At 42.7% G+C, this 130942-nt stretch overlaps 3 protein-coding genes across 4 annotated transcripts; 1 reads left to right on the forward strand and 2 right to left on the reverse strand.

The window, feature by feature from the left end:
- Nucleotides 1-6224: 6224 nt before the first annotated feature.
- Nucleotides 6225-18697, reverse strand: Igfbpl1 (insulin like growth factor binding protein like 1). The gene is made up of 5 exons (XM_070005757.1): nucleotides 18238-18697; nucleotides 10856-10965; nucleotides 10032-10148; nucleotides 8107-8258; nucleotides 6225-6599 (listed from the first exon to the last, which is right to left on the reverse strand). The coding sequence occupies exons 1-4, from the start codon at nucleotides 18695-18697 to the stop codon at nucleotides 8115-8117; spliced, it is 831 nt and encodes a 276-aa protein (XP_069861858.1). The 3' UTR covers nucleotides 6225-6599; nucleotides 8107-8114.
- Nucleotides 18698-24599: 5902 nt separating this feature from the next.
- Nucleotides 24600-64712, forward strand: LOC138819034 (stimulated by retinoic acid gene 6 protein-like). Of its 2 annotated transcripts, XM_070010170.1 has the most exons (19): nucleotides 24600-24614; nucleotides 28606-28791; nucleotides 38529-38604; nucleotides 39382-39482; nucleotides 43261-43391; nucleotides 44930-45050; nucleotides 45925-45970; nucleotides 46261-46389; nucleotides 46597-46667; nucleotides 48341-48452; nucleotides 50664-50817; nucleotides 55251-55326; nucleotides 56045-56126; nucleotides 56290-56338; nucleotides 56802-56919; nucleotides 58204-58323; nucleotides 59930-60093; nucleotides 61833-61979; nucleotides 62562-64712. In XM_070010170.1, exons 2-19 carry the CDS (start codon nucleotides 28772-28774, stop codon nucleotides 62708-62710), a joined length of 1866 nt encoding a protein of 621 aa, XP_069866271.1. In that variant the 5' UTR covers nucleotides 24600-24614; nucleotides 28606-28771; the 3' UTR covers nucleotides 62711-64712. The 2 variants fall into 2 exon arrangements, with proteins under 2 accessions (XP_069866271.1, XP_069866278.1); XM_070010177.1 differs by lacking the exons at nucleotides 24600-24614; nucleotides 28606-28791 and adding an exon at nucleotides 34555-34625.
- An 8293-nt stretch (nucleotides 64713-73005) lies between these two features.
- On the reverse strand, nucleotides 73006-94877 carry LOC138817121 (vomeronasal type-2 receptor 116-like). The gene is made up of 8 exons (XM_070007511.1): nucleotides 94768-94877; nucleotides 90194-90340; nucleotides 84500-84830; nucleotides 83330-84139; nucleotides 81890-82117; nucleotides 80772-80895; nucleotides 78685-79594; nucleotides 73006-73039 (listed from the first exon to the last, which is right to left on the reverse strand). The coding sequence occupies exons 1-8, from the start codon at nucleotides 94875-94877 to the stop codon at nucleotides 73006-73008; spliced, it is 2694 nt and encodes an 897-aa protein (XP_069863612.1).
- Between the last annotated feature and the right edge of the window lie 36065 nt (nucleotides 94878-130942).

Below are 130942 nucleotides of genomic sequence, written 5' to 3' on the forward strand. Positions count from 1 at the left end.
GCCCAGGCCCAGAGTTCAGGCCCCATGACCGGACCAAAAACAAACAAACAAAAAACATCTGGAGGAGCCTGTGGCAGCCAAAGCAGGCAGGCTTCGCAGAGGGAGAGACCTGCCTTTAGAATCTCATGCTCCCAAAGACTGAATAAAAGGAGCACTGGATATCCTATATGCTTAAACCTATACAGCTTGAAACTCCTGCCTAGGGCTAGACTTATAATCCTAGCTACTTATGAAGCTGAGATCTGAGGATTGGGGTTCAATTTCACCCAAGCAGGAAAGTCTGTGAGACTCTTTTCTCGAATTAACCACCAGAAAACTGGAAGTGGAGCTGTGGCTCAAAGTGATAGAGATCTATCTAGCCTTGAGTGAAAAAGCTCAGGGAACAAACAAGGCCATGCTAAAGCTACCAGCACAACTATGTTTATCGCAGCATTATTCACCACAGTTAAGATATGGAACCAACGCAGATGCCCTCAGTAGATGAATGGATCAAGATAATGTGATACAATGGAATTCTATGTCTCCATTAGAAAGAATGACACCGCCCCATTTGTTAGGAAAGACTTGGAAAAAATTATATTAAGTGAAGTAAGCCAGACCCAAAGAAACATAGGTCTCATGGTTTCCCTTATCTGCCATAGCTAGTTTACATCTAGGATAATCTTACCAGACAAGCAGAAAAGGTCAAAAGCTATGTAAATATGACCATATAAGATGATGCTAAGCAAAATGAACCCCAAGATAGGGACACAAGAGGTTTTTTCTTTGTGGCTGTTGTTTTTAATGTACTATGTGATTCTTTTTTCTTTCTTTTGTAGTGTAAGGTCTGCTCCTGGATGGCGAGCAGAACCCACCCTCCTCGCAGCAAAGTCTCCACCCAGTACCTGCGTTACCTAGGCTACTGGCATACCTGGAAGAGGTCACATCTGCATCTGCTGATGTCACATCTGAATTTGATGTGGCCACACTTTTCTCTGCCCATACCCTAGATAAGGCCTAGCCCAGGCCCAGACACTCTCTTTCCCAGGCCTTTCCCAGACGCGTGGAGTGCCAACTGGGCCTGGTGCCAGCTGGAACGATGAATAAACCTACCCCTTACCTGAATACCACGTGTGTGGTGTGGTTCTTACTCGGCTACCTCTTTTTAAAAACCTAACATGTATGTTCTTCCCCCATGGTATAACCCCTGTTTTCACTGTATTTGATTCTGGTGCCCTGCATCTTGTATATACATTTTTCTAATTTGGGGAGGGGAAGGGAAATAACAAAATGCTGAAACAAGGATATGGGTTGACAATGAGATGTACAAGACACTATGTTGAAAAGGAACTTTACAACTTGGGGTCTGGGGAGGGAGGAATTGGGGAGGTAGGGAGGGAAGGGATGGTAGGGGAAAAACAAAGGAGGGGGTAACAATGCTCCATAGGAAATGTACTCATTACCTTACTCATGTAACTGTAACCCCTCTGTACAGTATCTTTACAAAAAAAAAATATATATATATATATATATACACATACACACACACACACACACACACACACACACACACACACACACACAAATATATGCTCAGGGACAGTGCCCAAGCCCTGAGTTCAAGCCCCATGACTCACAAAACAAAGCAAAACCTTCCTGCCCAGGGCCTCAGACATTCCAGATCAGCTAGAATTTGGGGCAGAAAGTATAGAGATGAAGTATGGCAAATAAAGTATGGCCTGGCTTCTGAATGGAACCCCCTACCCTCTTCACATTTCATTGCAAAAACATGAACCAACAGTGTTTGCACAAAGGGAAGCTGGATACAGACATTGTCTGTACAATGCTACATGATGGGGGGACATGTTTCAGAGGACAGTACACTGCTGGCTCTCCCACACATGGTCTCTCTAGATAGATATGGTTGATGTTGAATGCATTGACCATTCAATCATGTCTCCGGCTTGTAGGCCGTTCACTCCCTGAATCTAGCTTTGCTCATTCTGTTCCTTTCTCCTTAATCTCCAAATTTAGTCCTTTTGTCTCCAACTAAGGCCTACTTCCTACAAGGCCTTTTGCTGCACTTCTCACTTGGGCCACATCTGGCCTCTTAAGCTCATGACACCTTGGTCTTGTCCCATGGCAGTGCTTGATAGTTTGTACATCATGAAATGGGTCTATTTTTTTTTTTGTCTTGCTAGATGTCCTCTCATTCTCCAAGTATATCTGCTTTCTCTCCCACCTTCTGCCACCCCTCTGCAGAGCCACAGGCCCTCAGCATCCCCTGGTGATACTTGATGTCCACAGGTCAGGACAGTGATGCTGACCTCCCTAGGCTCACGAGGAAGCAGAGGCTCAGAATTACAGATGGTCCTAATGCCCAACCTTAGCTCCAGTTCCTCCAGCTCCAACCAATGCCTACCCTACCTGTGTGATGACTACCTATGCCTTTAGCCGCAGACAAACATGCACATCTGGTACTACAGGAAGCCCACTGTGCCTGTGAGGCCAGGAACAATGCCAAGCATGCCAAGGGCATGGTAGGTGTCCTGAAGAGGCATTTGATATGTCAGTTCATGCATGGAGAAGGGAGAGGCTCTGTCCCTACCACTCCTATCATTAAGAGTATTTCCTTCCGCTCAACCATTCATTCACTCCTGAATACTTTGGGACAGATCCAGGCACGAGGAAGAGACAGCCTCAGTGACAGGCACTTCCCAGTCTTGGAGGCCATCAATCAAGGCTGAGCTTTCATTCCCAGGGAGAACAGTCAGCCCCAGGGCTCCAGTGCAGGCAAGCACTGGCTTCCAGCTCTTCCCTAGGTGTAAGCTCCACATCCGGAATTCATTAAGCTGCAGACTCCAGAGCGCTGTGGTTTCCCTTAATTAATTAAAATATCACATAATAACCGTTCTCTCATTTAATGTTCACAAGGCCCCAGAAAAGGATGGGAAAGAGGAAATTCATTAGGGGAGACTGTTCACTGTCCATTCATTTGCTCATTCTTATTCATTTTTCTCTACATCATCCATCCCTGGAGTCAGAGGAGGGGAAGGTGATTTTGCTTAAATATAATAATTAATTTCACCACAAAACCTGAGGAGGGAGGGAATCTACTTTGGTCCAAACCAAGTCTTTATTTTTTTTTTTCCTTCCAGTTCTGGGGCTTGAACTCAGGGCCTGCGCACTGTTCCTGAGCTTCTCTTTTGCTCAAGGCTAGCACTCTACCACTAAGCCACATCCCAGCCCCTGAGAGTTGCTAAGACTCCCAAAGACAGCACCACCCCCTATACATACTATGCCTCCCCTAGATGTTCATGCCTAAGAGAAAGGTGAATTTGTAAATTAGGCATAAGGATGAGCAATAACAAATAATAAAACAGGTCAACTGTAACAGACCATGATGAACATTACATGAATGTTTTTTCTCTCTCTCAAAATATCTTCGCAAGTAGCAGGCAGCCCAGTTCTGGGACGGCTTCCCAAATATGACAGCCCAAAGGCACCAGGCACACAGCCTCCATACCTTGCGTCCTTCTGGCACCAGGAGAATGCTACTCTATGTGTGGGATGTGACAGTGCACACCAGTGAGTGACTGCAATACTCGTATGCTTAAGTAGTAGGACTGGAAAGTTCTGGAAGCTTAGCAGGATCAGGCTGGCAAAATGTAAGATAATTAGGGTTGGTTAAAAATCTCAAGTGAGCTGGGTGCTGGTGGCTCACACCTGTCATCCTATCTATTTAGAAGGCTGAAATCTGAGGATCATGGTTCAAAGCCAGCTGGGGCAGGAAGGTCCATGAGACAATTATTTCCAATAAACCACCAGAAAACCAGAAGTGGCGCTGTGGCTCAAGTGGTAGAGTGCTAGCCTTGAGCTGAAGAACTGAGGGACAGCACCCAGGCCCAGAGTTCAAGCCCCAAGACGACTACACCACCTACAACAACAACAAAAATCTGAAGTGAGGGGTCTGGATGGGGGGTAACCACCGACCCCAGGTGCAAGTAGAAGGGTGGCCTGAAGTAGCTGTGGCAAGCAAAAAAAAAATACGATGCATGCAGGATGACAAAGTCATACCAATGGGACTTGGACCCTCCCCTCCTCCTGCAGCATTCCTGCAACAGAGACCTCAGTGACCATTCTTAAAAACATTGGCTTCAGGTGCAGGATTGTGCTACCATGACACCTGTGAAAATAGGGTAGGTAAAAACAGAGGGGGTGGCGGGGGGGAGGGAACTATACTTCCAAGTGGTGTCAGCCTGGAAGTGGTCTCGGGGCTCCCACATGTGAAAGCCATTAAGCAAAACAATCATGTTACTCTACCTTTTAGGCCTCAGTGACCATGTGTGATAATGTATGCTGCATGTAAATATGATGCTAAAACGAGCTCCACTAGGGGGCTCCAGCCACCCTCTACTCTGGACCTAAACTCAGCCCTCTGACGCGAACAAGGCAAATTGGAGATGATTTCTTTTTTATTCTAGTCTTGGGATTTGATCTCAGGCCTTGTGCTTGTCTGAGTTGCTTGCTAAGCTGGTGTTGTACTACTTGAATCATCTTCTAGCCTGGCTTTTTTGCTGATTATTTTGAAGATGGAGGCTGGCTTCATACCAAGATCCTCCACATCTCAGCCTCCGCCTCCTAAGTAGCTGGGATTATAGGTGTGGGCCATAGGCTGGCCTACACCTCAGTGGATTTTGCAGAAGGCCCTTATTAGCAGATGCACACTGGGGTTCTTCTACCTTCTCCAGAGTCACTGGACCCCTATCTCTTCTGAGATTACATCACTAGGCATCTGAGCAAGTCATCTCCCAACTGTTCTATTCACAGGGGAATTCATAGCAAAGTCTCAGAAATGGAAACACCCACAGCAGGGAGAGAGGATCGGGATAGGAGGTGCCCAGCGGGGTGGTTATGTGAGCAGCTCCCCAGCAGCCCCAAACTGACAGCCAAGAACAGCTTCCAATCTGATCCATTTCCGTTCTGAGTTTATTAAAAGAAGGGACCCCAGTGTTTCAAAGTTTGAAAAACACTCATCTAATTTCATTTCCTCTTTATTCAAATGAAGACCTGGAGGTCCAGAAAGCAAAGGGGGCTTTCCCAAGGTCATACAGCAAGCCTGGGATGAACATGCAAATGGACCCCGTGTTCCTAGATTCCCAGCCAGGTCTTCTACCAGGGTGACAGCATCCCATTATTTTAGATGTGGAAGGGTCAGGCTTAGAGAGGCAGAATATTCAGAGTTCCAAAAACATAATGACTAGTTGGGAGAGGACTGAGTGTGGCTTAAAACTTGAATGAACCTTGGCAAGAACCCCTAAACCTATGAACTGGCAGCAGCATCCTTCCCTTGGTTTCTGGATCATGCTGAGAAGCAGGTAGCTTCTCAGAAGTAGGCAGAAGAGGCCACCTGAGGTCAGCCTGAGGTGATGATGGCCCCCAGGCCAGGAGCTGCTTCCCAGGCCTGGCTGGCCTGCCTTCCATTCAGGGACGGGCTCAAGGATGGGAAATTTTGCTTCATAAAGTTTAAGAACTGTCCACAGTGAGAGATCCCCATTCTGAGGTTAAGAAATTGCAATCGCTTAGGGATCAATTTTATTTTTAACCAGAGAGTAAATAATTTCCTTTTCTGTTTATCAAAAATGGGAGTTGGTGGTGGTAGGGAAACCTATTCTGGGGTGTAGCCTAATGTATTCTAATGTACTGTAATTTCACAGCCCAGAGATAGCACCTGACTCCTTTCTACAATGTAACATACAGAAACCTGGTCTCTGGCCACTTGCTTAGAGAATGTAGGACTAACAGGGATGGCTTGGTCCCTAAACGCCTAGCAAAGGACTCTAGAATCTGGCAAAGATTCCCATCTAGGACTAAATCTCTCTAAAATGGGGAAAAAGGAGGAATACAATAGCCACCAACTCTCCTGACCCTGGTATGAAGCATTGATTTGTTTTTATGTTTGGTCTTAGCCCAAAGGCCAAGTCATGATAGCAATGGTTTCTTAGGTAAGAAAAAATGCTAGGCCCACACTATGTTTTTTTGTGTGTTTTTTTTTTTGTTTTGTGTTTTGTTTTATGCACAGGGCCATCTTATGCTAGGACCGAAGAACTAGAAAGGAGACTGGTAACACCCAGTCCAAATGCCACAGTCAGAGGGAGGAAGACCAAGGCCCCCAGAAGGGAGGGGCTGCCCAGGTCATCCAGGCAAGGCAAGCTGGGACCTCCTCCCTCCTTGGACCTAAACACGTGAAGTCATAGAGCACCAGAAATCAGCCACAGACAAATGAGGTAGCGTCAGAGTCCTCACCTCGTTTACAGCCCTTTGTAGTTAACAGACGTTAAGAGATCTTCCCTGGGAGGAAATAGTTAAAAAAATTCTCATGGTAGAATTCATTCCTACAGTACAAAACAAACAACGAAAAAACAGCTACATGCACTGCCAGCTTTCCTAATACCAGTCCTGCTAAAAACTACATCTGCATATGAATCTAGTTTGCATTCAGTTTTTAAAAACATACAAAAGGGGGTCATGTACAAACACAGCTTTTCCAAGTCTTCACAAAGCACAGTGATCCGTTTCTTGACTTCTCTGTCATTTCATGTTCCATTTCTCTTAAGAACCTGGGAAGAAGAGAAGGAAAAATCAGAGGGGGGGAGGGACAAAAAAAACCCCAAACAACTTTCTTGCCATTGTCTCTATGTATTACATGGGAGGTGGAGGAAATGATGCAAAAGTTCAAATCTCCTCAGCAGGCAATGGAGTTTATGGGGGAGGGGCAGGGAAAGGGGCCTGGGGATGCCCAAGAAATACATTTAGAACCAATGGAAGGGTGTTCCAGGGCAGAATTTTCCAACCACTGGAAATCCCAGTGGTGGTAGTGAGCTTTGTATTCCCGGAGGCATGCAAGCAAAGGCTGTCTAATGCTGCATACTGTAGAGGGGATCTGAAACCTGGATATCTAACAATATGTAAACCATAGATTATTACATATTATACTTTTTTCATAGGGCCATCTTATTCTAGGATGGCAGGACTACAAGGACACTGGTAAAATCCAGTTTCAATGCTACCATCACAGGTTAAGAGAGCATGGCCTTGAGAGGGGAAGGGATCTGTCTAGACCACCTGGGAGAGGAGAGCGGGGGCTTCTCCTCTGTCTAGGTCACAAGGATCCATCATCAGTCACCAGCAGGTAAGGTAAAGTCACAGTTGGCACATGTTCTATTAACACCTTGCTGGACGGCCTTGGTGAGGTGACCTGGGAGAGGATCATGCCTCTCCGCCCTTTCTCTCCGGTGAGCTGAGTATGTATAGCACACTCCATCCAACCTGGGCATGGCTCACCTTGGCCAATGGACTGTAGGCAGCTAGGAGGAGGGAAGTCACATCTGAACAGAAACTTGAAATGAGAAATGTGTGCTTGCTAGGGCTTCTTGCTCATGGCTGAGACTGCTCCTCCAGCTGGCCATGGAAGAGCAGTGACATGAAATTTGAGCAAGGGGTGATGTTCAGGCCTCAAAACCAGCACAGTTTGGGGACTGATTTGCATAAAAAACTGACTTATTATAAAGTGACTCATTTCCCAAGTTCATGGTCACCTGTGGGTGAGGGACAGAAGCCACCCTAGCTGTCAGTTATGTGACTAGGAACACTAAAGGCCACTTGGGCAGAAGAAATGCCCTGATCCTGCCTCCTCCTGCCCATGAGATGTGTTGCTAAGCACCATACAATGCCAAAGCCAGCAAGACAAGGAGGTATCCCCGAAGAGACAGACAAAATATGACAGTCTCGTAGGAATGCTTCCATATAGGTATGGCTGCAAAGCACTGTCTGCCATCTCTCAGGGCCAGGAGAAAATAATCTCTCCAGACTCAGAAACAGAAAAACACACAGCTAGCTTTTTATGCTCATGCCTTCTTAGGTTCATAGCTCTTGACCTTGCAGGCTGAGGACCTCAGAGAGAAACGTATGTGGACACAGAGGCCCAGCTGCTCACCTCCGCATGGCCCTGCTTGTCTCTGCGTTTCCTCTGGCTCCTTTCACTGACATAGTTTTCTTTTTTCTTTCTTTCTTCCCTGCCCACCTTGTGACATGGGGAAAAGTACCAAAATGACTTGGAACTCATACCTTACTCATCACAGGTGGTCAGCCGGAGCTAGGGGGCTTTTGTATCTGCTCAGATCAAGGACTGTCACAGTGCCATAGGACTGGGACTCCCCAATCACGTTGGTCGCGTGGCATTGGTACATTCCTTCATCTTCCTTTCTCAGGGGGTTGATCTAGAAATACAACAGGCACATTCAGATGGTTATATATGGCACAGAACACTGACTTCCTTCTTCTGTTTCTTCCTCTTCCGCCCCCCCCCCCCCACCAGGGTTTTCAAATCAGGGCCTCATACCTCTAGGCTAGCACTCTACCACTGAGCCACACCTCTAGCCCTCCTTATTTGGTTCTGATGTCCCATCTGCACATGTGTTCCTTTTCTGAATACAACAGAGCTCCCTGTTTTTCTTGTTAGCTGCAAGTAGCCCAGCGTAAGTTCCTTCTTGAGCCCTCTTGAAAGTGCCACACTCCCACTTATTACACTGGGAGCTGTCTTGTCCTTTTACCAAAGGCAACAGGAATGGATTAGGAGGAAAATACTGTAAATTAAAAGATCAAAAATTGACTGGCCAAAGAAAGAGCCACACAAAGCGTTCCCTAGGGAGGCAGCCTTTCCAAAATGCCAGCCGAGATAGCCTGCCCCTTATCTTTTCTTGTAAGAAAATGAGGGAATGTGCTTGATTTGAAAATGCCACAGAGCCCGCTGCATTACAGGTCTCTCTGCTGGGTGGAAAAGCATCATCAGATCTCCCAGAGTGTGGAGGAAATGTGGGTGATATCCTCAGAGAACATCTCAAAGGCACTCTGGGCCACATCCAAACCAGCTCACTCCTCTTTCACTGTTCTGTTGGCTGCACAGGACATGGGGAGGGTTAAACAGACCATCTCATTTTGAACTCATGAATGAAGGTAAAGGGCAGGTGTTAGCAGCTTGATCTCTACAGGAGACTCACAGTCACAGGCTGTGAGGTTCATAAGAAACTGAGGCTCCGAGAAGAAAAGTGACCAAACTAACATGAAGCCCCCTGCTGCCCCCTTCCAGGCTCCTTGTCCCTCAGTCTTTCAAGCACCAAGAATACTCATAGCTATGAGTAGCATGACAGCCACTGTGGAGAAGGACTTGCTAGCCACGTGGACTTGAGACAGGTGTATTAGTTCCTTCTGGCTGCTACAACAAATAGTCCCAAGCCTAGTGGCAAGCCTAACTATAAGTAATCATCTATGGTTCGGGAGCTCAGCAGTCCAAGTGAGTCTCAGCAGGCTAAAAACCAAAGTGCCAGCAAGCACTAAGTCTACCACTTGAGCCATTATTCCATTTCCAGCTTTTTCTGTTTAATGTGGTACTGAGGAATTGAAGCCGGGGCTTCATGCATGCTAGGAAAGCACTCTTACCACAAAGTCATATTCCCAGCCCAAGATTAATCTTTAAATTGGGACCACCTGGATAATCCAGGCTACTCTTTTTGTTTTTTGTTTTTTAAATTTCTGTAGACCTTGGGGCTTGAATTCTGGGCACTGTCCCTGAGCCTTTGTTCTTAAGGCTCTACCCCTTCAACCACAGCTCCTCGTTGAGCTTTTTTGGTTCACTGAAGAGTCTCAAAGCCTTTCCTGCCTGGGGCTGGTTCCCAATCTTGATCCTTATTTCTCAGCCTCCTGAGTAACTAAGATTACAGATGTGAGCCACCAGCGTCTGAAGGGGCTACTGTTATCTTGACGTTAGCTGTTTAGCCACGTTAATCCCTTGCCATGCAGCCCAGCATACCCAGTGGTGCTGGACAGTAGAATGGAGACAGCTTGTGGAAGCCATTATTTTACCTGCTTCAGCAGATCATGCTGCTCCCAGGAGACAATGCCTCTGCCTATCTCACTGCTGCTCTGGAACAACTTTGGAGAGTTAACATGTTATAGAAAGATAAAAGTGATAACTAATCACCACAAACACTCACCAAGATCCAGGCTGTGGCCTCATGGTCTGCAGGGCCCCCACGAACGTGGACAGCTATATTGGCATGGTCCCCAGGCAACTCCTCCAACACTTCAGTGCCCTCAGGAGAGTGCATGACCTACAGAGGACAGAGAAACCACAAGTGGTTTAGAAAAAGTATTTCTGGGTAGAGAGCATCCCGCAAGCCTCCTTGCCATCTGCACCCTCCCACTGACTGAAAAGCTGAAACTCTAGCATCTTATTCATATTCAAAGCAGGTCAATCAGTTTTTAAATTTGAATGTGTGTGGACAGCACCCCCTGCTGGACAACAAGAGTACAACTTGTTGGGAATTTCAGATCTCTTGTCCTGGGTCCTAGATCCAGGTTGTTAAGGAAAGGCACAATTCTTGCCAATTCTATCTCAAAACTTGGTTTTTAGGGCTTGGAACAGGACTGAGTCTCCTGTCACCAACTTGAGTCTGTCCATAGCTCATCCACAGAGAAATGGGGGCTCTACTGACTCCGTGGCCGACATTAGATTGGCTAGGTGACAGTAGAACTTCCTTTCTTTTTTTCTTGTCAGTTGTGGGACTTGAACTCTGAGCCTGGGCACTGTCTCTCAGCTCTTCAGCTCAAGGTGAGTGCTCTACCCCTTGAGCCACAGCACCACTTCCAGACAGTAGAACTTTCTGGGCACCTAAGTGGCCAAGGAAGGACAGGAATAACTGCAACCTTCCTTCTCCAGGAGAGCCCCGGGGTAAGAGGGCTCTTTTTCCAATATTGTGATCGACACACACACACACACACACACACACACACACACAGAATTTTGAGTCAGAAATACCTTCCTCCATGTGATGACAGGGGCCGGTACAGCCCTCACCTCACAGGACAGGTACACCTGTGCCCCGGTGACATTGTGGATACTCTGGGGTGGCAGGAGGACCACGGGAGCTGAGAGAAGACAGAGGAACACGCCTTTCAGGAGGGCTCCTCTCTCACACTGCCCCGCAGGCCTGCCATGGAAGAGCGGTGAATCCTATGGAAGATCTCGCCACCCCTCTCAACCCCCTCCCCCACAACAACCTGGCCAGTTTCTAGTTTCCCTGCGGATTTCCTGACCCACTGCCATGTTTTACCACCAGGAAACCAGGTCCAGAGAGAGTGACAGAGCCAGAGTCTCAGTGCATCCGCTCCATCCCCAGGGGTCCCCTCTAGGATTCCCACAGCCAGCTACTTACAGTTCAGCTTCAGGGTGCATGGCCGACTCCTAGGAGACCAACATATCCATGGCAGAGGCTACAGAGGGCATTTAGGGTGGGTTTTTTTCTTTTTTGCCTTCACATACGGGAACTTCAAGAGGAAGGCCATGCAGAACAACTACCACCTGTACTCTGGAGCTAAGACCCCAGCAGTCCACTCCAATACGACCTGCATGTACACAACCCCGATGCCAATGGTCTCTGCCAACTTCCACACTCCTCCTCATTTCCAGTGCTCAAGTGTGGGCCTGGAAACCCAATTTTCAGAGACTGAGGGAACCGAGCCGGGGTGACTCAGGGGATGGGGTGAATGTGGTTCAAGTCTGTAGATCATAGTAGGGAGGAGAGGAAGGGCGGAGAGATCTCTAGAGCCATTTGTATTAGGCAGCATTCATAGCTCTCCTGCTATACTGTTTCCTCCCATACTAGGCATCTGATCTGTGCACATGGGCTATGAAACTCAAGTTCAGCCTCCTGAATGCCACCAGCCCCTCCATGCCCTGCTTTCCCTGTGCATAGGGAAATGTTTACCACCCCAGCCCCACAGGTGGACAGCTCACCCACCCTGCAGGAACCAGCTGGGCAGGCGCAGCTGAGACCAGGTTTTCTGAATGCTTTAGCTTGCTGTGCTACAGCTGACTTTTCAGTCCAGGGTTCTCTACCTGGTCCTGCCTGCTTGGGGCACAAACTCAGCCACCCTGGGGTCAAGCTGTGGTGTTCCTGACAAGGTAAAGGTGGATGTCTGGCCAGAGAAGAGCTCTCAGCTCAAGCATCCTCCATTTATAAGAGGGAGAAGCTGGGCACCGGTGACTCATGCTTGTAATCCTAGCTACTCAGGAGGCTGAGATCTGAGGATTGCGGTTCAAAGCCAGCCTGGACAGGAAAGTCCGTGAGACTTTCATCTCCAATAAACCACTAGAAAACTGGAAGTGGTGTTGTGACTCAAGTGGTAGAGTGCTCGCCTTGAGCTTAAGAGCTGAGGGATAGCGCACAAGGCCAGAGTTCAAGCCCCATGACCTACCAAAAGAGGGAGATCCACCATGGGGTGAGAAAGCATGGCTTCTGGAGCACAATATGCAAATGGGGGAGGGAGGCTCAGGAACCAGTCTAGCAAACTAGATGAAGAAATATAGGCAAATGAAAGAGCAAACAGGGCCACTCCAGGGCTCTTCTAGACAGTGAAGCAAACCTTACCAAGCCAGTGAGTTCCTAACCAGAGAGACATGTAGCACCCAAATGCTCCAAGATCCTGTGCCCTGTGCTTGACCAACTGGGATACGCTTATCCAGCCTCCACCTGCCTACCTCCACTGATCACTACCTGCAGAGCCAGGTGCCTCCTGGACTCTCCACAGCACTCTTGGAGTGCTGTGCTGGTAAGAAGGCTCAGCTTTGGCCTGGGCGTGTCTCAAGAAGTAGATCAGCTGCCTAGTAAGCACGAGGCCTTGAGTTCAATGCCTTGTATAAGAGAGAGACAGAGAGAGACAGACAGACAGAGAAAGAGACAGAGACAGAGAGGGCAGGCATAGGTGGCTCATGTCTGTAATCCTCAGGTGGTTGAGATCTGAGAATTGTGTTTCAAAACCAGCCTGGGTAGGAAAATCCATAAGACTCTTATCTCCAATTAAAAAGCCAGAAGTAGAGCTGTATAGAGCTCAATTAGTAGTAGTAGACTTGAGCACAAAAGCTCAGGGACAGCACCCAGACCCTGAGTTCAAGCCCTAGGATTAGCACACAAAAAAAAGAAAAAGGAAAGGAAAAAAAGAGAGTGGGAGAGAAGAAAGAAAGAAGGAAAGAAAGGAAAAGGAAGGGAGGGAGAGAAGATAGGAAGGGAGGGAAGAAGGGAGGGAAGAAAGGGAGGGAGGGAGGAAGAGAGGGAAGAAGAAAGGAAGGAGGGGAAGGAGGGAGCGGTGGAAGGAGCAAGCTCAAATCAACCTGCAGTTAACAATTCCTGCCTTTGTGTAATTGCCCCTTGCTGATCCCTGGTCTGTCCTCAGAGCTCACAGCATCCTGAGTCACTCCAGGGAGCCCTCCCCATCCTCAGCTGTCCTCCACCCTCACTCCTGATCAGCTTACTCCTCCAGCAGTACCCACGTGACTCCCCTCCAAAGCACTGTGCCAACCCACATCTCAGAGTATAGCCAACACCCCCAGTGAACTCCTAGACTTCTAACACTGCCTGCAGCCATCAACACCACACACCGTGCTCCCTGGCAGAAGCCCCATCTGTGATGACAAAGAGGAGGCTAATTTATTCACAGCCTCCTGGCAGCACCTCCTCAAACACAGGCGCTGGGATGCTGCCTCCAACCACAAGGCAGCCCTCAAATGGCTCACGGTGGGACAATCGGGGCTGCCTCTTATTCCAGAGCCCTCAATGGATTCCGAGGGGACACGCCATCAATGTGTTTCACTTTCATTCACGTCAAGTCATAAATTTTAAATGAGATTTCATCACTCCCTCGCAGGCCTAAATGAATAAGCTAGTAAATCACATTTCTTCTCTCTCTCTCCTCATGCCTTCCTCTCCTTCTCTTACAATAACTACAATTAAGAAAAGGCTGTCTTGGAAACATTGATCTTGCCACCAATTTTGTGGAAATACCACTTGGATCACAAAAGAGCTCCTTGCTTTCAGTGTTAAAGGCACATGTCACTATTTATGTCTTTAATTATACATGTGCATACAGTATAACACATTCGGTCTGCATTTCTAAGTTGGAACAAATGCCTACAGTCATGAGCTACCAACATTTCCAAGATACAGAAGAGTCCCATGATCTCAGATTGTACACTGAGATCGGCTTTTAATTTTAACACGTCCGATTTTAAACTTAAAACATGTTTACTCATAAGCATAATAGATCTTCATAGTTAATATTCCTAGTAATAGTAATAACGATAATGATAGTACCATCGAAAGCAGTGTTTCGCTGCAAGCAAAGCACTATTCTGCTTCCAGAATTCTGCTTTCTTTCCAGCAATCATACTCATGGCCAGCTGGGGGGGCGCTGCTCAGAGTCACCTGGCCTCGAATGGTGGGGAAGTGGGGAGAGGATATGAACTAGTCTTCAGCTCTAGAGTCGAAGTTCTTCTTAACTGCTGTCTTAACTTGCCTCTTCCCCCAAAGGACCCTTTTCACAGCGGCTCTGAGTGGCAGGTGCTTTTATCTCCATTTTACAGATGAGGAAACCAACGATCAGGAAACGTGAGGGACCTAGAGAAACTGGATGGGAATAAAGTGGCTTTCAGGAAAAGGGCCAACTCCAAGTCAGCCTTGTCTTCAAATGTGCCAGTTCCATCTCTCAGGCTCTTCCTTACTAACCACTTTCTTCTGATCATGCTGACAGCAGCCCTGGCAATGTGGAATAGCGCCAATGGGTTAAACAGTAGGTAATATGGGATAATCACACAAATCACAGGAGACAGGACCATGCAGTGGGGACAAGAGTACCAGAGAAGACTCAACCACTCAAGCTTGGGCAGTTGGGAATCATGTCCTTCTTGTCTGCAAATGAACAAACTCTGCCTCATACCTCCCTGGATGCCAGCAGGTAATAGATGAGCCTGTATTAACTGTGGATCTGCATAGATGAAAAGGATTGATATTATTATTATAGTGTGTGATGATCATCAATCTCTCTACTCTGTCAATTAAATGGATCCTTGGTGGCGGGAATGAAAGATCATCTCAAATACCTCAGAGATTGTTCCAAGTTAATGGTGCCAGGGAGAGGAAGAATAGCAAAAAGTCACCCCTAGGACCCCATCTGCTGTATTAAGAAGCGTACAACCGAAGAGTTTAATAAGCAACGCACTGAACAGCCCTGATAATTTATGCTAATAGTCACAATACAATGAGGAGCGAACACAGCTTAATCCCGCTGCTGCCTGCCGCCTGTGCCTCAAATCCCCTCCCTCAACATGAAAGGCTTTTGAGTGAAAGGCCCCTTTCTTTGTCCCTCTCACAAAGTGCCATTTGCTGCCTATTCTGGTTTCCTGGTAACACGCGCCTAGGGCTTGTAAGTGGAGCTAGAATCCCAACCAAGGTGAATTTTCTAAGACTCAGGATCTCTAGAGAGCCCACGGAAGCTGACCGAGGGCTCGATTCCCTGCAGGCTGGAGATGGATGTCAGCAATACGCAGACTCTGCACACCTGGACTGGACTAGACTCCATTTCAGCGGGGACTGCCCAGGTAGCTCTCAGGAATTCCCTTGGTGTGCCTCAGTATCTTCTTCTAGAAAGTGAGTTTGGGACCTCCCTACCAGTTGCAAAACTCAAGTAAGAAGATGGATTCAAAAGCAATGTCTGACTATAAAGAATTCTCCACACACAGGTCTAAAATCAATGGAGAGATCGAAGGATCACTCTCATGATTTGGCGGAAAGAGTGGCATTTCTATCCAAAACCAGCTTCCTGCTGCTTCTCAGGGACCTGTGTAGGAAACATGTCACCCTGGGAAATACCTCATTCTTCCTTCCCTAAAAGTCCAGGTGCTCCTGCACTGAAGGAGCCGGAGAAGAGGAGCTGGGGAGGGGTAATTTCATCACCAATATTGTTGCAGAACAGCCCAGCTCCGGCTGTGTTTTCCTTCCCGGGGTCCCCAGGGGCATTATTAAAAAGTACTCCTGCGGCGTCTTCTGAATTAAAGATGGCTTTAGGGCAGCACAGAATGAAGAGCCGCAGGGCCTGTGGCCTGGGCTAGGAAATGTGTCCTTGTCCTCATCCTTAAGCCTTCCCAGGGCACACGGGCACGGGTGACATAAACACATGAGGACAGAAGGTGACAGGGAGACAGTGCCAGGGCTGGGGGCAGGGTGGGGGTAGGTGACACAAATGCTGATGAGAGGGACAACTGAGTTCAGGAACCCTAATGCCCTGGCATTAATGAAAAGCAGCTTCGGAACTGTTCCCATTTGCTTAGAGTTCCTCTTTACTCCCCAGGCCCGAGCCTAGGGTGGGTCTCAGAGCCTATAGATCAGAGTAGAGGCGCTGTCACATTTACTTGTCATTTGGTAATTTTCAGTGAATGAGGGGTATGGGGTTTCCATCTGCCATCTGGTAACCATGGCAACCGCCATCTGCCTGACTTAATACCACCAAATAACTGTCCTAAAAGAGCACTGGACAGGGTGTCAGGACTCGAGAGTTGAGCAGCTTTTACTGGATATTCTGGACGAGTAAATCACCTTGCCCTTACTAGGTCTTGGTCTCTGGTACATCACAGCAGACTTGGTCCTCATCTCTTCAAAGGGGGGGGGTTTCTCTTAGGAGCATCCTATCACTCCAGGGAGGAATTATCTGAGCCCATTAGCACCGTGCAGATAGTGGGGGCCTGGTCAGCGTTTCTTACGTCTCCTGCATGTGCAGTTCATGCTACCTGTCTGCAGACAAAGGGAACTGCCTGCAAATTAAATGCTGAGGAAGGCACATTGTGAAATCGAGTGATAGAAACTACAGAAAGGAAAGAGACAGGGCTGTTTCAGGGCCAAGCAGCACAAACAAGCTTTCAGAGCAGAAGGATATCAGCAATGGCTCCAAAAGAAGCAAAAGAGAGCCAATTTAAGGTCCTTTGGGGGAGCCAGGGCTGGGAACATGCCTGGCTAGCTCTGTCCCCCACTGTAAGCCCCAAGTAAGAGTAGTCATGGTAACCCTGTGCTTGAGCTGTTTACTGGGCGGCTCAGTGTCTTTGTTTCCTGGGACAGAAAGACTTCCTGCCCCATCCTCTGGACTCCAGTATATCCAATGTTGAGTATTTTGAGGGGAAAGGGAGTAACACAATACTAGAGACTCTAAAGCCCCCCCACCCTGCTGCTCTGGAAGCTACAGTCATTGCACTGATTTGGGTGGGTATTTAGTCTTGGTCTTTAGGGCTTGGTCTCTCTGCCCAGGCCAGAATTCATCCCCAGAAACCTGGAACCCAGGAGGCAAGCCGGGATCCTGGGGACTCACTGGTCACCACCTCACTCACCTGTCCTCCCCCCACCTCTCCTAGGGAGAGACAGAGCTCTGTGCAAAACCACCCCCACACTTAAGAAAAGGCTAGCAAAGCCTGGATATCCCTTCATACTGAGAAATCACACTGAGAAGATGAGAAAGTGACACCCAAGGATAGTTGTAATGAAGCTTAAATTTCTAAGTCCCAAGCAATTCCTGCTCTGAGGTTTGAACTCAGGACTTACAGTTTGCTATTACACTGGAGCCAAGTCTCCAGTCCTGCTTTTGTTGCTGTTGTTGGTTATTTTGGAGATGGGAGTCTTGCAGACTTTTCTGCCTAGACTGGCTTTGAATCTTGATCCTCCAGATCTCCCAGCCTCTTGATTAGCGGGGATTACAGGCTTGAGCCACGGGTGCTGCAATTCATGCTTTACCATTCCCTTTCTGACAGCAGGACTCTCCAAACTGTGCTCTAGTGACACCCACAAAACCTAGGTAGGCTCCTGTTGGTCACATAAACTTTTCATCATTTTAGTCTCCAAAGGTCTTACCTGTCCTGGATGGGTGCTCCCCTTGGATCCCTGATAGGGTCTTGCCCCCTACACCTGGGGTCCTGGTGCTCTGGCTTGATGAGGCCCAAGACTTTGAGAGGGGCGTCTGCTTGGGCATCCTCACCTGCTCTTCCTCTCCATTCAATGAGCCCACCTAGTGTGGCATGCTCTGGGGACTCCCCCTCTCCACCGCCCCCGCCCCCCGCAGCTTCCCTTAGGCAAATAGGCCAGGCCTGACTATAACAGCATTGATGGGTACTTAAGCACCAAATGGGGCAGCAGGTTCACCATAACTCCGTTTTGTTCAGGGCTGGTGTACCATGAACTTGGTAAGGGAGGGGGATGGGAAATAACTGATGATCCCACCGGGGAAACTGAGGCTCAGACAGTGCCTGTCCCATTGTGAAGGAAGATCCTTGGTCCCCCCGGCTCAGCCCTCCGGAGCCCCTCTGCTGGGCACGGGCACCGCACTCACCGAACTCGCAGGGGCCATCCCGCGCCTTGTGCAGGTGGCCCAGGCGTCCGCGGGGCGCGAGCCAGGCGCGCCAGCGCAGCGCGCAGACGCTGGGGTAGGAGCGGCCGTCGGAGCCGCAGACGGGGCCGCGCCGCGCGCACACGCACAGCCCGGTGCCCTCGGGCGCCGCCCCCGCGGCCCGGCTGGCGCACACCAGGCCGGGCCCGCAGCGCGCCCCCGCGCGCCCCCCGCAGCCGGCGCCCTCCGCGCCCACGCAGCGCGCGCAGCATCCGCACTCGTCGCGCGCCGCGATCCCGGGCGCGGGGCAGCGGACCGGCGCCGGCGGACAGAGCTCGGGCCGGCACGGAGCGCACTCCGGGTGCCGGCTGGTGGCGCCGCGGAGCCCGAGGCCGAGGACCGGCGTTGGCGGCGGCAGCAGCAGCAGCGGCAGCAGCGGCAGCAGCGGAGGCACGCGCGGCATGGTCGACTCCGAGCCGGCGGAGAAGCCACTGGGCTCCGCTCCGCTCCGCGCGTGCGGCGCCGCCACCCCGCCCGCTCTGCCGCCCGCCCCGCCGCCGCTGATTGGCCGGGTCTGCACCGCGGGGCGCCCGCCGGCTGCGGCCCCAGCCGGGCCCGGGACCCCAAAAGCGCTCGTGCGACGCGCGGAGCGGGGCGGGGTGGGGGCATCTGGTTCCACCCGGGGCTCAAGCCGCAGAGAAGTCACAGGGACAGCTCCCCGACATCCCAGAGTGTTTGGGGGAAACTGAGATCCGAGGTGGGGAACTTGCCCCGGGTCGCTCGGGTGGAGACAGGGCTTTGGATGTGCGGGTTGCAAATTCAAATAGCAGACTCCATAACCCTTCCAGAAGGATGCGCTGTTTTCGTTTGCATTGTGTTCCATTTTATCTTTCCAAAGGGCCTAACACGTTAGAGTTTATCATCGGGCGAGGGGAAGATGTCGCTCCCTAACCTTATATTCCAGTCTCCCAGACTGCTGCTGCTAGTTCTTGGGTATCCTTCCCGGAATTGTGCCTACCTGTAAAAGCAGGAGAGGTTGTTTTTGTCTCTCCGTCCCCACTTTACCCTCAAGCGCACACCACTGCATGCACTTAATTACCACCGCACTGTTTTCCCGTCGACGACAGCCCGCAGCTTCTTAACGAAACCCATCTTTTCTTGTACACACAATGGGAGCCTAGTCTCAAATGCTGGCTTTTGCTCGTTGGTTGGTTTTGTGGTACTGTAGATTGAATTCAAGATGTGCGGATTGAATTCAAAGTGTTTTGCTGGCCAAGCCCTGTTCTAGTGTTGGTTTTGGTTTTGTACTGGAGTTTGAACTCAGGGCCCACTGCTTGCACTGGGGCATAGACAGGCACTATACCACTGGAGTCATGCCCACAGCTCTTTTTGCTTTAGTTATTTTTCAGGTAGGATCTTGAGGTTTTTGTGACTGGCTGGCTTGGACTGCTATCTATGCTTACCCCGTAGCTGGGATCACAGGCATACAGCATCACTCTTGGCTTGTTGGTTGAGATGTGGTCTAGTTGTGTGTGTGTGTGTGTGTGTGTGTGTGTGTGTGTGTGTGTGTGTGTGTGTGTTCACCCCGGGTGGCCTAGATCTTCCTGATCTCTGCCTCCCAAATAGCTGAAATTACTGTTATTATGGTCCACTTATGGCCCACAGTGACTTAGTGGTCATGAGACACAGTAATACATGTTGGGGCTCTTGCAGAGCAGCCTTGGATGTTCTAACTGCCCCGTTTAGTCACACAGAATTGGAGTTATTTAACCAGTTAGTGTGTTCCATCCTTTGGTTACTACAGATGCTCTGATTGATGGCAGCCTGGAGCACAGATGTCAGCGCACCTGTGTGATTGTGGGAAACTGGAAAGATGAAGTGTGTACAGGCGTCAGTGATTCATGTGGTCCCCCACGCAGGTTCTAGGTTGGACTCTGCGCATTCCTACCCTGAGGGATTCAGGGTGCTGGACTTGGCTGTGTGGCTCAAGTGAAGACCATGGATGGAGACAGAGACTTGCTGACCAAGTTCAGTGGGAAACACTTCCTGCCTTCTCCTCCTCCCCCTCATTTGCCTTGTGCTGTTTTAATTGTTATTTTCTGAACTCTTAGCTCCTGGAAGGACTGCTCCAGCTCTCTTAGGAGATGGTCATTTTGCTTTTCAAGCCCAGTTCTTCCCCAGTTTGCAGTCCTGAGGAGGCTGTCCTTATCCTAAGAAAAGAAGCTGCTTTAGGTCCTGGCCAAAGCAGAGCCACCTGGTCTGTGTGTCTGTAGCCATTCCTTTATAGTGGGCCCCATGGAACAGAGGATGGTCAGGAGCCATGTGAGGAGGGGAAAGTACTGAGGGATAAGCAGAACTATGTTGGCATCTCCCAGTGCTCATTAATGATTGCTCTCTGCCAGGAGACTGCTGGCTGCACCTGGAGTAGCCTTTTAACCCTCTGTGATCCTCTGTGAATCACAAGGAAATAATCACTCGGTGTGAAGACATCATCCCCGAGCGGATGACTACAACAAAACTTGGAAACCACCTAAATGTTCACAGACAGGCAATGTCTAATGAGTTATAGTCCATCTAACCATGGGGCGGGGGCGGGGGCGGGGGGGCTGGGGTGTTATCTAAGGCATTGGAAAACTAAGAAGGGAAATGTAGGCTAATTGGAATGGAAGGTACTTACACTGTTAGTGAAATGGTGAATATAAAATGCACAGGGACCGCGATGGCTTGCTTGCAAATATGTGTATGTGCATACCTGCAGTAAGGTAAAGGAAGCCCTTCTAGAGTTAAAGGAAACAAGGTAGATTTGAAAACAAAAGATGATCTGAGTCCCTGTTCAGACATTCTCATGGTTCGTGGTTGTCCACAGACAGAATCGCTGCTCCAGAGGTAGTGAGCCCCTTGTCGGTGGAGGAGTTCAAGGATAGTCCTGGCTGAGGGGCACACAGTGGGTCACAGCTTTTGGATTTGGGTGAGATGATCTCTTTGTTCTTAAGCTGAACAAACCATTCATATCCACAGTCCAAAGCCCAACCTTGAGACTTGGGCTAGAAAAGAAACGTAGCACACGTATGCAGGACTGATTTACTCATTTTTCATGCAAACATGGAAGGAACAGTAGCTGAAAGATGTCCTTATTGTGAAATTAGTGTGTGCAGGTTGGGATGTATAATCACACGGAGGCACATTTACATACCATCTACATTCCTTTTAAATGAGGGGTGGGAGAGAGAGAGAGAGAAAGCTCACCATATGTATGCATAATGACTGAGAATTAAAGTCAGAAACTCATTTTCCAACACTGAGCCTGGGGCATCAAAGTCTGCTATCTGGGTGGGGGAGAACATTGCAAAGCTTTGAAGAAGATCAGTGGTGTCTGTTTCTTCTTTAAATTGCATCTCTGCTAAGCCCATAGCACAGCAGATGTATTGCTGCTTTTCCCCTCTTGTTCCCAGGGGACCATCTTGACAACATAGTATATGCCTGGGGGCCCCAAAGGATGATGGGAAACAGAAAGGGGCTGTGGGGCCCCTGTTGTCTGGTAGGTGGTGAGATCTCATGCACCTGAGTAGTGAATAGAAGGATGGGTGACTTCCTACCCTCTGCTCATAGCTTAAACACAAACATATGACAGGGAAGAGGCCCCTTGGATTTGAACTTGGGATCTTAGCATTGTCTAGTTGTCATAATTTCCTTAGAAATGACTTAGACAGGCCTCCTGCTGAAATGTCAGATGTCCCAAATAGCAAGAAGAACTTCATGCAACCTGCTGTTCCAGTCTCTTTTTCTTTGGGGGTGGGGGTAACAGATCCTGGGACTTGCACTCAGGGCCTGGGTGCTGTCTCTGAGCTCAAGGCTAGCACTCTACCGCTTGAGCCACAGCTGCACTTCTGGCTTTTGTGTGGTTAATTGGAGATAAGTGTCTCAGAGACTTTCTTGCCCGGGTTAGCTCTGAATCTCAGTCCTCAGATCTCAGCCTCCTGAGTGGCTAGGATTACAGGTGAGCTACTAGCAAGCACCCAGCTTGAAGTCAATTTTAATCAGTAGTATGAAGGACCGGAGTTTCACACCCAGTCTCTTGTTTGAGAGACAGGCTGGATCCCTTTACAGGAAGACTCTGTACAGCTGCATTCTATCAAGCTTCCTGTAAGCCCTTGTAGGGATCTCTGACTAGTTGCTAATGATGAGCCAGGGCCAGAGTAGGGACTAATGGCGCTCAAGGTCCAATTTCAAATCAAAGGGACATCAACCTGTGGCAACATCTTCAGTTCCTGAACAAGACACACTTAAGCCAGCAGAATCTCCATGTGACTGTGACAAATAGAGTGAGGGCCATTGCAAGAGACAGGGCCAGGAGGAAGGCCTGGGAGCCTCCCTTTTAGTGGAGGCAAACAGCTGCTCCTGGTTTTCTCACCAATAATAGAGAGAGAAATTGTCTTGCTAACAGGAGGATTCATTTTCTTAGAAAGCCGCTGTCTCCTGTGAAGAAAGCATTTGCCACCCTTGAGCAGTCTTGGCCCTACTCCTTTCAATCACATTTGTGCTGTTGTGCTAAGGAACACAGACACCTTCTGAGCCAGAGCCCTAGAAAACACCAGAAAGTGTTTTCCTTATTCTCAAAACTCTCCATTTCTTTGAAGGTGGCCTTCAGTTTATTTGCTACATCATATCCCATAAATTGTAGATTTATTGATATTTTTCATCAATACATTTTTCATTCAGCAAGCTTCTAGAGGGCCTCTCTTTGCACACCAAGCCCATGCTGGGCCCCAGACTTGTAGATGAATAAGCCATTTGCCCTGGGCTTATACCGTGGCCTAGGAGAGGAGGACATGGTTGTGATTTCAGTGTAATAAATGTGACAGTGCAATAAATGTTGGCAACAAAGTTGGAGAGCGAAGGAAGGTTTCTGGAAAAGATGATTCAGAAACTGACTCCCAAAGAGCCAGTGTTGGTTTGGGAAGAGGGTGGACAGTGTGGGAAGGCTGTAGGGCCAGAGCTTTGACCACACAGCTGTAGTGCCCATGAGTGTGGTGAGCAAGGGCCTGGGGGTGAATGACAGCGAATCACCTGGGCCCAGAAGTCCCCCCCCCCTTTCCCCAAGCCTGGAAATGTGCAGCCCCAGCTTGGCAGTGACGGCTCCGCCTATATTGCTCTCTGACATGGAGCTACTTTGCGAACAGGGGAAGAAGCCAGCACAAGCCTTTCCAGGGTAGCAGAATCAGCTTTGAGAAAAGTTTTTCTGGCTCTCCTCTCTCCACTCCTCCCCTCTTCCCAGGACTTCCTGCTGTGGCCACCTGTAGAAGATCGCCACCTTGTGGACAGCGGCAGAATGACCACTTCCTACATCAGTACATGTAAGGCTGCTGTGAGCCACAGTGCTGGGATCAGACTAGAAGAGAAATCACCAGATGCTCAGAGGTACAAGTCCATCTGCAGCCTTAGGATATGTGAGGGGACTAGGGAAGACTTCAGAGATGACATCCGAGCTGGCTTAGGTAAGGACAAGGCTCTTCAGAGGCCACTGCTAACAAACTTTTTTGACAGAAGATAGCAGCAGGAGAGGAAAGGGACATGCTCAAGTCACTTAGTTTTCTGTTGCTATGACAGCATGCTTGAAACCAGGGTTTCTAGTAAACAAAGAAAAAGGGGTTGTGCTGGCTCACTACCTGGAGTCTGGGAAGTCCAAGAGCATGGCATGGCACCAGTATCTTCTCTGCTTCCAATGAGGGCTTTGTGCTTGTGGCAGGGTGGAAGGGCATGTCTGAAGGAGGCTAAACATGAGGGGGACTTGCTTTATAACAGCTGGCTCCCACAGAAACGAGTCCTGTCCTGGGATAGCAAGAGCTTAGTGATCTAGTCCCACCATCAAAGCCCTACCTCCCAACCCGATCACAGAGGCAATCAGAGTTCAGCCTGAGTGGACAAACCAGCAACAGCTCTTAGGACAGAGCTGAGCGAGGACCTAAGATTCTGGGTGTCCTAGCCAAGGATTCTCTTTTTTTCCTCTTTTTTTTTTTTTTTTTTTTTTTTTTGTCGGTCGTGGGGCTTGAACTCTGGGCCTGGGCGCTGTCCCTCAGCTCTTCAGCTCAAGGCGAGCGCTCTACCACTTGAGCTACAGCGCCACTCTCTTTTTTTCCTCTTATACTTGGCTGGCATTCTGTTTGAGTGGATTCCATTCCCTGTGCTTTAGAAGTAGCCTGATCCTCTGCCCCTTCCCCTCTCTGTATGGCCATTTCATAGTAATTTGTCTGGCCTGCTTTCTGATACATTCATCTATTCTTCATTCTGTACAGAATGGGTGAAATTGCAGCACTGACCCAGACCCAGGGAGGGTACTGTGCACACACCAAGCTCCTGGCCTGCCTGGGAAGGAGAACAAGGTATGTCCTGAGGAACTATCAAAGTTCTTGGTATATGGGTATTTTGAAAGTAGTTGTGATATGACTAGTGAGAAGAGGATAAGGTAAGGGGTTAGTCTCACTTCTTCTCTGGACTTTTCTAGAGTCCAGTCTTATCTAGCTGAGTCTGGAAAGATATATTGGGGCCAGATTATGAAAATCACTGGCTGCCCAGGTGAGGGATTTAGCTTTATTCCACCAGCAGGGGGAGAGCCAGGACTATCTGTGAACAAAGAATAAACAGGATCAGAATATAAATTCATTTCTTCTTTTGAGAGAGAGAGAAATAGTTTTCTTAGTTAACAATCATTTCCAGTCCAGAAAGCTCCTCATATTTCTTGTTTTTTGGAGCTTTTTCAGAGTCTGATACTTATTGCCAACTGTCTTCACAGGAAGCTTGTACTGTATTTGTTTGTTTGTTTATCATCGTTATTATAAAGCTTTCTTTCTTTTTGGACAATGTCACCTCTTCCCTCACTGTCTCCCAGTTTTCCTCTCCTGTCTCCACCCACAAAGTATATAGTTCATTTTCAATGTAATGCCTTGTGAGTAGTATGGTTGCATTTGCTCACCCCCTTCATATTTCTGCATGACAAAAATGGTTAGGTCTTCCAGCCATACGGGGTTTTCTTTTCCCCTGAATTTAGTAACTCCACCATATCTCTAAAGGGTAAATAGAGGCTGCCCTGTGACAAGCTCGCAGCACCCAGGAGATAGACACAGCCCTCAGGATCTGCCATTCAGTTTCCGTGTGTGGCATCACCCATGCTGAGCCCCGCTAAAGCTGGAAGGGATCAAAGACTTCATCAGCTGGGTTCTGGTGGAGCCCAGTATCTCTTTGCTTATTCTCTGTCAATATGTGGCACCCTGCTAGAGCTCCCCAAAGAAGTTTTGAGTGAAGTATTTGAGGGCTCTGCTCTGTTCAGTGTTTGTCAGTGAGTAGGATGTGCTAGGGGAGAACATTCAAAGGCTCCAAAGGTGGAAAAGGAAGGAATGAATATATATGGTGTGGAAGAAGCCATATTCAAAGGAGTGTGTATAGGTTAGCAGCCTGAAGAGAATCCAAATGTTGAAATGTCCTAGAACCTGCCAAGCTCTGTGTCTGGATCCAACATAAAATGCTTTAGAGAAGCATAGGAGGCCTGAGAAAGAGAGCAAAGAATGTTAGCGTGGCACTGGTACCAGGTTCAGAAATGGGCCTCATGGAAAATGTGGTTGCTTCTCAGAAATGGGGCCTCATGTGGGGACAGAGTTTCCTTAAACTTACATACCTGAGAAGAAATGCCTCAGCTTTTATTTCTATGAATTGGCTGCTTTCCCAATGCCCCTAGGCCAGTGACAGTCCAATAATGACTCTTTCTTAAGACTACAAGGACAAGGCATTAGGAATACAATAAAATATGCACAATTCTTTTGTGGAAAAAAAAGACTACAAGGACAAGACTTAGAACGTTGTGAAGGGAAATGCCACAGTCATCCAACAGTGGAAACTATCCATCTGAAGTCTGGCCAGGAAGCCAGGAGGCACCTGGTGGTTGGGACCTGCCGTAAGAGATGGCATCTCTGTGTGACTCAAGAACTTCTTGGTTCTTTCCTTCAACCTGAGGGCTGCAGGTAGGGGGCAGAGTACAGAAGTCACTTACATCTTTGTAGGCACCCAGGAGACAGCTGTGTGCTCTTCATTCTTTCTATATCTCCTTTTCATTTGGAGAATAAGCATTTATGGAGCCTCCACTGTGCCCCAGACATGGTGATGATTCAGACGTGACTGTGACTTCGGGCCACTGTGACCTATCAGGGGAACCGGGACGTGGGGATGTGACTGTAAATATAGTCGGTGCCTGCCCATACTAGACACCTTAATAGCTCATGTTTGCCAGGTGCTAACTGTGTGTCAGGCCCTCCTGAGCATTGATGTGCTTTAGCTCATTTCAACCTCATGGACACAAAGTCGCTCATCTCTGTTTTAATACAGGGCCTCCAGGAAGAGGATTGGAGCTTGCCCATAGTTACATAGCCAGTAGGTGGTGGTGGGCAGAGGTAGGCAGCTCCATAGAGTATATTCTGAGCTTCTGGACCAGATATATCTATACAGATGTGTATTAAATGGACAAATACAGAAGATCGGCATACAAACCAGGGGTGGGGATAGATGGAGCCAAGAAAATTACATCACGATGGTCAGGTAGGTCCCATGTCTGAGGTAGAACCTAATGAACCAAAATGCTACTCTGGGGCAGGAGTGGGAAGATACTAAGAGGTTAGGGTGGGTGATAGCACTGGTCAGATTCAGCCAGTTATGATGCCCCTCTGGTTATGTCTGTGAGGATATTATCAGAGACGATTAAATCATTAAGGGCTCTAGCCTAGTCAATCAATTAATCCATGGATAGATTCATAATATTATGGCACTGTTGGGATGTGGACAAAGGTAGGAGGTGGGGTCTTGTTGGAGGAAAGAAGTCACTGGGTGTGTCCTTGGGGACTCTCTCTTGCCTTGGCTCCTTCATGGATCCTCTGTTGGCTGCCTCAGTGTGAACAGTCATGATGGACTGGGCCCTCTAAAACCTTGAGCCGAAAATGTACCCAACACAGGGAGTGAAGCTCCAACTGCCGGGCACTTTAGGATAGGATTGCAATGATTATACTTGGGAGATAGGAGCTTTAAAAAGAGGCAATGCACTCTGGGTATCTGTGGCTCTCAGGAGGTTGAGATCTGAGGATCATAGTTTGAAGCCAGCCAGAGCAGGAAAGTCTATGAGATTCTTATCTCCAATTAACCATGAGAACAAAAGCAAAAATGGGGCTGTGCCTCTAGTGGTAGAGTGCTAGCCTTGAAAAAGCTCAGGACAGTGTCCAGGCCCTGAGTATAAGCTCTGGCACTCTCTCTCTCTCTCTCTCTCTCTCTCTCTCTCTCTCTCTCTCTCTCTCTCTCTCTCTCTCTCTCTCTCTCTCTCTCTCTCTCACACACACACACACACACACACACACAAAGTAGCAATCAGTCAAACTGAGATGTTATCATTACAATAAAGACCTGACTCTATTAGAGATGGCAGCATGATCTGCTCTAACAAATAAGCCCCACACATCACACGGTGGGGGGAGGGGGAGGGGGAGGGACTCATTACAAGAGAACTTTATTTCTTGCTTGTAAGTATGTAAGGGATATTTTTCTCTGCATGGTATATCAAGGGCCCAGGCTCCTTAAATCTTGTGATACCTCTTCCCCCACTTCCTGTAGAGCTTTAAAGTCCAACCATAGTCGAAGAAGATTTCCCACCTTCCTAACTCAGTGTGTACAAGTGTTCACGTCTCATCCGTGGGCATTTCATAGGTGAAGCCTTGTCTACTTGCTCCTAGATACCACAAAGATGGTGTAGATGCCAGGCACTCCAGAGTGGAAGAGAGTATGACCCTGGCCAGGAACGACCTTACTTTCTGCAGAGAACAGGACTGTATGTGTGGACATCTAGCCAATGCTATCATGTGGCTGGGTTAGGTGCTTTTGTTGTTGTTGTTGTTGTTGTTGTTGTGTGTTGTGTTTTATGGTGATACTGTGGTTTGAACTCAGGGCCTCTCACACTCTACTACTTGAACTACACTCCAAGTTCAGAACTTGCAGACAGTTTTGAACTTGTCCCTAGCCCCTTCTCCCAGTAAGTGGGCTGCTTTGTTTTCAAATAAACCTCTAAACCAGCGGTCCTAATTTATTGCCCTGAGGCAGAGTCCTGGTTTATTGCCTGTAATAATTTTTACAGCAAGCCAAAGGGGCACAGTTGCTGGGCAAAGCTCTGACAACTGGGGGGGACAGTTCCCACAATGGGGGCTGTAAAAGGACAGCAACAGGAGTCCAGGGATAGACAATGCAGGAGAAGAACCTGCTTCTGCAGCATGAGAGGGGAGGAAGAGCAGTAGAGCCAGCAGTGTTGTGAAATGAGGAAGAACACCGCCTCCCTGCTTTCATCCCCAGGTCAATATTTGCCAGGCTACTTGTGTGTTCGCTGAGCTTTTGGGTGCTGTAGAACTGGACAGAACAGTAAGGAGCTCATCAGAATCAAGACCTCTGAGGAGCCCAAGACCAATTCAGAAAAGCTTCACCTGTGAATGCACTGCCCACCACAGCCCTGCCCAGGAAGATGCTTGCCACAGACGCAAGGTAAATGCAGAGCAAGACCTTCCTGCCTTCTTTGGTATTGGCAATGAATAGAAACTGGGAGAAGGGCATGGGTTAGCTACTCTGGAGGTAGGCTGGGCAGGCTGGATTCCTGGGAGGTGAATATCTAATCTATCTAGATCTAGATCTATTATCTATATCTTTAATGAGTGATCGCTGCCCAGACGAAGAGCTAAAAGAATCCTGAGTTAGAATCCTGGTTCTTCAGTTTCTTTCATTTATTAATCAGGTATAATAACTCCTGTCCTACCTAATCTGCAGCTTTATTTTATTTTATTATTTTATTGTTATTATTTTTGTTGGTCATGGGGCTTGAACTCTTAGCTTGGGTACTGTCCCTCAGCTCTTAAGCTCAAGGCTAGCACTCCACCACTTGAGCCACAGTGCTACTTTTGGCTTTTTTTGTTTATGTGGTAATGAGAATCGAACCCAGGGCCTCATCCATGTGAGACAAACACTCTACTACTGAGCCACCTTCCCAGCCCTATGCTTGTTTGATTTTTGTGCTGGTATTGGCGCTTGAATTCAGAGTTTGGGTTCTATCCCTTAGCTTTTTTGCTTACTAGTCACCTGCAGTTCTGGCTTTTTGGTAGTTTATTGGAGGTAAAAATGTCTTGGATTTTCCTGCCTGGGCTAGTTCAACCTGGGGTCCTCAGATCTCTGCCTCTTGAATAGCTAGGATTACAGGCATGAGCTACCAGCACCCAACTCAGCTTTATTTTTTAATTGTATATACTTGTGGGTTACCATTTGAGATGTCTTCACATACATTTCCCCCCACCCCACATCATATTGATCAAACATAGTAGTTTGAAGTTTGTTGCCTCAAATATTTTTCATTTCATTATGTTGGGAATATCCAAAAGCTTCTTTTTTAGTTATTCTGAAATAGATGATACTTCTTATTAACTATAGTCATGCTTCTATGCAACAGAACATCAGAACTTACTCCTCCTGTCTCACTGGAACTGTGATCAGCCTCTCCCCAGCCTGCTCTCTACCCCGCCCCTTGTCTCTGATAGGCATCGTTCTATCCTGCCCCTAGATGAGATCATTCTACACATGAATAAGATCATTGCCTTTGTATGCCAGGCTCATTTCACATAATGTCCTCCAGGTTTATTTATGTGTCCAATGATAGGATCTCCTTCTATTTGAAGGCCAACTAGTACTACATTGTGTAGATTTTCTTTATCTATTTATCTGCTCTTGGACATTTAGTTTGATTCCACATCTTGGCTTTGGTGAATGTTGTGTTTTGATACACATAGCATTCAGGTATCTCTTTGTCATAGATATGTTTCATTTCCTTTGATATACCCAGTAGTATGATGTCTGGTTTATGTATTTATTCTTTTTTTTTTTTTTGGTGCAAGTCAGTCTGAGACATGAACTTAGGACCTACGTGCTGTCCTGAGCTTTTGTGCCCAAGGCTAGCACTCTGCCACTTGAGCCAGAGCTCTACTTTCAGCTTATTTGGTAGTTAATTGGAGATAAGAGTATGGCAGGAAAACTCTGCGTAGGCTGGCTTCAATCTGAGATCCTCAGATCTCAGCCTCCTCAGTAGCTAGTATTATAGGTGAGAGCCACTAGTGCCCGGTGATTAATTTTTGTAAATATAATTTTAGTGTTATTATTAAGAGGAGTTACCATTTTATAGTCAGGTAATGAGTATATTTCTTTATGGACAATGTCAGTCTTTCCTGGCTTTCCCCCAGTTCCCCCTCCCATCCTTGCCTACAAGTTGCATAGTTAATTTTCCATTAAATACTATGTTTGCATTTGTTCATCCTTCCTCTCTCCATTTCACATTTCAGTGCCTCCCCTTCCCTTGCTAAAACACACACATACACATGCATTCCCCACCCCCACCCCCCCAACCAGATATGGGTGCTCACACCTGTAATCTTAGCTACTCAGGAGGCTGAGATCTGAGGATCACAGTTCAAGGCCAGCCCGGCAGGAAACTATGATACTCATATCTCCAATTAACCACAGAAAAAAACTGGAAGTAGTTCTTGAGCAAAAGGAGCCCAGGGAAAATGCCCAGGCCCAGAATTCAAGGACCAAAGGAAAAAAAATCAAGAATAAACACCACTACCACCACCACCAACAGCAACAACAAAACTCAAGTTTCTGTTTTCTGGAATTCATTTCAATAAAAAGTATTTTAAATGTTCAGAGGAATCACACCTTAGGGCTCCTCCCTCAAGGATATCATCCTTTGGTCTGTGTATGAATGTATGTTTAATTTTTTGAGGAGCTCCCAGTGGTCTTTGTGGACAGGAGAGAAGGGGAGAGGCTAAGGGAACAGATTTGATGCAGTCAGGATTTTGTGTATTTTGAAGAAAGTGCTTTTGGTTTAGGGAGAGGCTGGGATGGAGTGGGAGGTGGAGCAAGGGCCTACTGTGATGATGATGTTGGCCTGGACTAAGGTGATGGCCATGGTGTAGACAGATGTGAGTGGATATACCAGGGATTGGAGAGGATGGAGCGGAGGGTGACCAGGGCCCTAACACAGATGTCAGTCAGTCCATGGTACCTTGTGCTTTCCTTCCTGAGAGGAGGAAAGGATTGGTTTGGTTATTCTGGTACTAGGGCCCATGGGGTTCCTAGAAGAGAAACTCGGGAGGCAGGCAATTGGCTTGGCCTTTAGCTCAAAGCTGGTACTCTAGCATGCTCTAGCTGTACTTCCAGCTTACGGGTACAAGTCTCACAGATTTTCCTGTCTGGCTGGCTTCAAACCACAATCCTCATATATCTGTCTCCTGAGTAGCTAGGATGACAGACAAGGGCACCAGCCCCTGGCTACTACTATCATTGTCTTGATTATCATTTTTGAAAAAAAAGTTAGCTTCCCTTAGGGAATGTGTGTGTGTGTGTGTGTGTGTGTGTATGTGTGTGTGTGTGTGTGTGTGTGTGTGTGTGTGTGTGTGTTGGGAATTGAACTCAAGACCTTGAGTAGATGAGGCAAATGCCCTACCACTGAGGAATAGCCCCAATCTCCTTGGAATTCTTATGACAGTGCCCAGATGACCAAGGTTACTCTCAGACCCTCACCAACCCTGCTATTTTCTCATCTTTGTCTGAGAAAGCTCAGGAACATCCTTGCCAGAGGTACTAGAGTCAGAAAAGCTGGAAAGTACTACTGTCAGAGCCCCAAACCGGGCTCCCTCATTCAGGGAACCCTTCACTCAGACCCTTGAGGATAGTTCCCAACAGGGGCTTGGATTCGTGACAAGACCTAAAGAGTCCCAGCACTCAGCAGCAGAGCTTAGAGGATTCACTCAAACAGGTGCTCAGGAGGGCAGCTGGGCCTTTTGGGGCAAGTGTGTGGCTCAGAGTCACCTTTCTAATGGCATGGTAGTGTAGGACTGGTCACAGGGCCAGGCATGGGCAGCCACTCTGGCTACTGGTTAACTCGATAAGACTTTGTAATCTACTGTGTAGTCAGGGCCCCAAGGCCAGGGGAGCCCCTGACACCATAGTCTGCTGACCATGACACACACTGGGTAGAGACAGGGAGGGACAGGAAGGCAGATCCTGGAAGATTGGCAGTCACTGTGGCTCAGGACTTGCCAGCACTGCAGCAGAGGCTCCCTTCAGCTCTGAAAAAGGAGAGACTTTTTCTTTCTCTTTTTTGGTGGGTCCTGGGGCTTGAACTCAGGGCCTGGGTACTGTCCCTGTGCTAGTACTCTACCACTTTGAGCCAGAGCTCCACTTCCAGTGCTTTTGAGTGGTTATTTGGACATGAGAGTCTCAAGGGGACTTTTCTACCTAAGCTAGCTTCAAAGTGTGATCCTCAGATCTCAGCTTCCTGAGTAGCTAGGATTGCAGGCATGAGCCAGGCACCCAGCAAAAGAAAAACTTTTTATTGGCCAGAATTGTCCACAAGCTGAAATGGGGTGGATAGAGAAGAGAACCGCATGAAGGCCGGCAGGTACTTGACTCTCACAGGACCCAGCAAGGGAGGCAATAGACCCCTATTTCAGAAGGAGACGAGTAAGGCTTGCCTATGGAACTGGCCCTCAAGACTCCCTTGGGCCGAACCCTTGGCTGCTAACCCTTTGCCAATGGGTTCCAAGGTCCAAGTGGAAGAAACAACTGCCTTAGGAGGTAGCAAGGGCCCAAGTGGGTCTTCATGGCTGCCCCATGGGGACTGGGCAGAGGAAGGACGGAGGCATTCTGACCTCATCCAGAGTTGGATTCCAGAGCCTGGAGTGTCTGTGGTTTCATGAGCAGGAGTGGATAAGGGCGTATGATGTCCTCCATGGGCAAGGGCAGCTCAGTCAGACTTAGCCCATGCACATAGTATAGCAGCTTCCTCCCTCTCTCCCTGGCCTCCCTTCCTGCCTTCCTGCCTGCCTACCTGCCTGACTTCCTTCCTTCCTTCCTTCCTTCCTTCCTTCCTTCCTCCCTCCCTCCCTCCCTCCCTGCCTCCCTCCCTCCCTCCCTCCCTCCTCCCTCCCTAACTTCCTAACTTCCTAACTTCCTTCCTTCCCTCATTCATGCAGTGAGCACTTGCTTGGTGCTTTGAAATCAGAATCCCAGGATAGGGGTGGGTAAGGGAAGGTTAGATGTCAAGTGTGAACAAAACATACTCCTAGCATTTTTTTTTTCCTTGCTAGCTGTGGGGCTTCAACTCAGGGCCTGGTTGATATCTCTGAGCTTTTGTGCTCAAGGCTAGTGATCTACTGCTTGAGCCACAGCTTCACTGTAGGCTTATCTGGGTGGTTACTTGGAGATAAAGAGTCTCATAGACTTTCCTGCCCAGCCTGGTTTTGAACCAAGATCCTCAGATCTCAACCTCCTGAGTGCTAAGATTACAGGCGTGAGCCTCCAGTACCCAGCTTCTAGTTTTTGAAAAACTAGAAAGTGAGAGATGAGGCAGCAGGAAAAGATTACCTGGGTGATGGTGTTGGGGGAGATGGGAGAGGGAAGGAAGGTTAGGGACCCTTTGGGTGAGGGAGGAGGAGAAACTGAGTCAAGGGCCTGTGACTGCTGATAAAGTCTGAGCTGAACTTTCCAAACAACCTCACTTGTCAGTTACATATCCAAGCAGGTCCTATGTGGGGAATCTCAGAGCAGATTTGTATTGTACTTGGCCTGTGTGTCACTGTGTCAGAGACCTTTGTGGATGGATGGCTCCTAGCCATCACCTGACAGGCAAGCTCACTGGGGTTTTGGCTTTTGGGTTTTTGTTATCGTTGTTGTTTTTTCTAACAGTTAGTGGCCACCACTAGTAGGATACCACTAGTAGAGACCACAGAGCAAGTAAGGTCATGGTTATGGGAAATTTTATTTTACCCTCCTGCTCCACATCTGGACCAGATCACAGCTGTCACTGTGTATTCATGTAACACACACTTAAGTGACTTGTAGGGAACATTTTTAGAAACACTAGCCTGGCCTGATCTATCCATTTTGTGGAGTCAGGAAAGAACTGGACAACACAGGCCCCGGGGGGGAGAGGGGAAGAAGAGGCATTGCTCCTATTTTGTCACTCCAAGCTTGACATTCTCTGTGTGCATGGTTAGTGTTTACCTCAGTCCTGGTGTGGGAAGCAGGACTCGCTGAACAGTCTGTGAAATCATCCTGCACTGTGTGACTGTCTCTGAGGACTACTTCCTGAGAGAGGTTCTCATGGACTTTGATAACCATCCCTGTGTTTCCTCAGTTTCAGGTGCTGGGGAACTCTGGGAGCTCAGAGCAGCTGCACAGGCTGGGGCTGGAGCTAGAAGGAGAGGGAAAGCAAGGGAGCCTGGCTGCAACCTCCTCTCCTTCAGGACAAATCAGTAGACCTCTTCTGGCTTCAGGTCCTCATTGTACTACATTTGATCTTAGCCAAAGGCCAAGAAGCAGTAGTTACTCATTGTCAAGGGAGTGGGGTGGGGGGGGGGGAAGATAATGCACCTATCCTGTAAGGGCTAAATTTATAAATAGAAGAGTGCTTAGGACTTGGTCAGATATGTCAATGGAAGCTACTACCCTATATTTAGCTTATTACTATAGCAGTCTTATCAGGGCCATTGGAAGCAAAGAATTGTGGGAAACCCCATCACCCTACACTGGAGTGCTAGAAGGAGGTGGCTGTACAAATAAACTGTTTGAGATATATGTTGCTCCTGAGACCAACTTCTAACTTTCATATTCAATTTCTTTAACTTAATGAAGGCTTTGCAAATGCTTTCCCAGTTCAGAACCAACCTTGAGTGCTTTCCCTTAATACTGATTTCACAACTGGCTGCCCTTCAGCATGGCATTTCAGGGCTTTGGGGCCACATTCAGTCTTTTCCCTGACTGCAAAAGCAACCCATTTATTTGTTGTGCAGTATGTATCACCATCTACTTTGTGCCAGATGCTGCTCTATGTACTGGGGTGAGATAGCTGTAAAACTATACTCCTCTGTGCTGCTGCATGGGGGAAACCCAGAAAAACATAAAGAAAGTAAAAGCAGAATGGCATCCAATTCCTCCACCCAGAGATGACCGTAGGAGATTTTCTATGCCAGTCTTGAGGCTTGAACTCAGGGCCTGGACATTGTCCCTGAGCTCTTTTTGTTCAAGGCTAGCACTCTATCACTTGAACCATAGTGCCACTTTGGTTTTTTTGGTGGTTTATTGAAGATAAGAGTCTCACAGACTTTCCTGCCTGGGCTGACTTCAAACTGTGATCCTCAGATCTCAGCCTCCTGAGTAGCTAGGATTACAGGTGTGAGCTACCAGTACCCAGGCTGACTATAGAATATTTTATTGCTTAGCTGTTTGTTTGTTTTGCCAGTCCTGGGGCTTGAACTCAGGGCCTGGGCATTGTCTCTGAGCTTCTTTTGCTCAAGGCTAGCTAGCACTCTACCCTAGCGCCACTTCCAGTGCTTTTTGTTTATGTAGTATTAAGGAATTGAACCTAAGGCTTCACACACGCTAGGAAAGCACTCTACCACTTAGCCACATTCCCAGCCCTTACTGCTTATCATAAATACAGTTCCAAGCCACCTTCAGGGTTAAGCAGCCATTCTATAAATGCTGTTTGGCCAGTATTCATGGCAACAGATTCTTTGAGCAGCCCTGGATAGAAGCAGAAGAGTGTATAAAATGATGTAGGTTATAAACACATATGATTATGGTAGAAAAAGTTTTCCACATAACATCTTATATTCTTGTAGATATTTTGAATGTTTTGCAGTTAGCATACAGTACTTAAATTTTTATGTACATATGAGGAAGGGAGGGAGAAGAGATGGGAGGAGAGAAGTTGTAGCATTCTAGCACATATCCTCAGGCACTTCTCTGATTAGTTCCTTAGATTATAGTTCTTAGAAATAGAATTCCTAGAAATTGAATTGTTGCATCTTAAAGTTGTTGTTGTTGTTTTTGCTATGTATTGCAAGATGATTCCTCAGAGTGGTTATGCCCATTTTCACTATGACCTCAATTAAATGAATACTAGTTTGTCTTCATCTTCAATACTTGGGTTGCTACTTTCAAAAGTTCCCAACTTAACTGATAAGATAACAATTTATCTTAATTTCTTCTACCCTTATTAGCTGACTTCTAAGTATTTGTAACTTTTATTTGTGATTTTCAATTGGTGCATAATAATTGGAAATACTGGGTTGCGATGTAATATTTATTTCCTTACATGTACACAATACATAATGATCAAATCAGGATAATTAGTGTATCAAGAATCTCAAACATTTAGGATTCCTTTGTGGTAGGAGTAGCCAACACTTTCCTTTCTAACTATTTTGAAATAGATAATAAACCATTGTCACTCTTTCTTGCTGCATAACCCAAGGACTCATTCCTTCTATCCCACTATACACTTTTACCCAGTGACCTATGCCAGCCTTCTCCCTTATCCTTCCCACACTTTGGACTTCTATGAAATCAAACTGTTTCATTTCCACATATGAATGACTACATGCAGAATATTTCTTCTTGTGCTTGGCTTATTTCACTTAAAAAAGTATTCAACAGGCTCAGCCATGTTCCTGCAAATGATGGAATTTTATTCTTTTTTTAATGGACAAATACTATTCCAACACACACACACACACACACACACACACACACACACACACACACACACACACACACACACACACACACACTGTACCCATTGATATACTCTGTATCCATTTGTCCATCAGTGGACACCAACCTGAGTCCACATCTTGACCATTGTCAACAGTGTTCTAGGGAAATGAGAGCACACTTGTCTCTCTAAAATACACTGCCTTCCTTTCCTTTGGATATGTTGTCCAGACATGGGGCTTCTGGATCATATGGCAGTTTTGTATTTTGAGGAACCCCCATAGTATCTGCACTGATTTCCATTCCAACCAACAAAGTAGGAGAGCCCCTTCCTCTACATCCTGACCAGCACTTCCTCGTGATCTTTTTTCTAACAGCTTTTCCTTGCAGGTGGGATGTCATCTTACCATAGCTTCCACTTGTCGTTCCCCACTGCTGAACAAATACACTGTCACGTACACACTGCCCCTTGGCATGTCTTGTTTTGAGAAATGACAATTCAGATAGTTTGTATTAAAAAAACAGTAGTTGAGGTTATCTTTGTTGGTGACTTATTAGTCTTTGAATCTTTTTGTTTTTATGCAGTGTCTCTTTTCCTCTGTACTTTTTCTCTTTCTGGTCATTCATTTCTCTTCCTGGTTATTTGTTGGAGTGACTGCATCTTTTTCTTTCATATAAACATTTGAAACTGATTTACATTCTGTTCATATTCTTCCATTACATAGTATTTTACAAATTTGATATAAAATTTTTTTGTTGTCTTTAAGTAGTTGTACAACAGGGTTCCAATTCAGTATGTTGGTTCCTGAGTGCAACACAACTTGATCAGTGCAATCTTTCCTTCATTCTCTCCATCTCTCTCAATCCCACCCACATTCTCAAGTTACCTGGTTCTGTTTTCACATAATCATAGATTTTTTTTCCCTTGGCCTGGACTTCTTTTAAATTAAACTTGAAAAAAAAAACAAATGGAGTGTTAGATTGTGTATAAGGCACTGTGGATGATGTCATTATGACAAAATATATAATACAGTAAAATATAAAATTGATGACTTTATGGTTAGATCTTCACTGTTTCTGAAGTAAGGGTTCATGTGATCTCAATTATCCTCAACAGCTCCTACCCCTCACATTGGAGGAGACAGACCTTAAAAAGTGGGGGGTCCCATAGTACTTCACCCTGGCCACTGATGGCAGATCCTGAGTAGAATTTAACTCCCACAGCTTCCCACTAGCATTCATTCTCTCTTTTCCTCTTGTCTCTGTCTAACTTACAAGAGAGCAATTGATCTGTTGTCACCCACTCTTTATTGATGAACACTAGCAGACAAAGGATTTCCTGGCTGCTGGACCATTCTTTTAACACTAGGCTTGAAAGATGTTGCCTTCCAGGTAAACCTGACCCACATTGCAAGAAATAGCCATAGATTTTTAAATACTTATTCAGATGTACACCGTTAGCAAATCCTTGAGAGAACATGCGTCCATGTCCTCTTCCACCTAAACATGAGAACTCAGCTAGCCAGTGCTTTATCTCTTTTGTATGCAGCTCGAGAAGGCAGTATTTAAAATGACATATGGTCTTGATGGACTACAAGCTACTCTTAAGAGTGAGGCTCAAGGCTAAGCATCAGTGGTGTAACAGTGAACGTGATGTCAATGTGATTTTGGCTGTCTTTCAGGACCGGGCAGCTCAATGTCACATGTACCAGCTCAGTGGACATGGAGCTCTTCCTCCATTACTCCCTCATCCCATCAGTAAGTAAAGTCAGGAGGGGAAGGAAGGGGACTTTGGTTGCCGACCCACCATACCCTCCCCACGAGACCTGACGAGGTCAGGGGAGAGACCCCACTGAGTTTTCTTCTTAAATTTCCTTCTTAAATTCACTCACATTCTTACATTATATACCAAAAACACAGACAGAAGAAAAAAAATTAAGGGCCCGATAGCCATGGATACTGGATTTTAGAGGAGTCATAAAAGGCAATTCTGAGGCAGTAATAACACAGGTGAAGCTGAGGAAATCAATGTTCAGAAAAGTCTGTGTGGAAGAGGTGAGATTTAAACTTATGACTGTCCAGGGCCACAGAGGAAAGCTCAGTGCAGAGCGTTCTGGTAGCTCAAAGGTGTGCAACCCTCTGACTGGAGTTTAAGGTGTCACAGATTTAGTCAGGTGCTGGTGGCTCACGCCTGGAATCTTAGCTACTCTGGAGGCTGAGATCTGAGGATCATGGTTTACAGCCAGCCCAGGCATGAAAGTCAGTAAGACTCTTATCTCCAATGAACCACCAAACAACAACAACAAACAAAAACCCTGAAGTACAGCTATGTCTCAAGTGGTAGAAAGCTAGCCTTGAACAAAAAAGCTCAGGGTCAGGGCCCAGGCCCTGACTTAAAGCCTCACAACTGTCACAAGAAAAAACAACAAGGTGTCACAGGCTTTTGGAGGGCTCTGCTTGCGGCCACTTCTCCCAGTGAGGGCACCAAGGCAGGCTGACAGAGCCCACTGTCATCCTCCTCTCTTCTCCTTACAGCTCTTCATCATTTTGGTTTTGTCCTTTCTCCAAAGACAAGAGCGTCATAGGCAAAGAGAGGACACCTCTTTCCTCCTGGGGACCCACTTTGAAATCATCATGTGAGTTGAGTCAGGGTCAGTCCCTGTCACTTGGGGTATCCTGGGGTTGGGGCTGATACCAACTACAAGGTCAAGGAGTGCCCAGGAATTCCTTCCTGCTACCACTCCCTCACAAGGCAGAGCCTCTCCCCTACTCCAACCCAAATAAAGTTCAGAGAGATCAGACTCTGCGCCATTGCAACCCTAAGCACCCAGGGCTTCCTGACACCACTCAAGGAGACTCGGACCCCTGTGCAAAAGGCCTTCTGCTTTGGACTTCAGCTCATCAAGAAACAGGAGGGAGAGAGTGCCCTGTGATGGGAGGCCATGAGCTTCTTGCTGGGATGGCGTCACTAGTCATGTCTCAGGCCCTGCTGGACCAGGGGGCTGCCAGGCCCTTGCTAGCTCTGCCTTCCTAAGTCTCTGAATCCCTTATCACATTTTTCCTTGAGTTTTAATTTTATCCTGCCATGTTTGGTCCCCACTATTAGCATCATTATCCTCATCGTCATCATTGATGAACATTCATTACACACTGTCTAGGGCCTGGGTCCTGAGCCACTTGCCTTGCACATGCATGCATTCGTTCCATAATCCCTCTTGTCAATGGATCGTTCTGGAGATTGTTAACCTCATGCCATGGATGAGAACATAGAGGCTCTGAGACATTAAATGACTTGACCATGGCCATAGAGCTAACACATGACAAGAACTTTAACCCAGACTGGTTTAATGTGATTATTTTCTCTTCCTAATCCACTGCAACCCAATCCCCCTGCCCTACTAGTGTCAGAACACAAATAGGTCCATTGAAACTCTAGACATTCTAAGATCTCAGTCTTGGAGAAGGGAGATGAAGCTGGGATGTCAGGACTAAGCTACGGTTGAGCCAAGAGGCAGGATGGAAGAAGTCCAGTCCCACTTATTCTCTCCCTGTCCAAGGGCACTGATACCAGCTCTGAGTAGTTGCCGGACTTCATTCTGGTCACTTGGCTCCTGTCCTAGTGCCACATGGAAGCCACACGTATAGACAAAGTAAAAAGCTGAAGTGGTGGATAAAGGATCCTTATACTCCATTGAGGGCCTTTGTCATGAAGGGATGGGACAGAATAGGCAAGGAGAAATATCATAATAACAACGTCAAACTTCCCTGAATAGAGTTGATTGTGGCATGTTTGACTTGCTTTTTGGCCATTTTCCCTCCAAGTATCAGCTTGTCTTAATAAGTTGACCTATCATCCTCACTATACTAGTAATAACACCTATTTCCAGGCACCAGTGGCTCATGCCTGTAATCCTAGCTACTCAGGAGGCTGAGACCCGAGTCTCACATTTTTCTTTGAGTTTTAATTTTATCCTGCCTTGTCTTATTCCTACTATTAGCATCATTATCTTCATCACCATCCTGAATAACATTCATTACACAGTGTATATGGCCTAGGCCCTGAGCCACTTGCCTTATAAATGCAGGCATTAGTTTTATAAACTAATGTAGTTCGAAGATAGCAGGGGCAAGAAAGTCCTTTAGACTCTTCAATTAATCACAGAAAATGGAAGTGGAGCTGTGGCTCAAGTGATAGAACACTAATCTTGACAGTACCCAAGCCCTGAGTTCAAGACCCAGGACTGGCACACACACACAGGGGCACACACACACACACAAACACACACACACACACACTCACACACACACTCACACACACACACACACACTCTAATGCCTTTTATGCACATGGCACTCCACAGCTTATAAAGCAGTTTTTCATTTGCTGTTCCCATGGTTCTGTGATGAGTAAAAATAGGGGTTCCATCTTGGTTTTAAAAATGGGGAAACAGCCTCTTACTTGACTCTTGAATACTATAGGTGGGGAGTTGATTGGAATTCAATTCAGTTAAACAGAACGCAAGCCTACAAATCTGCCTTGAGCATCAACCAACTCTTTCCAAGGCCCTGGACTAGGTTCCACCCTAGGAGACTTTATGGTTTCCTATGTGGCCACACAGAGGGTGCTGTGTGGAACAGGGATTTGGTGGCAAGGCACCTGACCCAGGGATAGATGATCAAGATGGCTTTCTAGAGGACATGCCCCTTAAGCTGATCCTCATGGAGCAAGAGAGGGGAGACCAGCAGGACTCAACGCCTATGATTTGACCTTCTGGGCCTTTTGGCTGGAGAGGCTATTCACAAATTCCTTTGATCAAGATGAAAGGCTACTGGTTAGGGGAAAAGCTTATTTACCAGGAAGGAAAAGAAAGAATTTTTTCAGAGAAAAATTGTAAGCATTCACAGAACCCAAGATGGACCTCACCACAGCTGATCTCAAGAGATGAGACTCTAAAGGACTTTGACTCTTTCTGTCCCACTGTGTCACCAGGAGGCATCATTTTGCTGTGTCTCTCTGCCATATGACTTAGGATCTCTGTGATCCTGATGTTGTATGACTTTCCAGATAAGGGTGGTAACAGCTAACTGGCTCATGGCCTCAGGGTCACAAAATCAAAATAAAACAACAGGCACCTGACTGGCCCATCCAAAGTTCAGTAGTCAACCGTAGTCCAGCAAACAGTGGGCAAGAGGGTGTAAAATTTTGCCTCTTTCCTCTTAGGATTTTTCAGCTGGACCTGAGAGTTTGATTGACCATAATAAGACAAAAACCACAGGACAAAGCATACAAAGTTATTTATTACAAATTTTACTTGACATGGGAGCCTTTGTATAAGGAAATGATGATTCATAGATGCAGTTAGAGCTGAACATACACATCCTGAATTGGGCAAAAAGTATTGAATTATGAAAAAGTAAATTATGTGGAGAGAGTAGAAAAGTCTTTTTTTTTTTTTTAAAATAAGGTTTGTATAGAATTCTCTTGGTCTCCACTTCCTATATTTTGATGATAAGGAATGTTATTTTTCACCTTGGTAATAGGCATCATTTAGGTAGGAATTTTATCTTCTGGTTTCAAAAAGGAATATGCAGCCAGGCATTAGAGGCTCATATCTATAATCCTAGCTACAACTCAGGAGGCTGAGATCTGAGGACTTAAATTTGAAGCCAACCCAGGCACAAAAGTCCATCTCAATTAACTAGCAAAAAGTTAAAAACAAAGGTGTAGCTCAAGTTGTAGAGTGTAACCCTTGAGCAGAAAAGCCAAAAAGCTGAAGCTCAGTACTAGTACACACACACACACACACACACACACACACACACACACACACACACACACACACACACACACACACACACACACACACACACACACACACACAAAGCATCAGAGTGGTCTAAGTAATTTTCTTGTCCCCATGCTTTTAAGTGTTTTTAATTCAAAATAGATGGCAGTGTTAACTCCTTCATTCATGTGGTACCAGAAAAGTCAGTGACACCCAGACCTTCCTCAGGGATGTTGGAAGGAAGAGTTCTCTTATGATGTGTAGGGTGCAGGCCAGTCTTCTCTAAACCTAGGTAAAACGTGTGTCTTGTTTTGGATTGTCAAGTCATACCATTTGTGTCTTGAGACGTACCAGTGCCCTTTTGCTTTGTCTCGTGGCTACTAGGGTCTTTGCTCTGTCCCCCACTAGACTTGGAGCCTCTGTAGGGAAAAACTTTTGCCTTCTGCATTCCTATACTCTGAATCCATGCCTCGCTCCAGGCCCAACACAAGGGACCTCAGAACATTTCAGGTGCAACGAATAATTCACTAGCTCACAATCCCTCCTTGGGCAGGCCAGGTGGGCTATGTGGGGAATGATCTGTGGGAATATCATCTCTGGACTCAAGAGCTGTTTCTGTTATCCACAGGCCACTGGACTTCGTGGGGACTTTCAGTAACCGATGGTCTTATGGAGTTGCTTTTGGGGCCACAGCCAATAAGGTCATGTTCTTGTTCTCAGAAGGCTACCAGCCCCTGCAGGTCCCGCAATGGGCCCAAGGTACTAGGGCTGACCTGCTGAGAGTTGTTACCTGGAAGTAATTGCTCTATGAGACCACTAGGGTCCTTTGTGATCCCGGGATAGATTTTTGTGAACTGTTAACGTGTAAGGTCAATGCCTATAGGGTTCAGAAAGCCTGAAAACATGTTTGTGAGCCAAGAGCTGGTGGCTCATGCCTGTCATCCTAGCTACTCAGGAGGCTGAGATCTGAGGTTTGCAATTCAAATCAAGCCCAGGAAGGAAAGTCCACGAGACTGTTATCTACAATTAACTACCAAAAAGTCAAAAGTGGAGCTATAGTTCAAGTGATAGAGTATCAGCTTTGAGCATAAATGCTCAAGGCCAGTACCCAGGCCCTGAGTTCAAGCACCAGTATTGCCCCCCCCCCCACATACAAGCTTGATTGTAGTTTTCCTTCAGTTAGATTCAGAGGTCATTTAGCCATGATTTGAAAATATGTTCAGGCAATCAGTTCTTCCTCACCTGCCTGCCCCTGCCCCATGCTATCCTGAAACACAGCCATGAATGCTTCCTTGATGTTAGCAAGTTCTAGCACTCTTCCTCCAAGACCCAGGCTTACTTCTCTGACACTGGCCTGAGGCTCATGGTTCTCCCGCCTCATGTTCTGCTTAAAGGAGCAACTTTAATCTACAGGTTCCATGACTTCTTGTACAACAATTCAAAACCTCTCTGTCCACCCATGCCCTCAGGGTTAGGGTTAGCTTCTGTCTGCACTACAATTATTCATGTTGATACCAGTCTTCCCTGCCAGTCCCCAGCCACCCCCCCTTCACCCAAATACTGACCTGCCCAGACCAGACAGCTCTTGGCTTTGCTGCCTTTCTTAGATCTTTCTCTCTGTCTTATATCTAGTATTGCACCACCTTGCTAAATGCCACCACCTCTAGGAACTTTTCCCAATCTTCTCTTCCCCCCTCTCTGTGGCTAGTTGAATGTGTTCTATTGTAGTATATTTCCCAAATCCTGATTTTCTCCGTCAGCATCTCAAAGCAAGAACCCTGTCCGTTCCTTCTGTGCTTAGTGCCTGCCTGCTTGGCCCAGACAGCAGCTCAAAGTAGATACTTAGTGATGACTATATTGCATGATTAGGTTTTTCTAGGTCCTGTCAGGCTATCTCAGAGCTAGTTAGTGGCCCAGCCAATGCGCTGATGGCCTTATGTTAGAAAAAGTGTACAGAGCACTTTCCTTTCAAGGACTTTTGTTTGTCCATTTGTGTGGTCTATCTCCACCAGTCATGCAGTGAGCTAATCATGTATGAGGATTCAGTCTTCATCTCTATAGTAAACTTGGTACCTGTCATGAATAAGAACCGTGAAGGGTCTGTGGCAGGAACTAAGGAAAGACCCTGTGGCTTCCCCTTTGACCTAACATGGGGTTTTCTCACTCCTCTTGTTGGTCCTGGGGTCCCTGACTTGAGGTCAGCATGAAACAGTACCACTTCTTCAGAGGGCCTCCTCTAGGTCTGGTGAGAAGAGACACTCACCACCTTTCTGGCCTTCCCTTCTCCTCCTCCACAGCCTTTCTGCTTCTGATTGGAGGCTTTGAAGTCGGCCTGTCATACTTCCCCTTCTTTGCCTGCCTCTCCTCCAAGTCCCAGCTGGCCAGCTCAGTCCTGGGCTTCAGCTACTCTCTGATTTGGTAAGATGGACGGCTGCCTGTTCCCCTCCCCCACTCAGCCCTAGTTGGCCCTTGGGCAGAGGACTGGGTGTGGTATGAGAGCTCCCTCTGGAGGACACAAGGAGAAGACGCAGAGTAGACAAAAGTGCAGCATTCTCTGCTTCACACAAGGCTGCTGGTGATTGCAATATTCATCGGTGTCAGGGAATGCAGGAAAAAATAGTCCTGGAAATCATCAAGGGTCTCATTGTGGGAAGCAGGAGCCCCCATTTGATGATGTTCTCAGTGTTGTCATGGCTTCTCACAAGATCCTCAGAGAAAGCTGCTGTGTTTCACTTGGCATGAAGGGCCGTGACCACCTGGCCTCTTCCTCTCCAGGCCCCTGTAGTGTCTTCCCACAGAGACTCCTATATTCCTTCATCATTCATTGCTCAGGAACTGCCAAGGAATACACTAGAAATAAGATAGATCCCCATTGTCCCTTGGTTCTGGCCATCGGGTCTATATGCACCTATTCTCTGTGTGAGTTGTCATCTTTCCTCTACCTGGTTTTGTGTGTGTGTGTGTGTGTGTGTGTGTGTGTGTGTGTGTGTGTGTGTGTGTGTGTGGTATGTTCTTGATCTGACGATAATGGCTAAGTCTTCCTTCTCTGCCCAATTGCACTCCAAGACTCTGTCCTACATCAGGGCCCATTAAGTGAACATAGTACACACTCACTTTGGTATGATTGGAGAGAGGCATACATGGAGGTGAGAACCAGCTCCCCCCACCTCCAGGGAGACCAGAAGGGAGGCAAGCTGGATGAATGAATGAAGTTCACAGGTTCACAGGGGCTATTTGTGGAGATCTTCTAGGAGGGAATCTAGTTCCCCACACCCTGCTTCTCTTCTAACAGGTTTACAGTCACTATTCTTCAAATCTCACAGTGTCCCCACGGACAGGTAAGTCCCTGTTGACAGGTCATGTCATCATGGACCTAAGCTGCTCAGGACACTCATTTGGGAAGCACCTATGATCATCGAGGTGCCCATTCACAGACTAGTGTTGTCCCATTTGATCCTCCAGGAGGAGGAGTTCATCAAGCCTGTTTTATAGGTGGGGAAACTGAGATGCAAGCATATTAAGTGATAGGGCTGGAATGGCTGGACAGGCATGGCCCTGTCTACTGAGCTACCTGGTGGGCCTGCCCTGCCCCACTGGAGCCTGCACCCCTTGCTTGCTTCTGTTGCAGTTTCTGGGGAGGTATGAGACCCTTGTGTTCTACTGGCCCTCACTGCTGTGCCTGGCTTTCCTGCTGGGCCGCTTCCTGCACATGTTCGTCAAGGCTCTGAGGGTCCACCTGGGCTTGGAGCCCTGGATGGTGAGTATTGAGCTTAGTCACTGAGTGTGTCCCTTGTCACATTCTGGATTCAAAAACTAAGACCCTGAGAGTGGAGCCTTGCTCCTCACTTATAGGATGATGCCTGGGAATGGCCAAGTCTTGTACCCAGTAACCCTTCCTAGAGACCAAATCCTTATGAGGATTTATGAGGCCAGGTACTCTTATCTCTCTTTTTCTTTCTGTCAGGAAGAAAGGCCAATGCTGGAAGTCCACCAGGCAGAACACGTCAAACAGCTGCTGCGGAAGACCCGCCCACAGTAAGCCGTACTTCTGTCCACTTCACATTAACTGGCCCCACAGACAGGTCCTGGGACACGTGGAAAGCACTCCAAGAATAGGGACTGCTGTTTACTAATAAAGTGGACCAAAGCAAAGACAGGCATTTACAGGCTTGCATCACTAGGGAACCTAGAAGGACTCACTTTTCTGCCAGCTAGATCTAAGAGCATAACTGACATCCTCAGAACTGGGTCTCTGTTCCCTTACACTCTTCATTCCATGTTTTATTTATTTATTTTTTCTGTGCTGGTTCTGGGTCTTGAACTCAGCACCTGCTGTTCTCCTGTAGATTTTCTTTTTCCCACTCAAGGCTGTCAGTCTACCACTTGAGCCACAGCTCCCCTTCCAGTTTATGGCTGGTTAATTGAAGATGAGTTTCCTGGACTTTCCTCCCCAAGCTGGATTCTAATTTGACCCTCTGATCTCAGCCTCCTGAGTAACTAGGATTATAGGTGTAAGGTGCACCAGCACTTAGTCTCAACTGCACTTTAACTGGGCCTCACAGTGAAGTACGCCTCCTCCTATTGGTGGTCTCTAGACTCTCCAGGTTTACACTTTGCTGTTTTAAGCTTAGAAGGAAGAGAAATTTTTCTTTCCACTTATTCAAAGTCTTAACACATTTCATTGTATCAAATTTGATCCCATACCACCCTTACCCAATTAGTTTGACTAGGTGGTTGATAGACACTGATTGGCTAAGCCTGGGTCACATGTTTCTGGTCTCACTTCTGCTCTGAAACCAGGAAGTAGTTTCAACACCAGTTAGCCAATAGGACTCAGGGGAGGAGATGGATAGTTTCCCGAATAATAACTGATGTGCAGGTGCCAGTAGAGGAGAAGATATTGCTGTCTCACAGACAACTGTGTCAGAACTTAAGAGGTCATTCAGGACAGCCTGACTCTGCCCTTGCCACCGGGCATGATCGGTACATTCCAGAGAAGAAACATCTCTTGTCCAGCTCACACAGTGGCAAAGCTAGTATTTTGGCTGGAATTAGGCTCGATTATATGATATGTGTAGGAAAACTCAGAATAATAGTTGCATAAAGAAGTGAGAGATCTATTAGTTTTCCAATAAAAGAACTCTAGGAATGAACATTGCATATTGACCCTAATCTATATTAAATACCATGGCAGTTCATAAGTCACACATATGTTTCATTTTGTTTTTGTTTTTGTTTTTTTTTCATTTACTATCTTGGTATATGTTTTCCTTCCTCAGTGCTGTCTCATGGTTTAATATGGCTATAGCAGCTCCAGCCTGAACCATGTCACCATTTCAGTGGGCAGATAGAAGGAAAGAAATTAGGGCAAAGGGGACCCATTAGCCTTGTCAGTTAGTTCTGTCTAGGCAGCCTCCCCAAAGACCCATATCACACCTCTGGTCACATCATAGTGATGGAACCTAATTTGATTTTTCTTAATTATGAGAGGGGAATTTTAGTCTTTTAGTCTCATGAATTGCTACCCCCACCCCATACCTAGTCTCTACTGTAAGGATAAGGGGCGATGAAGATGGTGGCACTACCAGTACTCTTTCTCCAACACTAATCTTTGACATGAAGAAAAGATGATGGTGTTATTTCCAGAAGAATCAGACATTTATTTACTCACTGCAGCCTTTTCCTCTTTTGTGTTCATTCATTCACAGAGAAAATAAAGGATCCTGGTTCCAAACCTGGGTGTATGAATGGGACCCCTGCTTCCAGTTCCCAAGCAGAATGATAGGAACCATTGTGCTGGCTTTCATATGCCTGTACCTTGTAAGTAGCTCTGGAAATCTATTTTATAAATGGAGCAGTGTGGAACTGGGTTTATATGGACTTTGAGGCAAGCAGTATGTACCTAAAAATATGGGTTAAAGCTGAATCTTTGTCAGTCAAAAGAAGTACAATGGGCCAGGTACCAGTGGCTAATGAGGCTAAGCTGTAGAGGATCTCAGTTCAAAGCCACCCAAGGCAGAGAAGTGGAAGAGTAGAAGACTATCCCTAAAGGAACTGGCAAAAACCAAGCTGAAGATGTGGCTCAAGTAGTAGAGCACCAGTTGAGCAAATGTTCAAACCTTGGTACCAAGGGAGTAGGAAAGTGGGGGAGAAAAAGGTACAATATTTCAACTCTACCATTTTGATTCCAGGGACACTTTTACCTACATAGTGAATACAACTAGGAAACTTAATTCACACAGAATAACTGATAATGGTTAAAACTCTATGTGGTAAAATTTGTCATTGATTAAAAATTGATGGAAGGAAAAATATAAATTTGAAATTATTGATAAGCAAAGGGAAGTTGGTAGAAATAATCATCTCTAAAGGAAATTTGCAGTTATAGAATCTACAGACAGTAATCTATTCTGTAAAAAATCTAATCCTTTAAAAATGAGACCATTGATCTGACAGAAGTAATTTCAGTGAATTATAAATAAAAGTGGGGCTAGGTACCCATAGCTCATGCTTGAGATTGAGATCTGAGGACTGAGGTTCAAAACAAGCCTGGGAAGGAAAGTCTACAAGACTCATCTTCAATTAGCCACCAAAAAATGCCGAGAGTGGAGCTGTGGACCAAGTGGAAGAGCACCAGCCTCATGTAAAAAAGCTAAGGGACAACATCCAGGTCCTGAGCTCAAGCCCCAGAATCAGCACAAAAAAATAAATAAAAAGTGGACAAATTAGAAATGTTTTATGGTACTGCATCTTAAAATATGGATCAAAATTAAAATATTTTAGTTTGCTTTCTCCACAGTTTTTCTATTTGAATAAAATTATGATTTATGCCCGGTGCTGGTGGCTCACGCCTATAATCCTAGCTACTAGGGAGGCTGAGATCTGAGGATCAGGGTTCAAAGCCAGCCCAGGCAGGAAAGTCTGTGAGACTTTTATCTCCAATAAACCACCAGAAAACCAGAAGTGGTACTGTGGCTTAAGTGGTAGAACGCTAGCTACCCTTGAGCTGAAAAGCTGAGGGGCAGTACCCAGGCCCAGAGTTCAAGCCCCATGACCAGAAAAAAAAGATTTATGTAATGGCTTTTTTGTTGTTGATGTATGTGGTAACAAGGAATTGAACCATGCATGCTAGACAGCATTCTTCCACTAAGCCACAATCGCAGCCCTCAATAGAAGTTTTAAATGAGGACATAATTGAGACATCAATATAGATTTTGTGTGCTTAAAGTTAACTGAAGTGAAATGAGTAGGTCAAATAGCAGGAATAAAGGTTATAAAGCCTAATTTGTTTTTGTTCATTTGCAGTATACTAGGATGATACGTATTAAGTCCTGTAATTAAATTCTTGTATGTGTATTAGTTAGATTATTCTTATAATAGCTCCCAAACTTTAGGCAGGGGGAGGGGGCAGTTCTCCTCCACGTGGTATTCTAGGAACCCCGTATTCTCCCCCATTCCTGAGAAACACATTGGCATCTGCATACAGTTAACAGAGAGGAAGGAGCGTGGAACCAAATATTTGTGCGAGGTTTCATGGACTCTGTGATATCACATGTTCCATTTGCTGCCTTTCCACTGGCAAGAATCTGGTCATGTGATCATGCCAATATAAAGGAGGCTGGAAAACAGTCTACGCTTTACCCCAAGAAAGAAGAATGTGTGTGTGTGTGTGTGTGTGTGTGTGTGTGTGTGTGTTGGTTATTGGGGTTGAACTCAGGGCCTCTGGTGCTCAGCTCTTTTGCTCACAGATGACAGTCTACCACTTGATCCACACCTCCACTTCTGGCTTTTTGCTGGCTAATTGGAGATAAAAGTCTCAGATTTATCTGCCCAGGCTAGCTTCAAACCTTGATTCTCAGATCTCAACCTTTGGAGTCGCTAGGTTTACAGGTATGAGTCATCAGTGCCCAACTTCAGAAGAGTTTTGACTGCATGGAAGAGACTGGTTTTATAACAAAGGTCAGATACATATGTGATTCCTGTGCTGAACTGGTCTCAGGTGAACCTGAAATCTTTTCTCTGTGTCCGCAGTTCATTGTCATTGAGTTCTGCATGTTTGTGTATGTGAGAGACGAGTTGGATGTGTTCGAAGGGAAGCTGGAGAGCTACCTCACCTATATGAACGAGACAGGGACACTGACCCCAGTTATTCTACAAGTCCAAGAGCTGATCAGTGTCACCAAAGGTAAAACCATCTGCCACCAGTGTTCCTGGGTGGCAGTTGCATGCATATAACTGTACTGCTGTAGTGCAGAAATCACCTAAGATGCTTCATTTTGTTTGGAAATAAGCTAGAGTTTATGTCACTCTAGGTTGACATAGGGAACACAAAAGATGCAATGCAGTGTGCCTCTGAGCATATAAAATAGTATTTTAGAAATGAACTTTAGAAATGGAAACAAAAGAGTTTTTCTTCGTTGCTGTTACTGTTTTCTTTTTGTCTTGTTTGTTCATTTATCTGTCTTTGTGAGGGTGGTGGGGGAACACTCAAATGGAGAGACAAAGGGTGAACAAATACAGCAGTAGTACTCATTAGACACTATGTCAAAAATGAACTCTACAACTTGTGGGTGGAGATAGGAGGGAAAACTGGGAGAGAGTGAGGGAAAGGGTGACATTGTCCAAAAGGAAATCTACTCATTACCTGACTTATATAATTGTAACCCCTCTGTATATCATCTTTATAATAATTTTAAAAAAATAGCGCAGGGGTCAGGATGAGGGTCATTTTGTTAAACTCTACTGGGGACTCAGCTGAGCATACTCTCAGAATTTTCTCATCTTAAATAATCTTTCTCCCCAATGTCCCCAATGGCTATTTCCAGTTGAAATAGCCATCAAGCCTTAAGTTGTCCTTAAGATAGTATGAGAGGTTTGTATCTTTCAAGTTTTACCTGGAAGTTATTTTTAAAGATAAATCTTTTGTCCTCAGCTGAAATCTTTCATCTTTTGACCCACATCTTCCTAAGTCTTCCCCCTGGTAACCACCATTATAACTTCTGCTTCTGTGGGTTCAGCGATTTTAGGTCCCACAGGCAAGTCAAGCAGTGACAAATACCTGAGAAAATGAATGTAGGGGAGGAAGGCTTTGTTTTGATTCACAGTTTCAGAGGTTTCCTTCCATAATCAGTTGGTCCTATTGATTTGGGCCTGAAGTGAGGCTGTGATGGTGGAGAAGGTGTGGTGGAACAGAGCTGCTTAACTTCATGATACCAAAATGCAGAGAGGCAGAGGAAGCCCAGGGACAGGCTATATCCATCAAAGACATGGCCTCAATGACCTTCTTTCTCGAACCAGCTGTCATCTCCTAGTAGTTCATTCAGATAGGTATGAAGTAGATGAGTGCATTGGTCAAGTTAGTGCCCTCATGATCCAAAAAGCCCCACCTCTGAATTGGGGATCAGGCTTTCCCTGCATGAATCTTTAGGGAACATTTTATATCTGCATTTCATATCCACACCTTACATGTGGTATCTGTCTCTCTGTACCATGTTTATTTTTTTATTTTAAACATTTTTTTAATTAAAATTTTTTAGAGCTTCAATATGTACCCCAGCTGGCCTAGAACTCTGTGTAGCCAGTCTGGCCTCAAACTCACGATCCTCTTATCTCAGGTTCCTGAGTACTACTAGGATTACTTAGTATGTACCACCATACCTGGTTTATCTTACTTGGTATGATGTGCCCCAGGTTCATCCATGTTGTGGCAAATGACAGAATTTTTTTTCTTTTTGCAAATAAGTAGTATTTCATTATGTATGTGTAGATATATGTATTTATATGCATATACATATATATGTATATAATATTAGAATATAATGTACACATATATGTATAATGTAAATACATACTCACACATTACATTTTCCCTATTCATTCATTTATCAGTTGATGGACATTAGGTTGTTTATTTGTATTTCTTGGCTACTATGAATAATGCTTCTGTGAACATGAGTGCATAGATCTGTCTATACTCATTTTATTTCCTTTGCAGATATGCCCAGTTATGAAATTGCTAGATTGTTTGGTGGTTCTGCTTTTAGTTTGTGTGTGTGTGTGTGTTTGTGAGAGAGTCCTGGGGCTTGAACTCAGGGTCTGAGTGCTGTCCTTGACATTTTCTGTTCAAGGCTAGCACTCTACCACTTAAGCCACAGCTCCACTTCCAGTGTTTTGGTGGTAAATTGGAGATATAGATATTCCTGCCCAGGCTTGGAACCATGTTCCTCACATCTCAGCTTCCTGAGTAGCTAGGATTATAGATATGAGCCACTGGCACCTAGTTCTGCTTTTAATTTTTTTTTTTGGTCAGTCGTGGGGCATGAACTCTGAGCCTGGGTGCTGTCCTTCAGCTCTTCAGCTTAAGGCTAGCACTCTACCACTTGAGCCACAGTGCCACTTCTGGCTTTTTCTGCTTATGTGGTGCTGAGGAATCGAACCCAGGGCCTCATGCATGCAAGGCAAGCACTCTACCACTGAGCTACCTTCCCAGCCCTCTGCTTTTTATTTTTAAGAGGAGCCTCCATACTGTTTTCCATAAAGGCTGTTCCAATTTACATTCCCACCAACAGTACACAGAAGGTGTCTTTTCTCTACCAGCATTTGTTGTCTTTTTGATAATATCTACTCTAAGTAATTTGATAAAACCAATCATTGTGATTTTGATTTGCATTTCCCTGATGGTTAGTGAGGAACATGTTTTCATATATCTGTTGGCCATTTATATATCCACTTTTGAAAAATATCTGCTTAAGTCTTTCGCTCCTCCTGAGTTTTTTTTAATGGTCCACAGGAAAATTACTTTACCTTATAATAGAACTTTCTTTGTATGAAATCCTAATGGATATATCCACTGTCTGTGTAGGAAAATAAGTTGGCCACTATCCCCAAATGAGTAAGTATCTGGACAGGATGTCAGGACAGTTTATGAGTCAGAGGCCAAGTTGGAACTCCTCTCTCAGCCTCAGTTTTTCATCTGTAAAGTGGAGCCTGAATAGCGGGGAGGGGGGTAGTCTCCAAAAGCTACTATAGCTCTCATATTTGATGGCTCTCAACCACCAACCACCAACCACCAGTGTTTCTTAAGCCATAAAATAAATGTTGCCAAGATTTTCCCCCCTTAAGATTCATTTTCCCCCCTTAAGAATCTGTCAATACAGGGGATCAGCTTTGATATGAATTATTCTATTTCACATGTGTGTGTCCCTGAAAATTATCATTGATATAGACATAAGGCAGGTACTTCTCATTTCATATGGCCATGCTTTACTGTTGCCCTTTGTTATTATGTTCACCTGCAGTTCAGATTTATATTTCAAGTGATATATATCAGAGCTTAACCCTCAGAGAGTGTAGTCTACCGTTCTAAGTCTTGTGAAAAATCTCCATCTCAATATCTCTGTTCTGGTCTTGGTTTCTTCTGGGCATTGTTTCTTCCTTCTTTCCTTCCTTTCTTTCTTCTCCTTCTCCTTCTCTTCCTTCTTCTTTCTTTTCCTTCTTTCTTCTTCTTTCTTCCTAGTACTGGTGCTTGAACTCAGGGAGGGCACTTTTGCTCATAGTGCTCTACTACTTGAAACATGCCACCAATCCAACTTTTTTCCAGTCCTGGGCACTAGCCCTGAGTTTCTTTTGCTCAAGGCTAGCATTCTACCAGATGAGCCACAGTGCCACTTCCAGCTTCTTCTGTTTATGTGGAACTGAGGAATTGAATCCAGGGCTTCATGCATGCTAGGCAAGCGTTCTACCACTAAGCCATATTCCCAGCCCACCAACTTTTTTGCTGGTTAATTCGAGACAGATTCTCAGAATTTCTGTGTGGGCTGGCTTTGGACCACTATCTTAGCCTTCTAAATAGCTAGGATTATAGACATGAGCCGTCAGTGCCCCACTCGGCTCATTTTTAAAGCTAACCTTAGTTTCTTGTTCTGGATACATGTTAATGTGTATGTCACCATAGACACTCATATGTCACTCATAGACACTTGTGGATTGAAATATTTCTCACATGGTTAAAATTTTGAAATTAACATGAAGTTGTTCCTGTGCAGGGGTCTCTTCCAACTTTAAAATAGAGACTCTTAGCTACTACACTTCACCTTTGTCTGGGAAGAAGGCATTAATGGAGTGAGGTTACATTCATGGTGCTATTTGGAGCAAGTTCATAACCTATTCTTCCTATGGACAGACTCCTCCTCTCATCCTTTCCTTCCAGGTATAGCTGCTCATATACCCTTTGCATTGGGTCTTATGATTTTTCTTATTATTTGAGTTCTTTGAGATTTGAGGTATAGAAATTGGGTACAATATGTCTATTCCATCTATCTATCTATCTATCTATCTATCTATCTATCTATCTATCTATCTATCTATCTATCTATCTACTCTATAATTTCCCTTTTATTCACTTGGAGTGAAAATATTAACACTGATGGAGAGAACTAAATATAAAATACATCAAGGGTGTGTGAATAAAAACGAGCAAAAGTTTACACACATGAGAAATACACCAAAGGAAGTATTATAATTGATTTTTGCCGCTACTCTTTTGATCCAGTGTCTGCATTTTGAAAATACCATGCACTGCTTGTTTTTTGAGGCCTCTCAGCACTTTGTGTCTTTCAGGAGTCTGGGTGGTGACCATTCTTCCTGCCTCCCTCACGTGTGTGAGCTATCTGTTCCACATCCTGGCCTGTTACAGGTAAGACCACTCAAAGTCAAGTATGTGACTTTATCTAGAAATGCTTGCTATAGATTTTTCCAGAGTTCCTGAGCAGTGCCTGCAATGTTCAATATAGGCTTAAGAAGTGAATTCAAGATCCAGGGACAGTGGCATCTTTTGGTAGGAAGGAAGGGGGAAAAAAACCCAACTATTGATTTGAATTTCTGAATTCAAGTCACACTGCCTTCATCACTGTAGCTTTGTAGTAAGTTGTGGGTCCAGAGATTTGATTCTTTTCTAGGATCTTTCCACCTGGGATGCCTTGAACCAGACTTCTCATGTCTCAGCCTCCTGAATAGTTAGAATTATTTGCCTGAGCCACTGGCGGCTTGCTTATTGTCCCCCTCACTTTTTTTTTTTCAAATTTCCCTTTATGTTGCTATAAGGTCAGGCTATCACAGATTGATTTCCTGTTTTAACTGTTTTTAAATCTTATGATCTAAATGCGATGTCTTCACCATAGCAGAACAAGAAAGTATTAAAAGCAAAATGAAGAAAATGAAAACCACACATAGTCTCATCTATCAAATAACTTGGACAATGTATTTATCATTTTGAGAACAAAACTTATAAGATTTTTGAAGACAAACTAGAATTGTGCCAGGAACTATGCTCAGCATTGTGGAATCTCAGCTGCCTGACACTAACCTCCCTGTATCTATTGGTCTCTGACTTCATTTCTAATTTTTTTCTCCAGAAAGCACATAAAGAGGCTGTGGGCAGGAGACAAACAGTTTCTCCCTCTGAGGTTCCACAATCCTTCCTCAGCAGCAAGTGTGGTAAGTCCCCAGGGGCTCTTAAGTGCTGAGACTAAGCCATGAGCCTCATCTGTCTCATTGGTTTGTAAATGACCTCAAGTGAAACAGGTGCAAGGCTCAGGGGGTCGAAGGAAACGAGCTTTTCCTCTTGCTCTGAGGCCCCTGTTTTCCTTTTAAACATCAGGTGGCCATTGCAAGATACTCTGGCTGGCAGATAGCCTATATTCTGTGGGGTAAGTGCCTTCCTATGACCCATTCAACCCAATACACCTTCCCTGGGCACTGACAGGGCCCCTGGCTGTGCAGAAGGGACAGAGGTAAGTAGGCTCAGCTCTAATTTCTGTCCTCAAGGGAACAAAGGATGGGGGAGAAACGCACACACACAGTAGGTCTGCCAACCCCTACCTGTCCTGAATCACAGGCTGTGTATGTTGCAGTCAGTGGTGACCAGAGGAGGAAATGGCTGTCCACCACAAGCACAGGGCTCATGGGCTTTTTAGGGCAGTTAGCATTTAAAGGATACCTGGTGGGAATTGTAGGAGGGGAGTGAGAAGACAGAGAAGGCTGTGCTAGGCCTAAGAAACAGCACCAACAAAAGTGCCAGGGTCTCTGATGGAGGAGGGCATAAGGCAAGCTGCAGGGGGCAGGGCATGAGGGTGGGTCATGAGCCCCAGTGACCTCAATCTCATCCCCCAGGATACCTCATCATCCATGTGGTGCAGAGCCTGTGTGGCATGATGATCATGTATGGCCTGGTGCTGCCTGTCATCCACAACCAGGGCCTGGAGCTGCTCCAAGGGCTGGGTCTTGGGATGTAAGTGCTGAATGGGCCTTCTGTCTTTGCCTTTATGTGGGAATTAAGCCTTGGGCCCAAGGTCTTGATTCTGACCTAGGGATGGGTCATAATAGCAACTCAAACAGGGCAACTCAGAGTTTATAAAAAGGCTTCCTCTCTTACTGTTCTCTGGGACCTTCATGGAGTGTGTGTGTGTGTGTGTGTGTGTGTGTGTGTGTGTGTGTGTGTGTGTGTGTGTGTGTGTGTGTGTGTGTATGTGTGTGTGTTACATATATGTCCATTGTGTGTGTGTGTGTTACATATATGTCCATTTTCTAGCAGGGTAAAATAAAATTCTAGGGAGATCAAGTATGAGGCAGGACAGCATGATGGAAGGGGGAAGGGAATTATGGCTAACCAAACATTTGGATCTTCTGTGTGGATGGGGGTAAATTATATTCCCTTCTCCAAGCCTCAGTTTACTTCTATAGAAGACAAAGTGAATGCTGGCATCACTGAATATTTACTATGCATCTTACTCATACCAGTCCTATGAGTTGGGTGGTTCTGTACAGACCAGGAAATAAGAATTTAGTCCAGGAGAGATACGTAGTATTTGGAGCCAGGCAGTCTAAAGCCAAAGCCTTTTGTTGTTGTTGGTTATGGGGCTTGACTCAGGTCTTGGGCACTGTCTTTGAACTTTTTTGCTCAAGGCTAGTACTCTACCACTTTGAGCTTCAGCACCACTTCTGGTTTTCTGGTAGTTCATTGGAGATAAGAATCTTGCAGAGTTTCCTGGCCAGGCTGGCTTTGAACTGTGATCCTCAGATCTCAGCCTCCTGAGCAGCTATGATTATAGGCATGAATCACCAGCACCACCAAAGCTTTGTAACCACTATCCCACACAACCACTCAGAGTGTGAACACAGCACATGGCACTTTCTGAAGACCTCTCAGCTTGGTTCCATACTTGCCAAGGGTCACTCACGGGTCTGGAGTGGAGCCTATCCTGTCTACTCTGTTATTCCCTTTCATTCTTAATGTCACTCACACAGCTGTCACTCTGATATGAAGGGACACTAAAGAGAGCCATGTGTAGTGACCTGCAGCCACAAGACTTGACCTTGCGGCCTTGGGAAAACCACCTCCCCTTTGTGAGCCTCCATTTGCTTGTCTACATGATGGGCATGGGAATACTTTGAGCATAGAGTATGCACTTCTGTTGTTCTGGGTGGTGAGCATCTCTCTATCACTAGACATCAGAGAAGGGCCTAGAAGTAGCCCAGAAGGGCTCCTTCAGGATGGTCCTGCCCTGTATTTCAGCCTCACTCTATCCATCATTGTGGGCCTCATGATCCTTCAGGGCTGGATCGCCGCCAGCTTCTTCCTGCAGCCCAAGCTGGGCACAGCTGACAAGCAGAAACCCTTGGCTCTCAACAACAGGTAAGGGCACTGAGGGAATTTCAGGGTTTCCATTGTCTCTCAGCCCTTCCCTCTTTTTTTGGGGGGGGGGGAGGATCTGGTCATGGGGCCTGAACTCTGGGCCTGGGCGCTGTCCCTCAGCTCTTCAGCTCAAGGCTAGCACTCCACCACTTGAGACACAGCGCCACTTCCGGCTTTTTTCTTTTTTGCTTATGTGGTGCTGAGGAATCGAACCCAGGGCCTCAGGCATGCAAGGCAAGCGCTCTACCACTGAGCCACCTTCCCAGCCCAGCCCTTCCCTCTTAACCCTTGACATATTCTGGTCACACGAGAGCATGTGAGAAGTTGTGGTACAGGGCCCTGGGGTAGGCTCCAGAGCCATGCTGCCTGGGATCTAATACCTGACACCCCTTACAAGTGCTGTGACTTTGTGTGACTTTATCAAATGTCTATGGACCATAGTTCCCTTACTGAGAAATCATTTTATATGCCTTAAAAAGGTGTTATAAGAATGAACTGTATTAATGTGGACTTAGAATTTAACAGTGCCTGGCATGTGGGTAAGCCTTTCTGAGGAAACATGGGCTCTGGGAGTAAAGAGGTCATGGTGACACCGTCTGCCAGTGAAAAGTTCACAGCCACCAGAGTGGACAGGCACATAGACCACATAGACTCCAGAGGGTGTAAAGCCATTGCAGGACAAACATGAGTGGTGGAGGGGAAATGGCAGGGCAGAGGAGTAGAAACAAGGCAGGGGAGGAGGGAAGAGAAGAGACAGAGGAGGGGAAGGAGGAGATAGAATTGAGACAGGGAAGGAGGGAAGAGGAGAGAGGGGGAGGGGAGGAGACAGAATTGAGGCAGGGAAGGAGGAGGAAAGGCAGGGGGAAGAGAAGATGCAAGAATGGAAAAGGAGAAGCAGGAGAGAAAGAGGAGAAGCAGGGGAAGAGAAATTGGGAATGGAGAAGGAGAGGCAGAAATGGAGGAGGAGAGGCAGGGTTAGCAGGGGAGTGGTGGCCGAGGAGGAGGGGGCAGATGGGCAGTTCCTCTGGAGACAGGATGTTTGAGCTGAGGTGAGCACAGGTAAAGAGCAGTAGAGAGTTTGGCTGGCAGCTGCCATCGCGTGAATGAAGGCAAGGGAATGTTTTAGGAGTAGACAGAAATCAAAGTGATCACCACATTGTGACCTTAGAAAGCCAGAGCCAGGAAGCTAAAGCTCCATGGAAGCCCGACCCTCAGGAGGCACAATGTGGACTTAATCCCAGAGGTAATCACGTGGTCCTTTGGAGGACAGCCCTGGCTGGGGAAGGCATTAGGAAAGCCCCCATGCCTTGCTGCTACAACCCCTGAGCCAGCTGTAGCCCCAAGATTTCTTGTCCTCCAAGAAGCCTGAAACCCCAAGCATTGCTAGGAGAACCTTTACTAGCATTTGTCCTGCACTGTGCTTAGCATCGTCCCCGTACTCTAGAGCAAGACCCCACTCCAGTACCATGAAGAGGGCACTGGCTCTTTATGTTGGGCATCACAGTCACTGGGTTAGGAGGTGGAATCCCAAGGTTCAACACCAGATCTGGGGACTACCAGAGTCCCCTACCTGAGGGACTTTCTTCTGGTCCATGTCTGTTTACAGGAAAGCCTTCCACAACTTCAACTACTTCTTGTTCTTCTACAACGTGCTGCTGGGAGTGGGTGCCTGCCTCTCTAGGCTGCTTGTCAGCTGCCTCTTGGGCTCCTGGCTGGTTGCACGCATTGACAGGACCATCATGCAGAGTGGTTATGAGGGCGCAGACATGGGTGAGTGACCTTCTCTGGGCTGGCTGGTCTTGCATCCTTGAGGCAGATATCTGGGGAGACAAGTATCAGAGGCTGGAAGTTCACATCATTGTTATGCTCACAGCTGATCTTCTGGTATGCCCCATAGAAACTTTTGCAGTCTATTTGATTAAGAGGGAGTGCAAAGTTGTTCAATTCCTGCTGATTTACTGGTCCTTTGAGGTATAAAAGATGGTAGTCAAAAGTAGTCAAATTTAGGCCAGGAGCCAGTAGCTCATACCTGTGAACCTCCTAGCTACTCAGCAGGAAGAGATTTTTTTTTGAGGGGGGGGGTCCGGTCGTGGGGCCTGAACTCTGGGCCTGGGCACTGTCCCTCAGCTCTTCAGCTCAAGGCTAGCGCTCTACCACTAAGCCATAGCGCCACTTCCAGCTTTTTTTTTCTTTTTGCTTATGTGGTGCTGGGGAATCCAACCCAGGACCTCATGCATGCAAGACAAGCACTCTACCACTGAGCCACCTTCCCAGCCCAGCAGGAAGAGATTTTGAGGATCCTATTTAAAGCCAGCCTGGGCAGGAAAGTCTGTGAGACTTTCTTCCTCTTCTTCTTTTCTTCCTCCTCCTCCTCCTCCTTTCTTCTTCATCTTTCTTTCTTTCTTTCTTTCTTTCTTTCTTTCTTTCTTTCTTTCTTTCTTTCTTTCTTTCTTTCTTTCTTTCCTTCTTTCTTTCTTTCCTCCTCCTCCTCCTCCTCCTCCTCCTCCTCCTCCTCCTTCTTCTTCTCCCTCTCCCTCTCCTCCTTCTCCCTTTCCCTCTCCCGCTCCCTCTCCTCTTCCTCCTCCTCCTCCTCTTTCCCCTTCCCTTTCCCCTTCCTCTCCTCCGTCTCCTTCTCCTTCCTCTTCTCCCTCTCCTTCTCCTTCTTCTTTTTGGTTGTAGAGTTTGAACTCCAGGCCTAGGCACTGACCCTGAGCTTTTGTGCTCACAACTAGCACTCTACTAGTTTGAGCCACAACTCTACTTCCAGTTTTCTGGTGGCTAATTGGAGATAAGAGACTTACAGTCCTGCCAGGGTTGGTTTCAAACCATGATCCTCAGGTCTCAGCCTCCTGAGTAGCTAGGATTATAGGCATAAGCCACAGACGCTCTCAAGCTTTTGTGTTTATCTCCAATAAACTACTAAAAAGGAAAAAAAGCTTGAAAAGAGTCTATAGCTCAAGTGGTAGAGCACTACCTTGAACAAGAGAAGCTCTTTTTACACACATACAAATGAGCAGACAGAGGCTGTAATCAAATGCTTTCTGAACAACTAGAACTTAGTTTATGAGTACATAGCTCTAAAATATTTGAGTCAAGATTACAACTGAGAATTAGTGTTTTTACTAAGAAACTTACTTAGTCATGAAAATGTTCTGTGCAGTTGCAATACTCTAAAATCAAAGCCATTTCAGAGGAAGCAAAAGTAGCTTTTGTTCTGGTTCTAGCTTGTGGTCTCTAGCTTGCGGTCACTTATTCCTCATTCCATTCATGATCCGCACAGAAGGTCTTTGCCATGGCTGGCTCCAGCACCTTCAGACTTCAAGTTCTCCATAACATGCATAGCTTAGAATAAGGTCTTTGAGTGCTTCTGGCTCTTAATACTCCTTGTCTAGATTCTCAGCAGAGTCTGCCACCAATGGAACACAAACAGACTGACAGTTATATCAGAAAAGCACAAACTATGCCTTGCTGGGAAGTGCTACTGGACCTGACCTGCCTCTGGGTTTCAGGGTTCAGTGCGTGGATCGGCATGCTCTATGTGGATCATTACCACACCAATCCTGTGCTGGTCAGCTTTTGCCATATTCTCGTCACAGGCCACAGGGAGAGGAAGCTGCAGAAGGCTATCAAATACTGGTACCTAAACCAATCAGCAGGTAACATCTATCTCCTGTTTGAACCTGGGTTCAGCGAAAAGGAAATAAATATCCAAAGACACCTGGGATCTCCCAAAATTCCCCAGGATTGCCTCTTTTCTAACCTTCCCCCTTTTAATCTGCATACCCCATTCAGTGTATCCTTCAACCAGGGAGCTCAGGAGACTTAGTTCCCAGTCAGCTAAGCTTTGTGGTCTTTTTCGCTAAGTGATCTCTTCCTGGAAATGAGCTCTGGTTAAGCAAATGGAATCCAAACCTCATTTGTTCGAGGGTTCTGATGTATCTTATATCCTAGGCTACCCACAAGATGCCCTCCAAGATGGGGCTTAGTTTGGATTTTCTGCCCTCTGAAGATATTCTGCCCCTTCAGGGTTCAGATGCATACACTGCTGTCCCATCTATGCAGATAGCCAGGTCTGTGGGACCACTCACATTCCTCTACCTCCCTCCTGTCCACAGGTGTCCCCCACACATTTGACACAGCTCTTCCAAAAGTCTTCAAGAATGGCAAAGGCAAACTCTACTCTTCCCCCAATTAGCCAGCACACAACTCCTGGTTTATCTGCTCTGATTCTATCTTAGGTCCCCGCATCTCAGCAAGGTCCAGGATGAGGTGGCTCCTGCTGAAGACCTTGATCAACAATCCCAGGCTTATCATGCTCAGAAAATCAAAATCAGATCATGGTTCCCATGAGTTCACCCAAATTCTGCTATCGTGCTCAGACTGTTGACTCTGGCTACCATCTGCTACAAGACCAGGCCAGGCCATCTGCTTCCAAGAGAAGGCTCTGTATAACCAGCAGTTATACCTGCAGTGGGAAGGGATGGTGCAGGCTTTGTTCTCATATATGGCAGACAGAAGATGGGTTGAAGACTCAGGGAGATTTCTCTCCTTTGACCAAGCAAAAAAAAAAAGAAACTAAAGAAAGTCTATTAAACAAACTTTGCAACTTCCACTATCCATTGTGGAGAGACAGCCTTGAGGAGTTACCTATTAACAGAAGAACTAAGTTCAACTCTAAAACAGAACTGTCACTGAAAACAGTCTACATTAGGAGAGACTGTTTTTCTCTGGAACAGAGGATGGCTCTCAATGCAGTGAGGTCCTTACTGCTTCCTGTTTTGCAGGTGTCATGTTGGGTGGGAAAGAGGATGAGCAGATCCCAATGCACTCTTCGCCCCATAGCCACTAGGATGAGGAGTGGATCAGAGCTTACCTGGGCTTAGCTGTGGACTCACCTGAGAAACCAGGCATTCCAGGCATTGGGGAATAAAAAGTCAAAGTCACATGAGCAGGCAAGCCCCAGGATGTTTGATGAGGGTGAGCCAAGGAGCACATGAGGGCTCAGGGTGCTGATTTGAACCATTTCAAGGGACACTCAAATGCCAGCCTGGGAGACAGGGACCCCTGTCCTAGTGCAAAGCTCAGTACTTACTCAAAAATGTCATGCTCTAGCATAAATTCTCATAGCCCATGACCTGCAGAAATTCTGACCATTCAGATCCCTCCTGAGCCTAGGCAAGTACTATGAGGCCCTACCAATATGGCCGAGAAAGACTCCTATGCATGACCCCAGAGTGAGTATAATTTGGTTGTTATGTGAAGAACATATTTTCTGTCTCAAGTCAGATCATACTCTAGGTGATTCAAGACTCTAGAATGCCAGAAACTAGATTTCTACCTTGGACCTATTTTGTATCTCAGAGATCTTGGCTGAGATTTTAACTCTGAGTTTCAGTTTTCTTCATGTGCAAATAGTTTAATTATGGTACCCCTCTCATGGTTATTGAGGGATTAAATCTTCTCAATAAATGTTGGCTGTTGTGGTGGTCCCTATTTTTCCTTCTATGTGCTATGGAGAAGGTGGATGGTGCCCAGGGGGAGAGAAAGAATGGGCTTCAAAGTCAAATAATATATTTGTAAAGTTATTTTATTTTTAAAAGGTACGTGACCATTGTGCATATTTATGGGTGACATTGTGGTCTTTGATACATGTGTACAATATATTGATCAGGACAAGGTTATTAGCATATTCATCACTTATTTATCATTTCAGTATTTAGGGAACATCCAATGTCTTCTAGCTATTTTAAAATTTAACACTAAATTATTAGCTATAATCATAGTACTGTGTTGTGTAGAACACCAAAATGTGTTGTTTCTAACTATGCAGCCCCCAGCCAACCTCAAGAAACATTTTTTTCTTTTCTTTTCTTTTGTTTGCCAGTCTTGGGGCTTGAACTCAGGGCCTAGGCACTGTCTCTGAGCATCGTTATGCTCAAGGCTAGCACACTACCAGTTGAACCACAGCACAACTTCTGGCTTTTTCTAAGGAGTTTATGGGAGTTAAGAGTGCAATTTTTTTTGTTTCTTTTGTATGTTCTTCCCCCATGGTGTAACACTCTTTTCTCTGTATTTGATTCTGGTGCCCTGCATCTTATATATACACGTTTTTTTCTAGTAGGAGGAGGGGAAGGGAAATAACAAAATGCTGAAACAAAGATATAGGTTTGACCCATTGTAACAATGAGATGTATAAGACACTATGTTGAAAACGAACTTTACAACTTGGGGTGGGAGGGAGGAGTTGAGGAGGTGGGGAGAGAAGGGATGATAGGGGTAAAACAAAGGAGGGAGTAATAATGCTCGATAGGAAATGTATTCATTACCTTACTCATGTAACTGTAACCCCTCTGTACAGTATCTTTACAATAAAAAATATATAAAAAAGAGTATCACAGACTTTCCTTCTTGGGTTTGCTTTGAACCTCAATCCTCAGATCTTAGCCTCCTGAGTAGATAGAATTATAAGCTTGAGCCACCAGCATCCAGTTTCAAGAAACATTTTTACGATGAAGAATGAAAGGAAATCAGAGTTGATGCTGAGGTAAGAAAAACGCATGCTACGCTTCTTCCATTCTTGTCTTTGACTTTCATCCTGTCTCTAAGCATGACTTTCATCATGTCTCTAAACGAGTGGTCTCTCGCTGTTCCAACTGGGACATTGCTGAGTTCAGAGAGCAGTGGAAATGTTATTCAAAAGCCAAACACCAGTTTCACCATCTGATCCAAATTCAAACACAAAGGCTCAGAAACTTGGGAGTGAAGGAAGGTAAATTCTTTGTGATGGGATTATGGATTATTTATATTTTCCTCCTTGAATTGCTTTCTAATATTCTGCAATAAGTATGTGTTTAATCAGAATAAAGCATCACACAGGATATATATATATACCTCTCCCTCTCTCCCTCTCCCTCTCCCTCCCTCCCTCCCTCCCTCCTTCCCTCTCTCTCTCTCTCTCTCTCTCTCTCTCTCTCTCTCTCTCTCTCTCTCTCTATATATATATATATATATATATATATATATATATATGTGTGTGTGTGTGTTGGAGATACCACTTGCATGACCTCATCTGAGGACTTCTGTGCTGTAAGAGTGCACATGCCAGGGTGCATGACCTTGGGGGAAGGAAAAAACTCCTTCCAAGTCTGGGCAAAAGTCATGACTCAGGCGATAAGCCTCAGGTGAAGGCATGCTGAAGTGCTCTTCATGCTCCTCCAAGTTAATTCCATAAAGGATGCCATTTTTATCCCCTTTTGTGTTTCTAAGGAAGCTCACTTGCACCTTGCTTACTCTGCAATATTTGATCGCATGAAATTGTTTCACCTTTGTTGACAAAAATTAACTTCTCCTGCTCACTGACTGGAGATTGTTATCTCTCATTACGTACACTGTATATATGCTTGTGATGTTTCCAATAAACTCGATCTATACCCACATGGTGTGGTTCACATTCTGCCTACCAAATCCTTCTGTCTTGCACCTAGCATATAGGGATAGCTTCTGCTGTCCACAGCTATAGAACTGATTTTTTCCCTCTGACTTCTTGGAGAGCTGAGGAGTGTATTGGAAGTCAGGATGCAAATGACAAAGTAGAGCACTCAGAATTTGGGGAGTGTAGGGGGCCTTAGAACAAATTCGGAGTGTTGTACTCATTAACACAAAGACATCCCAGGAAAGATAAACATATAGCTTTTGTCAGACGCAGCTCCTGTGTTCATTCTAGCACCTAGGGCTGTCTTCTCTCCTCTCGCTGTTCACAGCCATAGAACTGATTTTTCCCCCCTGACTTTTTGGAAAGCTGGGGAGTGTATTGGAGCTCAGGATACAAATGACAAAGTAGAGCACTCAGAATTTGGGGACCTTTAAACATTTGTTTCAGGCCCCCAAATTTTTGAGTACCTTACTCATTAACACAAAGACAGACATCCAACAAAGATAAATATACAGTGTCTATCAGAAGCAGCTCCTGTGTTCATCCTAGAATCTATGGCTGTCCCCTCCTCTCTCACTGTCTACAGCCACAGAACATTTTTTTCCCCCAACTTCTTGGAGACTGAGGAGTGTATTTGAGCTCAGGATGCAGATGACAAAGTAGAGGACTCAGAAATGGAGGCCTTGAAACAAATGTTTTAAGTGTTTTGACAAAGTAGAGCACTCAGAATATGGGGGCCTTAAAACAAATGTTTTTTTTTAAATTATTAAGGTGACATACAGAAGGATTACAGTTACATAAGCTAGGTAATAAGTATATTTCTGTCAAATGTGTTACCCCTTCCCTCATTTTTATCCTGCTTTCCTTTCCCCTTTTCTCCCCCCCAAGTTGTACTGATCATTTCCAACAGACTGTCTTGTGAAAATCACTGTTGCATTGGTTTCCCCCACCCCTTGTCTTTTGTCTCAGCATTCTGTTGTTCTCCTTCCCTTCCCTAATTCAGATAAATCTATATTCAACACCGGGGTACCAAAATCAAATATGGTGACAACAGGGGATATACCATAGGGAGAAGAACATACAAAAGAAACAAGAAATCACATAGTACATTAAAAAACAACAGCAAAGAAAAACTTCTTGTGTCCATGTCTTGAAGTTCATTTCACTTAGCATCATCTTATATGACAGGCTGGGAATGTGGCTCAGTGGTAGAGTGCTTGCTTAGTAAGCATGGATCCCCGGGTTCAATTCCTGGTATCACACAATAATCATTTTATATGATCATGTACAGAGCTATTGAGGTATATACTAATTATTGCAAATAAGGGAATCCATGGGACCTATGTTTCTTTGGGTCTGGCTTACTTCACTTACTATGATTTTTTCCAAGTCTTTCCATTTCCTTACAAAATGGGACAGTGTCATTTTTTTTCTGATGGAAGCACAGAGTTCCACTATATATATGTATATCACATTTTCTTGATCCATTCATCTACTGAGGGTCATCTGGGTCGATTCCATATCTTAGCTATGGTGAATAATGCTGTGATAAACATCGTTGTGCTGGTAGCTTTAGTGTGGCCTTGTTTGTGGTCATTTGGGTAAATGCCCAGAAGTGGGATTTCTGGGTCATTGGGGAGCTCTATGTGGAGTCTTTTGAGGAACTTCTATACTACTTTCCAGAGCAGTTGAACAAGTTCACATTTCTACCAACAATGCAGTAGGGTTCCCTTCTGTCCACATCCCCTCTAGCATCTGTTGTTATTAGAGTTCTTGATTATAACCATTCTAATGGGTGAGATGGATTCTCAGTGTTGTTTTGGTTTTCATTTCTTTTATGGCCAGAGAAGTTGAGCATTTCTTCATGTGTGTATTGGCCATTCTTATTTCCTCTTCACAGAAGTCTCTCCTTAAGTCTTTAGCCCACTTATTAATGGGGCACTTGGTTTTTGAGGACTTGTTTTTTGGGAGATTTAATTTTTTGAGTCCTAAATATGTTTTAGATATGAGGCCCTTGTCTGTTGTCTGGCTAGTGAAAATCTTCTCCCAATCTGTGGGCTTTCTGTTGATCTTGCTAACTATGTCCTTTCCCATGCAGAAGCTCTGCTGTTTAATGTGATTCTGTTTATCCAATGTTTCTTTGATTTGTTGTATTTCTGGGCCTTTATTAAGAAAGTTTGACCTGTGCCAAGGAGACCTAGAGTATCCTCTATTCCTTGATGTAATATTTTCAGGGTATCTGCTTTTTCCTTGAGGTCTTTGATCCATTTGGAATTGTTCCGGTACAGATCCGGTATAAGGATCTATCTTCAGTTTTCTACTCCTGTATAGCCAACAACAAAGGGTTTTATATTGTGCTTTTTGTGTTTTTTCCCATTTGTTACTGTTTTTGATTTCTGTTCCTTTGTCTTGTATGCAAATCTATCTGATTTCAGGAGGATAAGGGAAGAACAGAAGTGGTAGGACAAAGAGTAAACTAACTCAGCAATGATACTTCTTAGACATTATGTTAAATATGAACTATATTCAATTTGTGGGGAAGGGAGATGATAGATAAAAATTGGGCAAAAACAAGGGAAGAGGTGACATTATTCAAAAACAAATGTACATGTTATCTGATTTATATAATTGTAACCCCTCTGTACATCATCTTTAAAATAAAAATGATTCAAAATGGATATTTAATCTTGTGAAAATGTAACTTTAAAAGCAGATGGAAAGGTTAGGGAACAGTAATTTCTAAAAGGAGAAATGAGATGATGAAATCCGTCTAAGTTAGAAAAAATAGAGAATATACTTAGAATAAAATTTAAATTTAGATGTCCTGAGGCAACTGTAGTATCTATCACAGAGAACTGGGGAAATGACTATGATTCATTTATATATTGAAATCATACCTGAAATTCACATTAAGGTCTGATGAGAAAATAGTTCAGATTTTACTCAGATCCTCTATGCATTTGGGAAAATAGTTATGTTTTCACTTAACAAAGCTGAATTCCCTTGGAATGGTTTTTAGCCCTGAAATCACAATGACATTTTTTTTTTATCAGGCCATATTAAGATGTCACACTTAGGGGCAAAGATGCAGCCTATAAGCCCAGCACTGGAGGCCAAGGTGGAGAGCTCCACAGCTACCATGGTTTTCCCCTTGGTGCTATGGTAGGCAGGCTGAAAGGTGACCCAGACACTACAGAACACCAACATACTGAAGGTCAGGAACTTGGCCTCATTGAAGGTGTCAGGCAGGTCCCTGGCCAAACAAGCCACAGTGAGGCTTCTCAGGGTCAGGGAGCCCAGGGAGCCCAGGACCTGGTAGAAAGCAGTGAGGGGGCCCTTGTTGTACAGGATGATGATGTGGTCATATTCAGAATGTGTACCTGTGTCAACGAAGGGAGGAGAAGTTCCCAGTCATATCTTACAGAGAATCAGTTAGTGTACAGATGGGGATGATCAAGTTCGGTGTACACAAATAACTGGTGTAGCTTGTTCTTTGAAGACGTGACTGAAGGCCAGAACCACAGTAATAGTTTTAGCCAAGGCAGTGGAAACAGTCACAGTGAACACCACTATAAGTGTACTCTGCTGGAAGATGCATGTGGCTGTGTTGGGATGTCCAATGAATAGTAAGGGGCAAGGAAAACAGCATTTTGGGGAGATGAGCAATATGTAGCTTAGGGTTCTATTATTGGCCTTTATAATGGGAGTGTCTTGATTCTTCTGGAAAACCCCAAGAACAACAGTTGTGGATACAAAGAAGCAGAGAGCCATGCAGGCCCAAACCACTCCCACGGGATCTTCATAAGCCAGAAAGCTGTCAGCTTTTTAGCATGCAGTTGTTTCTCTCTGGGTTGGCATACTGATGATCTGGACACCTCACACACTGGACCATATCTAGTGAGGAGTGGGGATTACCCTTAGTTCTTTTCAGTATTTTCATTTCTTCTTAGTCCTACCACTAAAGTACTTTAGTTTTCTTGTTTAGGCAATATTTCTTGGCATTATCTGCTTGCTCTTGGATTTCCCTTTGGCATAATTTAAGTGAATTTTCCATATCTGTGATTTTTTTTTGGCCCAGTTGGTGTATTCTGTCTTCTGTATCTGACACTCTACATTCCATTTCGATCACTCTGTTAAGTATGGCTTCCACTGTGGTTTGCATGGAGGAAATGGACTCATTTATGGATTCGTTGTTGGTACTAATCTCACCTTTTAGTGAGGTGTGTACTACCTCTATTTTTTGCATGCATTTCTTGTTTGAGACCCTGCATCTCTTTCGATAGTTCATCCCCGTGTTCTTTAAAGTTCTGGTCTATTTCTTGCTTTAATTCTTGAGTCAGTGCCTCTAGCATCTCTTGCATGTAGGTTTTGTCTTCCATTCCTGCTTTGTTCCCACTTAGGCTCTCTCCTGGGTGGCTGATGGCTTTTGGGGGTAGCTTGCTATCCTGGGTATTGATAAACTTTGTAATTTTTTTCTCTATGATTTTTGCATGGGGATTCAGGGCTTATTGGAGACTGATCTGAAATTTTGTTTGGTCAATAGGTGTCTTGTTTTTGCTTGGTTGCTGTTTCTGGGTTGGTGTGGAGGGAGTCTGTACCTGGTCTTGGTTCTGTTGGGGGCTGCTGGTCTGACCCATGTAGGGCTCTCAGCTCTCTGCTGTTGATCACTGGCAGTTCCTGCCTTTAGAAGGACTGAGCAGTCTAGACTGCTCCAGTTTACTCCTACAGATGCTCTTGGCCAGATCAGGTGTGCTGGATGTACTCTCCCAGTTGCTGGAGTCTGCTTTGGGCTCCTGATTTTTTTTTTTGGCCAGTTTTGCGCCTGTACTCTGGGCCTGGGTGCTGTACCTCAGCTATTTAGCTTAAGTCATGTACCCTACCATTTGATCCATAGCGCCACGTCTGGCCCTTTATGCTTATGTGGTGCTGAGAAATCAGATCCAGGACCTCATGCATACAAGGCAAGCACTCTACCACTGATCCACCTTACCAGCCTGAGCTTCTGACTATTATCAGGTGCTGGCAGCCTGAGTTGTCCAATTTTAGGCCTGGGATATATTGATCGAGTTCTGGTGGGGTTTGGGCTTCTGGTTCTCTTGCCCTGGACACCCAGGTCTTTTGCTGTTATGGGCATGATTCCCAGGGGTGCAGTTCCCTGTTTTCCCCCCTCTGCTTGAGGTGTATGCTCAGCTTCTGACTTCAATCAGCAAGAGTTGGTTGTGTTGCTCAGTCACCAGATCCCCAGGCCTGGTCTTTGCTCCCAGTCCCCGGCCTGTGGCACTCCAATTGGACCTGTGCTGCAGTGTATCCCACATAGGTTACACAGCCTGGAGTACACAGTTCATGTTTCTTCCACTGTTGGAGGATGTGACCCACGGGTGCTGTTCCTGGCTTGGGTGTTTAAGCAGGGATTGGCTTGTGATCTAGTCTGGCCAGCTGGATGTGCTCCATGGGCTAGTGGAGCTCTCAAACAGTTCCCAGTTTTAGTCCAGATGTTGGGGTAGGGTCTGGTTCAAGGCCTGGGGGGTTCCCACCTGCTCTGGTCTCCCTTGAGAGATACGCTGTCCCCTGCCAGGTTCTCACCCTGGAGCTAGTTTGTTTCTGTGGGATGGCGGTCACTGTTTGCCACTGCAATCAGAGTTCAGCTGAGATGCTTGTGGGCTGCACCGGGTGGTGGTGACACTGCATGTTTCTCCTTTGTCTCTGCTTCTGTTGATGCTGTTCGGGTAGGTGCTGCGGGATGGGCCTCCAGCCACAGGCCTCTGGTGGAGGTGTGGGGGAGGCATCTCTGTGCAGGTTCTGATCACTGGGGGTTGTTTCTGTTTGCACTCTCTGGATCAGCACCAGTACCTTGCAGGTTTTCCGCTCTGGTGTTCTGTGGGCCACCTGTGTAGTTCTCAGATTCCCACCATGGGGCCGGGTGTCTTTGGTGGGAGGGAGCCCCTCTGCTCGGAGAGTGAGGGGTGGGGCTTGGAGGCTCCCGGCTCAGAGGTTTCTCTGTTTGTCGCAATCAGTGGGTCCAACACTGGTACCTCAGCCATCTTCTGCGCAGTGATCTGCAGATGAACCCCTGTGTCTCTGGGGACTCTGGCAGCCCCCTCCGGTCCGGGCTGGCCATGGCTTGGCGTACAGCCGGTAAAGGTTGGGGGAGGGGTCTTCGTGCTTCTCTGTTCTGAAATTCTTCTTTTCCTTTCTTTCTTTTTTTGTTTTTTTTTTTCCACCTCCTGTTTTCTCTGGGTGTTCATCTTTTTGTTGTTGTTGGTCTCTTGGGGAAATTAAGTATTGGCGTTTCCTTACTGTCCTATCGTCATCTTGGTCCCCCCTCTCCCTTTTTGGTTTTAATATTTTGTTTTTTGTGTCACTTAATTGCTGTTCTAGACCTTATCCTTCATTGTGTGCATACTCAATTCAGATATTGATTACTCAATTCACAAACTCTCAGCCTTAACTCCTTTAATTGTAGTATTATTTCTTTATACTTATAGAATTTTTTTCTTGTCAATTGCGGGGCTTGAATTCTGAGCCTGGGTGCTGTCCCTAAGCTCTTCAGTTCAAGGGGACTGCTCTACTGCTTGAGCCAAAGTTCCCCTTCCGGTTTTTTGATGGTTTATTGGAGATAAGTGTCTCATGGACTTTCCTGCCCAGGCTCGCTATGAACCATGTTCCTCAGATCTCAGCCTTCTGAGTAGTTAGGACTACATAGTGAGCCACTGGTGCCCAGCTTTTCTATAATTTTTCTGTTTCATGTCTAGACTTTTTCTCATTTTTCCTTTTTTCTTTATCTCTCTTCTTCTTTCCTTCTATCCTTTACCTCTCTCTGAATTTATGTCTTAATTATCTTCCCTCTCTACTTTTCCCTCCCCACATTCCTCTAATCTTATTTCTCTTCATAATTCTCCCTAAACCTATTAATTTGTGGTCCACTGACTCCTTTGATTTTCTTAGTCCAATGATCCATAATTGTTTGCTATTGAACTAGATTGTATTTGTTGAATGAGATTGTATCTGTACTCATTTTGACTGTGTCAAACAATCTGTGCAACTACAGGCCTCTGGTTGATGCTTGCCTCAAAATAGTGTTCTAGCTCAGAATTGGTTTGGCTATGATATACACAAATAGGCAGAACAAGAAGAAACACAAGAAAAATGGCAAGTCCTGGAATCTCAACTTCCACTCATGGTAATTAGGCAACAGAGCAGTTAATGAATAATCTGGGGAGAGTCCCTAAAATGCTCTACAAACACTACTGCTAAACATGCTGAATTAAAAAATTGAGACCTGCAAAGCTCCTTGTGTGAGCATAATAGGGAAACATGTGAGCATGATGAGGTTAACCAAAGATTAATACAGGTACTTCGCAAGTGTGATGAGACTAACCAAAGATTAAAAAAGAAATTTTGGGAGCTAATCAAAAATTAATACAGAAATAGCCCTAGCAGGGTGAGAATTAAAAAAAAAAAGATTAATGGAGGCATTCGTGCAATCCACAAACAGAAAGCTGGAGGAATCCATGGAGGCCACAAAGGGAATGCTGAATGAAGCCCAACTGAAGGAAAGGGAGTCCAATGAAACTATAATCAATCAACTAAGGGATTTGAGAATGAACACTGAAAACCAAATCAAGGAGGAAAAGAAGTGCTTACAAGATATAAAACAAAGCTCCAAAAAGAATTTGAAGTCATCAAATCTGAGCAATAAGGATGGAAAGGAAATAAAAACCAAAGTAGAAAGTCTTGACAGTAGGTTAGACCATGCAGAAGATCAAATCTCTGGGATTGAAGACAGCCTAGTCCTTATAGAGGAAGAACAGACAAGTATTCAAGACAAATCCAGGAAATATGATAGATTCAATATTTAGAAGACAACATCAGAATGCCTAATTTAAGGTTAATGGGTGTAGAGGATCAAATGAGACCAAGGAAAGGATCCTTAAAGCTTTTAGGAAGAAAAGATAAAGTGAAACCTCTTAGAATAACTTCAGCCTTCTCAGCAGAGACAATGAAAGAAGAGCCTGGAATGATGTATGCCATGCACTAAAGACAAACAACTATCAACCAAGAATACTGTGCCCAGCTAAACTCTCTTCCATAACAGAAGGACAAATCAAAACCTTCCATAGCAAAGAAAAGTTGAAACAATATGTCTGCACCCAACCTGCCCTACAAAAGATACTTAAAATGCCCTACACATAGAAAACCAACACGAACACGACAAAGGCCAAGAAACATCCCCCAAATAGAGAATCCAAGAATCATAAGTAGAACCCAGTTGGCACAGCCCACAAGAAAGTAGATAACATGGCAGGAGCTACTTAGCACCTCTCAATCCTAACTCTCAATATTAATGGACTTAACTCTCTAATTAAGTGACTAGATTGTCTAGTTGGATTAAAAACCAAGATCCTTCTATCTGCTGCCTTCAAGAGACACACCTTACCCACAAAATCACGCATATTCTGAAAGTGCAAGGCTGGAATAAAATCTATCAATCTCATGGCCTCCATTAACAGGCAGGAGTTGCAATCCTAATATCAGATAAAATAAACTTCAAATGAAAATTAGTGACAAATATAAGAGAGTCATTATATACAATTAAGGGACCTCTTCTTCAGGAGGATATTACAATTCTAAATATCTATTCACCAAACAACGGAGTACCCAAATTTATCCAAGAAACACAACTATCCATGAAAGTTCACATAGGTCCAAAGACATTAATTTTTGGGAACTTTAACACACCATTATCCCCACCAGCTGGATCAACCCAGCAAAAACTCAACAGATAAACCTCGTATCTAAACAACTGCATGGATCAACTAGACTTTAACAGACATCTACCGAATATTTCACCCACCAGCATCAGAATACATGTTCTTCTCAACAGCACATGGAACATTTTCCAAAATATACATTTTAGGTCACAAAGCAATTTTGTCCAAATTCAGAAACATTGACATTATGCCCTGCATTCTCTAAGACCATAAGGGAATCAAATTAGAATTCCACACCAAAAGCTGCCAAAGAAAATCCTGTAACACTTGGAGGCTGAACAACACCTGTTGAACCACCAGTGGGTCATGGAAGAGATTAGAAAGGAAATTCAAATGTTCATGATATTTACCAAAAGTGAACACAGAAATTACCAACTACGCCGGGTATCACAGCAAAGGCAGTACTCAAAAGCAAGCTTATAGCTCTGAGTTCCTACATCAGGAAATTGGAGTGTTCTGAAACCAACAACTTAACGAGGCACCTGATTTCCTTGAAAAAGACCAACAAGCTAAACCCCAATCCATTCGATGGAAACAAATAATTTAAATTAAATCAGAATTAAGTGAATTAGAGTCCAAAAAAAACATAAAAAAGAATCACCAAAACAAACAGTTGTTTATTTGTAAAAATTAACAGACCATTAGCAAAGAGAAGAGAAAAAGAAGATAATACACCCAAATAAACTCAGAGATGAGAATGGAAACATCACCACAGAAACAACCAAGATTCAGAACATTATAAGTGAATACTTCTCAAACCTTTATGCTTAGAAGTTTGAGAATCTGGAAGAAAGGGACGAATTTCTAGCAAATATTGACATGCCCAAACTAAATCAAGGTGATTTAAAACAACTTAACAGACCCATATCAAGCACTGAAATAGAAACAGCAATAAGAGACCTCCCTCCCAAGAAAAGCCCTGGACCAGATGGATTTACAGCTGAATTCCACAGGGTCTTCAAAGCATAACTCACACAATACTCCTCCAACTCTTCAATGAGATTGAAAGTGAAAGTTCACTGCCAGACTCTTTCTACGAAGCCATTAAAACCCTCATCCCCAAACCAGGCAGGGGCTCAACAAAGAAAGAGAACTATAGACCCATTTCTTTGATGAACATCAATGCAAAACTTCTCAACAATATTTTTGCCAATCGACTTTAAAAACTCATCAAAAATCATACTTCATAATCATCAGCTTTCATTTCAGGGATGCAAAGCTGGTTCAATATATGCAAATCATTTAATATAATTCATCACATTAACAAGAGAAAGGATACTAATTGCATGATTATTTCAATAGATGCAGAAAAAGTATTTGACAAGATCCAACACCCTTTTATGATGAAAGCTTTGGAAAATCTAGGAATCCATGCAACATTCCTCAATATAATAAAGGCTGTGTATGACAAATCTACAGCCAGCATTATGATGAAAGCTAAAACTTTTCCCTCTAAATACAGGAATGAGATAAGGATGTCCACTCTCTTCCATTCTCTTCAATTTAGTATTAGAATGTCTAACCACAACATTAAGATATAAATATAAAGGGATCCAAATAGGGAATGATGAAGTAAAATTCTCCCTCTTTGCAGATGACATGATCTTGTATTGAAAGAATCCCACAGACTCCACTCCCAAATTACTCAAGCTGAACCAAAACTTTCGCAAAGTAGCAGGGTATAAAATTAACCCTCAAATATCAATGGCTTTTCTGTATGACAACAATGAGAAGAGCACGTCTGAAATCAGGAAAGCAACTCCTTTAGTAATAGCCCCACCAAAAATAAAATACCTAGGAGTTAACTGAAGAAGTGAAGGACCTCTATGATGAAAACTTAAAAAGGAAATCAAAGCAGAACTTAGTAAGTGGAAAAACCTCGCATGCTCCTGGATTGGAAGGATCAACATCACGAAAATGGCAATATTGCCAAAGGCGATCTACAAATTCAATGCAATACCTATCAATATCCCAACCTCATTCTTCAATGAAATAGAAGAAGCAATCCAAAAATTCTATGGAACAATCAAAGACCTGGAGTAGTAAAAACAATCCCTAACAGAAAGAACAGTGCTGGAAGAATATCAATAACGAATTTCAAACTCTACTACAAACAGCTTGGTAATGGCACAAGAACAGACCTCAGGAGCAATAGAATAGAATAGAAGACCCAGAAATGAGCCCACAGACCTATAGCCACCTAATCTTTGATAAGGGAGCTAAAAAAATAGAATGGAAGAAAGACAGCCTCTTCAATAAATGGTGTTGGCAAAACTGGTTAAACACCTGTAGAAAACTAAAGCTAGAGGCTTCTATATTTCCACTCCAGCAGAATCAACTCCAAATGGATCAAAGACCCCAAAGTCAAAGCAGATACCCTGTAAACATTACAGGAAGAAATAAGAGAAACCCTAGGTCTCCTTGGCACAGGGCAGAATTTCCTTAATAAAGACCCAGAAACACAACAATCAAAAAACGGCTGGACCAATGGGATTACATGAAGCTGCAGAGCTTCTGAACGGTAAAGGACATAGCTAGCAAGATCGATAGAAAACCCATGGATTGGGAGACAATCTTTACTAGCCATACAATGGACAAGGGTCTCATAGCTAAAATATACTTGGAACTCAAAAATTTAAATTCCCCAACAACAAATCCTCAAAGAAACAACTGCCTGAATAATAAGTGGGCTAAAGACTTAAGGAGACACTTGTCTGAAGAAGAACTAAGAATGGCCAATAGACACATGAAGAAATGCTCAACTTCGCTAGTCATAAAAGAAATGCAAAGAAATTAGAATAGCTATAAACAACAAATCTAATAACAACAATAAAAGAAATGCAAAGAAATTAGAATAGCTATAAACAACAAATCTAATAACAAATCTAATGGACAAAATAGAACCCTACTTCATTGTTAGTGGGAGTGTAAACTTGTTCAACCACTTGGAAAGCAGTATGGAGGTTCCTCACAAGACTAAACATAGAGCTCCCTTATGACCCAGCAATCCCACTTTTGGGCATTTATCCAAATGATCACAAACAAGACCATACTAAAGCTACCAGTGCAACTATGTTTATCACAGCATTATTAACCATAGCTAAGATATGGAACCAACCCAGATGCCCCTCAGTAGATGAAGGGATCAAGAAAATGTGATATAACTATATATCTATATATTTATATCTATATCTATATATCTATATATATATACACACATATACACACACAATGGAATTTTATGCTTCCATCAGAAAGAATGATGCAGCCCCATTTGTTAGGAAATGGAAAGACTTGGAAAATTTTATATTAAATGAAGTAAGCCAGGCCCAAAGAAACATAGGTCCTAGGGTTTCCCTTATTTGCAATAATATATGTCTAGGTCAAGCAGAAAAGGTAAAAAATCATGTACATATGACCATATAAGTTGATGTTAAGCAAAATCATCCTCAAGATAGGGACACAGAGGTTTTATCTTTCTCGCTGTTGTTTCCAATGTATTTACAATGTACCATGTAACTTTTTTTGTTTCTTTTGTATGTTCTTCCCCCATGGTACAACACCTGTTTTTACTGTATTTGATTTTGGTGCCTACATCTTGTATATACATCTTTCTAATTTGGTGATGGGAAGGGAAATAGCAAAATACTGAAATAAGGATATAGATTATCCCATTATAACAATGGGATGTACAATACACTATGTTGAAAATGAACTTTAGAACTTGGGGGGAGGGAGGGAGGATATGGGAAGGTGGGGGGCGAAGGGATAGTAGAGGAAAAACAAAGGAGGAAGTAACAATGTTCCATAGGAAATGTATCCATTACCTTACTCATGTAACTGTAAACTCTTTGTACAGTATCTTTACAATAAAAATATATGCTAAAAAGATTATGAAAATTTAAAAAGAGTAGGTAGGAAAGAAGTAAGTACAAAGTCACATAGGATACATTCAGAGAAAACTGAATAATGACAATTCTTTAATGTTGACCCTCAGAGAGTCAACTTGCAATAATCATCATAAAAGTAGGAAAATGAGTACATCCCTGTTACTTTTAAAGATTTTTCCCCAAATATAAACAAAATTTTAGTGAGAAAACTAGTATAGACGTGCAGTAGATTTTTACAAAGACATACATTTAATGTTAGGATGGATTTTTTCTCTTAGAACGAGTTTTGGCCCGTATACCATGCAGAGAATTTCTATCTGGTCTCAACAAGATGATGTAGCACTTAGGGAGAAAGATGCAGCCTAACAGGCCAGCACTGGAAGTCAAGATAGAGAAGACCTCCACGGCCACCATGGTTTTCCCCTTGGTGCTGTGGTAGACAGGCAGGAAGGTGACCCAGACACTACAGAACACCATCATACTGAAGGTCAGGAACTTGGCCTCATTGAAGGTGTCAGGCAGGTTTCTAGCCAAAAAAGCCACAGTGAAGCTTGCCAGGGCCAGGGAGCCCAGGGAGCCCAGGACACAATAGAAGGCAGTGGCTGAGCCTTTGTTGCACAGGATGATAATGTGGCCATGTTCTGAGTGTGCATCGGTGTCAACAAATGGAGGAGAAGTGCCCAACCAGATTCCAGACAGAATGAGCTGGATCAGCGTACAGATGGGAATGATGAAGTTAGGCATTCCTGACACCAGCAACCACCGCATCCTTCTCCCTGAAGAAGTGACAGAGAAGGCCAGAACCACAGTAACAGTTTTCGCTAAGACAGTGGAAACAGCCACAGTGAACACAACTCCAAATGTGGTCTGCTGGAGGACACACGTGGCTGTGTTGGGATGTCCAATGAAGAGCAAGGAGCAAAGAAAACAGCAGTTGAGGGAGATGAGCAAGATGTAGCTGAGAGCCCTGTTGTTGGCCTTGACAATGGGAGTGTTGTTGTGCTTGGTAAAAATCCCAATAACAGCAGTGGTTAGTGCAGAGAGGCAGAGAGCTAAGCAGACTAGAGTCATCCCCAGAGGGTCCCTAGAGTCCAGGAAGCTCTCAGATTTCAGCAGGCAGAGGTTTTTCTCTGTGTTGGCATACTGATGATCTGGGCACCTCACACACTGCTCCAAATCTGTAAACAAGTAGGAATTACTATCAGTTGTGCAGTAGTTACCTTGCTTCTCTATCCTTCTCCCAAGAGATTAATTTGCTGAGCTTAACCCAGTGTTCTGTGGTGTTGCTTTCTAAACCAAAGTACAAATTCTATGAAGCATACAATTCAGTGTGAGTCCTGATCGTTTTATCCTCATAAGTTTTCTTATATTTCAGCATTTTCTTGAAAGCATTTCTCATTATCTAAATATGGAAGGAACAATCTACTCCACCTAATTAACATACCATCTGTAATAATCTGTGCTATTCCTTCAGAAACCACATACATCCTGAGAAATATACACATTATATTTTGGACCTGAATATGTAAATTCCAGAGAATCAGATATAATTGATAATCCTCATTATCTTCCCTATATTTCCCCACCTCAATTACACATTGAGCTTTTCAAAGCAAACATGGTGGAATTTGATGGATATTTTCCTGAATCACTACCCTAATTTTGCTAACAGTGACACTTCATAATGTGAGTCTTCTCATCCAGTATAGGCTTCTTATTTTTGTCCTCTCTTAATTTTTACCTCATGTTCGACAATATCTAAAGTCTATCACAATAATTTTCTCTTATGATTTTATCATTTAATAGGTACTAAATAACATTTCTAAAAATACACTTATGACTTATGATTTCAAAGTAGAAATAAATAATTTCTGAACCTTATACTCTTCATTCTTTAGAAATTGAAATGTGTTTTCAAATATGTTTAGAATGTTCTAATAACAATAAAACTATGATCATATACCTTTCTTACAAATTAATGTGTTCTTTCAGTATGCTTCACCCAAAATGCTGCATTTTTCTAGACTTTAGCATAGAATTTATTTCAAGTGGTCCGCTTGAGTTTAACATTTGCTACATAATACATTTTGCCATATTACAGATAATGTTCTAACATGATTTCTGTTGGAATGGATATCAGGAAACTGGTCCACAAAACTTATCTAAATCTTTTATCACTCTGCAGGTGTGACTTTTCTGGCAGGATTTTATCTTTTATAACATGCAAATTCCTACCTAATAAAAGGAAGGCTTTTGTCTGTATATGCTATCTATGGTGGATTGTTCCTATTGTCTACTATTGGTTGAGAAACACTAAGGAGATATGGAGAATGTCTCCAATGCTTACAGACTTACCTGTAGCATTAGAAATCTCATTCTCAAGGCAAGGGATACAATCAAAGCAACAGACAGACTTTCCCTCCTGAGGGGATTTTCTGAATCCAGGACCACAACTTTCACTGCAGACAGACTGAGGAGTCTAAAAAAAAGCAGATTAGTATTGATGACAGACAGGTTACTTATACTTAATATCCTCCAATTCTACTATGTTAGGTATTTTGATCACTCAGAATCAAAATTTCTATGTAGATGCATGTATAAATATGTATATACAATTGGATGATATTATTTCAGGTATTATATCATAATCAAAGAAAAGTGTTTTAAATCCTTCCTTTGTCCGTCTTAATGGAAAAAGTAAGAACTGTTAAGTAACCATTCTTCTTCTTATTTTTTGGGAGGTGGGTGTTGGTCAGGGGGCTTAAAAACACCACTTCTAGTTTTTTCTGCTTATGTAGTGCTGAGTAATTGAACCCAGGGCCTCATGCATGCAAGGCAAGCACTCTACCACTGAACCACCTTCCCAGACTACCATTCTTTTTTTTTTTTTTTTTTTTTGGGTCCGGTCATGGGCCTGAACTCTGGGCCTTGGCGCTGTCCCTCAGCTCTTCAGCTCAAGGATAGCGCTCTACCACTACAGTGCCACTTCTGACTTTTTTCTTTTTACTTATGTGGTGCTGAGGAAGCGAACCCAGGGCCTCATGCATGCAAGGCAAACGCTCTACCACTAAGCCATCTTCCCAGCCCACCATTCTTCTTAAGATGGGAAATCATCTAAAATAAGAAACAACTGGTCAATTGACTATTAATTGAAACATAAAACAATGAATAAAATTAAACATGCTACATTATATATTAACTTTCAAAGTTACTGTGTTACAGTGATATGGAGGTTTGTAACATAGATGATATTTATATTTGGAATACATAAGAGAAAAATATTAAGAAATAACTTGGCAAATAAATATGCTCCATATCGACCCATTAATCAATTACTTCATAAAAACATTTCTATATGGGAAGTTAGTAATTTACATTCTTGCATTATTGATGAAGACAAGAGGAATAAATTCTAGCAAGGTATTTTGTTCATTTATTCCTACTTTAGATCATCATTGTTTGATTCAACACACCTCCGTAAATGAGATGGGCCATTCTATGTTATCATTGGATAGAGATAATTGATGCCCATGTGGTGCATATGGAGAAAAGTTTCCCACTTTCATCACTTGCCTAAGACCTTCTGGAAAATTGCAAAGGTTCACAATGTCATACTCTGCCACCAATTTCTTTGTCTCATCCAAAATCACTTGGTCACCAGCAGGATTGTTGAAATGGATGTTCTTCAGAAAGGGGTGGAGCTAGAAGATATACATCCATCAGGGTGAAGTTAGTCAAAAGTTCACACAGAAAATGGGAAGAAAGAGTATGTATCCATTGACTTTCATTTCTGTTTCAGAATCCATATATAACAGAGTAATGAAGAGAACAAATGAAGGTCTAGGGATGAATAAGATAAAATAATGCTGATAAATCCTAAGACTCAAGTAACTGTTCAACATAACATTTCAAGATAAAAAATCTAGTATGTTCACTGAAATAATCACAAATCATACACATTCCACTGCCTGGCTACACAGATACAGAGATTTTTTTTAATGAGTGATTCCACTGTGTAATTCAATCAAAAAGTTATAAAACTACCTCAATTAGAAATAAAGTATTTCTTATATGAAATATGAACAATTATGCAAAAAATTTTAATTATTGCTTGCCTGTTACAAATTCAAATACAAAATGAATAAGTACAAAATTGAAAGCGTGAGAACGGACGTGTTACAGATAGCTGGAATAAAAACAATAAGTAACAGATTAATTAAAAATTCACTCTTGCCAATGTGTTTTTTCAGGTAAAATTCTACACGGTTTTAAAAATATTTAAAAGCAGACTGGATGATGGTGGCTCACAACTGTGATGCAAACTACTTAGGAGGCAGAGATCTGAGGATCCCAGTTTGAAGCCAGCCTGGACATGAACAACCATGAGACACTTATCTCCAATTACCTACTGAGAAAAACAAGAAGTAGAGTGTTTGCTTAAATGGTCAACTACTCACATTGAGCAAAAGAAGCCCAGGCCCTGAGTTCAAACTTAAGGGATGATCCAAAAAAAAAAACCAAAAACCATCACAGACAGCTAAGCTGAGTAACCTCACTTTCTCTCTCTCTCCTTTCTTTTTCTTTGCTGGTACAGGAGCTTGAAATCTGGGCCTGAGTGCTGTCCCTGAGCTTTTCATCGCAAGGGTGGAGATTTACCACTTGAGCCTCAGTTCCACTCCCAGTTTTCTGAGTGGTTTATTGGAGATAAGAGTCTGAAGGACTTTCCTGCCTAGGCTGGCTTTGAACCTCCAGCTAGTCTCCTGAGTAGATAGGATTATAGCTTTGAGCCATTGGTGCCAGCCATCAGTGGGTCTTTTACAAAATCTGTCTTGACTACCTAGTTTGGTTTGAATGAATCCCTCTTACAATGTCAGTTTGCTGATAGCATTTACTTGCCAGTGAAAATCCTTCACCTGAGAAGGGGAAAACTGAAGTTTTCTTCCATTTCCCACTGGCTGTGCTTCTGCTTGACTAATAAGCATCTCATGAAGGGCCTGAGCCACAGCATACACAGCATTATATATATAGTAACTCTCTTCCATCATGTCCATGTCAAAAAGGTACCTAGGCAACCATTCCAAGGACGCATTGGCTGGACAGTTCTTCCAAGTGATACAGTTAGACTCAGAAAATGTGCACTTAAAAAAGCGAATCCAAACCAAAGCAAGGAAATAGTCTTTTGGGTATTTGGATGGGTTTGCAGTTTTGATAAAATTGTTGAAACCAGAAATCTCTCCATGGTGGTGTGAGAAAATGAGAGGTGCATGGAGTGAATGTAACAAAAAATATTTCATCACATACAGAAATGTACCAAGCGAGTTTATGACCCAGACGGTTCGTAGACTTAAAAAGCTTGTTAAATGAACATTTAACAAGTTGACCATAAACTCATTGTCACCATAAAGGAGAACCACATTTGTGAGTGAATTTCTAATTTTCTGATGAAAGGATACATAATCGGTTCCTTCATGAAAGAAAGAAAGTGGTAGTATGTGTTCAAAAGCTGTACAGATTTTGTGCTTGTTCATCTCTTCTCTCAATTGGGGCAGCATCCACAAACCATTCTCATCTTCTGAGATCAACAGACCCACCCACTTCCAGCTGAAATGAACCATCAAAGAAACCATGGCAAAAGCTAGAGATGTGTCCTTGGGGGCTATCTGATAGACAGAAGGAAACAGGCGATGGTCACTCAGGACAGGATCAAAATGCCCAAAGTTCAGCTAGAAGGAAAAGAGAAAATGTGAAAGTGAGCAATTGGATTGACATAAACCACCTCCTCAGTCCTGATGTGCATTAAGCAACACCTGAAATTATAAAAATGTTTGTTTATCCCATGTTTAGTGGCATCTTCAATTCCTTAGGCCTATGTAGAAAATAAAAGAACATGGTAAGAGATGGAATTATTCCTGTGGTCTGCTATAGGCTGTTGTTACACTAAAGCAAACACATACGGACATCTCACCAAAGGTAGTTCATTTGGAGCATTTATAATTCAGCATTCTTTTTCCAAATTCATCAAAAAACTTGAGATGGCATCAACTAGTCATGCTTTCATCCCTCAGCAGCCCTCCTGTTCTCACCTGTGGAAATCTGTAGAGGTCCAACAATGTTGCATACTGGGAAGAGATTTGGCCTGCTGGTCCAGTCAGTGTTACTACAGTCTGACTTTCTCTCTTACAGTCATAATTCAGGATAAAATCTTTCCCAGAGAGGTTTAAGACAAGATTCTTATACAGCACATAGTATCTTATTCCATGTGAATGGGCAGAAAATCCCATAGTTATATTAGGCAAAAGATGAGGATTTTTGTTGATCTCTTCAACAGCAAAAGCCAAAGCTAGAATAAACTGGTAGTTGTTGAAGTTATAGCTGTAGAGAGGCACAGGAAGTATCTTCAATCTTAAGCATTGACTTGAGGGAATAAATGTTTGTTTAGAAAAGAACATGCATATATTGAAACTTTGCCCCTAATATATTGAATTAGAACATGAGGTTTTGGGGATTTTTTTGTCAGGCTTTGTGGCTTGCATTCTGGGCCTGGGCGCTGTCCCTGAGCTTTTCAGCTCAGGGCCAGCGCTGTACCACTTGAGCCACAGAGCCACTTCTGGTTGTCTGGTGTTCATTTGGAGATAACAGTATTATGGGCATTCCTGCCAGGGCTGGCTTTGAACGGCAATCTCTTATCTCAGCCTTCTGAGTAGCTAGGATTGCAGGTGTGAGCCACCAGCACCTGGCACAATATGAGTTTTAGGGAGGTAATTCATTCTGAGTGAGATCATGAAAGTGTTTCTCATGAATTAGATTTATACTCTCATAAGAGAACAAAGAGAACTTGCATTTCCCCTTTGTCAAATCACTTGTTCTTGAAACATGAGACATTTTCTCATGAATAACTAACCAGTCCATGTCTGAAGGTTGCTCTTTTAAATGCTACAAGAAGCAAAGTAAATCCTATTATCTCGGTAAAGTTGATATTCTTTCTATGTGTTGCAGGATAACCTTACTCAGTTAATGTCTTACGTTGTATGAGAGAGAATCATTGAACACAAGAGAACACATGAGAATAATCCTCTTCTCAGAAAAAGCAAATTAATAAAAAAAAAAAAACAGCTTCCAGAGCAGTAGCAAAATTGTAGGCAGAAGAACTAAATTCTTACTTACTGAAACAATGTGAAATTAGATGCATTGACAAATAGAAAAAGAACTAATTTCCCTTTATTCTACATCCAAATTTATGTTCCCCTATTTATTATATAGAAAGAGAAGTAAATCCAGACCTTTGACTACAAGGCAACATATAAAGCAAACTTGAAGCTATCCGTTTTTGAAAATGCCCCATGTTACTTCTGCCAGAGAAATAACATTAGAATGAGTGCCTAAATTGCTAGTAGGCTAGGAGATTCCAAAGTATCTCCTTAAACTCTTGGCGATGGTGAATAGAATATGAGGATTGGCAGTCAATTTCCTCAGGAGGAAGACATGAAAAGTAATTCACTGTTATTTCTCATAACACTTTTCCAGGACCACTAACTTTAGAAAAATTAACCAACTAAAGGTGTTATAAACAGCAGGAAGATTTGCATTGAAAAATACGTCTTTTCTAAAATCATACTAAAGAAAATTAAGAAAATGAAAAAAATTCTAAGGAAGAATTCAATTTTCTAATATACTATCATACATCAGCAAGTTAATTTGATTTATGGTAATCCCTTAAAGAGAAAGCATAAAAGCTCCATAAGGTGCTATGTTCCTTTTTTGCCTTCATATTTGTAAACATGTGGAATTTATGTAGTCACATCATTTAGAAATATTAATGGTGAAAGACAGACCTTCAAAAACATGAAAAATTCTATTGATGATCCTTTTATTTTTCACCGCAGAAGAGGTTTTTAGGAATCCTAACCAAAGATGATGAAGAAATCACAATAAGTTGGGCCCAGAAAAGACTACATCTTAGGAGATGAACAGAAGAAAGAGAAGAATTAAGCTTCTTCAACTTACCAAATCAATAAGATTCTAACTTAAAAAAATGGAAATGAAGAACAATCATTTCCTAAATCAAAAAGTAAAATCAACAGCAAAAGTGAATTCCCTGAACATATCTCTCTATGAATAGACTAGAAAATGAATATTGATAAAATATTCACAGTAGTGAAAATTATCTACATATTTATGGAGTCCATACCTAAATGCTGGGGTCATTTAATAAAGGAGTAGAAAAACAATGAAAATCTTGTAACTAAAAAAATCCTTGAATGTCCACAGCTATATGGAATAAACAAGTAGTAATACAATGTTTGGCAATATGCGGTCTTAACTTTAACATTGACTCCTAGTACAATTTTAAACTAGACGAGTAGAAGTCATGGAGTTATGCTTCTTGCTCAGGCCTAGACTCCTAATAACTGAAGATGCTGAACTATAAGAAGTGTGACTCAGATATATAGCCTTGGCAGAAAATAATTTCATTATTATTTTATCTAAAAACTACTAAAATTAAAATGAGTCATGTCATAGGCAGAACAAACAACAAAATACAATAGACGGTCCAATAAAACCCACATAGTTGTAAACGTGAATATTGAACACAGCTTCTGTTACTGAAAAATGGCCTCCATAACATGTGGTTCCTCTGAAAATACAGACATCCACCTGCAAAACACTGAAATCTCACGGCACTCTTTCACCAAAGAAAGGATTTATTCAACATTGTTTATACATCTTAATAGGAGACTTGAAAATTTGAAAACAGTAGAGAAGCACAGACGAGAAATCTTTCAGCAAGTAGGCACAAGTAATGACTTTCTGCCTAGGATTCCATAACATGGGAACAATACATACACCTGACATTTTGGAGAGAGGGATGTGGTATGTTTGGACTTTTACCTATTCATTTTCAAAGCTGTGGATTAGCACACATAAAAATACACTTTTCTCAGTAACAATAAGGAAAATATATATGCATTTCTATAAAATGGTTTGTATGCTCATTGTAAACATTTGAAAGTTTCTGGAAGCCTGCCAATTTTAGGAAAATAATTCATAATGATAAGGGAAAAATTTAACTGTTGTGTAAAATACTTGGATTGAGTAAAATGACAGCAGAATCCATAGATACACAGCTATGATATAATAAAAAATGAACAAAACCTTTGGTTCCTATCTGAAAGTTGTATCCATCAGATGGTTACTTTTGAAAATTGTGCAGACAGAATGAATTATTCAATTTCCAAGAACGTAATCTATTTTACAATATACAGTCCTATTTTATATTTATTTGGAGGAAAAATGCAAGCCAAATAATTTCTGAAAAAACATAAAGGTAAGATGAACAGGTATATTGCAGATATTGTAGGGAACCTGAGAAGAAATTGAGCAGTTATTAAAGAGAAGTCATGTAATAAAACATAAAGCCACTTAAGATAAACATTTTATGAATATCTGATAATAAAATATATTTACAAAAGACAGGCTCAAATAATTTCTCCTAAAAAACATTTCTACTTGCCACTGATAAAAGCACATACAGGATAGGGACATTGACATACATTTGTGGCCTGAGGTGTCTATGAAGTCACATGCTCAATGGACCATTAAAATGGGAAAGGGTTCAGAAGGTTTCCTAGAGAAAGAAATATTCTAAGTGTTTGGGGAAGCATATTCCCAAGTCATGAAGTTGTTTTTAAGCTGTTGATTTGATTTGTGCATATAAATGTTCAGATGAGTTCCTAACATTGTCTAATGGATGAATTAGCAAACAGGAAAAAATCTGAGGTATTATGATTGTATTGTGTCAGGTAAAAGTAGGATTTCCCAAGGCAAACTAAGTAAAGAGCCACCTCTCAGGCCTCCAGTGTTCCCTGTGAATAGAGAAATTTATAAAAGACAGCACAAAGCCAAGGCCAACAGCCTCACCTGGCTTCTTCTTTTTCTTTTTGTTGGCCATGGGGCTTGAACTCTGGTCTTGGGCGCTTTCCCTGCACTCTTCAGCTCAAGGCAGCGCTCTACTGCTTGAGCCACAACACCACTGCCAGTTTTCTAGTCGTTTATTGGAGATAAGAGTCTCACGGGCTTTCCTGCCTGGACTGGCTTTGAAACGTGATCCTCAGATCTCAGCCTCCTGAGTAGCTAGAATTATAGGCGTGAGCCACCCGCGCCTGGCTTCACCTGGCTTCTCTAAGCCCTCAGAATACAGGATTTCATAGGCTACCATCACATATAAGTGGAAACTACCTCCTTCACTGGAAAAGAATGCTGCCATAGCTCACCTGATTGTACTGGAAGATCACTGTCAATTCTGCATCTCTCTGTTGCTCTATTAGAAGACCATTTCTGGGCTGTGATAAATTGAATACATGATAATATTTGATATCCTACAGTGCTCATTCTGTATTAATGTTGAGTGACATTAGATGACAGTATGTGCCTGTAATATGAACTCTATTAAATGTTTTGGCCAATATCTGACAAACATCATTTTCTTCCAGTAACTTTCCATCCATTAACTGGTATTCTGAATTCTTGATTCAAATTCATTTTGTCCATGTTGTGCTAAAAATTTAGGAACATGTATTTTATTCATGCTAACCCTCATCACATTCATCCAAATAGCTAAGGGAAAACCTTCATGGAGAAAAGATAAATTTTAGCCACTACCAGACAAAAGTTTTTTACTGCAGGATACATGATTGTCAGACCAGACTCCAGTGACATCCACACACAGAACTTGTACATCTCAAAGTAGCAATGAAACATCCATCAGGAGAAGATACAACATCAATGACATTACACAAATATAAATGTAAAACAGGCATATAAATATTTACTATTAATTCATTGGGAAATGGGTAAACACGGTTCTGTTGGTCCAAAGAACTATATCAAGAAAGTTATGTGTAATACATTAGAAAAGTTCAGTCATGCTCTAAAGCAGATAAGAGATCATCTCTGTTCTGGAACATGAGCAGATACCGCAAAGAAAACTTGACTTCCCACACTGAGAAAAGGATGCAAACAATAGATGTTTCAAGTCATATTTTACTTTCTAATAGGACTGAAATTAGAATGCTAATTTCTGCTAAATTCTGCCATGTAGACTTGTAGGGGTAATCTCCTGCGGTACAATTGGTGTAGATATATAAGTACTGAGAATATATATACAATTAAACCAGATTCAAAGCAATGCCTCCCTTCTTCAGGTTTGACAGAATGTCCTCTGCTATATGAAGCACCACTGATGTGAAGTTCTGACCCAGAATGTATTTGAAAGGGTAGCTGCATCCTTCCAATAAGAATTATTTCTCATACCGATGAGCATCAATATGCTGACCAACAGATAAAATAGAAATCATAATTATGTAAAAAGGTATCTGCTTCTTGATTATGGTGAAGTAAATATTCCTGTACCTTTTTAGTTAAACTCATGCTAATGGCTTTTTCAAGTAGCATTGTTTGAATTGCAATGACACAATGACAGACTAGGTAGAGGCATTACAGTGAGGAGAGTTTTCAATCCTGGAAAGGAAAGCTAAGTCCAAGAAAATTAGAGCTAACACTGTATAAAAAGAAATGTACACATTACCTGACTTAGGAAATGGTAAGCCCTCTGTATATCATCTTTTTAATAGCACTTCAAAAAAGAAATATAGGGCTATTTCTAGTTAAAAATTGCATAGTAGCAAATGGTAGAGATAATAGAGAGCATTAATTGACCAATGGTATGCTCAGACTGAAAATCAAATAGAGAATAAGTATAAAATTCAAAAGTCACTTACCTCACCTCCTCAGTATACCTCTCTGCTTTGTGAGGACGACGTTGTACTGTTACATAGGAGAGGGGGAAAAACCCAGTAATGGACACATCTCCACTCATATATGCAGTCTCCTTCTTGTTGAGTAAGCATTCCTCTTCACTGAGGGAACTGACAAGAAATGGAAGTTGTAGTATAACTGATGTAAAAAGCAAAGGAAACATCATAGAATGGCATGTAAGACCTATTTGTGAACATATATGGATCTTATGATAACCAGCAAATAAGTAAATATGCCATGAATATAAGAATGTATAAGAATATGTTTGAATATGATTTTATTGCCTAGGATTTCCACTCTGGCCCACCCCCATTTCTTTCATGATATCCTGCTCTCTTTCCCCAGACAAATGCTGTGTTCTTTCATCCCTGGGGCTCTACATCTGAGGTCCTATCTCCAAGTCAAAACATGAGATGCAAAATATTTTGATAGTTCCCTTCTCCACTCCCAGGTGCTATAATTTCATCAAGACCAAAGGGTGTAAGACTCCAGAGATGGATGGAAATTTGTTGGAATTGGTCCTGAGGTAGTAGTGAGAAACTTTGCAAATAAAGCCTCATGAGATCATGTAAAAGTTCTGAATCAAAGTTATAAAGGTGCAAGAGAAAGTGTTATTCAAATAAAGGCCCTATCCAAGTCATTGACCATCACTCTCCACAATCAAAGGTGGGGAACCTGCCACACCCATGGCTAAAGCCAGTGAGAGAACATTGCTGGTATGAGCCAAACAGGTATCCGTGCTCATTTGAATATGTGTTTGTGTAATAATCCTTCTCTGTGCCCCAAACAAAGAAAATAGTACAAAAGAAACTCTAGATCTTATCACTCTAAATAGTTTACACACACGAGCCATCAGAAGACTCTATGCACAAAGAACATAGGGATTTTTTTTATTGTGAAAATACCTTACAGATGGGTTTCCAATTACATGAGCAAGGTAATGAGTACATTTCTTCTCAAGCATTTTTGCCTCCTCCTTTGTTTCTCCTTCCCATCCCTTCATATCTGGCTCCCACCCCACCTGTCTCCCCCTCTCTGTGCCAAAGTTGTAAAGTTCTTTTTTCGACACAGTAACTTGTACATCTCATTGTTGCAATGGGTCCACCTGTATCCCTATTTAAACAATTTGTTTTTTTTTTCCCTTCCCCTCCATTGATTATACCAACATAAAATACAGTGAAAACAGGGGTTATACCATGGTGGATGGAAATACAAAGCAACAAATAAATATCTTACAAATATGTTAGCAAGAAAGAAAACGCATTTGAGTCCTTATCTTGGGGTTCATTTTGCCTAACATCTACTTATCTGACAGTTTCTCCTTGTCTGAGACATATACTAGTTATTGCAAATAAGGGAAACCATGGGACCTATGTTTCTTTGGGCCTGGCTTACTTCATTTAATATATTTTTTTCCAAGTCTTTCCATTTCCAAACAAATGGGGCAATGTCATTCTTTCTGATGGAGGCATACAAACATTCTAAAGCAGTGAAGCACTTTTACGTAATGCTGTTCTTTTTGCAACTTGCTGTTGTATGGTTGCCCATCATTTTACCACATGCAAGTGAAAATGGGAATCATGATTTAAGTAATGCCCTTTCCTACATGATGAGATATTGAAGCTGGCTCTTGTATCTTGCTAATACAAGAAACTGATTTGGGTTTTGAGAGTGTTTCCAATTGAATTGTGCACTTTTGGCTCAAGTTTTCTCTAAACTTAACTGCAGCATAAGAAGAGAAATTACTTGTATTGAGATAAACATTCCTTCTCTCTGGCAGCCTCTGCCCTTCCAACATTATTGAGTATTTTAAAGGTAGAACTACAGGTAGAGGGAAGAGAAAAGAAAAGTGAGAGGTAAAGAGAAGTAAGTGAAGGAGGGAGACAGAGAAAGAGAGAGGGACTGTTTAAGAGAGGATTTCTATATGAATTTCTTGTCACAAAGCACTGTCCCCTTCTGATTGAGAAATCCAACTTTGTGCCGTTATTCACCTTGTTCAATTGGCCTGCTCTGAAACTTTTCCAAATGACATGCTGATGCACATGCCCATGGAGTATTACTGGAGCCTCATCCTCTGTCTGTTTAGCTTTAAGCATAGTTCAGTATTGTTTCCTGTAACATGCCTTATTTGAGGGCAAGTACAAATAATATCCCTCCATTAAAGATCGCCTCTCCATTGTCTCCCTTACTTATGGTATACATAGATTTCAGCATTCTGAGTTCTTTGAGTATGGATATGAGACACCCACACAAGGCAAATTATGACATAAAATTTTCATCTATATAGAATTTACACTCAACCAAGAGAACAGCATACACTTAGCATATAGGCAATAGATTTATTGTAGATTCCTGCTACATTAGTTGTTTGGATCCTGCCATTGTACTAGTGTTTAAACTAATCATAGATTCTATCATTCAAGTAGGTTTGCTAATCCCTTTCCATTAGAGTTCTCAATGTCTGCTATATCGTGGAGCATAGAATGCACATGAAATGCTGCCAGCATAATCAAACAAAAAGCACATGACTACATCCAACAATTTGCTGTAAGTCCAGGATGAGAGACCTATGGTCTTTTTCTGTATGTCTTAGTAAATTGTATTTGGAATGGGTATGTGTATAGTAAGTACACACACTTGAAGAATGTATGTAAGGTACACATACACATACAAAAAAAAGTATCCCAACAAATACTGTTTGAAAAAGTAAAATCAGAGAGGAAATAAAGAAGAACATATAAAGATATTTGAATTGGGTCAGAGTTCATTATATCAATGTCTGGAGAGATCACAATGATACCCTTTTATAGTACATACACACATACTAGTTCATAGTTATAATAATTATATTGTGAACAAATTCACAAACCATTCTCACCTTCTGAGATCAGCAGACCCACCAAGCTCCAGCTGAAGTCAACCATCAAGAAAACTGTGTGAAAGGCTAGAGATATGTCTTTAGGGGCTCTTGGATAGACAGATATAAACTGGCCATGGTGACTCCAAAGGATCAATAATCCCAAAGGTGAGATAGAGAATAATTTCTCTTAACATGTATTGTAAACAATAATGTACAGCATATGAGACGGATATTGATATAAATTTGTGTACCCGTGCTATGTATAAATTATCTGACCCAATAGACCACTGATGTTAAAGAAAGCAAACTATGACTAAAAGATTAATGTATTATATAGCAATACATTCTGAAATCCTACTGTTACTTTCTGCACCTATGGATCTGATCATGAACCAAGACATTCCACTGAGCCCCTAACATTTGTCTACTGAATGAATTGGCATGGATATAAAAATCTCAGGTAACAACAAGTGTATTTTTGTCAGAGGCAGATAGGGCTGTGAGTACAAGGGTCTGTATTGGACCACTTCCTGAGCCATCTCATGGATAACGGAGCACAAGAGCTCTTCCAGCAGCCTCACCTTGCTTCTAGGAAGTTCTCAGAGTACAGACTCTGCTAGGATGAAGACCATGTGAGGCAAAGTTCCCATCACATCTGGAAAAGACTGCAACCTGAGCTAACCTGAATATCCCATGAAATCACTGTCAGTCCTGTCACTCTTGTCTTGTCTATTCAATACATACTTCAAACAACTCTGGTATGTGATCATTAATCTATGATGTTAGATCACACATACACAAATTGAATATGATCATGATTAAATCAATTTAGCCAGAGTCCTTTGAGACTCACAATGTCCTTCAGTAATTTTTTCTATTTCACAAATCCTCTCCTGAGCATTTGATACAATTTATTTAGGACATGTTCAAGGTAGAGTACAATCTTTTCATCTACTGCCAAACCTCTTCACAAATATCTATGAGAAAGCCTTCATGGGGAAAATGGTACTGATAAACTTCATAACCTACCAGGTATAAATTTTACTACAGGGAGTCTGAAGAGAGTTGGGTCAGATTTCCATGGCACCCACTCACAAAGCCTGCATATCTGATAATAGCTAAGAAAGAACCACCACCAGCAACCACAGACATCATAGAGAATATAGAAACACATCTACAAAATAGCCAAATACCACTTGGATTTTAATGGAAAAGGAAACAGGGAAGTATTAATAAGAAGGTACGTGTTAATAACATAAGAAGTGCTAATAAAATAAGTGTTAATAAAAAGGTCTAGGGATGGCATGTGAAAAAGATGTAGATTATCTCCTACAGCAGGGAAAACACTGTAGTTTCTAGAGCTTCAGCAGGTGCTCTCAAATCTGTACAGCTACCACAGGCAAAGCTTATCATTCAAGATTCATCCTGTACAAGCCAGAAACGATATTTGATCACACAACCTGCATTGAACAAGAATACTAATCACACAGTCTCTGTAGAATCTTCGGACAGCCACAGGTTTCTTCTTAGAAATTTCCATCCTTGACTGTAACTTTGTTGGGGCCAGGCTATCCTCAAGGCTGAGCCCCACTTTTCTCATCATATTTGTCCAAATGTATCTGAGAGAGCCTTGAGGGGAAAATGTTACTGACAAACTTTACCAAGTACCAGACATACTTTTCTTCTTCCTTGATTTCTAAGGAGAGTCGGACAAGATATCTCATAACCACACACAAATCTTCCGCATCTGGAAGGAACAAAGAAACTGTTGCTAGCACCAACGACATTCCTCAAAGTGTCACAAAAGCATATGAACAAAAACACTCAAATACACTATGTATAATTATGGGAAAATAAACCTAGATAAGGTTGGTAATAAAAGAGATATGCAAATGTTAGTAATAAAAAAGATAAGTAAGTGTCTAAGAATAACATTGGAGAATGGAACAGGCATCATCAAGACATGAAAGAGGTTGTAACTCCTAACATTGCCATCTCTGCTCCCAAATCTGAGCTGATAGCACAGCGAAAGGTTGTCTTACCACACATAAAAAGGTCTACAAACAATCAGTGTTCCAAATGACATGCTACCCTTCTAATAGGAGTAAAAGTAAGCAAAAAATTCCCACAATGGCAGCGATGGGCGGGAGGGAACAATTGGGAAAGAGGGAACAACTGATGATATGCATAACAAAAGAAATGTACATATCACCCAATGTGGAAGAAATAACTGTATTGCAAAGATCATAGAATTCATAAATGTTATAGATCATGTATAGACAATTTGCTCCATGAAAATTACAATGTGTTTGTACCTTTAACTAAGCATCACTATCCCACAATACTGTGAAATTTGGGAAATTATTTAGCCACTTAATCACAATAAAAAATTGGGAAAAAATTCCCTGAATATTTCTTTAAAAGTTTATGAATTGAACACACTGTTGAAGAATTCCTGTGAAGAATATAGAAGCCCAAGGACATCTGTGCAAGTAAAGCAGAATGAGACAGATACATCAACATCTCCTATGATGCAGCCCTTCTCCTGAGTTGATGGAAAGTTCTCTAATACAGGCAGCACGCCTGACCTGAAATGCAGTCTCAGAACTTATGTGAAACAGTAACAGGGGGGTAAGACTACGTGAGGTGGTCATAGCAAATTTCAGGATGTTTTATCTATTAATGTTCCTTACTTATGTTTTATTATCCATAGAGAGTTGTACAGAAGGCTTTACAATTAAATGTGCTAGTTTTTTACTATGATTCACATTGGTCAGTGTCATCTCTCTCATTAATTTACCCATTTCTATGAACACTTCCAATCCTTTCGATTTATTTGGTTCCATTTCTACACATACACATTGACAATTAGAAATGTATTTGCCTGCGCCTCTCTTTTGTGCGTTATCTTCCCTCCTCACCCCTCTCACCCCAACACCTTTTCTAGCTTCCTGGTATTCAATTTGTTAAACTGTTAGTTGGGTCCTTTCTGATCAACTTTCTTTTAAATCTAAGAAGCTCTGATAATGGAACATTCTAGATTTAAAAAACACACAGATTCGATTCAGATATTACTGGTTTTTGTAATATTGGTTTTTCCTTCATTTCCTGCCATATCACTGGAGACACACACCTTCCCAGAGTATATACATCTTTTAGATTTATGACTTATACACTAGGATGTGTATGTGGTGTGTGTGTGTGTGTGTGTGTGTGTGTGTGTGTGTGTGTGTGTGTGTGATGCTCATAGTTGGAAACTGTACTAGGAAAGTAGTTTATAATTGAAGCTGCTATTTATTTTGGAGGCATCAAGATCATCTATCTTGCCAATCTAGCCTTCAAAACCTTGACTCAAAAAGACATGCAATGTTCTAAATGTTACTAGCAAGTATGATCATTCTTTAGTGCCTTCTGCCTGTAATCCTAGCTCCTCAGATGGCAGATGATCACGATTCAAAGCTAGCCTGGGCAAGAAAGTCCATGAGACTATCTCCAATTAATCACCTGAAAACTGGAAGTAGTGCTTTGGCTCAAAGTGATAGAGCCACTGGCCTTGTGTCGAAGAGCTCAGGAACAGCACCCAGGCCCAGAGTTCAAGTCTTATGACTGAAATTAAATCTTAACATGCTTTTTTCTATGACACATGTGCAAAATTGGACATGTATGATTGAAAATGAGTCAACTTGGCAAATGATGGCTAGAAAACTAATAAGGATCCAAGTTTGGAAATACAGTAGTGATCACTCTTTTGTGAAGCGTGTTCCATAGGAAAACACACATACAAACACACATACACAAACACACACACACACTCACAGACATATACACACAAATGACTCTTCTTGCTATATCCTGAACACTTTCCTTCCTCCTATAAGGAGAATATACTGTCTACTTGAATGCTTCTCATGTAGGCAACACCAGGCTGTGAACATCATCAGGGACACTTGGCTGGACATCACCCTGATTGCACAGGCACTAAACTTAACCAGGACTTCAGTCCGGGAATTCACCTGGTTACTCTCATTGGAGTTTTTAGGCTCACTTTTTCACTCTTGTGAAAATACGCTACAGAGGGGTTACAATTATATGAGCAATGTAATGAGTACTTTCCTTATCAAGCATTGTTGCCTCCTCCTTTGTTTCCCCTTTCCATCCCTCCCTATCTGGCCCCTGCCCTGCCTGTCCCCACCACTCCGAGCCAAAGATGTAAAGTTCTTTTTTGGACACAGCGACTTGTACATCTCATTGTTGTAATGGGTCCACCTGGATCCCTGGTGCTGTCCTTGCACTCTTCAGCTCAAGGCGGGTGATCTACTGCTTGAGCCACAGCGCCACTTCTGGTTTTCTAGTGGTTTATTGGAGATAAGAGTCTCACAGACTTTCCTGCTTGGGCTGGCTTTGAACTGTATTTGTCAGATATCAGCCTCCTCAGTAGTTAGGATTACAAGGGTGAGCGACCAGCACCTGGCCTGAAAACATACTTTAAATGTACATATTCCTGTCTTCCCTATTACATTATTTTTTTTTCTCCCAATACCATCTTTTGTAACAATCACTCTACTTCTAAGCATTTTACTTCTTCTAAGCATTTTGTTATTTCAGATGTAATAGCTTAAGAAATACACTCTCTGGGGGGCAGGGAAGGTGGCTCAGTGGTAGAGCACTTGCCTTGCATGCCTGAGGTCCTGGGTTCGATTCCTCAGCACCACATAAGCAAAAAGAAAAAAAGCCAGAAGTGGCGCTGTGGCTCAAGTGGTAGAGAGCTAGCCTTGAGCTGAAGAGCTGAAGGACAGCACCCAGGCCCAGAGTTCAGGCCCCACAACTGGACCCCCCCCCAAAAAAAAGAAAGATAAGAAATACACTCTCTGATGATTTATGATTTCAATATAGAAGAAATTATTTCTGAATATTGTACTTCTATTCAGTATCACAATGTCATAATCTGCCTCCAACTTCCTTTTTTCATCAAAAATTAGCTGATCTCCAGCAGTGTTATTGAAATAAAATTTCTTCGGAAAGGGATGCAGGCAAAATGAGTGCATAATCTTTTGGTGAATTGAGTCTCAATGTTGAGACACAAAAATCTGCATTATCAGTATTCTTCATGGCATTTCATCCCTGCTTCAGGATCCAGATATAAAGCCTAATGAATTACAATAAGTGGAACATAACAGAGAAGTAACATACAATGTTTGCTGCTTAATACAGATATCTACAGTCCCCTTGAAATGAAAACACTGGTATCTTCAACTCAAATAAGCACAAATCAAACATATTTCAATTTTGTAGATAGAGCTAACCACAGAGGTTTATTTTATGCATGCATCTTTGATGTAGGTATGCAAAAGGATTAATAGCACAACTATATTGGAATAAATAATATCATTTATTTTAAGTATGAATACAGTCTTCAGATGGTTTGTCAAGCCTGTGATATATGTAATTCACATAGGAAGAATGAAGTAATAATACTGCAAGTTTATGTATAGGAATGTTGAAATCATTTGTAACTCAAACCACTGATAAGATAGTTTATGTTATAAAGTGTAGGTGAGAATGTAAATTAGAACCCCACTTGTGGATAACAGCATGGAATATAAAGAGATTTATTCTTCTATCCACATTGCCCTGTATTCAATATAAATGAAATCAGCACACTGAAAATAGAACAGTGCACCTGTGTTGACTAGAGGGCCTTCACAATAGCTACAAATGTAACTTGTCTACCTGACTAAGCAAAAATAGGTGAAAGCATAGAGCAAAATACATAAATATAACTACGAAATATTCTTTAGACGGAGCTGGTATCTCACTCCTGCAATCCTAGGTACTCAAAGGTAGGATATCTGAGCATAATGGTTCAAAGAAAGCCTAAGCAGACAAGTCATGAAACTCTTCTCTACAAAATGTCAGAAGTGGAGCTGGGCCTCAAGTAGTTGGACCCTAGCACTGTGTTCACGAGCTCAGGGATAGTGCCCAGGCCTTGAGTTCAAGCCCCAGGACTGACAAAAGAAAATAATTCAAAAATCTCAAGAAGCAAATCCATTAAAATTATTAAAATGTTGGTCAAATAATTTAGAGTAAATAATAATCAATCACCTCAAAGAGAAGTAAGGTAAACATATGTAGGAAGTAAAGAACTGGAGTGAATAGTCAACCTTAGGACTGAGAAATTCAGTAAAGAATTTGAGAGGAGTGTTGGAAGACAAAAATAATATTCCCAACTGAAATATAGGTTAAATTTAATAACTTCTCCTAAAACTATCAATGCACAACAAAAGAGAGGAAAATGGACTTCCATTGGGAGGTCATATGGCTCACAAATTCAAGTGATTGTGCTATAAATAGCATGGGAATAAAGAAAATACTTTCTTGCAAGAAGAAATATTTTTCTAAGAAAATGTGAAGATATTTCAATCTAAAAGATGAAGTACTGAAACTTATTAATAAGTCTTATAAATTTAGAAAATAATGTATAATTTGTAAACACAAAGCTTGTTTTTAACCCCTACAATATGTATTGGGATTGGTACAAACAATTTTCAATTCACAATGTCTAGTTATGAATACAATGCATCTTGACCAATGTCACCACTTTTGTAATTCATTATTTCTCTCCACTTGACATATTTCTTCAATGTTCTACATTCCATTTTCACATACAAATGGGCTGTAAAAGTATGACTCATTCACCCTCCTTTGCTTTATCTTTTCTTCTGCCCTCTCACAGTGACATCACCCACTACAGAGACCCCAAATTCCAGGTCCTTGGTATTAATTTTGTTAAACTGTAACTTCGTTATCTGAACGAGTTACACCACTGGAATCCTCCTCCTCTGCACGTACCATAGTTTAGTTAACACGTATCTATATATTCAAAATGATGTTGTATAGGTTTACACATATATTTACAACTAGTTCTAACTTCCACAAAAGAGAGAAAACATGCATCTCTTGCTCTATAAGCACAGTATACTTCACTTAATATCATTTTTCCTGGTCCATCCATTTCTCTACACTGATATAGTATGTTTTTTTGTCTTTTTTTAAACGCAGTTATTTTTTTTATTGTGAAAATACTGTACAGAGGGGTTACAATTACATGGGCAAGATAATGAGTACATTTCTTATCAAGCATTGTATTCTCCTCCTTTGTTTCCCCTTCCCATCCCATCCTCTCCTCCCCCTCCCTACCCTCCTCCCCCCCCATCAAAGTTGTAAAGTTCGTTTTCAGCATACAACGTGTACGTCTCATTGTTGCAATGGGTCCACCTGTATCCCTATTTAAACGATTTGTTTTTTCCCTTCCCCTCCAAAAATTATACCAACCTCAAATACAGTGAAAGCAGGGGTTATACCATGGGGGAGGGACATACAAAGCAACAAAGAAATCATCTTATAAATGTGTTAGAAACAATGGCATGAAAGAAAAAAATTTGAATACATATCTTAGGGTTTGTTTCCCTAACATCAATTTATCTGACCTTTTCTGCTTGACTCAGACATATACTAGTTATTGCACATAAGGGAAACCATGGGACCTATGTTTCTTTGGGCCTGGCTTACTTCACTTATAATTTTTCCAGATCTTTCCAATTCCTAACAAATGGGGCAATGTCATTCTTTCTGATGGAGGCATAGAATTCCATTGTGTATATATACCACATTTTCTTGATCCATTCATCTACTGAGGGGCATCTGGGTTGGTTCCATATCTTAGCTATGGTAAATAATGCTGCAATAAACATACTCCTGCTGGTAGCTTTAGTGTGGTCTTGTTTGTAAACATTTGGGTAAATGCCCAAAAGTGGGATTGCTGGGTCACAGGGGACCTCTATGTGGAGTCTTTTGAGGAACCTCCATACTGCTTTCCAAAGTGGTTGAACAAGTTTACACTCCCATCAACAATGCAGTAAGGTTCCATTCTGTCCACATCCCCTCCAGCATCTGTTGTTATTAGAGTTCTTGATTATAGCCATTCTAACTGGGGTGAGGTGGTATCTCAATGTTGTTTTGATTTGCATTTCTTTTATGGCTAGAGAGGTTGAGCATTTCTTCATGTGTCCATTGGCCATCCTTTCTTCTTCAGAGAAGCTTCTCTTTAAGTCTTTAGCCCACTTATTTATTGGGCAATTGTTTCTTTGAAAATTTGTTGTTGTTGGATTTAATTTTTTGAGTTCCAGGTATATTTTAGGTATGAGACCTTTTTCTATTGTATGGCTAGTAAACATCTTCTCCCAATCCGTGGGCTTTCTATTCATCTTGCTAGCTATGTCCTTTGCCATGCAGAAGCTCTGCAACTTTATGCAATCCCATTTGTCCAACCTTTCTTTGACTTGTTGTGTTTCTGGATCTCTATTAAGAAAATTTCGGCCTGTGCCAAGGACACCTAGGGTTTCTCCTATTCCATCCTGTAATGTTTTCAGAGTGTCTGCTTTGACTTTGAGGTCTTTGATACATTTGGAGTTGATTCTGGTGCAGGGTGATATATAAGGATATAGCTTAAGTTTTCTACAAGTAGTTAACCAATTTTTTGCCAGCCCCATTTACTGAAGAGGCTGTCTTTCTTCCATTATATTATTTTTTTTTAGCTCCCTTATTGAAGATTAAACAGCTATAGGTCTGTAGGTTCATTTCTGGGTTTTCAATTCTATTCCATTCGTCCTGAGGTCTGTTCTTGTGCCAGTACCAAGCTGTTTTGATTACTATGGCTTTGTAGTAGAGTTTGAAATTTGGTATTGAAATCCCTCCCGCACTGTTCTTTCTGTTGAGGATCATTTTGCTATTTGGGGTCTTTTGTTGTTCCATATGAATTTTTGGATTGCCTCTTCCATTTCCCTGAAGAATGAGGGTGGAATATGATAGGTATCACATTGAATTTGTAGATAGCCTTGGGAAGTATTGCCATTTTCACAATGTTGATCTTTCCAATCTAGGAGCATGGGAGTTTTTACAGTATGTTTTCTACTGGATGAGTAAAACTCCTGTACATACATAATTGCATAATTTTGACATGGTGAATAGATCAACAATGAACTATGAGAGCAGCCTTATTGGATTTGGATTTCTAATCTTTGGGAAAATTTGCAAGAGTTCTATTGCTAAATAATAGGAGAATTCTATGTTTAGTTTCTTGAGGAATCTCCAAGCTCCCTTCTAAAGTGGTTTCACCACCTTACATTCCCACCAATATTGTAAAAGCATTTCTTTTCTTCACTCACCTTAATGAGTGAGATTAAACAATTGTACCTAAAAAGACAAAATTGATCATGAAGGTGAAACCTATGTCTACTTACTAACTCTCCTAAAATATTATTTTGTATATCCAACAACTTTCCACCTAAAGTTGACGAGTTCTCATCTTACTCTTAATGATGTCTGAGGGAGATACCTGCAAAAACATACCAAGGAATCAAATACAGTGACAACAGAGGTTGTACCATCAGGGCAGAGCATACAAAGAAACAAAAAACAATCACATAGTACATTAAAAAGATCCTGCATCCACGTGCTGGGAAGGTGGCTCAGTGGTAGAGCGCTTGCCTTGCATGCCTGAGGCCCTGCTTTCGATTCCTCAGCACCACATAAGCAAAAAAAAAAAAAAAAAAAAAAGATCCTGCATCTTGTATATACAATTTTCTAATTTGGGGAGGGGAAGGGATATAACAAAATGCTGAAATAAGAATAAAATTGACCCATTGTAACAATGAGATGTACAAGAAATTATGTTGCAAATGAACTTTACAACTTTGTGGGGGAGGGGGGAGGAGGAGGGAAGGAGGTGGAGAGGAAAGGATTGTTAGGGGAAAATCAAAGGAGGGGGTAATAATGCTAAATAGAAAATGGACCCATTACCTTGCTCATGTAACTGTAACCCCTCTGTACAGTATCTTTACAATAAAAAAGTATATTTAACATAAAAATTAAACAGGAAAGTTTGTAAGAGCTTATAAAGGGATAGAGAAACAAAATAAAGCACCAACTTTTAAAAAATGTTTATTGTAAAGGTGATGTACAGAGGGGTTACTGTTACATAAATCAGGGAATGAGTGCATTTCTTTGATCAGTGTCTTCCCATCCCCCATTACTCTCAGAATTTATGGCCCATACCTCTCCCCACAAATTGTATAGTTTATAGATACTTTAAAGAAGAAAAATATTACATATTCCTACTAGAGGAAACAAACATATAAGGATGATGTAATTAAGGATTTATGGTATATAAAATTCTGAAAAAGGACTTATAAAATGAAGGAGAGAAAAAAAAAGAAAGGCGAATGATATACTCCAGAGTAGATAGGAAAAGATTGCTGTGTTGGGATATCCAATGAAGAGCAAGGAGCAAAGAAAGCAGCACTTGAGGAAGATGAGCTGAGAGCTCAGTTGTTGGCCTTGACAATGGGAGTGTTGTTATGCTTTAAAAAAACCTAAGAGCAGAGAGGTAAAGAGCTAAACAGCCTAGAATAATCCCCAAAGACCCAAAGGGTCTTTATACTCCGGAAAGCTCTCAGAGTTCAGCAGGCAGAGACTTTTCTCTGTGTTGGCATCCTGATGAGCTAGCCACCTCACACATACGCCATATCTGGCCAAGAGTAGGAATTACCATCAGTTATATAGCAATTTCATTTCTCTTCTGTTCCACTAGAAAAATCCATTTGTTCAGTTTAGCCCATTATGGCATCTTGTTGTTTTATACACCAAAGAAACCAATTCTATGCAGCATACATTTTAAAGGGAATACTGTCCAAGTTTTCCTGGTCACATTGCCTCCTCGTTTTCCATCATATTCATGTCCAAATAAAACTCCATTTTGTACAAGATATGTCTGTTTCCCATACATATATAGAAGAACATCATTGCTGTTTGAAAAAGTTAGCTTATGGGAAGTACCATGATAAGCTTGGATGTAAAAGGACCCTAAAAATAAACAACATTTGATGCTGTTGAGAAAAACTTTAACATCTGGAGTTGCTCCATTTGAGAGTTAGGACACACCTTTACTGAAGACTAACCATACATACATAAACAACATCAACTTTGAATTATGGTGAATATATATTTCATCTCATTACATAATGAAAATAAATGAGGATAATAATGCTAGCATGCATGCTTCAATTACAGAGAATTAAACAATTATTCCTTCAATTTAAATATCATGTGATTTGTGTAATATACATTATATTAAATCTTATTGCATCTATTCCTGTCTTATTTTTGTAAATATAAATGTGTGACCCCAAAGAGCACATGAACCATTATGTGCCTGACAGTTTTCCTAGTACTGACATATTGCATTACTGTGCTAGAATTGTTACAATTGGTTTATTACTATTATATAAATTATGTAGATCACTGTGGGATAAGCTGAATCAAGAGCTAAAAGACCTTAAAAGGAAAACTATAAAGTCTTGAATAAAAATATAGAAGAATACATTAGAATATTGACAACTTGTGGTGTTTCTCCATGGGCAAAGGAAGGCCTTACAGGTCAACAATGAAATAATTTGAAGATTTTATGAACTCACAATTTTGACAGGACTTGTTTATCACAATGGAATTTAATCTATTAATAAAGAGAGTCTCACAAAAATTTGTTTGTGAATATGCAAAGTCTAGGTCAGTGTAAATGCCATTGTGGTAAATGCAAATTAGAGTTCCCCTGTGGATCACAGCATGGGATGCTAAAAAAGCAAAAAGAAAAATTTCCTTCTATTTACATTGGCATATAACCAAAGTAAATAAAATCAGCAACATGAAAATACAATGCAACATGCTTATTGTAACACATTCACAGTACCTAAATTCGTGTATTTTTGTAAGAAATACCGAAGAAGCATGAAACAATATACATACATACATAAATATGTATATAGTATGACTGTGTCTAAATTTCATATATCTCAAATGGGAGTTAGTGGCTTACTTTTGTAACCCTAGCTACTCAAAAGACTGAGATATGAGAACCCCAGTTCCAACACTTTAGCATTATCTTTGCTAAACTTTAAGTTAGTGTCCCGACCCTCAGGACTTCAACGAGGGCAGTGAACCTAAGCGAGAAGGAATGAAGGGACAAGAGACTCGAAGAAGGACACCAAGACAAGGATTCTGATCAAGCTGCCAAATTTTATTTTTCACACAGGGGTATTTATATGCTTAGAATAAGCAAGCTTTTTCATTTGCCATAGCAGCTGCAGGATGCTTGCTTAGGGCAATGTGAAAAGGTGGTCCATAGCAGCTACCTGGTCTTTGTTTGGGGCAGGATGCAAAGACCAGATTCTGTAAATAGCCTCTAGAGATGTTACAGTGAGATAGTCAAGCTTATCATGCAAAGAGACTCCCTTCAGGGCTCTTGACATCTCCCCCTTTCCTATTTAGAAAACTGACCATCAATTGTTGGCTGCTCTTTTTAAGGGGGTGACAGAGTCTCTGTTCCTCTAAGGGCCCAGGGTTTTTCTCCACTATGAGCCAGTGTCCTCACTCAGGGAGGGGAATTTTACAGGCCTTGGCATGTTTTTTGAGGAGACGGCTTGTGGATATGCATGCCAACCGTCATGCACCAGAGCTTGCCACTCAAGGGTCTTGGGTTTTGGGATCACGCGGATCCATCCCCCTGCAGTCTTACCAGCACTCTTGATTAGAGCATTTTTTCTTCCTCCCATAGGTGCATCCTCCCCCAAGCAGAGGGGCCTATAGGAGGAGGGGCGAACCTATCCGTTATGGCAATAGGTCTTGCCCGTTGAATGGTCAGGAGTTATGAATAAGGAGAAGGGTTTTCTAAATAAGAAAAAGAAGGGGAGCGGGTTCCCACTGGAACAAGCTCATGGCAAAACACTAATTAAAAGCCTGGGGTAAATCCTCAATCTCAATGCCTTAGTCCGCCATATCAAGATGATGGTGATGAAACTGTATGGGATTAGAAGACAAGAGATTAATCTGTTATTTAATAAATTCAAACAGGAAGGTCCAAGATCTAAAAGACAAAGAGTGGCAGGGAGTGGTCTACCTGTAGCTTGGAAGGGCATTGCCCCTTGGCTTTGTTTGCCGAAGGGACATTCACATGCAAAGTGACCAGGTTGTTTACAACCTGGGGACTGAACTTTGAAATGCCTTGGTAAAGACAGCACCTATGGCAAGCTCCAAGGTGTGAGCGGTTCCTACTCCAGCACAAAGCCTGAGGAACTCAGAGAGGTCACCCTTGTTTTTATGTGGCTGGAGGACATCTTGACATGCCAGGTTAGCATTTTCAAAGGCAAGATGTTTAACAAAGGCATTTTAACTTTCACTCAGCCCAAGAAGCCTTTCTGCTGCCAAGTTAAGCCACGAGACAAGGTCACTGTTGGTTCATCTGGCCCCTCTCTAACTTTTGCCAGGGAAGTAGTAGCGGATCCCTTTTGAGGGAGACGCTTCCAAGTATAAAGGCCAGCATTATGAATTTGCGCCAAAAGTCCGGTAGGAAAGCGGGCCTGTTTAGCATTGGTATCAAAGGGCGCATTACCCAAAAGTTTAGTATAGGTCCAGGTTTTTGAAGATGTTTTAGCCAAATTTTTTTGTGCGGTCTCTTTACATTGTTCCTTAAAGTCCGCATTCCATAAAACAAAATCACCCCCACTAAGGGTGGCCCAGGCCAGAAACTTCCAATCATTATGGGTGAGCCAGCGCGCACTTTGGTTTTCTAACAAAGCTAACGTATAAGGGGCAGTTGGGCCAATTGGGCACATGCATTTTTAAGCTTTTCAACAAACCAAAGGCTAAGCCTCTTATACTCTTGTTGGCCTTTTCCCTGGGTGGGTTGTTCCTCTTCATCCCCAGTATCCTGCTCTTCATCCTCCTTTTCCTCCTCTTCTGATTCGTCCTCCTCACCCTCTGAGGTCCTATCTGTCTGGCTCCAAGTTACTGGAAAGGCGAGAACTGATTGATGGCCTGATCTAACCTTAATTTTATCAGGTGGTTTTGGCGTATCGGCCAAGGCCAGTGTGCGGAGTTTATAATCAAGGGACCCCAGTTCTTTTAAAAGTTGAAGGTGTTCTCGCCTATGTTGAAGGATCTCGTGTAAAGGGGCCAAGTTAGGTAAAGCGTGGAAAGAAAAAACATCTGGATCTTGAGGAGCAGTGGGCCATTGAAGGGCCACAAAAGGAAGGGATTTTCAGTAAATTGACCAGCAGTCATATCTAATACAATGGATGGGCAAGCCAAGGGGGGCCGAGAGGCATTTTGGAGAACCTCCTCTTCTGTTTTTACAAGTTTTAAAATTCCACTATCAAATAGAGAACCTTTTAAAACTTCATTAATCAAATTCCAATAGGAAAAGGCAGTAGCAGGAAACTTTTCTGAACCAAAGGTTTCATAATAATCTTTTAAACAATCTCCTACTCTTTGCCATCTTTTTGCATCTATGATTCCTACAAGTCCTCTATGAATGAGAAATATAATTCTAAATCCTTTTTCTTAACCCGCGTTTCCCGTGTCTTGAAGGCTTCCTTGAGGTCTGACATAAATAGATCATGTGACCATATTTCTTGTCCCATGGTGGGTCACTCACCTTGCGCCGTCCCCACTCTCCTCCTGGATCTGTCTCTCGGCAGGGTCTGTCGAGGCCATCTCGCAATCTCGGACTGTACTTGGGCAAGTTTTCCCGGAGGACAGCGTTCCTTCCTTAGTCAGAGGCTGGTGCCCCACGTTGGGCGCCAGTTGTCCCGACCTGAAGGACTTCAACGAGGGCAGTGAACCTAAGCGAGAAGGAATGAAGGGACAAGAGACACAAAGAAGGACAGCAAGACAAGGATTCTGATCAAGCTGCCAAATTTTATTTTTCACACAGGGGTATTTATATGCTTAGAATAAGGAAGCTTTTTCATTGGCCATAGCAGCTGCAAGACATTTGCTTAGGGCAATGTGAAAAGGTGGTCCATAGCAGCTACCTGGTCTTTGTTTGGGGCAGGATGCAAAGACCTGATAATGTAAATAGCCTCGAGAGATGTTCCAGCAAGATGTTCCAGCGAGATGTTCCAGCCAGATAGTCAAACTTATCATGCAGATAGACTCAACTTTTGGCTCCCGACAAGTTAGCTTTCAAAGGAATTATGCCACTAATATTGCTCCTGTGTATACCATGCTTTCAATACGAGGTTTATAGCTATATGCAAATTAACATATGTAGATTTACATATGCATTCATAATTAGAATCTAACTTCCACATATCAGAGGAAACATGATCTTTGTCATCTCTGACCATGAGTTATTCACTTAAGGACAACTTTCCAAGAGCCTTTCATTTCTCTACAAATGACATAATACCATCTTTTTGCATTGATGTGTAAAACTACAATATGTCTCTCTGGTCTGTTTCCATGACGTTTCTATGGGGAATAGTGCAGCAACCAATACTGTTGTGCCTTACCGTAAACAGATATTTACATTGTGTAACACTGCCCAAAAGTTGTATTGCTAAATAATAAGGGAGTTCTGGCTTGATTTTCTTGAGTAATCTTCAAACTGCCTTCCATAGTGGTTGCACTAGGTTATATTCTCATCAACAGTCTAAAAGAATTCTTTCTCCTCATTCACGTTAGTAAGTGGTGATTAATCAATTGTGTCTAGAAGGATGTGAAACTTATTGTCCACCAACCAACTTCCATTAAATATTATTCATGAAGTCAACAACTTCCTTGGAAGTTGAGCTATGTGCCTGGAGCATACCTATATCTAATTTTCAATGATTTAGGATAAAGAAATGGTGAAAAATAAATGGAGAAAGCTTGTAAGAGCTAGGGGAAAATAGAACAAACACAAGTAAATAAGATATATATAAAATCTACAAATAAGACATTTAAAGCCAACAAGATTTTCAAATAGTGAAATATATCTATTATAGGAAAACTCAAATATATAATGATTAGACTATTAAGGATTCATGATACATAAAATTCTCAAAAATGATTTTTTTTTAAATTTTATTTTATTTTATTTGAGAACATTCTGTACTCAAAAATGATTTGAGGCAGTGAAGGAAAAAAGAAACTGAAGTAAAAGAAGACTAAATAATACACTCAAAAGTAAATAAGAAGGGTGGAAAGGGGTCACATCAATCAAAATGGATTGTATTCAGAATTGCTTTGAATCTGGCAACTCCTTTGTACAATTACTTCAAGATTATAAAACAGTTAAAATAGAGAAGATAAGGAAAAATAAGTCCAGAATAATTAGAATACCTTCAGGGTAATTGGAATAACAAGAATAATTCAATATTCATAAAAAATAGTCAACTTACAATGAACATCATGGAACTTGGAGAATGGGTAAAAAAAAATACTATCATTATTTAAAGTATTTTCCCAAACCTAAACTAGGTTCTGAGGGATAAAATTAGTAGAGACGTGTTACAGAGGCTCTATGATTTTAGAAGGACTTATATTTAACATTAGGATGGATTTTTTCTCCAAGAACGTTTTTGGCCCCATATACCATGCAGAGAATTTCTCTCTGGCCTCAACAAGATGATGTAGCACTTAGGGACAAAGATGCAGCCTAACAGGCCAGCACTGGAAGCTAAGATAGAGAAGACCTCCACAGCCACCATGGTTTTTCTCTTGGTGCTGTGGTAGACAGGCAGGAAGATGACCCAGACTTACAGAACACCAACTTACCGAAGGTCAGGAACTTGGCTCATTGAAAGTGTTAGGCAGGTTCCTGGGAAGAAAGCCACAGTGAAGCTTGCCAGGACCAGGGAGCCCAGGTATCCCTGGACACAATAGAAGGCAGTGGTTGATCCTTTGTTGCACAGGATAATAATGTGGCCATGTTCTGAGTGTGCATTGGTGGATCAGTGTGCAGATGAAGTTAGGCATTCCTGACACCAGCAACCACCGCATCCTTCTTCCTGAAGAAATGACAGAGAAGGCCAGAACCACAGTAACGGTTTTGGCCAAGACAGTGGAAACAGCCACAGTGAACACAACTCCAAATGTGGTGTGCTGGAGGACACACGTGGCTGTGTTGCGATGTCCAATGAAGAGCAAGGAGCAAAGTAAGCAGCAGATGAGGGAGATGAGCAAGATGTAGCTGAGAGCCCTGTTGTTGGCCTTGACAATGGGAGTGTTGTTGTGCTTGGTAAAAATCCCAATAACAGCAGTGGTTAGTGCAGAGAGGCAGAGAGCTAAGCAGACTAGAGTCATCCCCAGAGGGTCCCTAGAGTCCAGGAAGCACTCAGATTTCAGCAGGCAGAGATTTTTCTCTGTGCTGGCATATTGAAGATCTGGGAATCTCACACACTGCTCCAAATCTTGCAAAGAGTGGGAATTACTGTCAGTTGTACAATAGTTACCTTTCTTCTCTGCCCTTCCCCCAAAGAGGTTCATTTGTTAAGCTTAACCCCCTGTTCAGCGTTGTTGCTTTCTAAACCGAAGTACAAATCCTATGAAGCATACAATTCAATGTGAGTCCTGATCATTTTATGCTCATATGTTTTCTTACTTTTTAGTATTTTCTTGAAAGCATTTTCCATTACAAAATGTGGAAAAAGGGCTGGGAAGTTGGTCCAGTGGTAGAGTGCCTGCCTTGCATGCATGAGGTCCTAGATTTGATTCCTCAGTACTGTAGGGCGCTAGACTGGAGCTGAAAAGCTGAAGGACAGCACCCAGACCCAGAGTTCAGCCTCCACAACCGATAAAAATAAATGTGGTAAGATAAATCTACTTTACCTAATTAACACATGACAAGTAATAATCTGTGTAATGCCTTCAGAAACCACATCCTTCATGAGAAATGTGCACATTTGATTTTGGGCATGACTATGTAAATTCTAGAGAAACAAAAATAATCAATAATCCTCATTATCTTCCCTTGGTATCTGAACCTCAATGACCCATTGAAGTTGTCAAAGTAAAAATGCTTGAGTTTGATGGATATTTCATTAATTCATTACCCCAATTTTGGTAACAGTCTCATTTTAAATTATGAGTCTTCTCATCCAATATAGGCTTCATATTTACTCATTTCTATCTTCTTTTAATTTTTTACTTCAGTTTCTTCAATATCTAAAGTCTATCACAACAATAATTTTCTCTTAATATTTCATAGCTTATCAGGTACTAAATAATGTTTCTAAAAATACATTAATGATTCATGATTTCATGGTACAAATAAATCATTTCTGAACCATACACTCTTCACATTCTTAGGAATTGAAATATACAAAAATGTCTGAGGTGGGCACGTTGGCTCACGCCAGTAATCCTAGCTACTCAGCAGGCTGAGATCTGAGGATCATGGTTCACAGCCAGCCCTGGCAGGAAACTCCATGAGACTCTTTATCTCCAATAAACCACTAGAAAACCAGAATTGGCACTGTGGCTCAAGTGGTAGAGCACTCGCCTTGAGCTAAAGAGCTGAGGGACAGCACCCAAGCCCAGAGGTCAAGCCCCACAACCGACAAAAAAAAGTATAGAATGTTCCTATAACAATAAAAATAATTGGGATATACCTTCCATTCAAATCAATGTGCTCTTTCAATATCCTATATCCCAAATGCTGCATTTTCCCAGATTGTAGCATAGAGTTTAGTTAAAGCTGCCCACGTCAGTTTAATTTTTTGATACCAAATATATTTTTCCATATTGCAGATAACGCTTTAGCATGTTTTTCAGTGGAATGGGTATCATATACATGGAAACTGGTCTAAAAAACTTAACCAAATCTTTTATACATCTGCAGGTGTTGTGATTTTCTGGCAGTAATTTTATCTTTTTCTAACATGTAAATTCCTACCTAATAAAAGGAAGGCTTTAGTCTCTCTATGCTATCTACCTATGATGGATCATTTCTATTGTCTACCATTGATTAAGAAAAACTAAGGAGATGTGGACAATGTCTCCAATACTCACCTTTCCTGTTAGAAATTTCATTCTCAGAGCAAAGGATACAATCAAAGCAACAGACAAACTTTCCCTCCTGAAGGGATTTTCTGAATCCAGGACCACAAATCTTATTGCAGACAGACTGTGGAATCTGAAAAAAGCAGATTAGTGTTGATGACAGTCAGGTCAGTTATTGTTAATGCACTGAAATTCTAGTATTGTAGGCAATTTGATAATTCAGAATAAAAATTTCTGTATAGTTGCAAGTAATATATGTATACATATTTAATTGGATGATATTATTTCAGGTATTATACTCAAAGAAGAGTGCATTAAATCCTTCTTCTTAATGGAAAATGTAGGAACTGTTAAGTAACCACTCTTCTTAATATGGGAAATCATCTAAAAAATCTTACAACTGGCCAATTGATGTTTGAACCATAAAATAATGAGGAGTTCTGGGAAGATGGCAGAGGAGAAGCTGGAGGCAAAACAAGCTCTCACATAGAAAGCAGTTTCAGTGCTCCAGTGAACAGTCCTAACCCAGAGATTCATACCAAGTGTGCCATCACAGTACAGAGAGTTAGGCCAGAGAGGAAAAATCCAGGCAAGGAGCCAGATCTGAGCACTTGCCAGCAGCTACAGCGGCAGCGGCAGCCGTAGCCTCCAATCTGCAACACATCTGGGTCAAAGGCGCCAGATGCAGTGGGCGAGCAGATTCTACTCAACAGCAGCAAAAACTGACAAGGAGCAGACATCTTCATCCTGCAGATCGCAGACCAGAGATGACCCAGGAACCAAGTCTCCAGCATGAGTAGAAGCCTGACATCCTCACTCCTTCTAGGGAGCAGAGGAGGGAAGGCCACCCCTTCCTCCCCACTAGGAAGATCTCCATCTTTGATACTGACAAAGGCCTGGCTGAGCAGCTAGCTCCAACTCAGGCCTTGGAAGAAAACAAACAAGTCATTTAGCAGGTCACAGGAACCTAACCTGACCTGCCAGGCTCAGCTCCATCCAGGGAAAAGTCACCCAGCCCGGGCTGAGCAAGCTGTGCCAGCCCCAGGAGTGGCTTTCTTCACTGGGTAAAGAGAGCCAGAGGCTGCACCTCCCTACAGAAGCCTTGACAATCAATGGCTATTCAGTAAACATAAACCCTGAGAATGGCTCCAGGCTGGGCTCTATGAGTGTCTCAGAAGCTAGCTCCTCAGGGAAAAGCTACTGTTTACTGAAAGGCCTCAACTCTACCCAGAATCTAGCCTCATCACAGCATCTCCAAACTAGAGGAAACAGCCATCTCCCTCTTTGGTGATTCTCAAAGCAGATCTCCTTCCCATTGGGAAGAGGATCACAAAATCCTGGGTAAAGCAGAGCATTTTTCTGCCTGCTCAAACAAACTGACTCAGGAAACCAAAAACATTTTTTTTAACTTTTTAAAATTTTTAAGTTTTAGTTAAAAAATTATTTTCTATTAACTTTTTTTTCTTTCTCTTATAATTTTTATTTTAGGGGTATACATATGTTTTCTTTTTTTCTTTTTTCTTTCTTTTTTCTTTTTAGCTCTACTGACCTTTTCATTCTTTTTTTTTCTTTCTTTCTCATTTTACTTTTTCTCCTCCTTTGCTCTTCTTTGTGTAACTTAATTGCTCTTCTGCTCATCCTCAGATATACCCATAGTCGATTATTAGCCTTTATTCCCCATTGTGCACACACTTAATCCAGAAATTTATTACTCAATTCAAAACCTCTAAGACTTAAATTACTTGATAGCAGTACTACCTCTTTATACCTATATAATATTTTAAGTATTTTTATTTTTGAATTTTTCACATCTCCTTTCTATCCCTCCCCTTCTCTCATCCTATCCTCCTTCATCTCTGAATATTATGTTTTTAAATTTGCATAATTTTTAAGTGATCTCTTTTTTACTCTTTGTTTTTCTATTTTTTCTTTTCTCTTTTTTCTTTCTTTTCTTCTTTTTCTCTCTCTCTCTAATATCATAGTATCCAATCTATTTCCCTCTTTGAGATTAGGACTTAGTTAATTTAACTCTCCTTTTACTTTTCCACATCCCTCTATTCCTATTTTTACCCACATCTCTCCCCAAACCTAATAATTTCTGGTTTGCCAAATTCTTCTTTGCTGTTCACAGCCCATTAATACAAAATTGTTTGAAATTGAATAGATATATCTGGTGAACTAGATTGTATTTGAAGGCTTTTGACTGTGCAACTACAGACTTTGGTTGATGCTTGCCTTAAGATAGTGTTCTAGCACAAAATTGGTGTTACTTTCATCCCAAATGGGCAGAACAAGCCGGAAAAGCACAAGAAAAATGGCAAGTCTGGGTATCTCAACTCCCACTCATGGTGATCAGGGGACAGAACAGATAATGAATAATCCAGAGGAGAGTTTCCAAAAAGCTCTTCAAACACTACTGGTAAACACGGTAAATGAAAAGATTGTAAACCTGCAAAGGACTCAGTGTGAGCATGATAAGGAGAGAGAGGAGGCAAACCAAAGGTTAATACAAGAATATCATGACCATGAAGAAGCTACTCAAAGATTGATACAGGATTTGCGTGAGCAGATTGAGAACATTCAAAGAGAAAAACAGGAATGGCATGAGCAGGCTGAGATCAGTCAAAGAGATAGACAGGAATTGCATGAGCTGGCCAAGAACAGAAAAAGAGAAAGTCAGGAATGGCATGACCAGGTTGAGAACACTCAAAGAGAACTACAGGAATCGAATGAACAGGAGGAAACTAATCAAAGAGTAATACAGGAATTGAGAGAGCAGGATGAGAATAGACAAAGATCAGTAGAGGCATTCATGGAACCCACAAACAGAGAGCTAAAAGAAGTCAGGGAGACCACAAAGGGAATGCTGAATGGAACCCAACAGAAGGAATGGGAGTCCAAGGAAACCATAACCAATCAACTAAGTGATTTGAGAATGAACACTGAACACCAAATTAAGGAAGTAAAGAACTTCATACAAGAGCTAAAACAAAGCTCCAACAAAAATTTGAAGCCATCAAAGCCAACCAACTAGAAGGAAAAGAGATAAAAAAAAAACAAAGTAGAAGTCTTGATAATAGGTTAGACAATGCAGAAGAGCAAATCTCGGGGGTTGAAGACAGCCTAGATAGTATAGAGAAAGAACATACAACCATCCAAGACAAATCCAAGAAATATGATAGATCTATTCAACACTTGGAAGACACCATCAGAAGGCCTAATTGAAGATAATGGGTATAGAGGAGCATCCAGAGACAGAAGTTAATGGTCTAGGAAATTTGTTTAACAGGATCCTAGCAGAGAACTTCCCAAACATGCAAAAAGATAGGCCTATTCAGATACAAGAAGCTTTTAGAACTCCAAATAGATAAGACCAGAACAGGACATCACACCTTCACATTATAATCCAAACAGGATCAATTCAGACCAAGATAAAGATCCTTAAATCTGTCAAGGGGAAAAGATCAGTCACTTATAAAGGGAAATCAATTGGAATCACCTCAGATTTCTCAGCAGAGGTAATCAAAGCAACATGAGCCAGGAATGATGTATGCCATGCCCTAAAATCAAACAACTATCAACCAAGAATACTGTACCAGCTAAACTCTCATTCATAACTGAAGGTCAAATAAAAACCTTCCATAGCAAAGAAAAATTGAAACAATATATCTCTACCAAACCAGCCCTACAAAAGAGTCTTAAAGAAGTCCTATACAGCGAAAACCAACAAGACCACTGTAAAGGCCAAGAAACCGCACCCAAACTGAGAATCCAAGAACCACAGGAAGAACTCAGTTGCCGCAGCCCCCAAGAAGGTGGATAAAATGGCAGAAACTCCCAAATACCCCTCAGTCCTATCTCTCAACATTAACAGACTTAACTCTCCAATTAAGCGACATAGACTGTCTAGTTGGATTAAAAAACAAGATCCTTCTATCTGCTGCCTTCAGGAGTCACATCTTGCCCATAAAAACAAACACATTTTCAATGTTAAAGGCTGGAACAAAATCTACCAAACAAATGGCCCTCATAAACAGACAGGAGTTGAAATCCTAATATCATATAAAATAGACTTCAAATTGAAATTAGTGAGAGGAGATAAAGAAGGTCACTACATATTAATTAAGGAATCTGTCTTTCAGGAAGATATTACAATTCTAAATAACTATTTGCCAAACAACAGAGCACCCAAATTTATCCAAGAAACACTACTTTCCCTCAAATCCCACATAGATCCAAAGACATTAATTGTTGGGGATTTTAACACACCACTTTCCCCACTAGATAGATCAAATGGGCAAAAACTCAACAGAGAAACCATAGATCTAAACAACTGCATAGATCAACTAGATTTAACAGACATCTACCGAATATTTCACTCAACAGCATGAGAATACATGTTTTTCTCAGCAGCACATGGAACATTTTTCAAAATAGACCACATTTTAGGCCACAAAGCAAACTTGTCCAAATTCAGAAACATTGAAATTATACCTTGCTTTCTCTCAGACCACAAGGAAATAAAATTAAAACTCAACACCAAAAGCCACCAAAGAAAGTCATGTAACACATGGAGGCTGAACAACACACTGCTGAATCACAAGTGGGTCATGGAAGAGATTTGAAAGGAAATTCAAATGTTCATGATATTCAACAAAAATGCATACACAAATTACCAGCTTCTCTGGGACACAGCAAATATAGTACTGAGGGGCAAGTTTATAGCTCTGAGTTCCTACATCAACAAATTGGAGAGATCTGAAACCAACAATTTAATGAGACATCTGAGCTTCCTTAAAAAAGAGCAGCAAGATAAACCCTAATCCAGTAGATGGAAAGAAATAATTAAAATTAAATCAGAATTAAACAAATTATATAAAAAAATAGAAAGAATCAACAAAAAGAAAAGTTGGTTCTTTGAAAAAATTAACAAAACTGACACTTAGCAAATCTTATCAGAAAAAAGGCAACACACCCAAATAAATAAATTCATAGATGAGAATGGAAACATCAACACAGAATCAACCAAGAATCAGAACATTATAAGGGAATTCTTCTCAAAACTTTATGCTAATAAGTTTGAGACCTTGGGAGAAATGGACCTCTTCCTAGCAAATATTGACATGCCAAAACTAAACCAAGATGAGTTAAACCATCATAATAGGCCCATATCAAGCACTGAAATAGAAACAGCAATAAGATACCTCCCAACTAAGAAAAGCCCAGGACGAGACGGTTTTACAGCGAAATTCTACAAGACGTTCAAAGCAGAGCTCACACCAATACTCCTCCAAGTCTTCAATGAGATTGAAAGAGAAAGTTCACTGCTGAACTCATTCTATGAAACCATCATAACCCTCATCCCAAACCAGGCAGGGACTCATCAAAGAAAGAGAACTAGATGTCGAGAGCCCTGCAGGGAGACTCTGCATGATAAGCTTGACTATCTCGCTGTAACATCTCTCAAGGCTATTACAGAATCTGGTCTTTGCATCCTGTCCCAAACAAAGACCAGGTAGCTGCTATAGACCACCTTTTACATTGCCCTAAGCAAACATCCTGTAGCTGCTACGGCCAATGAAAAAGCTTCCTTATTCTAAGCATATAAATACCCCTGTGTGAAAAATAAAATTTGGCAGCTTGATCAGAATCCTTGTCTTGGTGTCATTCTTCATGTCTCTTGTCCCTTCATTCCTTCTCGCTTAGGTTCACTGACCTCGTTGAAGTCCTGCGGGTCGGGACAACTGGCGCCCAACGTGGGGCACAAGCCTCTAACTAAGGAAGGAACGCCGTCCTCAGGGAAAACTTGGCCAAGTACAGACAGAGATCCCGAGATCGCCTTGACAGACCCTGCCGAGAGACAGATCCAGGAGGAGAGTGGGGACGGCGCAAGGTGAGTGACCCACCATGGGACAAGCAATATCGTCACATGATCTATTTCTGTCAGAACTCAAGGAGGCCTTCAAGACAGGGGAACGCGGTTAAGAAAAAGGATTTAGAATTATATTTCTCATTCATAGAGGACTTGTAAGGTCCACTCCTGGATGGCGAGCAGACTCCACCCTCCTCGCAGCAAAGTCTCCACCCAGTACCTGCGTTACCTAGGCAACTGGGACACCTGGAAGAGGTCACGTCTGCATCTGCTGAGGTCACATCTGAATTTGATGTGGCCACACCTTTCCCCACCCATACCCTACATAAGGGCTAGCCCAGGCCCAGACTCCCTCTCTCTTTTTTCTCTCTCTGTTCGTTTCTTGCTCTTGCTGCTCTTTTCTTGCTCTCTTGCTCTCTCTCTTTCCCAGCCACGTGGAGTGCCAACCTTGCCTGGTCCCAGCAGATCTACCCCTTACCTGAATACCACGTGAGTGCTACTGTTCTTACCCCTCTCTCTGCTCTTTTCTCTCTCTTTCCTCTCTTCCCAGCTCTCTCTCATTCCCAGGCCTTTCCCAGCCACGTGGAGTGCCACCCTTGCCTGGTCCAAGCAGGTCTACTGAATAAACCTACCACTTATCTGAATACCACGTGCGTGCTGGTGCAGTTCTTACTCGGCTTCCTCTTTTTAAAAACCTAACATAAATGGTGCCGTGACTCGGATAAAGGCTTAAAGTCAGGATAGCTGGGATTTCTCTGTTTTTTTTTTTTTTCCCTCGTTTTTCTTTTTTTTTTTTTTTGTTCTTCCCTTTTTGCTCTGAGGAATACCCGCAGTTCTTACGGCCTTTTGCGAACCAGTCTCTGCGGCGGAATCAACGCATCGATACCATTGCTGCCTTCACATCCACGTCCACACCACTTCTCTACTCTGGTGAGTGAAACTACTCTACGGCTCTCTGTCGCTCAGTCTCTGTCCAGACGTGGCGCCACGCCAGAGAGCTCCTACGGCCTTTAGCTGAAAGGCCGGTCACCTCTGAAGCCGAGGACGCTTGGCTTTGGGGGCTTGGCCATTTCTCTCTAGAGGGCTCTGGGGGAAGTCGGGACGCCGCTTCTGCCTGGTCAGCTCTCCTTCACTCACCAGACTGACTCTCCTACTCATTTAATGGGGTGCTACGAATCACGCCTGAGCCGTGAAACCCCTTTGAAATGTCTCCCGCGCTCCCTGGAAAGCCAGAGAGCCTCATTTTTATGCCATTCTCAGAAGCACAGTTTTTGCTACTGCAATGGTAAATGGTCAGAAGTTTAATTTCAGGCTCTTTGCTCTCTCTGCCATTCATGGGCAACTTTCTACCCTTTTTTTCTACAACTTTTTGGCTTGTGCCTTGAAGAGTGCGACGCAGGCTGGGTCCCAGGGACCCCCCTCTAGGTTCCCTCTCAAAGGCTAGCCAATGTAGGCTTAATCTATTCAGGCTTTCTTTGCATTCTTTCAGAAATTCGCCATCTTGAATCCGCCATCTTGGCCACGTGGTGGGTTAAGGGATTGGCCCCATCTGACCCTTAACCTTCCACTAAGTTTACTACTCCATCTATTCTAAGGTGCCTTGCTAACAAGTTGCTGTTTTCACAGGCCCTAGTAACTGAGGCCCAACCATCTGATGTGCTTTGTTAGCAAAGATGTCTAAATGTTGTCAAAATTTTAGGTTTTGAGTTTTGCCTTTTTTGTTTTGTGTTGTGTATTCCACTACTGACTACATGGTTCTAAAATACTGGGCATATTTATGCTAAAATTTTCATCACATCTAATGAGTTTTGTCATTTCAGAATATTTGTTGGCAATTCTTGATAAGAACCAGGTAAGCTCTACTTATTCTACTTGATCTCCTTGTTGCTTTAATTGAAAATAATAAAGGGCTTTTGTGGCAAAGATTTCAGTTCAAAGCCAGCTCGGGCTAAAAAATCGCTAAGACTCTGTCTCCCAGCTAAACTCTGCAAGTGATACTATAACTCAGTGTGGTAGAGTGCTAGCCTTGAGCAGAAGTGCTCAAGGACAGTGCCCAAGCCTTGAGTTCAAACCTCCTTGAACACTGGAAGTGCTATTGTAACTCAACGTGGTTCAGTGCTAGCCTTGAGCGGAAGCGCTCAGGGACAGTGCCCAGGCCTTGAGTTCAAATCTTGAATACCAACTGGGACAAGCCATCCCAGCAACGAGCACCTAGACTCAGCCAGTCTAGGGAACAAGGGAACGTGGAAAGGAGTAAGGGGAGATGATGTCACATCAGCTACTTTGTGCCTGCCCTTTCAAAATTAACCTGAGCCGGGAGGTCAGTAGAAGTAAGAAGCCTGCCCATCCAATGTCTATACCTGTCTACCTATTAACTGAACAGGAATTTATATTCTTGCCTTTGTCACCTGACTTCTCTACCTAGTCGCCAGATGTCAGAAGTAACTAGGGACATTTCTACCAACATTTTCAGCCCCAAGTCCTTCCTCTTGCCATTTATTTGCTCTCTAGTATTTTTTTTCCAGCCCCTCAATGCTCATGAGACTTCTCCAGATTTCATCTAAGGACTCACGCAACCAAGGGACAGCTGCTGTTCACTGCCTTCTCTGGGAGGAGACCAAATTCCAGCCTTTTACCCCTATTGTCGACGCCCCTTGTCAGCAGGAAGTAGCCAGAGAGAATCCTCGCCCTATTTCATGATTATTAAAAGGCTGGAATGTAAGGTCCACTCCTGGATGGCGAGCAGACTCCACCCTCCTCGCAGCAAAGTCTCCACCCAGTACCTGCGTTACCTAGGCAACTGGGACACCTGGAAGAGGTCATTCTGCATCCGCTGATGTCACATCTGAATTTGATGTGGCCACACCTTTCCCCACCCATACCCTACATAAGGGCTAGCCCAGGCCCAGACCCTCCCTTTTTTCACTCTCTGTTCGTTTCTAGCTCTTGCTGCTCTTCTCTTGCTCTCTTGCTGCCCCCTTTTTTCTCTCTCTGTTCGTTTCTAGCTCTTGCTGCTCTTTTCTTGCTCTCTTGCTCTCTCTCTTTCCCAGCCACGTGGAGTGCCAACCTTGCCTGGTCCCAGCAGGTCTACCCCTTACCTGAATACCACGTGAGTGCTACTGTTCTTACCCCTCTCTCTGCTCTTTTCTCTCTCTTTCCTCTCTTCCCAGCTCTCTCTCATTCCCAGGCCTTTCCCAGCCACGTGGAGTGCCACCCTTGCCTGGTCCCAGCAGGTCTACTGAATAAACCTACCCCTTATCTGAATACCACGTGCGTGCTGGTGCTGTTCTTACTCGGTTTCCTCTTTTTAAAAACCTAACATCAAGGCTATTACAGAATCTGGTCTTTGCATCCTGTCCCAAACAAAGACCAGGTAGCTGCTATAGACCACCTTTTACATTGCCCTAAGCAAACATCCTGTAGCTGCTACGGCCAATGAAAAAGCTTCCTTATTCTAAGCATATAAATACCCCTGTGTGAAAAATAAAATTTGGCAGCTTGATCAGAATCCTTGTCTTGGTGTCATTCTTCATGTCTCTTGTCCCTTCATTCCTTCTCGCTTAGGTTCACTGACCTCGTTGAAGTCCTGCGGGTCGGGACAACTGGCGCCCAACGTGGGGCACAAGCCTCTAACTAAGGAAGGAACGCCGTCCTCAGGGAAAACTTGGCCAAGTACAGACAGAGATCCCGAGATCGCCTTGACAGACCCTGCCGAGAGACAGATCCAGGAGGAGAGTGGGGACGGCGCAAGGTGAGTGACCCACCATGGGACAAGCAATATCGTCACATGATCTATTTCTGTCAGAACTCAAGGAGGCCTTCAAGACAGGGGAACGCGGTTAAGAAAAAGGATTTAGAATTATATTTCTCATTCATAGAGGACTTGTAGGAATCATAGATGCAAAAAGATGGCAAAGAGTAGGAGATTGTTTAAAAGATTATTATGAAATTTTTGGTTCAGAAAAGGTTCCAGCTACCGCCTTTTCCTATTGGAATTTGATTAATGAAGTTTTGTTCTCTATTTGATAGTGGAATTTTAAAACTTGTAAAAAAGGGAGAGGAGGTTCTCCAACATGCCTCTCCGCCCCCCTTGGCTTGCCCATCGGTTGTATTCGATATGACTGCTGGTCAATTTACTGAAAATCCCTTCCTTTTGTGACCCGGCCTTTCAACGGCCCACTGCCCCTCCAGATCTAGATGTTTTTTCTCTCCCCGCTTTACCTAACCTGGCCCCTTTACACGAGACCCTTCAACATAGGCAAGAACACCTTCAACTTTTAAAAGAACTGCAGTCCCTTGATTATGAACTCCACACACTGGCCTTGGCCGATACGCCAAAACCACCTAATAAAATTAAGGATAGATCAGGCCATCAATCAGTTCTCGCCTTTCCAGTAACTTGGAGCCAGACAGATAGGACCTCAGAGGGTGAGGAGGACGAATCAGAAGAGGAGGAAAAGGAGGATGAAGAGCAGGATACTGGGGATGAAGAGGAACAACCCACCCAGGGAAAAGGCCAACAAGAGTATAAGAGGCTTAGCCTTTGGTTTGTTGAAAAGCTTAAAAATGCATGTGCCCAATTGGCCCAACTGCCCCTTATACGTTAGCTTTGTTAGAAAACCAAAGTGCACTCTGGCTCACCCCTAATGATTGGAAGTTTCTGGCCTGCGCCACCCTTAGTGGGGGTGATTTTGTTTTATGGAATGCAGACTTTAAGGAACAATGTAGAGAGACTGCACAAAAAAATTTGGCTAAAACATCTTCAAAAACCTGAACCTATACTAAACTTTTGGGTAATGCGCCCTTTGATACCAATGCTAAACAGGCCCGCTTTCCTACTGGACTTTTGGTGCAAATTCAAAATGCTGGCCTTTATGCTTGGAAGTGTCTCCCTCAAAAGGGATCGGCTACTACTTCCCTGGCAAAAGTTAGAGAGGGGCCAGATGAACCCTACAGTGACTTTGTCTTGCGGCTTAACTTGGCTGTGGAAAGACTTCTTGGGCCTAGTGAAAGTGAAAGTGCCTTTGTTAAACATCTTGCCTTTGAAAATGCTAACCCAGCATGTCAAGATGTCCTCCAGCCACATTAAAACAAGGGTGACCTCTCTGAGTTAGTCAGGCTTTGTGCTGGAGTAGGGACTGCCCACGCCATGGGGCTCCTCATAGGCTCTGCCTTTACCAAGGCATTTCAAAGTTCAGTCCCCAGTTCGAGTACTTGCTTTAATTGTAAACAACCTGGTCACTTTGCAGGTGAATGTCCCTTCGGCAAACAAAGCCAAGGGGCAATGCCCTCCCAAGCTACAGGTAGAACACTCCCTACCACCCTTTGTCTTTTAGATCCAGAACAAGTGGCCCCAAGGTGGCTGCCAGAATACTTGATAAAACAGATGAATGGCTTATCACAACCCAGGGGAAACCTTCCTCCCCCCCCACTCACCCTCCCCCCTGACCCCCAGGATGTTGCCTTTTCTCTTACAGATGCAGCTAGAACTCCAGATGTCACCATCCTGTTTGAATTTTTTAAATAACAGATTAATCCCTTGGTTACTAAGCCCATACAGGTTCATCACCATCGCCTTGATATGGCAGACTGCAGCATTAAATCTAGGATCTACCCCAGGCTTTTAATTAGTGTTTTGCCATGAGCTTGTTCCAGTGGGAAACAGCCCCCTTCTTTTTTCTTATTTAGAAAACCCTTCTCCTTATTCATAACTCCTGACCATTCAACGGGCAAGACCTATTGCCATAAGGGATAGGTTCGCCCCTCCTCCTATAGGCCCCTCCGCTTGGGGGAGGATGCACCTATGGGAGGAAGAAAAAATGCTCAAATCAAGGGTGCAGGTAAGACTGCAGGGGATGGATCCATGAGATCCCAAAACCCAAGACCCCTGAGTGGCAAGCTCTGGTGCATGACGGTTGGCATGCATACCCACAAGCTGTCTCCTCAAAAAACATGCCAAGGCCTGTAAAATTCCCCTCCCCCGAATGAGGACACTGGCTCGGAGCAGAGAAACACCCTGGGCCCTTAGAGGAACAGAGCCTCTGTCACCCCCTTAAAAAGAGCAGCCAACAATTGATGGTCAATTTTCTAAATAAGAAAGGGGGAGATGTCCCCTGAAGGGAGTCTCTTTGCATGATAAGCTTGACTATCTCGCTGGAACATCTCTCGAGGCTATTTACAGAATCTGGTCTTTTCATCCTGTCCCAAACAAAGACCAGGTAGCTGCTATGGACCACCTTTTCACATTGCCCTAAGCAAACATCCTGTAGCTGCTAAGGCCAATGAAAAAGCTTCCTTATTCTAAGCATATGAATACCCCTGTGTGAAAAATAAAATTTGGCAGCTTGATCAGAATCCTTGTCTTGCTGTCCTTCTTCGTGTCTCTTGTCCCTTCATTCCTTCTCGCTTAGGTTCATTGCCCTCGTTGAAATCCTGCGGGTCGGGACAACTAGAGACCCATTTCTTTGATGAAAATTGATGCACAAATTCACAACAAAATTATGGCCAATTGGCTTCAACAATTCATCCAAAAAATCATACACCAAGATCAATCAGGATTTCATGGATGCAAAGCTGGTTTAATATACGCAAATCAATTAATATAATTCATCAAGTCAACAAGAGCAAGGATAAGAACCACATGGTTATCTCAATAGATGCAGAAAAGGCATTTGACAAGATCCAACACCCATTATGATGAAGGTTCTGGAAAAACTAAGCATCCAAGGTCAGATAAGTTGATGTTAGGTGAAATGAACCCCACATAAGTACTTAAATGTGTTTTCTTTCATGCAATTGTTTCTAACATATTTATAAGATGGTTTCTTTGTTGCTTTGTATGTCCATCCCCCACTGTATTACCCCTTCTTTCATTGTATTTGATGTTGGTATAATTTGTGGAGGGGAAGGGCAAAAACAAACCGTTTAAATAGGGATAAAGGTGAACCCATTGCAACAATGAGATATACAAGTGGTTATGTCAAAAAACGAGCTTTACAACTTTGGTGGGGGGGGGGGTCGAGGAGATGCCAAGGGATGGGAAGGGGAAACCAAGGAGGAGGCAACAAGGCTTGATAAGACATGTACTCATTACCTTGCTCATGTAATTGCAACCCCTCTGTATGGTATTTTCACAATTAAAAAAAGAAGCAAGCATGGTGGAGTTTGATGGATATTTCATTGACTCACTAACCAATTTTGGTAACAGTGACATTTTAAATTATGAGTCTTCTCATCCAATATAGGCTTCCTATTTACTCTTATATGTTTCCCTCCTGAAGGGATTTTCTGAATCCAGGACCACAATTCTCACTGTGGACAGACTTTGGAACTAAAAAAAGCAGATTAGTGTTGATGAGACACAGGTTAGTTATATTTAATACACTCAAATTCGAGTATTGTAAGCAGTTGGATCTTTCAGAATCAAAATTTCGGTATAAATGTATGTATAATAACATATATTCATCTGGATGATATTTTTTTCGTATTATTACATACTGAAATGCAAGTGTTTAAGTCATTGCTCTGCCCTTTTTAATGGAAAAAGTAGGAATTGTTAAGTAACCACTCTCTGAAGATGGATAATCATCTAAAATAACAAACAACTGGACAATTGATTATTGATTAAAACATAGAACAATGAATAAAATTAAACATTCTTTATTATAAATTGACTTTCAAAGTTATTGGGTTACAGTGATACAGAGCTTTGAAACATAGATGATATTTATATTTGGGAAACATAAAAACTATTAAGAAACGATTGACAAGTAAATGTGCTCCATATGAACTCATTAATCAATTACTTCATAAAAATGTTCTAAATGGCGAGCGCCTATGGCTTAGTCCTGTAATCCTAGGTAATCAGGAGGTAGAAATAAGAGGATCATGGCTTTTAAAGCCAGAGGGAATGAGAAATTCTGTGAGATTCTTATCTCCAATAAACCACAAGTGTTTCAAATGGTAGAGTGATAGCCTTGAGCTGAAGAGCAGAGGGACAGCGCCCAGGCCCAGAGTTCCAACCCCACGACTGAAAAAAAAAAGTTCTAAAAAGGAAGTTGATGGCGTACTTTACTGCATTATTAATGAAGACAAGAGGAATAAATCCTAGCAAGACATTTGTTCATTTATTCCTATTTCAGATCACCATTGTTTGATTCCACGAACCTCTGTAAATAACATGGACCATTCTATCATATCTTTGGATAGAGATAATTAATGCTCATGTGGTGCATATGGAGAAAAGTTTCCCACTTTCATCACTTGCCTAAGACCTTCTCGAAAAAATTGCAAAGGTTCACAGTGTCATACTCTGCCACCAATTTCTTTGTCTCATCCAAAATCACTTGGTCACCAGCAGGATTGTTGTAATGGTTTTCTTCACTAAGGGGTGGAGCTAGAAGATATACATCCATCAGGGTGAAGTTAGTCAAAAGTTCACACAGAAAACTGGAAGAAAGAGTATGTATGTCATTGATTTTCATTTCTGTTTTAAAATCCATCTATAAAAGAATAATGTAGCACAACTGAAAGTCTATGGAGAACTAATATAAAATAACGCTTACAAGTCCTAAGATGCAAGTAACTAATTTTTTGAATAGAGACCCAGAAACACAACAAATCAAAGAAAGGTTGGACAAATGGGATTGCATAAAGTTGCAGAGCTTCTGCAGGGCAAATGACATAGCTAGCAAGATCAATAGAAAGCCCACGGATTGGGAGAAGATCTTCACTAGCCATTCAACGGGCAAGGGTCTCATATCTAAAATATACTTGGAACTCAAAAAAGTAACCCCCCCAACAACAAATCCTCAAAGAAACAACTGCCCAATAAATAAGTGGGCTAAAGACTTAAAGAGAAACTTCTCTGAAGAAGAAAGAAGGGTGGCCAATAGACACATGAAGAAATGTTCAACATGCAAATCAAAACAACATTGAGATATCACCTCACCCCAGTTAGAACGGCAAAAATCAAGAGCTCTAACAACAACAGATGCTGGAGGGGATGTGGACAGAAAGGAACCTTACTTCATTGTTGGTGGGAATGTAAACTTGTTCAACCACTTTGGAAAGCAGTATGGAAGTTCCTCAAAAGACTTCACATAGATCTCCCCTATGACCCAGCAATCCCACTTTTGGGCATTTACCCAAATGTTTACAAACAAGACCACACTAAAGCTACCAGCAGGAGTATGTTTATTGCAGCATTATTTACCATAGCTAAGATATGGAACCAACCCAGATGCCCCTCAGTAGATGAATGGATCAAGAAAATGTGGTATATATACACAATGGAATTCTATGCCTCCATCAGAAAGAATGACATTGCACCATTTGTTAGGAAATGGAAAAACTTGGAAAAAATTATATTAAGTGAAGTAAGCCAGGCCCAAAGAAACATAGGTTCCATGGTTTCCCTTATTTGCAATATCAAGTATATGTATGAGTCAAGCGGAAAAGGTCAGATAATGTGATGTAAGGAAAATGAACCCTTAGATATGTATTTTAATGTTTTTTTCTTTCATGCATGTGTTTCTAATGCATTTATAAGATTATCTCTTTATTGCTTTGTATGTCCCTCCCCCACAGTATAACCCCTGCTTTCACTATATTTGATGTCATTATAACTTGAGGAGGAGATGGGGAAAAACCAGTTGTTTAAGGATACAGGTGGACCTGTTGCAACAATGAGAAGTACAAGTTGTCATTTCCAAAACGAGCTTTACAACGTCGGTGCGGGGGAGGGGGGGAAGGGGAGGAAGGAGGATTGGAATTGGGGGGGAGCCGGGAGGCTGGGAAGGGATGTGAAGGGTAAACCAAAGGAGGAGGCTGCAATGCTTGGTAAGAAATGTACGCATTATCCTGCCCATGTAATTGTAACCACTCTGTACAGTATGTTCACTAATAAAATAAAATTAAATTTAAAAAAATGGTTTCACGTCCTGTTTTCTCTGGGTGTTCTTCTTTTTGTTGTTGTCAGTCTCTTGGGGGAATTTAACCGATGGAAATTGAACTCTTTTTGGTTGGCGAGAGCTGTGGTGTTTCCCTACTGTCCCCTAGCCATCTTGCTCCCCCCTCTCCTTTTGGTTTTAATATTTTGCTTTTTGTGTCACTTAATTTCTGTTCTGTTCAATCCCAGATATATAGTCATCTTCAATTATTAGACCTTATCTTTCATTGTGTGCATACTTAATTCAGATATCGATTACTCATTTCAGAAACTCTCAGCCTTAACTCCTTTAATTGTAGTATTATTTCTTGATACTTATAGAATTTTTTTCTTGTCAGTCTTGGGGCTTGACCTCTGGGCCTGGGCGCTGTCCCTCAGTTCTTCAGTTCAAGGGGAATGCTCTACTGCTTGAGCCAAAGTGCCCCTTCCAGTTTTCTGATGGTTTATTGGAGATAAGTGTCTCATGGACTTTCCTGCCCAGGCTCACTCTGAACCATGATCCTCAGATCTCAGCTTTCTGAGTAGTTAGGATTATGGGTGTGAGCCACTGGTGCCCAGATTTTCTATAATTTTTGTGTTTCATGTCTAGATTTTATCCTCATTTTTCCTTTTTTATTTATGTCTCTTCTCCTTTCATTATCCTTTTCCTCTTTCTGAATTTATGTCTTAGTTATCTTCCTTCTCTACTTTTCCCTCCCCACATTCCTCTAATCTTATTTTCTCCTCATAATTCTCATTAAACCTATTAATTTATGGTCCACTCACTCCTTCTTGATTTTCTTAGTGCAATGATTCATAGTTGTTTGGTGTTGAACTAGATTGTATCTGTTGAATGAGATTGTATCTGTACTCATTTTGACTGTGTCAAATAATCTGTTCAACTACAGGCCTCTGGTTGATGCTTGCCTCAAAATAGTGTTCTAGCTCAGAATTGGTTTGGCTATCATACACAAATGGGCAGAACAAGAAGAAACACAAGAAAAATGGCAAGTCCAGGAATCTCAACTTCCACTCATGGTAATCAAGCAACAGAGCAGTTAATGAATAATCTGGGGGAGAGTCCCTAAAATGCTCTACAAACACTACTGCCAAACATGCTGTATTAAAAGATTGAGAGCCTGCAAAGGTCTCTGTGTGAGCATGATAGGGAAACATGTGAGCGTGATGAGGTTAACCAAAGATTAATACAGGTACTTCGCAAGTGTGATGAGACTAACCAAACATTAATAAAGAAATTTTGAGAGCTAATAAAAAATTAATACAAGAATAGCTCTAGCGGGGTGAGATTTTTTTTAAAAAAAAGATTAATGGAGGCATTCATGGAATCCACAAACAGAAAGCTGGAGGAATCCATGGAGGCCACAAAGGGAATGCTAAATGAAGCCCAACAGAAGGAAGGGAGTCCAATGAAACCATCATCAATCAACTAAGGGATATGAGAATGAACACTGAAAACCAAATCAAGGAGGTAAAGATGTGCTTACAAGTTCTAAAACAGAGCTCCAACAAAGAATTTAAGTAATCAAATCTGAGCAATTAGGAAAGAAAGGAAATAAAACCAATGTAGAAAGTCTTGACAGTAGGTTAGACCATGCAGAAGATTAAATCTCTGGGACTGAAGACAGCCTAGACCTTATAGAGGAAGAACAGACAAGTATTCAAGACAAATCCAAGAAATATGATAGATTCAATATTTAGAAGACACCATCAGAAGGCCTAATTTAAGGCTAATGTGTGTAGAGGAGAGCTTAGAGACAGAAGTTAAAGGTTTAAGAAATTTAGTTAACAGGATCCTAGTAGGGAACTTGGAAAAAATTATATTAAGTGAAGTAAGCCAGGCCCAAAGAAACATAGGTCCCATGGTTTCCCTTATTTGCAATAACTAGTATATGTGTAGGACAAACAGAAAAGTCCCAAAGCCATGTACATATGACCATATAAGATGATGTTAAACAAAATGAACCCCAAGATAGGGACACAAATACCTTTTTTCTTTCTTGTTATGCCTTCTAACATATTTGTAATGCACCATGTGATTTTTGTTGCTTTGTATGTTCCTCCCCCACGGTAGAACCACTAGTTTCACTGTATACACTTCTTTAATTCGGGGAGGGTAAGGGAAAAAAAACCAAAATCCTTAAATAAGGATACAGGTTGATCCATTGTTAACAATGAGATGTACAAATCACTCTTTTTAAAATGAACTTTACATCTTGTGGGAGGGAGGGGGGATGCAGGCGTTGGGGAGGGAGGAGTTGGGAAGTTGTGGAATGAATTGATGGTAGGGGGAAACAAAGGAGAGGCAACAATACTCAAGACGAAATGTACTCATTACATTGCTCGTGTAACTGTAACCACTCTGTGCAGCATTTTTACAATAAAAATTGTACAAAAGAAAACCTGAAAAAGGAAATGAAAGCAGAACTAACGAAAAACCTCCCATGCTCCTGGATTGGGAGGATTAAGATCAAGAAAATGGCAGTACTGCCAAAGGCTATCTACAAATCAATACAATACCTATGATTATCCCAAACTCATTCTTCAATGAAATAGAGGAAGCAACTCAAAAATTCATATGGGATAAGAAAAGATCCTGAGTAGCAAAAACAATCCTTAATAGAAAGAATAGTGCTGGAATTATATGAATACCAAATGGAAGAAAGACAGACTCTTCAATAAATGGTGCTGGCAAAATTGTTTAATATCTGTAGAAAACTAAAGCTAGATGCTTGTATATCCCCCTATACCAGAATCAACTCCAAATGGATCAAAGACCCCAAAGACAAAGCAGATATACTGAAAACATTACAGGAAGAAATAAGAGAAACCCTAGGTCTCCTTGGTACAGGGCAGAATTTCCTTAATAAAGACCCAGAAACACAACAATCAAAAAAAGGCTGGACAAATGGGATTGCATGAAGCTGCAGAGCTTCTGCATGGCAAAGGACATAGCTAGCAAGATCAATAGAAAGCCCAGGGTTTGGGAGAAAATCTTCAGGAGTCATACAATGGACAAGGGTCTCACAGCTAAAATATGATGGAACTCAAAAAATTAAATTTCCCAACAACAAATCCTCAAAGAAACAACTGCCTGATTAATAAGTGGGCTAAAGACTTAAGGAGACACTTGTCTGAAGAGGAACTAAGAATGGCCA

This window comes from Dipodomys merriami, unplaced genomic scaffold (genome assembly GCF_024711535.1).
Source record: "Dipodomys merriami isolate MVZ:Mamm:240054 unplaced genomic scaffold, mDipMer1.0.p SCAF_11, whole genome shotgun sequence".
Taxonomy (NCBI): Eukaryota; Metazoa; Chordata; class Mammalia; order Rodentia; family Heteromyidae; genus Dipodomys; species Dipodomys merriami.

Bases quoted from the DNA above. Each gene is read 5' to 3' on its own strand.
- Igfbpl1 (XM_070005757.1), bottom strand. From the start codon at position 18,697: ATGCCGCGCGTGCCTCCGCTGCTGCCGCTGCTGCCGCTGCTGCTGCTG. The intron at 10,966-18,237 runs GTGAGTGCGGTG...GTCTTCTCTCAG, and splicing joins GGATGGCCCCTGCGAGTTCG to CTCCCGTGGTCCTCCTGCCA. The intron at 8,259-10,031 runs GTGAGTGTTTGT...TTGTATTTCTAG, and splicing joins AGGCCACAGCCTGGATCTTG to ATCAACCCCCTGAGAAAGGA.
- LOC138819034 (XM_070010170.1), top strand. From the start codon at position 28,772: ATGCTTGCCACAGACGCAAG. The intron at 50,818-55,250 runs GTAAAACCATCT...TGTGTCTTTCAG, and splicing joins GCTGATCAGTGTCACCAAAG to GAGTCTGGGTGGTGACCATT. The intron at 56,127-56,289 runs GTAAGTCCCCAG...TTTAAACATCAG, and splicing joins CTTCCTCAGCAGCAAGTGTG to GTGGCCATTGCAAGATACTC.
- LOC138817121 (XM_070007511.1), bottom strand. From the start codon at position 94,877: ATGTCGTTGGTGCTAGCAACAGTTTCTTTGTTCCTTCCAGATGCGGAA. The intron at 84,831-90,193 runs GTAAGTGACTTT...TATTCCCTCAAG, and splicing joins AGGTATACTGAGGAGGTGAG to TCAATGCTTAAGATTGAAGA. The intron at 82,118-83,329 runs GTGAAGGATTTT...TATATCTTCTAG, and splicing joins TTCAGTTTTCCCCTTCTCAG to CTCCACCCCTTTCTGAAGAA.